Source organism: Pongo pygmaeus, chromosome 9 (assembly GCF_028885625.2).
Source record: "Pongo pygmaeus isolate AG05252 chromosome 9, NHGRI_mPonPyg2-v2.0_pri, whole genome shotgun sequence".
Classification (NCBI taxonomy): Eukaryota; Metazoa; Chordata; class Mammalia; order Primates; family Hominidae; genus Pongo; species Pongo pygmaeus.
The window spans coordinates 34352027-34496205 of NC_072382.2; the positions used below are offsets into that span (position 1 = coordinate 34352027).

Here is a 144179-nt window from a genome sequence, read left to right on the forward strand (position 1 = left end):
CAGCCTCCTGCGTAGCTGGGATTACAGGCACGCGCCACCACGTCCAGCTACTTTTTGTATTTTTAGTAAAGATGGGGTTTCACCATGTTGGCCAGGACAGGCTCGATCTCCTGACCTCATGATCCACCCACCTCGGCCTCCCAAAGTGCTGAGATTACAGGTGTAAGCCACTGCGCCCGCCCGGCAGATTTATAACTCTTTATAGGTGGAAAAGGACTAAAAGAGTTATATCTTAAAACAGAAACTCTTAAATATGGTCTGCCATTGTTAGCTAAGGATGCATAATTCATCAAATACTAACTTAAAATAATCTGAGAAAATAATGGGTGGGCCCTATGCCATTTGTAACTAATAACTGTTTAGTTTGTGTGAGGAATCTGTAACATGATGATGATTTTGGCTGTATGATACCTGTTTTCAATTCTTAAAAAAACAAAAGAAACAACAACAACAAAACTCCAAACATTCTGATTTTCTTGTTTAAAAAAATTGTTTTCATTTTAATGATCTGAGTTAGTAACAAACAAATGTACAAAATTGTCTTTCACATTTCCATACATTGTGTTATGGACCAAATGAAAACGCTGGACTACAAATGCAGGTTTCTTTATATCCTTAACTTCAATTATTGTCACTTATAAATAAAGGTGATTTGCTAACACATGCATTTGTGAACACAGATGCCAAAAATTATACATGTAAGTTAATGCACAACCAAGAGTATACACTGTTCATTTGTGCAGTTATGCGTCAAATGCGACTGACACAGAAGCAGTTATCCTGGGATATTTCACTCTATATGAAAAGCATCTTGGAGAAATAGATTGAAATACAGTTTAAAACAAAAGTTGTATTCTACAAATACAATAAAATTTGCAACTTGCATATCTGAAGCAACATTTGAGAAAGCTGCTTCAATAACCCTGCTGTTACATTGGTTTTATAGGTATATCTCCAAAGTCATGGGTTGGGATATAGCTGCTTTAAAGAAAATAAATATGTATATTAAAAGGAAAATTACACTTTAAAAATGTGAGGAAAGCTTTGAAAACAGTCTTAATGCATGAGTCCATCTACATATTTTCAAGTTTTAGAAACAGAAAGAAGTTTAGAATTTTCAAAGTAATCTGAAAACTTTCTAAGCCATTTTAAAGTAAGATTTTTTCCTCCATCTTTCCAATGTTTCCTATTTGATAGTGTAATACAGAAATGGGCAGTTTCTAGTGTCAACTTACTGTGCTAATTCATAAGTCATTATACATTTATGACTTAAGAGTTCAAATAAGTGGAAATTGGGTTATAATGAAAATGACAAGGGGGCCCCTTCAGCAGCCACTCATCTGAACTAGTAATAAACACCAACACAAACTGACTTTTTATATTAAATTTTTTTTTAGATCTCTAAAGGTAGGAAAATCCAATCTTTCTTAAAAATACTTTCCTGGGTTGTGGCAACATGTGCTTTACCTCTTTAACTCTACCTAAAACCTACAGTTATTTCTATAGTATAAATTTCAAACTCCCTGGCAAGGAATGTACATGCTAACCAGCTAGGTATTTATAGTCATGCGCCGCATTACAACTTTTCAAAGACAGACCGCGTATTTGACAGTGGTCCCGTAAGATTATAATACCATATTCTTACTGTATGTTTTCTATGTCTAGATGCACAAATACCATTGTGTTACAACTGCCTACAGTATTCAGTACAGTAACATGCTGTACAGGTTTACCACATAGCCTGGGTACGTTGTGGGCTATGCCACCTAGGTTTGTGTAAGTACACTATGATGTTCGCACAACGGAATTGCCTAACAATGCATTTCTCAGAATGTATCCCTGCTGTTAAGCAACGCATGACTGTATTTAACTTCATACAAAGCGATAACTCATGGATGGCTGTCATAATAACATTTCCACTTTTCTCTAAGGCCTGAGGTTGACGTCTTTGCCTATGCTCTATGGATCAAATGAGAGAAGATGATGCATCTAAACAACAGGGTCTCTTTGAGGCAGTATCATAGACTTGGCCTCCCATATTATGAAAACCTTTGTTGTACTAAAATGAATAACAACTGCAAGCAGTTTGAGGGCAACTGCAGTGCCAAAGGAAATGGGTTATTTTCTATGGGAAACGTAAGATTTATCTTAAGGAAACATCTTTGTTTGCCACGAGGCATATCATGAAGAAAATGTGGCTAGTGAATTCAAACATCGACTCCAAGAGCTACCTAAATTAAGGTGGCTTTAAAAAATATTTAAATTATCAATGATTTAGGAACGTAAGCTGGAAGAGTAATATAGAGATGTATATTTACAATGCCACATTAGGAAATGTAGTTCCCTACTCTGCACTTTGGAAACGAAAGACATCAATTCTGTCCAGAGTCAATACTATCATATGGCTGCTTCCTACCCTTCTCCACTTGGAGAATTCATTTTATGATGCTCCCACCGTTGATACTCTGCATCTCTCATATGAGTTAGGCAAAATGAATCTAATAGGCTACTTTTGTTTTCAAAATAAATCACCCAAACAGGTTTTTTAAAACTTTCAAAAATGGAACATTTAACCCTTGAGAGAAACTTCCATTACTGAGTACCTAGTCTAATGGCAAGTGCAGTATTAAGGATTATTGCTTTTAATAAGATAATCATCAGAAATAAATATGTAAGCTTAACTCAAATACTCATTTTTCACCCAATGCTACAATGTTTTATTCTCAAATCAAATCACGTTACCTTCAATTCTTTGCCAGTTTACTGAGGTTTTAAGTATAAAAAGTTGGCCTGTTAACTCAAAAGCAAGACAATAGCAATATCTGCGTGTCTTATTTGGGCATTGAGCAGGAACACTGCTTTCTTGATAGGATTTAAGGCACTAAATGGTGGTAAAATAAACAAAAGGATGATGATTAACTTCTTTAGAATCCTAAAAAAGGAGATAGTTTAGAATGACACTAGTAAATCTTTTTCTCAAACAAATAAGGCATCCTGTTGGCAAACACAAATAAAACACAAGGTCATGTTGAACCTAATACATTCACTGTCTCAGCTAAACTACTTGAAACGCTACCTATCAAACCTAAGAAAGCTACAATAGTGTGTATAAAGGCTGGAAAGGCACCAAAAGGAGAGCTCTACAACTTCCAGTTCTAAGAGTTAAGGAAGCTGTGTTTAACACTGCAAAGAGTCTAATTATCAGTTTTATTCTTCAAAATGTAAATGTAGTTAGATTTTTACCTCAACAAGTTAATCAAGTGCTAATTTAGTAAGAAGTTTATTTTATGAATTAGAAAATTACTGCAGTGTCTAACACAGCCCTATTTATAAAGCTAAACTAATTCTAGTACTGAATGCATATTCTGGATAACACTGAAGCAAATCTGTATGAACAAAAATGGTTACCTCGAGATAGAATTCACAATAGAAATTCAACATATAACTAAGATTTACTGAAAATAACAAAAGGTGTTGTAGAGATATATCAAACATAATTAATAACCACAACGTTTTCCTTGTGAAAAATACAACTATCAGTGAAATAAAATGTACAATTGAAAATTTTCCAAAGGAAAAAACACAGTATAAACGAAAATACTTTTCTTTGCGACAGGGAAAATAGTATGTCATTGTTTTTTTATCACAATATAATTTGACACAAAAAGCAGTCAGAGAATTGCACCAATTCCACATCCAGTTTCCTGAACATGTTAAGAGTAAAAGGAGTCTGTAAAGCAGAATAGTTTCCAAATTTTATAAATTGATGATATTCTTATACAGGATGTCATACCACACCAGACCTCTTTACATAATGTACAGTATTTCTGGTTTTGTGGCCAGATGTGAGTACAAACATATGGTTTCTGCCACTTCTCTGTCATTCTGGTGTTTAGCCGGAGTCAGGAAAAAAAAAATCGTTACTTTGTTATTTCTCTAGCAATAAAGAAAAATTATACTTAGTGCATGCTTCATCATTTGTCAAAAAATGTTTCTGAAAATATAACTCAAGTTACCCAATGGTTTACAAAATAGAAAAATCATTCATTAGGGTAAAAATGTGGTGGGATTTAGGTCCATTTCCAGAGGACTAACTTCCTTCCTAAAGGCAGCACCACTGTCCTTCAGCAGAGGTGGTAATGACAGTTCCATGACGGAAGTGGCCGGCCTGCAGAAGACCACTACTTGACATCTGATTATCTTTGACCACCCCATATCTGCCATTTCATTAGTGCTATAAAAAGATGGGCTGTTTGTGGAAAAGTCAGGAACATTTCTGCTGTACATGATTTAGAAGTTCTCCAAATTTTTCAAAGAGGTCCTCTACCCATTTTACATTTTTCATACAAAGTTGAACAATTTCCTCCTGTCCTAAATCTTCATTTTTTTTCTGCACCGAAGAAATCTAAAAAAAGAAAATCGCCAAATTAGCTTATACTTATCACGTCATATTTAAGTTCAACTACAAGTACTGGTATTTTATTTTTTTCTTAATCCTATCCATGGAGAATGATTATTTCAGCTAAATTTGGGTGAGATCTCATCCTCTCATCTTTGGCTCCAAGGGGGCAGAAAGGAAGGCTAGAAAAAGTACTTCAGACTTTCTCCATTTCTTCCAATTACGTTAAAAGCCAAATGACAAATTTTGGAGTCGATTCTGCATTTTAGAGCATTGTAAAAATAGTCAACCTATGTTGCATCACCATCTTTGCTTTCTCTTTTGCTATATAAAGGTTAGATTTATGAGCATCTTTCCATACCAGACTACTGTCAAACACATTAGATATAGCCTTGGACCAACTTAACCCTTTTTAATGAAAAGAAGTGATAGTGCTGGTCAAATAAGGTAGTATTGTCTACAACCATTTAGCCTGGCTGTGGAAATTAATGCTTATATCCCATCCATAAGGTGATATTTTGTCATGTATAATCTCTGAACAACTTAAAAGCTACAATTAAATTTTAACTTTCAGTTTTTCATGCCAAGGCACAAAACCCCATTTCTCTGCAATTAAGTGGGATAAGGCCATTCTAAGTAATAGGTAAGGCAGTGAGATGTCAAAGCAGTGACTGAAGTGAATTAAAGCAAGATCATCATACACTGTGAGAGAACAAAATGCAATAAAACATCATTTATTATGGCGATGTAAAGCAAGCACCAACAGCTTCAAAACATTACCAATTATAGCTCCTACAAGAGGTGGTGAGGCTCGGGTAAATCTGAGCACAAAACATAGCAGAGAGACTCAGAACAATAAATCGAGTCATTATTTACAGAATACATAGGCAAAATACATACACACATGTATTTCACAACTCTCTTTAAAACACTCCAAAATACTATGGCTAGAGTCTCCTTAATGTTCTGAAAAACTTTTTTTTTAAGTAAACGAGAAGAAATTACCTCATCCTTACATATCAGATAAACATGGTACTTATAATGATGGAGTGAATGATACAAAGAATACAACTGTATTTTCTCTGGATCGACAGCAAACTCCTATAAAAAGAAAAAAGTTTATAGATACATTTCATGGAGTATCTGAGCTAACAACACTTTGAGGAAAATACTAGATCAAAAGTCTCAATGGCAATGTTGAAAATGACATATATGGGTAGGTATTCAATTGGGTTAATATGGAGAGACTTATTCAAAATAAGAATTTAAATTATATTTTAAAATCTTATTCTTTATCCTGAATATAAATATGCATTATTGAAAAAACTTAAGCATTATAGGAAAATTTAAACAATAAACATATGAGATGATTTATAAAATAAAAGCTCCCTATAATCTCCTGCTTTAGAGCTAAACAAAGCTAATGGCATGTTATATATTTTTTAATGTTTTCCCCCAGGTATAACATGTATGTTAATAACACTAATTTTGTAATGAGAAGGGAATCACACTATACATACTGTCTAGCAACTTTTCTTCTTTCTTCCAACTTGTTTTTTGACCTAACTAAAAATTGGCTATCTTTTCATTTAGTACATATAGCTGTCCCTCCCTATCCTCCCCAAATACAAACTATATGAGGGTAAAGACTTTTAAACAGTTTTCACTGTTGTATCTCTAGTACTTAGAACTGTACTTGGCATACTATAGGCACTCAAAAAAATTTTTCTGAAAAAATGAACAAATCTATCTCTTCTTTATAAAAAGCACATAGTATGACATTAGGTGGCTCTTCATTTATCTAACCTCACACTGGTGGTACATAATTGGATTGCTCTTACAAACAATTGTACGATGAGCAAAGGTATGTATTTTTATGCATTTCTGAATCTGTTTCTACAGAATACTTTTTTTTTTTTTGAGACAGTGTCTCATTCTGTCACCCAGGCTGGAGTGCAGGGGTGCAATCGCAGCTCACTGCAGTCTCAATTCCCTGGACTCAAGCGATCCTCCCACTCAGCTTCTCAAGTAGCTAGGACTACAGGTGCATGGCACCATGCCTGGCTAATTTTTTTTTTCTCCCCCCAGGGTAGACATGGGGCCTTGCTTTGTTGCCAATACTGGTCTCGAACACCTGGACTCAAGTGATCCTCCTGCCTCAGCCTCCCAAAGTGCTGGGATTATAGGCTTGAGCCATTGTGCTTAGCAAAAATGTTTTTGCTGTGAAGTTGATATGTTGCCAAACTGTTTTCTGAAAAGGTTACAACAATTTATACTATGTTTGAAGATGAACAAATTCCAATTTTAGTGACTTTGCAGATATGAAATAAACATTTCATCTTTTTATGGAATGTGTTGTGCATACTCACTTACCTATGTGCATGCATATACAATTAAAAATATACCTATATTACAAGTAATGCATATGTTAATGAGTTCGAATTAGCCATTTCACAATGTACACACATTTCAAAACATTTTGTACATAATAAATATATGCAATTTAAAAAATGAAAAACTACCTACAAATATATAAACATGAGCATGAGATGATTTCTTCCATATCAGTCAATTTAAGAAATTTGTGAGCACATATTATATGCCTGATACTGTGCTATAGAAAAACAATAAACCACCATGCGTCCCTGTTCCTCAGGCCAGTGATGCTTATTCCTACCTGAAAAACCTTCACACTTAATGACAACATAGTAAAATATTTGCTTGTTTCAATGTTTTAAGTAGGAATTGTATTAACAATTAGAAAAGGTATAGTTACATTAATAATCAGTTACACTTACTTGTGCAGATTTAGTGGTTGTTTTAGAAGTCCTTAGAGTTTTCTTATTATAAGCTTTGCCATTCATTTTGATTTTAGAAATAGCAGTTCCTCCACTCTTTGCTTTAGAGTCTCGAGTAATTATTGTTAGTTCAGGAAAACTTTCCAAAGCATTCTGGAAAACAATGAAGCAAAATAACTGACACCAGAAGAAAACTAACCTAAACTACTTCCAGCTATCTAAAATTTAGAAGTGTGTGTGCACACACAAACACCTATTTGCAGAGAGGTGTGTGTGTACTGATGGGATATGCATACATATACATACACAGGTTGGGGTTTAAACATGGTCATAAGTTCTTTGCAGCTCTTCCTATTGGATATGTAATCTATTTCCCCATCCCTTAAATTTGAGCCAACTCTATGACCTGCTTATTTAAGCAACAGCACACCACACTGGGAACACTGAACAGGGCCAAGAGTTCTTTCTAATAATGTCTCTGGCTTCAAGGCAGGAGAAAGAAAAACATATATGTTTCACTAAAGCCCTACCACTTAAACCACTGTTTGCCCCCTGAAATGTAGCTGGGCCTTGCTATAAAGAAGTCATCTGCCTCTGGTGAAGATGACGACAGAGGAGAAGCGGCACTGTAGTACTTCTCTGGCTTCACTCTTCTCTTGCTTATTTTGACTGTGAGACAAGTACTTGTAAGATAAGATCCTAAAACAGTGCATGATGGGTTTTTTGACAGTGGTCATGTGGCAAAACCAATTCCACTCCATCCTTTAAAAGCCACTGGTGGCCAGGCATGGTGGCTCATGCCTGTAATCCCAGCACTTTGGGAGGCCAAGGTGGGCAAATTACTTGAGGCCAGGAGTTCGAGACCAGCCTGACCAACATGGCAAAACCTTGTCTCTACTAAAAATACAAAAATTAGCTGGGTGTGGTGGTGCACACCTGTAATCCCAACTACTCAGGAGGCTGAGGTAAGAGAATCGCTTGAACTCGGGAGGCAGAGGTTGTACTGAGCCAATATCATGCCACTGCACTCCAGTCTGGGTGACAGAGAGAGACTCTGTCTCTAAATAAATAAATAAATAAGCCACTGGCCTATTTACGTCCTTACCTACTTGGCAAATCATTCTGCCTGACTGAAAAGCTACAAACAATAACTGAATGATACTTGTGGCAACATTTAACTAGTTTGATTATGACTTTATAAAAATTAAATTGAGCTCCTACCATCATTTATTATTTTGACACTAAAAATGTTGAAGTCCTCCTATTATACTTATGATTCAGAATGCAGTCCTCATTCGATAAGCGCAAGTGTTTTATAAACAGTTACAACCTTTAAGGCCACTCTTCTCCAAACTCATCTATTGTTTCCAAGCACCTGGTATTGGGGCCCTGAAAACGGTACCGGTTTTTTTTTTTTTTTTTTTGAGATGGAGTCTCGTGCTGTCATCCAGGCTAGAGTGCAGTCGCGTGATCTCGGCTCACTGCAAGCTCCGCCTCCTGGGTTCACGCCATTCTCCTGCCTCAGCCTCCTGAGTAGCTGGGACTACAGGTGTCCGCCACCAAGCCCGGCTAATTTTTTGTATTTTTAGTAGAGACGGGGTTTCTTCTTGTTAGCCAGGATGGTCTCGATCTCCTGACCTTGTGATCCACCCACCTCGGCCTCCCAAAGTGCTAGGATTACAGGCATGAGCCACCGTGCCAGTCCCGAAAACGGTACCTTTTTAAAAACAGGCAACCTAAATTTTTCTTAGTATAAGTGTAGAAGGGCACTAAATTTCATTTGATAGAAACAATAACACTTTTGGCATTTTCTACCAGTGAGCTACCATCACGTTCTAGCTTTGTTCCTTTCTCAGATTATTTGTGCACTTACCATGTACTCTGGTGTTTTCCATTTAAAACATGCACCTTGACAATTTTTTGATCCAGAATTACTATTTGCAACAAATAGAATTTAAAGTCTAAAGATTCTAAATTTGGAAACAACACACACTAAGTCAGTGGAGATGAAAGAAGAAAATTTAAATCTTTCCAATGACCACAAGATGCTTAAGATGATCTGAAGTACACAGATTTCAGAAAAAGGCAGAACATCATTACCTTGAAAAAGCTTCAGGACTCCTAACATCACCAAGATCAACATAGGAAAGCACACTAATTATTTCTAAAGAACAGAAAAATCTTTCTTTCTCTACTATTTGTAATATTTTACTTCATATCAGTCTAACTCTTAATATTATATAATTTGGCTTTGAAATGCAAATTGCAAAGGCTGGGCATGGATTACACCTGTAATCCCAGCACTTTGGGAGGCGGAGGCGGGCAGATCACTTGAGGTCAGGAGTTCAAGACCGGCCTGGCCAACATGGTGAAATCCCGTCTCTACTAAAAATACAAAAATTAGCCAGGCCATCCCAGCCACTCCGGAGACTAAGGCAGGAGAGGAGGAGGTTGCAGTGGGAGGAGATACGTCACTGCACTCCAGTGTAGGAGACAGAGTGAGACTCTGTCTCAAAAAAAAAAAAAAAAAAAAAAAAAAAAGAAATGCAAATTGCTTTATATGACAATTATCAAAATTAATAACTAATAACAGAATTAGAAATCTTGTTAGAGAACTGGTTTGACGTTTCAACAGTGATTAGCCAAACCTAGTAATTTTTAAGATTTAGTAAATCTTTAGAAAACACCTATCTAAAAATGTTCCCTTGTCTCCACAAAATATAGTATTTCACAAAAGAATATTTCATTTATTTGAAGGCAGCAATTAAGTAGAAAACACTGGGCTAGGGCCGGGTGCCGTGGCTCATGCCTATAATCCCAGCACTTTGGGAGGCTGAAGCAGGCGGATCACTTGAAGTCAGGAGTTCGAGACCAGCCTGACCAACATGGTGAAACCCCGTCTCTACTGAAAACACAAAAATTAGCCAGATGTGGTGGTGCATGCTTGTGGACCCAGCTACTTGGGAGGCCGAGGCAGGAGAATCTCTTGAACTCAGGAGGTGGAGATGGCAGTGGGCTGAGATCACACCACTAGACTCCAGCCTCGGCGAAAGAACAAGACTCCATCTCAAAAACAAAAACAAACAAAAACTGGACTAGGAGTCAGGAGACCAAATTCTTAGTACTGGATTTCTTACTAGCTTCTAAATTTTTTTTCCTCCTGCGAATACATGGCAGTGAAGAATACATGACTACTATGACAGTTTTGTGTCATTTAATTTTGAATGCAATCTAATGGCCTCAGTTTTCACCTAATTGAAATGAAGTCAATACTCACTTTTACATGGAGTTCACATAAAATAGGGATGTGAACAAGCTATACAAATGTATAATACTGTTACCATCAATTAAAAAATGTTCCCCAAGGTAGATATAACCAAATGATTCTCGATGTGATATTATACTTTGAATAAGAAAGGCTATGGAGTAATCATTCTGTGATTCTCTCCCATGTGCACGTTAATAAATTTGCGTGCCTTTTCTCCAACTGAAATAAAAAGCTTGGCCAGGTGCAGTGGCTCACGCCTGTAATCCCAACACTTTGGGAGGCCAAGGTGGGCGGATCATCTGAGGTCAGGAGTTCGAGACCAGACTGGCCAACATGGTGAAATCCTGTCTCTACTAAAAATACCAAAATTAGCTGGGCATGGTGGTGGACACCTGTAGTCCCAGCTACTCAGGAGGCTGAGGCACAAGAACTGCTTGAACTCAGGAGGCAGAGGTTGCAGCAAGCCAAGGTTGTGCCACTGCAATGTAGCCTGGATGACAGAGCGAGACTCTGTCTCAAAAAAAAAAAAAGAAAAAAAGCCAGAAAGTTTTAAACTACTAAGTTAGCTTCTATGAAAAATTATCTGAGTTGAGTTGAGATTAGCTTTTTCTATATTTCTGATAACACCAAAACCAACTTACATTGCCAAGATATATTAACAGATAGAATTATATACATTTCCTACCCTTATAAAAATCAGCGTTTCCTCTGATATTGAATAAATGAGGCAAGTAAGGTGAATTTTGATAACTGTGCTAAGGAAAAGCTAATTTTAATTACAGACAAAACGTAAAAATTTTGAAAAGCGTTAAAAGAACATTTGGAAATTATTTTATAGAAGATATCACAGATAACTATAAATGCCTAAAAAATAAATTTAAGTGGAGAAAAGCAAGTGATTAACACTAAGAAGACAAACTAAATGGACTTACAATGAATAAAAGCCAAATTTTCGTTAGGTGAAAAATGTTGTAAGTGAATAATTTTCATAAATTTCCTTCCTATTATACTTAAGACTATGATTGCCATTGCGTTTTGCTAGTAAGTCATCAGAAGGAAATACCTTGAATGATTGATCCAAATGAAGATTCAAAAGAAGTCTCTTTCGGTTATCATTTAGCATGCCATCTATTTTTTTCATATGAGGTAAAAGTAGTTCATCTGAAACAACATTATAATTTAACAGGATAAACTATCAATAAATATTTTTGAAAAAAATCCAACTTTTTCTCAAAACACTTATGTATTAAAATACACTAAATTCATTGGCATATGTAAAATACTGATTGCAAAAAATTGGACATGAAGCTTTCTGAACAAAGGTTAACTTGAAAAGTAGGTTTATAGTAGCAAGTGAGAAAGAGGCAGCTCAGTATGACGATGGGATGAGCACTACATGAGGATCCAAAATTCTAAGTTTTAGCTGAACTACAACTGCTGGATAAACTAGAACTGGATTTTAACTGAATAGAACTGATATGTGGCAGCTATGGGACGAATAGGCAAACTGCCTAATTCCTCCAGACCTCATTTACCCTCTAACAATCTGAACAATTACAAAATACAAACTGATCTAACAAAACACTGAGTATGACCAAGGGATATTAAGTCACTTTAATTTGAAGCAAAGAAAAAGTAGGGGAAGAAAAATGATCAAAACCCAGTACCAAAAATATGAATCAAAATAGTTATTTTAGAAAAAGAGGGGAGAGTAAAATTATGACAAAGATTCCTATTCAAAGCTTTTGGCTTTCAATGTCACCACTCTGAACTTTAAGCTCCATTAAGAAAAGCACTTTTAGAATATAATTAGTTTTGGTGTAGCATTAAACATTTTAGATTATTAGACTCTTAATTTACCAGCATAGTAATTTATTATATTTTATAATACTAACTGCCTCTAATAACCTTTCTGAAAAAAAAAAAAAACCCAGAATCCAGGTCACAAGTTTCACAGCTAAGTAAAATGATTGTTTACATAGTCTTTCTATTAGTGATTCAATCTGTTCTAATACTGTATTTACATTCTACAAAAACAAGTTTTAAACATTTGTGATTTAAAAATAATAACCTTAAAAAATTTTCTCCCCTTAGAGAAAAATCAGAAAACACTGATAAGCAATTTTAAAAAATCTTTCAAAATACAACTATACAGAAATGACTACTACAAAGAGAAGCATATTTTATGATGCAAGGAATATAACATTTAATAGCAAAAGTGCTGACCTGGGATTAACTGAGTTTTAATCATGGTTCTTCAACCTCTAACTTGTTCTCTAACTTTAATCTCTTTTGAAGTTTAGTTTACAAAATAAATGTTTCAGACTAGGTAATATCTAAAGTCCCTTCCATCTCCACATTACTTGAAAATGACTGATATACAGGTTACTGTCTCTGATCAGGTGGTAAGAAAAGCACTAGACCAGAAATTAGAAGACTTTTTAATTTTAATCCTTTCTCTGCCAGTTTCAAGTTTGTGGGCCCTTAAGCAAGTCACTTAACCTCTCTGAACCTGTCTTAATCCACAAAATGGCTGTCTAAGTTGTTTTAAGGTTAAACTAGAATATATATCTAAGTATGTGAACATAATAAAACAGTGTATAGTCATGCACTGCATAATGACATTTTTGGCAATGACAGACCACATACACAATGGTGGTTCCATAAGACTATAATGCAATATTCTTATTGTACCTTTTATTTTCTTCTTTAAAAAAAACTTTTTAAAAATTTCAGTAGCTTTAGGGGTACAGGTGGTTTGGGTTACATGGATGAGCTATATAGTGGTGAAGTCTGGGATTTTAGTGCATCCATCACCCAAGTAGTGTACATTGTACCCCATAGGTAGTTTTTCATCCCTTACCCCTTTCTCACCCTCTCCCCTTCTGAGTCTCCAATGTCCATTATACCACACTGCCTTTGTGTACCTATAGCTTAGCTCCCACTTATAAGTGAGAACATGTGATATTTGGTTCTCCATTCCTGAGTTACTTCAGTTAGAATAATGACCTCCAGTTCCACCCAAGTTGCTGCAAAAGACATTATTTTGCTCTTTTTTATGGCTGAATAGTATTCACTATATTTTCTTTATTCACTCATCGGCTGATAGGCACTTTCCATATCTTTACAGTTGTGAACTGTGCTGCAATAAACATACATGTGCAGGTGTCTCTTGGGTATTATTTATTTTCCTTTATGTAGATACTCAGTACTGGGACTGCTGGTGAGAATGTAAATTAGTACAACTGCTATGGAAAACAGTATGGAGATTTCTCAAATAACTAAAAGGAATAATATTAATTGGTATAACCCAGTGCGTTTACTGGTTTAATACTAATTTTAATTGATTAGAAAATAATTGCTATGATGTATCTTTTACAGAAGATACAAGTATATGATTTTAATCTTTATGCCATTTTTATCTGGTTCATCTTTCCAATTATTGGAAAATAAAATATACTGACAGACCTTCCATGTAATACTAACACTTAGTAAACTATTTATGAGGATGATTAGATTCTAGAATTGGAAGAAACTGGTTAGAAGCTATACAATTTTCCCATGAGTAGAAAGCAATAAAAGTTCAAATATTCAGAGAATGCATGAAAAGATATGATCATTTTATGGAATTAAGATGCTATATATTTAACTGACAATTTATAGGTATATATTACACAAGTCACATATAAACATATAACAGACAAGATTTCTTTTTTTAATTCCAGCAAGTACTACCAAGAAAGTACTACTTAGAAGACTGTACCATTGCTCTTCTCTAAGGCTTGCATTGTGTCAGGGTCCAAGGCAATGCTAACAAGCAATTCCATGTAGCTCTTAAAGGTTTCCTTCATTGCTCTTGTGTTCAAAAAGCGAGTGACAAAGGGAGCGGGAGGATCAAATTCTGGGAGGGAGAAAGGGTTAAATATTAAATTTTCCTTCCTGACAATTTTAAAAACACTTTTCTCTATAACAAGACCCTAGAAGCAGATTGCAGATACAATTTCTTCAAATTCAAGACTTTCTCACCTTACCTTTAAAAGGTCTGAGGTTCTCAAAGCTGGTTTGCACATCACAATGACTGCAGAGCTTTGTTAACAATAGAATGAAAACCAGATTGCTGGACTTCCTAAAACAGAATCTTTGGTAGTGGTGATGGTCGCGGTAGTGGTGATGAAGCTTAAGTATTATGCTCTTAAAAAGCTTCCTAGGTGATTCTTGTGTGTGTGTGTGTGTGTGTGTGTGTGTTTGAGACAGTTTCACTCTTGTTGCCCAGGCTGGAGTACAATGGCGCCGTCTTGGCTCACTGCAACCTCCGCCTCCCAGGTTCAAGCAATTCTCCTGCCTTAACCTCCCGAGTAGCTGGGATTATAGGTACACACCACCATGCCTGGCTAATTTTTTTGTATTTTTAGTAGAGAGGAGGTTTCACCATGTTGGCCAGGCTGGTCTTGAACTCCTGACCTCAGGTAATCCGCCCGCCTCAGCCTCCCAAAGTGTTGGGATTACAGGCGTGAGCCACCACACCCGGCCCTTCCTAGGTGATTCTGAAGCCCAACACCAGAAAAAGTAGACTGGGTAAGAAACTATTTGTCTTCTGCTGGATACCACCACAGACATCTGCTGCCAGGTGGTGCTACTCTAGTCTTGATGGTTTCTCTATGTTTAGTAGTAAAGAAATCGTATGACATCCAATGTGTGAGTAATACATAGATTTCCTTTTTATTCCTAGACATAAATTACTATAAAATTCTTGCCTAGGATGTATTAAAAATTTTTAAAGTATGGCAGGTGCAGTGGCACGTGCCTGTAATCCCAACACTTTGGGAGGCCAAGGTGGGGGGACTGCTTGAGCCCAGGAATTTGAGACCAGCTTGGGCAACATAGTGGGACATCGTTTCAATTAAAAAAAAAAAAAAATTAGCCACGTGTGGTGGCATGTACCACTATTCCCAGCTACTCAAGAGGCTGAGGCGGGAGGATTGCTTGAGTCCCGGAGGTTGAGACTGCAGAGAACTGTGACTGTGCCACTGCACTCAAGCATGGGAAACAGAGTAAAGACCCTGTCTCATAAAGAAAAAGAAAAAAAGAAAATAATCATTTTAATGTAAACACAGCCTGTGCACAGAGAAAATTTCATTCAAATCCAATGGGAAGAAGTATGACATTAACTTGTTGGGTGCAGTGGTGCACACCTGTAGTCCCAGCTACTTGGGAGGGTGAGGTGTGAGGATTGTTTGAGCCTGGGAGTTCAAGACCAGCCTGGTCAATATCGCAAGACTCTATCCAAAAAAAAAAAGTTTGTTTCAATTTTGACTTTTTGTATTCAAATATATAATCAAGTCACACCCTTAAATAGCAGTTTTTAAAATATTTTTAATGTTGTGGGTACATAGTGTGTGTTTATGTGTGTGTGTGTGTATATATATATTTTTATTTTATTTTATTTTATTTTTTCTTAGAGATAGGGTTTCACTGTGTTGCCCAGGCCGGTCTTGAACTCTCAGCCTCAAGTGATCCTCCTGTCTCAGCCTCTGAAAGTGCTGAGATTAGCTGTAAGCCACCGTGCCTGGCCTATAGTAGGTGTATGTATTTTAAACAGCAGCTGTTAAAGTACAGTCCATGGACCCCAGGGGGGACCCCGAGACCCTTTTGGTGGTCTCTGATATCAAAACTGTTTTCATGATAATATTAAGATACTATGTACTTTCTTCACTGCATTGCCATTTGCAAAACTACCACTGGGTAAAATTGATGGTGCCTTACCACGAATCAAGGCAATGACAACAAACTGTACTAACAGTAATATACTTTGCATGAGTTTGTCATGTCACTACCACGTATTCGGAGGGGGAAAAAGTTTCACTTAGGAATAGTCCTAGGGGCTGGGCATGGTGGCTCACACCTGTAATACCAGCACTTTGGGAGGCCAAAGTGGGAAGATCGCTTGAGGTCAGGAGTTCAAGACCAGCCCAGGCAATATAGTGAGATCCTGTCTCTATAAAAAAAAATTTTAAGTTAGCTAGGTGTGGTGGCATGCACCTGTAGTACTAGCTGCTTGGGAGCCTGAGGTAGGAGGATTGTTTGAGCCCAGGAGTTCAAGGCTGCAGTGAGCTAAAAAGGTGCCACTCTACTCCTGCTGGTGATTGAATAAGACTCCATCTCTTAATTAACAACCAGAATAGTCTTAGGGCCGGGTGCGGTGACTCATGCCTATAATCCCAGCACTCTGGAAGGCTGAAGCAGGACAATGGCTTGAGGCCAGGAGTTTAAAACTAGCCTGGGCAACATAGTAAGACCCAGTCTCTACAAAAAACTTTAAAATTAGCTGGGCATGGTGGTGCATACCTGTAGTCAGTCCTAGCTACTTGGGGACCGAGGTGAGAAGATTGCTTGTGCCAGAAGTTTAAGGTTACAGTGAATTATGATTGCACCATGCACTCCAGCCTAGGTGACAGAGTTAGACCTGTCTCTAAATATACAAAATTTAAAAAGAGCCTGGGCAAGGCCGGATGCGGTGGCTCATGCATGTAATCCCAGCATTTTGGGAGGCCGAGGCGGGTGGATCACGAAGTCAAGCATTCAAGACCAGCCTGGCCAACATAGTGAAACCCCATCTCTACTAAAAATACAAAAAATTAGCCAGGCATGATGGTGGGCGCCTGTAATCCCAGCTACTCGGGAGGCTGAGGCAGGAGAATCGCTTGAACCTGGGAGGCGGTGCAGTGAGCCGAGATCGCGCCACTGCACTCCAGCCTGGATGATAGTGTGAGACTCCGTCTCAAACAAACAAACAAACAAACAAACAAACAGAGCCTGGGCAACATGGAAAAACCTTGTCTCTACTAAAAAATACAAAAAATTAGCGCCTGTAGTCCCAGATACCCAGGAGGCTGAGGTGAGAGGATCACCTGAGCCTGGGATATTGAGGTTGCAGTGAGCCTTGATTGTACCACTGCACTCCAGCCTGGGTGACAGAGTGAGACCTTGTCTCAAAAAAAGATAAAATAAAAAATAATAGTCCTTGATGAAGAAGTAAAAATTATTAATTTTATGAAATTTCTACTCTTGAATATCAGATGTCTTTTTAATATTCTGTGTGATGAAATAACAGGTGCACATAAAGCACTTCTGCATAAGTATAATGGGTATGACCAGGAGGAGCACCCATACAGTTGTGTGAGTTACAAGATAAACTAGCTATTCTTTCCCCCAAGAAAACACCATTTTTATTTGAAAGAATGACTGACAGATACACTATGCCTATCCAGACTTGGGTATTTGGCAGACCTTAATTTATTCTTAAAAATAAATTAAGAGAATCTGCTCATTCAAGGAAAACAACTGACAGTATTTGTTGCCAATGATAAAATTTGAGATTTCAAGTGAAAATTAGAATTCTGGACATCTTCTATCCCCACTGTGAGTTTCAGCTTCTCAATTTGTAAAGACTTCATTAATGAGATCATTCATAGAATTGATGAGTACTATTTCTTGATAGTGTAAAATGAAATATCTGACCTTAAGAGCCAGAACCATAAAACTCTTAGAAGAAAATGTAGGAGTAAATATGTCCTTGGATTTGTCAATGGATTCTATGTGAACAAAAGCTGAGTAACAAAAGAAAAAATAAGTAAACTGGGCTTCATCCAAATTTAAAACTTTTGTGCATCAAAGGATATTATCAAGAAAGTGAAAAAGACAACCTAGAAAATGGGAGGAAACATTTTCAAATTATGTATCTGATTAAGGGTTTAATATCCAGAATATATTTAAAAACTCCTACAACTTAACAACAAAAAAACAAATATCTCAGTTTAAAATGGGCAATGGATCTGAACAGACATTTCTCCAAAGAAGATATACAATAAGAACATGGAAAAAATGCTCAGGACATGGAAAAAATGCTCAACATCATTAGTCACTAGAAAAATTCAAATTGAAACCACAATGAGATACCACTTCACACTTGCTAGGATGACTTTAAAAAGATGCACACACAAACAGAAAATAACAAGTGTTAGCAAAGGATGTGGAAAAATTGGAACCGTCATGCTTTCCTGGTGGGAATATAAAATGGTGTAACCATGTGGAAAACAGTTTGATGGTTCCTCTAAAGGCTAAACATAGGATTATTATGTGACAATAGTAACAATTCTGCTTCAGGTATATGCCTCCAAAATTGAAAATAGGAACTTAGATACTTGTATGCCAATGTTCATTACACCAATTATTCAGTTAGCCAAAAGGAGCAAATAACCCAAATACCATCAATAAAATGTGGTATAAACATACAATGGAATATTACTTAGCCATAAAAAGGAATGAAGTTATGATATATGCTTTTACATGGATGAACCTAGAAAACATTTTGCTAAGTGAAAGAAGCCAGACACAAAAGGAAAAATATTGTATAATTCCACCTATATGAGATATTTAGAACAGGCAAAATCACAAATACAAAAAATAGGTTAGAGGTTACCAGTAGCTAGAGGAAAAACAGATTAGAGGTTACCAGTAGCTGGAGGAAAAAGAGAATAAGTAGTTGTTGCTTAATGGTTACAGTTTCTGTTTGGGATGATAAAAGTTTTGGAAATAGAGGTGAGGGTTATACAACAGTGTGAATGTAAATAATGCTAATAAATTGTACACTTAAAAATGGTTAAAAAGGCAAATTTATATTTAACCACAGTGTTTTAAAGTGTGAAAAAAATTAATTATTGGAAGATCTATATCACTGAGCTAACTAATATGTTCACATGACCAATGAACGTTATAAAACCATGCGTGGATGAGAGATATGTAAAGTTAAGACAAACCAATAGATTTTAATGTAATAGCATGAAAACTCAAGAAACTACTACTTGTCAGTATCAGGAGTATCTATAAGTATCTGAGAAGGCAACTGAAATCCTCCTCCTTTTCCTAACTACATACAGGAGGAGTATTTCCATTGCTTTCTCAGTTAAGTACGGATATTCTTGATACTTTAGCCAAAATAACATATAATAACAAACTGAATGTAGAAGCAGATAAGCAGTCATCTCACTAAATACTGTTAGTTTTGAAAAGTATAGTTGTTTTAAAAAAAAACACCTCACATAAATAAGTAATGGGTTCATTTTAAATAAATATTTTAAAACTTTGAATTGGTATTTAGTAAATATCAATAGATTTAGCACACATAAACCAAAGAATCTGGAATCCTCAATGTGTTTGAAGATTCCATTGGAGTCCTGAAACAAAGAGTCTGAAAATCACCAGCCTATGAATATATGTTTATTATCAATATTTGACTTCTTAAGAGAACTAAATACATTCTTTAGCCTGAGAATGTAAAGCAAGGAATAAAAAAGGCCTAAAAATGTTTGCTTAACTATTAGTGACACCTAGTGGTCACTCAAATTACCAAGGGAAGAAAATGTTATCTTGTCATTTGAAGAAACTATAACTGAGAGCAAATTCAGAACCAAATGTTTTGATTCTAAGCAGTAGGCAAGACTGTTAACTGCAAAAATTATGTCTAATGCCTTCTATGCATATTCAAGGCACTGAATTTCCTTACATATTCTGATGTATATATTTCTTTTCTTTTTCTGTTTTCTTTTTTTTGAGATGGAGTTTCGCTCTTGTTGCCCAAGGCTAGAGTGCAATAGCGCAATCTTGGCTTACTGAAACCTTCGCCTCCTGGGTTCAAGTGATTCTCCTGCCTCAGCCTCCTGAGTAGCTGGGATTACAGGTGCCTGCCACCACACCTGGCTAATTTTTTGTATTTTTAGTAGAGACAGGGTTTCACCGTGTTGGCCAGTCTGGTCTCGAACTCCTGACATCAGGCGATCCACCCTCCTCAGCTTCCCAAAGTGCTGGGATTGCAGGCATGAGCCACCATGCCCAGCCTGATGTATATATTTCTAAACAACCATTTACAAATAGCTTTATTATTTATTATTTTTTTTTAAGCGATGGGGTCTCGCTATGTTGTCTAGGTTGGCCTTGAACTCCTGGGATCAAGCAATCCTTTCTCCTGAGCCTCCCAAGTAGCTGGGAGTATAGATGTGCACCACTGCACTTGCCCACAAATAGCATTTAAAAACAGTACATTTAGACTGGGCACAGTGGCTTATGCCTATAATCCCAGCACTTTGGGAGGCCAAAGTGGGAGGATTGCTTGAGCCCAGGAGTTTGAGATCGGCCTGGGCAACACAGTGAGACCCTGCGTCTACAAAGATAAAAATTTAAAAATTAGCTGGGTGTGGTGGTGCCCACCTGTAGTCCCAGCTACTCAGGAGGCTGAGGTGGGAGGATAACTTGAGCCTGGGAGGTCGAGGCTACAGTGAGTCATGAGCGCACCACTGCAGTCCAGCCTAGACAACAGAGTAGACCTTGACTCAAAAAATAAAAAAATAAAAAATAAAAACAGTAAATTTAAAGTAGACCAGCACTGAAGAATTCTTTTTTATTATGGTTCTATTTCTAATCAGATAATTTCTAAGATAATCTCTCAAGCAATGATACTTGTAATGTCAGAAACCATCCTGGACATCAACTTTAACCATAGCCCCAACAACTAATTCACCATTCAAGTTCTGCCAAGATTACATCCTGAATATCTCAAAACTGTCCCCTCATCTCCATCCCTGCTGCCACTACTTAGGTTCAGACTCAATTTATGCCTGAATTATGTCTTGTAATTCAAATTCAAATTTTACCATATTGTTTCCCCTTTATAAATCCCTCTAAGGACTTTCATTTGTTTACAGGATCACAAGCTTCTTAGCTTTATTATGGCATACAAGGTCTTTCATCATCCCTTCCTCTTTTCTTATATTCAATTTTATGTTCTAGAAAAATAGGAGCCAGCAACCTTTTTCTGTAAAGGGCTATAGGTAAATATTTTAGATTTTGTCATATGGTCTCTGTAGAACTACTCAAATCTGCCACTGTAGTGGGAAAGCAACTGTATGGAAATAAGCAAATGAATCTATGCGGCTGTGTTCCAATAAAACTATAAAAACAGGCTGAGGGTCAGATTCAGTCTGCAAGACATTTGGCAACCTCTGTACTAGACTACTAAACCACCTGAAATTTCTTACATATCTTGCACACCATGCTTTGTGTGCTGGTATATTCTTATGTATTACACTATCTCAGTTTTAATTTCTCATATAGTAAATATCAATAGATACACTTACATAAATGCATTTTAGGATCCTCAATAATTTTTAAGAATGTAAAATGGTTCTAAGGTCAAGAAGTTTGATAACAGATTATTTCAACCTTTACATTTTATAAAAAAGAAAACTAAGAGAGGATATCCTTAGTCACAGGTACATGATTAGCTAGTGGCAGATATATAGTAGTATGCATTTATTAAATAATGTAGTGGTATATGTTATTAAATATATTACTATATTATAATTTGAGTGCCTCTTTCCTAGGCTTAGTTATTTTTTTCTTCTAGCATAAACTTAGACTCAAATGTTTATACTAGGTGGGGCGCAGTGGCTCATGCCCGTAATCCCAGCACTTTGGGAGGCTAAGGCAGGAGGACTGCTTAAGCCCAGGAGTTTGAGACCATCCTGGGTGACAAAGCAAGAGCCCATCTCTTAAAAAGAAACATTAGCTGGGCATGGTGGTGCACACCTATAGTCCCAGCTACTTTGGAGGCTGAGGTAAGAGAGTCACGAGCCCAGGTGTTCGAGGCTGCAGTGAGCTAGGATCATGCCATTGCACTTCAGCCTGGGCGACAGAATGAAACCTTGTCTCAAAAAAAAAAAAAGTTTAGAACTAGATGATTGTTAGTAATCATCTGATCTAAACTCCATCTTATCCAGAGTTGAGATAACTGGCATTACTAAGGTAAGTTCTGCCTTTTCTATTTATAAGGCTGCATGTGTGGGCCAACTGTGCTTCAGTTGGTATGTTCAGGGAATGTGAACTTACTTTCATGAAAACCTAAACAGAATTTATTAGGTAGATAAATTCCCTGAAAAGTAAATACATTTTGAATTGTCAGCATCCTGCTCCTCACCACTCATGTAGATAATCTAAAGTTATCAGGGTAGCCATTTCACGGAAAACTCACCCTCATCATCACTGCTACTAGTATGGATCTCAGGAGATGAGTCAGATTGGGATGATGAAAATTCTTCTTTCCATTTTTTCCGTTTCTTTGGTGGTGGCTCAGCCTTTACTTTTGGCTGTTTAACTTTGGGTTTCACGGAAGGGGCTTTTGTAGTTGTAGTTTTTGATGCTAGAGGATCAGAAGTTTTACTGCTACTACTTGGCTTAGCTTGAACAGTTCTGCAATGTTATAAACAAACTTCATTAACACACTGAAATCTTGTTAAACTAAAATAAAATAGAAAAATAAAAGAGAATCACAGGAGAAGATTATCTAATTACTCTCACCAATACCTTCAAAATATACAGTCCAAGTCCTATACATCTCAATGGTGATTCCCATAAAATTTTCTTAAAATACATTCTTTTCACCAGAAGCATTCAATATTCAGTTATTAAGAGACTTTAAGTTCAGTCCTTATTTCTACTTCTTCATTGCCCTCCTTGATTTATGGACTTATTTCCCAGAGGCTATGAGGCTGTACAACAGATGATCAGTGGACTTAGGAAGGTAATGAATGTTATAACCGTAATTGCCATATCTAGCTCTGACCCTAAGAAACTCTCACAGGCTCTGGTGGTGTCAGGTTTTGATGTAGAAACCCAAATGCGGCGCGGTGGCTCATGCCTGTAATCCTAGCACTTTGGGAGGCCGAGGTGGGTGGATCACCTGAGGTCAGGAGTTTGAGACCAGCCTGGCCAACATAGTGAAACCCCATCTCTACTAAAATTACAAAACCAGCTGGGAGTGGTGGCACGTGCCTGTAGTCCCAGCTACTTGGGAGGCTGAGGCAGGAGAATCACTTGAACCCGGGAGGTGGAGGTTGCAGTGAGCCAAGATCACACCACTGCACCCCAGCCTGAGTGACAGAGCAAGACTCTCTCTCAAAAAAAAAAAAAAGAAAAAAAAAAAAAAGAAAAACCCAAATGCATCTGTCCTAGAGTCCCTCAAGATTTGCTCCATGTCAGCTGGGTGTGGTGGCTCATGCCTGTAATCCCAGCATTTTGGGAGGCTGAGGCAGGCAAACTGCTTGAGCCCAAGAGTTCAAGACCAGCCTGAGCAACATGGTAAAATCCCATCCCTATAAAAATTAGCTGGGCACAGTGGTGCGCACCTGTAGTCCCAGCTACTTGGGAGGTTGAGGCAGGAGGATCACCTGAGCCCAGGAGGTCGAGGCTGCAGTGCCGTGATCATGCCACTACACTGCAGCCTTAGTGACAGGGTGAGACCCTGTCTCAAATAAAAAAGATTTGCTCTCTGCCAGGTCTGAAGATTTGAGTGGATAAAATTCCATCATAAAAATACAGTAAGCTGCTTCCAGTAGGCGGGAATATTAATGAAACTGGACCTACTTGGCACTAGAGTAAGAACATCTAGGGTCATACCTGCTTCTCATACAGACCACAGGGTCAAGTCAGTTATCTTCCAGATTCATGCTCCAGACAACCCAGAGTCACATTAATACACAATAATAATTCTACTATGTGCACTTGTACAGTAATGTAGAGTTCTTATAGTTTTTTTCTCAAAAATTATTTTAAATTTAAGTTACTTCATTATTATTTACATTTTATAGATGAAAAAGGGAGCTTCAGGAAAGTTGTCTTCTCTAGGTCACATAAAGCTGCACTCAAACTTTTTGCCTCTACAATTTTTTTTCACAATACTGGGGTGACACCAAAAGGACTTAGGGAAAAGAAAAGGGCACCCACCCACCACAGATAGCCATGAGCTTTACAGTGCCCATCTCATGCCTTCAAAAGAATCACTTATTTCATCAGGCACTGAAATTTTTTGGCTTGTGTATAATAAAAAAAATCTATTTAATTGATATGCTCCTTTGTACATTGGTATCATCAATAATACACCTATATATATGCACAAATATATCACCTAAGAAAACAAATACCTGATAGCTTGTGAAGGTTTATTTCTTGGCTTTTTAGAACACACTCTGACATATTCCTTCTTGTTTGCATTTTCAATGAACTTCACATATATTCTTTTGTATTTACTCTTTGCATCTCCAAAATATCCAAGATACTGAGGAAGCAAACACTTTGAGTTACATAATTGTACAATCTATATATAAATGGTATTTTGTTGGTTCAATTGACTATCCCATAGCCAACCTTCAAGTTTTCTAAAATGCAGCTCTGGCCAGGCTAATTTTACCCTCTAAAAAACTGATCCCAGGCTCATTACTGATTTCATATGTACAAGCAATCTCATTTGGCATATTCTTACTTCCAGCTACATTAAGTATGACAGAATAACTTCCATCAGTCTTCTGGTAAATCAGGATATTTGACTAGTAGAATAATCAATATAAAGGAGCCTCTGAGTCCATCTGAACTCTTCATAGGCTAACATTAATCCCTTTCCTTTATTAAAAAAAAAAGTTAAATAATAGTACAAGGTCATTTAATTTTAAATAGCTGATATTTAACAAATGACTATTTTTATATTAGACTATCAAAGAGCATCAATATTCTAGTTCAAATTATATGCTATTTTATATCAAAAATATTCACTATAAAATACTTCTAAATTTAAATCATTGTTTTTTTCAGGACCACTGTTAAAATAAGGCTAATGTAAACATGCATTTTACTTACACTATTTGTAGCAGCAAATTCTCTTTGACCATCTCGAATTTCAGGAACAAATTTCTGTAATAAAGCTTTTTGTACTTTCCAAATAGCTGGAGGTTCTTTTCCTGTTTTTAAAGCCTCCTGTAATAACCAGAATTAATGATACTTACAAAACACAGCAACATATTTTAGATCTTAGAATATTAGAGATGAAAGGAATCTGAAAGGCCTACCCTAGCTCAACCTTTTATTTTACCTCTCTATCTGATATTCTGCAATAATTCTTATAAGCTGGTTAGGTTATTCAGTCTCTGCTTAAATTATTCCAGAAATAGGGAGTTCATTAGCACACAAAGTAGCCCATTACCCATTTGTGCAGCTAAAACTATTGGAAAGTTTTCTGCTAATGACAGTGTCCTATGTTACACATGCAATTTTGTAACTATGTATATATACATATCTTAAAAGACCATAAACAAATACGTTAAAATATTAGTAGTTAATTGTGAATAGTAAGAATGCAGACACTTGAATGTTATATTCTTCACTGCACTTTTTAATGTCATTCCAATGTTTTTTAAAAAGGCAAAAGTGGCTGTATGCAGTGGCTCATGCCTGTAATCCCAGCACTTTGGGAGGCCAAGATGGGAGGACTGCTTGAGGCCAAGAGTTTGAGACCAACCTGGTCAACATAGCATGATCCCATCTCTATTTAAAAAAATACATAAAAAGGCAAAAGCAAAGCAAGCAAACAGAAACCCCAAAATATGTTATTTTAAACACAGCTAAAACTTTCTTACATAAAATTATTACATTCTCTTCATGGTTATACAACTTGAAATTATGAAATTAAATCTAATTCTACTTTTACGTGATAGTCCTCTGTTATTTTTGTTTAAACTTTTAAATTATATAAATAACGATTTTCTCCAAACTACTAATAATGAATTGGGAACCTTGAAAAAAGTCAACATTTTAAAACTACTGTAATTACTAATACTGAAATGCAACTGACTACATTTGTACCGAAATACATACAACTAAGTTAAAGTTAAAATTATCTTCAATGATATCTGACATCTACTCTTAATATTTTGATTTTATCAAACACTTATAACGCATAAAACTTCCCATAATTCAAAGTAGATGCATGCTATTGAAGTCATAACGAAGGCTATCACAGGCACACTAACTAAACTATGACCTTTACACTGGTGAACACTGACATCACCTTGAAAGTCTCTATGTCTTCTATCTTTACCACAAATTCATCACGCTCTCTGTATTGGCCTTCTCCTCCGCTTTCTGTGTCCTCCTCATCTGTAAAACCTTCTATGGCAACAGCGTCCTGTCCTTTTGCAAACTGGTCTGAAGGAAGACCATCAAGTTCAATGGGCTTTGAGGATTCTGAAGAGCTTATATTTTCCAGAATATTTACTGCATATGAAGTAGAGTGGAGAGGTTCTTGCTTAACTGCACCCGTAGTGGTTGAGGAAGTAGTAGCAGTACCAGTTGTATTGGCAGTTGGGCTAGTAGTTGCCACCTGTAGGGCTTCTGAAACAAAACCAGGCAAATGCAAATCAGTATTACAAATATTTAAACACTTGTTTTGTGTAAAACTCAAAACAGTTTAAAAAGAAAGACTTGATTATTTTGTAATCAAACTGGTTGAAACAAAACCACAGGAAGAAATTAGACAATAGATGTCAATTTCCAAGAATCAAAGATGTGAGAATTAAGTCTGGATGACAAGTAGACTGCAAACCTGCAACTATCTACCTATCCTCCCACTGCCAATTCCATGTAAGTAGAGCAAAATTATTTTTAAAAGAAGAGGCTGGGTACAGTGGCTCACACCTGTAGTCCCATCCCTATTAAAAAAAATAAAAAATTAGCCGAGCATAGTGTTGTGTGCCTGTAGTCTCAGCTAATCAGGAGGATGAGATGTGAAAATTGCTTGGGCCCAGGAGTTCAAGGGTTACAGTGAGCTATGATGGTGCCACTGCACTCCAGCCTGGGTGACAGAACAAGACCCTACTTAAAAAAAATAATAATAATAAAAATAAAGACATGAAAGTGATAGAAGATAAGGAAGGGTCGGCCAACCAAAACTGTGACTCTTCGTAGAAGATGAAAAACCAAATACATGTGGGAAAAAAAAAAACCCCAAAACATTCTGAAACAGCACTAGAAGCTATCAAAATTAAAATGATTATAAAGTAATACTATGAAAAACTGTATGCCAACAAATTAAATAACTTAGATGAAATGGACAAATTCCTAGAAAGACACAAAATACTAAAAAAGATTGGGGCCAGGCACGGTGGCTCACACCTGTAATCCCAGCACTTTGGGAGGCCAAGGCGGGCAGATCACGAGGTCAGGAGTTTGAGACCAGCCTGACCAACATGGTGAAACCCTGTCTCTACTAAAAATACAAAAATTAGCTGGGCGTGGTGGTGCGTGCCTTTAATCCCCACTACTCAGGAGGGTGAGGCAGGAGAATCGCTTGAACCCGGGAGGCAGAGGTTGCAGTGAGCCAAGACTGTGCCACTGCACTACAGCGTGGGCAAAAGAGACTCTGTCTCAAGAAAAAAAAAAAAAAAAAAAAAAAAAAAACTCGGGAAGAAATAGAAAATCTGAATGCCCCAATACAAAGTAAAAAAAAAAAAAAAGTAATTTTAAAACATCCCACAAAGAAAAGCATAGGCCCATATGGCTTCACTAGATAATTCTATCAACAATTAAAGAAGATATCAATCTTTTATAAACTCCAAACAATAGGAGGAAACACTTCCCAACTCATTCTGGGAGGCCAGTATTATTCCAATACCAAAACCAGACAAAAACAGCATGAGAAAACTATGGACTAATATCCCTTAGTATATAAATACAAAAACCCACAATGAAATACTAGCAAATCCACCAACATACAAAAGAATCATACAATATGACCACGTGGGATTTATCTTAGGAATGCAAAGTTAGTTTAATACCTGAAAATCAATGTAATACACTATGTTAACAGAAAACAGCATAGGAGCACAGGATCATCTCAGTAGGTGAAGAAAAAGCATCTGACAAAATGTAATGCCCTTTTATGATAAAAACATTCAACAACCTGGGAATTTCCTCAACTTTACAGAGAACATTTAGAAAAAATCAGTAACTAACAACATACTTAGTGGTGCAAACTGTATGCTTTCCTCCTAAGAAGGATATCTGAAGAAGCAAAGCTATATTTACAGATGATATGATCTTGTATGTAGAAAATCCCAAGGCCTGGGCGTGGTGGCTCACGCCTGTAATCCCAGCACTTTGGGAGGCCGAGGCAGGTGGATGACCTGAGGTCAGGAGTTTGAGACCAGCCTGGCCAACATGGTGAAACCCCGTCTCTACTAAAAATACAAAAAAATTAGCCAGGCATGGTGGCACACACCTGCAATCCCAGCAACTTGGGAGGCTGAGGCAAGAGAATTGCTTGAATCTGGGAGGCGGAGGTTGCAGTGAGCCACGATCTCACCACTATACTCCATCCCGGGCAACAAGAGCGAAATTCTGTCTCAAAAAAAAAAAATCCCAAGGAATACACCGAAAAACTATTAGAACTAAAAAATGAGTTCAGCAAGATTGCAGGGTACAAGACCAATATATAAAAATCACATGTATTTCTACACATTTGCAGTGAACAACCCAAAAATGAAATTAAGAACACAATTCCATTTCTAATAGCATCAAAAGTAATATTTAGTAATAAATTTAACAAAAGAACTGCAAACTTACATTGTAAAAACTATAAAAACAGTGTTCAAAGAAATCATAGAAGATCTGTATTACTGGAAAAACATCCCATGTTCATGGATGAGAAGACGCAACACTGTTAAGATAGCAGTGTTCCCCAAACTGACCTATGGAATCAACCCAATTCCTATAAAAATCAGAGCTTCATTTTTTACAAAAATTGACAAATTGTTCCTAAAATTCATATGGAAGTGAAAGGGACCCAGAATAGACAAAATGATCTTGAAAAAAGAACAAAGTTGGCAGACTGACATTTCTCAATTTCAAAACTTACCATAAAGCTATAGAAATACAGACTGTGATACTGACACAGACATACATAGATACAAATCAATGGAATAGAATGAAAGTTCAGAAAGAAACTCCTATACTTACGAGCAAATGATTTTCAAAAAAGGTGCCAGAACCATTCAATAGAGAAAGAATAGTTTATGGTTATAATTAAAAATGCAGACATTAACAAATGTGAGCAAGAAAGTGGAATGAATGGAATCCTTATACATCACTGATGAAAACGTAAAATGGCACAGCCACATTGGAAAATAGTTTGGCCATTCCTCTATTAACCATGCAGATATATGATTGAGGAATTCCACTTCTGGATGTGTACCCTAGAGATAATAAACATCCATACAAAAATTTGTAAATGAATGTTTACAGATTTATTCATAATAGCCAAAACTCTATCAATGGATAATTGAATATAAAAATTGTGGTATATCCATATTATTAGGGAATAAAAAGGAATCAGATACTGATACATGCTACAACATAGATAAACCCTGAAAACATTATGCTAAATGAAAGAAGCCAGTTACAGAAGGTCACTTATTATAGGATTCCCTTTACATGAAACATCCCAAATACGCAAATCTACAGAGAGAGAAAGATTTGTGGTTGCCTATAGTTGGGTGTGGGTATGGGAATGGACTCCTTAATGGATACAGGGTTTCTCTTTGAATGATGCAAATGTTGCACAAGTCTATGAACCACTGAACTGTACACTTTAAATGGGTGGATGTTATTGTATATGAATTATAATTCAATAAAACTATTAAAAAATATTTCAAATACCAGAGCTGATAGAGGAACTTTGGGCTGAGGACCAAATATAAATAACATGTAAAACTCCAGTGGTAAGTCTGAATAATAGTGATGAACTAAAATAATCACATATACAACAATAAGTAAATAAAAATGGGAAAGCCAGGCCGGGCACAGTGGCTCATGCCTGTAATCCCAGCACTTTGGGAGGCCTAGGTGGGCAGATCACTTGAGGTCAGGAGTTCGAGACCAGCCTGGCCAGCATGGTAAAACCCCGTGTCCACTAAAATACAAAAATTAGCCAGGTGTGATGGCAGGGGCCTGTAATCAGAGCTACTCGGGAGGGTGAGGCAGGAGAGAATCGCTTGAACCTGGGAGGCGGAGGTTGCAGTGAGCCGAGATTGCACCACTGCACTCCAGTCTGGGTGACAGAGCAAGACTCCCTATCAAAAAAAGAAAAAAAAAAGGGAAGGCCAGTGATCCCCTTAATTGTACTGAGCTGTAGGTAGAAGGGGTGTTTGACCATAGGCTAAAATGCAAAAGCTGTACTCTGAAGAAAGTGAATTCTACTTGCCTAGAGTGGTGGAGGAGCTGAGAGAAAACCAAAGCAGGGCCTGAGGCAAATCCAGACTTCCAACACAGAAAAAATGGAAATGCAGACTGGCAGGGGAAATCCATGAACTAAAGTGCTTGACAAATAAAGACCTCCTTGTTGCTATCAGCCAGCCTACCTGTTCTTGTCCCAAATTAAAGCTATCCTCATATATGTATACATTTCCCACTCAAGGGAAAAGGCCTGTTGAGGAAATACAGATGAATATTCTAATCATGTTAGGAGCCCATACTGTGTTATTTTATCCTAACAAATTTCTATAATGCTATAGTTACACTGTCATACTTTTCTGTCACAAAAATATGTATATAAATGGAAACTAATTTGTCTTGTAACTGAAGGCTCAAAATGTTAAACATTTCTAACATTATACAATTGCATAGTTGATCCAAATTAATACCTTTTCACATTTTGACAAGTATTAAATGTAAAAATCATGCTTCTGTTGGACATGGCACTTAAAAATTATTCATACATGGATCCATGGATGGTACTTATTGAGATAGATTTTACAACCAATTTTATCTGTCCTTCACTTTTATTGATATAAAAACTTAGAAACCGTGTTCATATAAATAATGGGTAAATTAAGGAATAAAAGTGACTTTGTTATAGCAATGTCACTGACTTCTACAAATACTTTCTAAGTTATATGTCAAAACAAGTCACATAGTTATCTGTGAACAAAAACAGAGATGCTGCAGCAGACTCTGAGAAAAGGAAATACTAAAGGTATTTTAGTATTTAGTCTGCTTTAGTCAGATAATCCCAAGGAGAAGCTATGAGGTACAAGAATGAATGAAGGGTAAACTGGGAAATATATAAGTAAAATGTAAACAAATGACTATTTAAAAGACTATTAATGATGATAGAATTAAATATGTAGTAACAATAACATTTATGTCAGGAGGGGATTAAATGGAGCTCCAGTGTTCAAAAATCTGTATTATCCAGAAAAAGGAAGATACTGACAGATTTGGAGAAGCTAAAAGTGCATGTTGTAATTTCTATTGTAACCAGGAAAAGAAAAGAAATATTTCATCAAAATAATCAGGGAGTGGGCACCTAGATAAAGGTATGAATAAACCAAGACGGACCACATAATGATTATTGAAATGGATGATGCCCCCAGAATTGGGTTTCATTATGCCAATCTCTGTACTTTTGTATATGTTTGAAAATTTCTATGAAAAAAGCAAATTTTTTTTTAAAAAAGAATGTATAACTTCTAGTAGAGGGAAAGTTCATCAATATTTATATGCCCTTTATAGGAAGTTTTAAAACAAACCAAACAATAGTTTTGTTTTGTTTTTTTAAGAGATAGCATCTAGCTCTGTCACCCAGGCTGGAGTGCAATGGTGTGATCCCAGCTCACTGCCCCCTCAAACTCCTGGGCTCATGTGATACTCCTGCCTCAGGCTCCCCATTAGCTAGGACGACAGGCACATGCCAACATGCCCACCTAACTGTTTTTTTGTTTTTTTGTAGAGATAGGCTCTCACTATGTTTCCCCAGCTAAAAAGTATAGTCTTTAGAGATGCATACATAGATGGTAAAATTATATTAAGTAAGGAAGTGATTACCATCCAAGTCAGTTAGTGATTTGCTCTAGAGGTTGAGTGGGTTTAATTTAATACTCAATTAATTTAGATACTTTCTTACTTTCCAATGAATGACATTTAACACTATAAATTTGCTTCTTCACACCACACTCTGGCCACATCCTATTAGTTTCAGCATACAATGCTCCACTGTCCATTCCAATTAGTTTGTCATTTCAGTTTTGGTTTCCTTTTTAAGCCAAGAGTTATTTGGAAGGGTGAGTTTTTCTTTGTTCCTTTCTTTGTTCTTTCTAGAATGGCTGCACTGTACCCAGGGAATACAGCTTGAATAATGTCTGCATTTTCAAATCTGTGGAAGTTTTGTTTTGTATTTTTCTTTATGCATGTTTAATTTTCACATGTGGGTTGTTATTTCACAAAAATGTTCCAAAAGAAAACACAGATATGGAAAAATACTAAAAAAATGCTAATAACAACATTAGTATGACAATATTAAAAACAGAAATCATTAAGTGGGAAAAAGAGAGATTTTATTATGATAAAAGGAAATTTAACTGTAGTAAAATTTTATGCACGAATTACATGGGTTCAAAATATCAAGTAAACAGTATTAGAAAAATAATATAACATAATGGGAAACTTTAACACACCTTTCTCAGGAATCAACAGATCAAGCAATCTAAAAACAAATAAGGGTAGAGAGGAGTTTTAAAACTTTTTATTATTATAAAATTTTAGACTACACAAAAGTAGAGAATACAAACCCTACTATAACCCAGCTGTAACAAGCACAAACATTTTGGTTCATCTGTTTAATCTATCCATCACTCCCTTTTATATTTGCTGGGCTATTTTAAGCCAAATTCCATATATGTCATTTATCTCCAAAATATACACATATGTAAACATTATCTTAAATAACCTAATATCATTTATTAAATAAAAAAGATATAAAGGATTTGAACACTATTAATGAAATCTATTAGTACTTAGTATTTATAAAAACTGGAGTATCTATAAAAATGGACCATTTACCAAACTAACAAAATTTCCATAAATTTCAAAATGTCAACATATTCCCTGAACACAATACAAAAGAGTCAAATTAATGATTAAAACAAAAACTACTAGGAAACAGACAAAGAACCCCTGACCATTCTTCATAAATCCTGGGCTAAAAAGGAAATCAAAACTGAAATAATAAACCAGTTCGAAAAGAAAGTGAGAGCATTATAAACTGAAACCATGAGATATGGTCAAAGTGTGGTGCAAAGAAGAAAACTGACAGCTTAAATGCCATTCATTAGACAGAAAGTACAAAAATAAACTAAGTATTAAACTCAAGAAGCCAGAAAGAGATTATCAAATTATACCCAAGGAATAAAGGGCAAAAGAATTAAGATAAATCCAGACATTAAGAAAAAAAAGTAAAAAATAACAGGAGCAAAAAAATAAAAGTAGTTTGGATCTTTAAAAAGAAACATTTATTAGGCAAAAACCTTTCACAGACTGACAAGGAAAAAATGCAAATAATCATTTAGAGGAAGAAAGAGGGTATAACTACAGAGGTAGAAGAGACTAAAACTTAAGGATTACTATGGACAACTTTACAACAACAAAGTTTACAATCTAAATGAATGACTTTCCTAGAAAATGTAACTTTCTTAAATTGACCTAGACAGACCAAGCGACCTCAAGAAAAACTGGAAAGATAGTTAGTTAGATCTATTCTTAGAAAGTTTTATCAAATCCCTATTATGTATGATAAACTTTCAAAGCTTAGATGAACAGAAAAAATTTCCCAGTTTAATTTGTATGACCAACATAATCCTGAATACAAAAGTGAGTCAGATTAAGACAAAAAATACTATAAGCTAATCTCACTTATGAATCTAAGTGTAAAAATCTCAAATAAAATACTAGCAAGTTAAATCTTTCAACAGATTAAAATAATCTGTCATGACCAAGCAGGGATCATGATAGTCCCTAAGCAAAACTGTAGAACACAAAAGCAACAAAACTTCAAGAAAAACCCTACCTTTCTGGCCAGAGGAATGGGTAAAGAAGCCTTGGGCAAGGCTAACAGTAAGGGGAAAATCTGTTTCTTTTTTCTCTTTTTTGTTCCCAACTCTGTCCAGAGAGAGGCCCAAGTCACAGAGCTGAAATGCAGTAATAATGAATCAGAAATCTAAAATCCTAACAGAACGCTTGTCTTGCTGGCAAAAGGAACCTAGAAACAAGGCCCCTAAGGTGTCAAGAGAATAGGGAGAATCCCTGTTCCTTCATTTCTTTCACTGCATTGCCCCAAGGGCCCCAGTTGCAGAGAATTATGTCAAAGCATGGGAAGATAAATCTCAAAAAAAAGAAAAAAAAAAATCTCAGTCTTCTAGGCAACACACTAGGCAAAGAGACCCTGGGATCTGGACAGTGTGGGGAAAATCCCAGGGAAAAGGGAGCTGGAGAATGGGACCCTCTCATTCTATGTATGGACCCACACAAATCAGCGTTTCATACCTAGGATGCACAAGTGTAAGATAGACCAAAACTAGCAAAAGAAAGGCTTTGAGATCTGAACTACAACACAGTCTACCACCCACCCAAGTTCTAGGCTAACTGCTAAAACAGACCTACAACAGCAAAGCGAAAGCCTTGAAAACAGAACTGACACTGGAAACGCCATTCACAAAAAGTAAGACAGAACTTATGGTCTGACTGCCTGCTAAAACAGAACAAAATAAATCAATATTCTCCAGAGGATGTTAATAGAACCTACAGTTTTACAATACAGTACTCAAAATGTCCAAGATAAAATCCAAAATTACTCAATATACAAAGACCCAGAACATCCCAGAATGCCAAATAAATTTCAGAGACAAAGAACTAAAACACACCTTAAAAAAAAAATTAAAACCCAAATTTTAAGTTTTAAAAGATCTTCAAGGAGCCCAGAAAACTGACGGTGGTATTACACACTTTTTTTTTAAGCTTTCAACACATTTCAGCCAAGTCCATTTTATCCAGAGATGCAAACAAAACTGAAGGGAAACACCAATTTTGGTTTCATTACATTCTTGAGATCTGGGTGCCTGTCACTTGTGTCCTTAACAGTTTGTTCTGCATACCCATGGCTGCCTGAGAAGTAGGGGTTGAGTACTGTTCGTCAGTTTGGCCTTCATTTTGAAAAAATATACCAGTCACTTTGAATGAAATCAAATTGTAACTAGACTGTATATCTCTAACATTCTACTTCCACTGACTTGATAATAGTAAATTACTTGATACAGATTCAGAAACATTTTAGTAGTGCAAAAACTAGTTTTATACTACACTTTAATTCAATCTGAAAGGAGTAAGGAATGGTGAAAATAGCACCCATCCCTAGTTTCAGGATTCAAAACTAGGGATGGGTTTTTATATTCCATTGGTCTTTTTAATGCAAATATAGAATTCAGAGTGTTAGACAACTGTGTACCATCTTGCCTAAAAGAGCCCAGGATTTAGTTTATGTTGCTACAAGATACAGTTCCATTAGTTTTTCTTTTTTTCTTAATACAACTCCTATATTGCAAGTAAATATGTAAATAATTCTTACTTTATAATTATTTTATCACAAACTTTACTAGAAAACTTTATTATTTTAGAGCAAGGAATATGCCCTTTGGGCATCTGAATAATTTAAAGTCAAAAAACAGGAGGAAACAGCTGCAACTAAAGACATCTTCATATGCTCAGAATGGCTACAGCAGTCCACAAAAAACTAACAGCAAGCCTATGTTCCAGAAAATATTACAAGTATTTGGAAACCAGCATCAGTGGAAGATATACTCACTTTTAAGTTATTTACCACGGAACTGTGAAATGTGGAGTACCACAGGCTCATCATATATCTCTGTGACTTCATTTAAACTGTTTGGGACTGTGCAACCTATGTGCAAAAGTCAGAATTCTACTCACAAAATTAAAATCAAAACCTGGCTACTTAACTTTAACTCACAATCACCTCAATGTTCTACTTTTCTTTTACATACCCTCACTCATTATTTGAGTACCTGCTACACTTCAGGTCTTGCAAATACAAAGATGAATGCAGTATAATAACTACAATTAATGACTCAGGTTATGCATGACATTCTTTATGTCCCTGAGTCCTCTCAAAAACCTGAGAGGTTACTATATACTGACTGTATCACCATGTCCCATTTTACAGATGAGGAACGTGCCCTAAAGTCACAGCGCTATGATTCTAGAATTTGAACCCAAGGTGATTTAACTCTAAAGCCTAAATTCTCAACCATAACCCTTCACTAGCTTGAAGGAACTCACTTTCTAATGAAATACACAAATGTAAATGAACACATTAAAACACAAAAGTAAATGCTTTCATTGACATTTAAGGGCTGTGGGAATTCAAAGGATAGGAGCACTAATTCTGTCTGGAATAATGTCTACAACATGACTTTGAAAATAGTCTTTAAAGATCAATAAGTATCTTCTAGACTAAAAACTGGAGAAGAGAGTAGTCTACACAGAGAAAAATGTGTTCAAAGGTTCACAACTGTAGTAGGGGGACAGACATCCAAGAAACAATGAAAAATTCAATTGTCACAGCAGAGGGACAGTGGAAAGAGAGTAAAACATGGGAAAAGGAATTTTTACATATAATCTTTATTTTTCCCATGAAGCACAGAGGTGTTTTGAAATAGAAGTAACAATCAGCTTTCCTTTTTTATAAAGATGAATCTGTTGACAATGTGGAGGATGGACTGGCATAGAGACTGGCGAGAAAAAATTCTAGGCCAGGCGCAGTGGCTCATGCCTATAATCACAGCACTTTGGGAGGCCAAGGTGGGAGGACTGCTTGAGGCCAGGAGTTCAAGACCAGCCTGGGCAATACAGCAAGATCCCATCTCTACACCAGATTAAAAAAAAATTAGCCAGGCATGGTGGCATGTGCCTATAGTCCCAGTTGCTCAGGAGGCTGAGGAAGGAAGATTGCCTGGGCCCAGGAGTTTGAGGCTTCAGTGTGCCAAGATCACACCACTGTACTCCAGCCTGGGTGACAGAGCAAGACTCTGTCTCTTAAAATAATAAAAAAAGAAAAAAAAGAAAAGTCTGTAATGAGTAATCAGTTGCAATAGTCCAAGTGACAAATGATAGCTTTTTTCAGATGAGGCAACAGGGATGGTGATAAGAGAACTTCAAAGACCTAATAGTAAGGATTGGGTTTATGATGACGATTTTAACTAAAAATGAGATAACATATCTCTGGAAGAAACTAGTTTTAGACTCATGTTTTAGAAAAGAGATTTCAAAAGGTTTATTCTGGGAATGTAAGAGGGAATATAATAGCAATTGCAAAGCACTCTGAACTGGGTGAGACGTTATAAAACCATGTTAGGATTAGACACATCCATGGTAGTAATGTCTTTGAATCTAAGACTGACTTTCTATCATGTTAATTTCCCTGTGTAATGAAATGAGAATTCTTTAGAAATGTATTGTCAGATATTTATGCTAACAGATTATTTGGATACCAGTTCTCACGTAACACTTTAGTAGTTAAAGGTAGTCAAGTCCAGAGAGAAGCTGGGAAGTATGTTACAAAACAAGATTTAAGTCTTAAAGCACCACCCTATTTATCCTAAAGAGCTGAGAAAGAATGTAGGCTCTAGAACCAGAAAAACCTGGGTTCAGATTCCAGCTCTGTCACTTACTAGAGGTATGGGCCCACATAATTCATTCATTCTCAGTTATATCATCTGTATATTGGAGATAACAATGTGTATCTCACAACATTGCTACTAGTTCCTGGCACAGAGGTGGTAGTTATATTATTGTTACAAATACATTTTTCCTTGGCATGTTTCTTACAATAGAAAATTCCATACTTACTGCCAATTGTTTATATAAGTCAATGCTTCTTAAAATATGCCAAATGTCCAACAATGATAGACTGGATTAAGAAAATGTGGTACATATACACCATGGAATACTATGCAGCCATAAAAAATGATGAGTTCATGTCCTTTGTAGGGACATGGATGAAGCTGGAAACCATGATTCTCAGCAAACTATTGCAAGGACAAAAAACCAAACACTGCATGTTCTCACTCATAGGTGGGAATTGAACAGTGAGAACACATGGGTACAGGAAGGGGAACATCACACACCGGGGCCTGTTGTGGGCTGGAGGGACAGGGGAGGGATAGCATTAGGAGATATACCTAATGTTAAATGACGAGTTAATGGGTGCAGCACACCAACATGGCACATGTACACATATGTAACTAACCTGCACGTTGTGCACATGTACCCTAGAACTTAGAGTATTAAAAAAAAAAAAAAAAATTTCCTCTAAAGCTCTCTTAGCCACAGAGTTAAGTGAAACACATACCCAAAGATTTGGGTACATAATCTGAAGCCCCCACAAAATTTTTGAGTTTTATCTTAATTATATTAATGTGCATGTTGCACATAACCAAATTTAATGGTTCAGATTTTAACTCTATAACATCCCTGTTGCCTCATCTGAAAAAAGCTATCATTTGTCACTTGGACTATTGCAACATATTTAAACATAACCATATTTAATACTAAAATGTTAATCTTCAGATAAAATTGGCAAACTAAGAAAATGCACCAGGTTTATACTACAGCAATGCCCACAATACAGTGCCTCAATTACCTCAAGATGTCTCAGATTAGATGGCATACTGTACGGATTATGCTGCCTTCGGCAAAAAGCCAAGAAAAACCAGAACTACTTAACCTAAAACGTAGACCTTTCTTACAGGCAAGGAAAATTTAAAAAATAAGTCCTTAAGATACCTACCTTATACATTTTGTCCTGAAAATGTACTTGCAGACCTGCTTTAAGTGAAAAAAGCTTAAAATGTGGGCTATAGCTGGAAAAATAGAAGAAAGTAATAATTATGAATCTAAATTTTAAAACTTTACCTGTTTTCTTCTTTTTATCGGAAGTAGCATCCAAAGTAGTTAAGGGAGTAGAGACGCTTTTATAAGCATCTTGACTACATCCAGGGTCATCTTCATCAGAAGAAAATGAAGATAAATGTTCCAAGTTTTTAAGTTCATTATCAACTTTATCTGATGGACTGTTACTGCCAGTTTCAGACATTAAAGGTGTGGGTGTCGTAGATGAAGGCTTGGGAAGTGGTGGGGGACAAAATGTACGAACCATCTGGGTCCCTGGCCGTCTAGTCCTGTTAGGCATTCGTACAGCAAGAGTGGAAAACTGCTGCTTGGGCCCGGATTTCAGAAAATCTAAGAAAGAAGCAATAAATCCTGTTTTGACTTCTGGTTGTTTTTCCTCCACCTCTTTGATCTTCTGTCTCATTTTTTCTTGATGCTGATAACCATCATGGCAGCTTTCTGAGGAAGGAGGAGTATATGGTAAGTAAATATCTGTTCCCCTTGGATTCTGGCGTTTGCCTTGGGCAGGTCTTTTCAGCTGTTTCTGATTACTGTTGTCTTCCTCTTTAACTTGCCCTTTTCCTTTAGCTCTTTTCTTTTGAAGGTTAAAATGCATTAAATCTTGGTTTTCTTCTTCAATCTTGACACTGACTGCATCCCCAGATTGGGCCATGGCCAACAGTGCAAGTGCACTCCTAGCTGGGTTCATTGACACACCACTGTCGTCACCCCCTAAGGTAAATTCACTCTCTGATGTAGCACTCTCTCCACTTATACTTCTACTACTAGAAACAAACTCTTGGTTTCTGTTATTATTTAATGTACTATCAACAGGAACTTCACTGTCTTCTTCAGATTCAAGATTGGTAGCAGACTGTTTCTTGAATGGGCCAGAACTTTGCTCCTGGACTTCATGACTTGGTCCAACCACTGCTGAAGTTACTTTAGTTGGTATATTTTGACCAGGTGTTTCAATGTGCTGTTGATCAAGAGTCATTTTTGACTGAAGGGCAGGTACTGGTGAAAGGTTCACAGTAACCTGATTTCCATTTAAGGAAGTATCATTTATATTCTGTGGCTTTCCTACTGTAGCTGTCATAGAGTTAAAATCTGAAGTCACATGCCTGACATCTAATGACTGCTGAAAATGAGATTTAGAATCACCATCTTCAACAGCCTGCATGGTTTCATTTGAAGTTGACTTGGAAAAATCAGAAGGTGTAACTCCACAAGCTGCTGCTGTAGCTGCTAAGATATCATCTACATTTGATAAAATATTTCTTTCATCACTAAGAAGCACTGCCTCTGGGAAACACATCGATCCAAGAGAAACAAACTGATTCTTTGAATCATGTTGATTTGTTTCACTAAAATGGCCCTTTGTTGTTAGATGTTGTTGTAATGGTTTTGAAGACTCAGAGAGGTCCATTTTCATAACTTCAGAATTTTGAGGATGGAGTTGCTGCTGAGAATGATCGCCATTGCTTTGAATAACATGACCTTCCATCTGAAGGAAAGGATGTACTATTTGTTGAGGGCTTTGAACACGCTGTGCTTGTAAAGATGCCTTTACTTGACCTAAACCTGCCTGCAGTATTGACTGCTGAAGAATTTGTAAATCACAGGCAGAATCTAGAAGGACCTGTGTATTAGGAAGAGATGCCTGATGGCCATGCCCTAAAGCATGATTTGGAATTTGAATCTGAGATGAAGCTTTAATTATTTGATTGTGCTGTTCCTGGACCTTGGACTCATGCACCTTAAGTACAAGAGGATGCTGCTGCTTTAAGTCTTTAGTATTCAACCTTATTTGTGGAGTCTGTATTAAATTAGTTGCGTTCTTAAGATCAAGGGTAGCTGCATTATTGACTTGGCCAATTTGTTGGTTAAGTTGTGTCACTGAACCAACAACACTTTCTTCTTTTTTTGACGCTTGTAGAGCAACCCCAATAACTTGATCTTCAAGACGGGAATTACTTCTGATTACACTCTGAGAATATCTGTCATCTGCCTTTGACACCTTATAAGTTGATTCTTGAGCATTAATTTCTCCATCAGATAGCCTTTGGGTTGATGGCTCAAGAGATGCTTGTGGCTGCAACACCTGTAACTCTTGCATTGGAAAACCATCTTCTTGCTTTGAAGATGTATACACATCTGAGTCAAGCTTTCTTTCAGCATAAGACTTTGGATCAGGGGAAGTTATGTTATTTTGTAATGTCTGACAATGAGTAGAGGATGCAAAAGATGATGACTGGACAGCAGGCAAAAACTTCTGGGACTGGGGAGATGATGACTCTTGAGTCTGAATATTTTGGGAAGAATGCATAGAAATATAATTCTGGGTCGGGCTAGAGTCTGGCAAATTCTGAGCCCGAGAGGCAGAAGAATAAGAAAGAGAAGGGGCTGTTAATGTTAGGGACTCCCCTGAAGCATAGCTTTCTGAAGGACTAACAACTGACAAAACTTGTGATTGAGATGAATAGCTAACCTGTGTCTGGCTAACTGGTGATAAACCCTGAGAGTGACCAGATGAGTAACTTTGAGACTGACTTACTGAAGACAGATCTCTTGTTTGAGCAGGGTAATTCTCATTTGTAACTGAAGACAATACCTCTTGCTGATTAGATGAATAATTAAGCGTCTGATTTTCAGGAGTTATAGTCTGAGATGACCCAGAAAAAGTCAATGTTTTATACAAGGGTGGCAATTTCTCAACCTTGCTGGACCTATAAACCTGTGAATGAACAATAGATGGCACATTATGTGGCTGTACTAAACCGTAATTTTGGGACTGACTAACTGATAAAAGGCTTGGTAGCTGCGCTGTAGAATAAATTTGTGCTTGGCCCGATATTACAGAACTCTGATTATGCAAAGGTTTGGAATAGCTTAGTGTTTGCACAGGAGGAATTATACTTTGAGGTTTAGGGGTCTTGGTTGATGTCAGTGGTTGTTCTGTAGAACAGCTTTTTACTTTTGTAGTAGAAGGAGGATACCCTGATGATGGAATCGCAGATGAGTAAGACTGAGCAAGTTCCACTGAGACCTGGGAGGTCTTCTGTTGTAATCCTCCGTTGCTCACCTGAGTGGAATCTCCAATTGGGCTACAGGATAAAGATGACTGCCTGGTTGTTTCCTGAAAATTAACTACACTTGAATTTGATAGATAACTATGTAAGGAGTGCTGTGAACCAGTCAGTTGTGCCTGAATTGACTGGGTACCTGAAGGCCGCTGATGGTGTTTAATAACACTACATTCTCGAAGAAGAGCTCTTTCAATGGAAGCAGTAGAACTAGTAAAGAGAGTTGAACTGTAGGCTTGAGGAGTCTGCTGGGCTCCCCCAAGTGCTGAAGGCAACAAACTAAATTGAGGTTGTAAAAGATGGGGTGCAGACTCTTGAGCTGAGCGGTATGTTGAAGACTGAGGTGGTATGCTGTTACTTAATACAGAACTGCCCAGGCGCTCAAATGCCAAAGCAGTTGGAACAGTTCCCTGGGAAGTCTTGATTTGTAGCAAAGGGTCATGATGACTTAAAATTCCATTTGATGTAGTGTTAAAAGTTGAATCCTGAAGCACCAAAGGTGACGTGGTAGCAAAGTTTCTATTGCTGAAGGTGGTGGGATGCTGATAAGCAGAGAGAGATGGTGGAAGTGTTCCAGTGCTTGGCAAAGGTCCAGTAGCAAACAGCTCAGTTGCTGCTGAGGAATGCATGCCTATGAAGAAAAGGCACAAAGATTTTTATGTAATTATGGCACAATTACTTTATGTTTTCATAGTAATGACTTACATAATCCTCAACTCATCAAAATGTCTTAAGACTGAAAAACCTGACCAGTTAGTTCTGCATGTAAATTTTGAAAATTACATTTCAAAATAGTTAGCTTCCCCCACATTTTTTTTTTTTTTTTAAGAGACAGGGTCTTACTCTGTTGCCCAGGCTAGAGCACAGTCTTGCGATTATAGCTCACTGCAGCTGCAGTGTCCTAAGTAGCTGAGACTACAGGCGCATACCCCCAAACCTGGCTAATTTTTAAATTTTTGTAGAGATGGGGTCTTGCAATGTTGCTCAGGCTATCTTAAACTCCTGGGCTCAAGTGATCCTCCTGTCTCGGTCTACCAAAGTGATGGGATTATAGGTGCAAGCCACCACGCCTGGATTAGCTAGTTTTCATAGAGTAAAAATGAAGTTACAATGATATCAGCAATTCATATCTGTAATTGTTATATAAGATAATTTATATATAGTTTGATAAGGTCATAGGAAAATGAAGAAATCAGTAAAAATGTACATATCTCTAGTGACTAATTTATCCCAAAGTCCCAATGCAAAATACCAATGGACAAACTAAAATGTACATAACATTAAAATGGAAAAAAAACGCTAAATTGCCTACATCTAACATGATAAATAGATATAAAAAAACAGTGAACTGCAGTTTCTTTTACCAAAATAATTCACTTTAAAAATCTCTTGCATTTCAAGCTTTGACTTCCTATGAACAACTTCCCAATCATGATAGATGCATGTTTATCATGAAAAGTTTATCAGAAATTAACAAAGTACTGTCAGAAAGAGACTGTTAACATTTCAGGACAGCATTTTAGCCACATATAGCAAAAGTAAAAATGGGTATACCCTTGTGATCTGAAAGTTCTATAGAAATTTATTCTAAAGAAATAAGTGCATACAAAAATATTTGTACCAGATATTCATTATAGTTATTGTTTACAGTAAGTAGAAACAACAAAAAGTCCATAAACAAGGGATCAATCAAATAATTATGGCATACCATAATAATACTATTGCCATAAACATTAAGGTGGATATATATGTTTTGACATAGAAGGATATCCAATAAAAATAAATAACAAACTGTTAATTCCTCTTTGAAAAGTTAGGAACTATCACTTTCCGCTTTATATACCTTTTTACTATTTAAATATTTTATGTGAACTTCCATTAAATTTTTTTTTTTCATTTTTGGAAAAATGGGGAAAACAATTCTCTGGCTCTTTGAAAAATATTTTCCTATTTTCCATTAAATATCCAAAAAGAATTATTACTACAAAGATAGAAAATATCTAGTGGCACTTGAAAGAATAAATAACACTTAGAAATGTTTAAAATAACACACTGAACTAGAATAGACTTTTGAGATAATATAGTTCAACTCCTTTGCTCTAGCAATTAGGAAACTGGGGTTGACTGGTGATGTAACTTGCTGAGAGGGTCAAGTGATATTCATGAAACTCTGATCAATTGACTCTGCTGCTCTTTTACCAGAGATCTCCTATTGTTCTTTCATGTGTGTTGGGGTGGGGGGTTTAAAACATAATAAGTAAACAGTAATAAAGAACCGACATTTAACTAAATGTAAAGTTACAAATAATGGATTGATTCAGTTTTAATGGTTATTATGAGGTGTTTTATGTCACATATATCAAATCATATTTAAAGAACCAATTGTAATTACATGGTGACTGACATTATCACAGTTATGCCTAGAATGAGGAAGAGGCTAGTTAGAAAGGACAGAGAATATCTGGGGCTTAAAGTGGTGGTAAGGAGCTTCTATTTCTTGAAATCCTTCTATCCAGTAGAGTGATAAAAGATCTTTCTCCTTCTATCCAGTAGAGTGATAAAAGATCTTTCTCACTTCACTTACTTCTGCATGATTTATTAGATTAATGTAGAAGGGAGTCACAGAGGCTAGCAAATTCCCCACAGTATGCCCACAGAAGATATTTTGAAATGCATCTAATGATCATATTGTAATCTCAAACATGCCAAAAGATGATGTTCCTTATCCTAACACACTAACACTAATACCTTCTTCCAACTAATGGTGTATTTATATGTTGTGTATGTTTTTGTCTCAATTTCATTTGTATTTCCCATTCAGAGTACATTAGTTTAGGTCCAGTTTAATGTGCTCAAAAATCCATTAAATTCCCTTTAAATGGCCATATGATAGTAAAATCAGTCATGCTCTAAGAAAAAATAAAAATAAAAAAACTTCTACCTACTAACCTGAGAGTCTAAGCCCTTCTGAATGCAATTCACTTATGGGATCAGATACAAATTGCAAAAATGAATTGTTAAAAATTGAATCCTAGGCCGGGTGCTTTTGGGAGGCTGAGGCAGGCAGATCACATGAGGTCAGGAGTTTGAGACCAGCCTGGCCAACGTGGTGAAACCCCGTCTCTACTAAAAACGTAAAAATTAGCCGGGCGTGGTGGTACATGCCTGTAATCCCAGCTACTCAGGAGGCTGAGGCACAAGAATCACTTGAACCTGGGATGCAGAGGTTGCAGAGGTTGCAGTGAGCCAAGATTGTGCTACTGCACTCCAGCCTGGGTGACAGAGTTAAACTCTGTCTCAAAAAACAAAACAAAACAAAACAAAATTGAAACCTAAAAAACCACAAAAACTTTAAAAACAAACTATACAAGAGTAAAAACACCTCACAGAAATATTAACAGATTTTCTTTTGTTTTATTTTAAAACTTCTTCAACTCTCAAGTTTCAGCACGAATATACTGATAGGAAAATCTAACTAAATACATGAAATATAAAATTATTTCAGGAAGTAAAAAATAAAGCTATGTTTTAAAATATTATTTTATTTCACCAAATCATTAATTATCCCCTTAGAAGCAGGAAAAAAAATGTTGCTAAGGCACACTGAGAAACTTCTATTAGTGGAATTTACATCAGAATGTTAAAATACTATTTCCTATACCTATCCCTTAAAAACATATTCTCAAATTAAACTATGACATTTCTTAAGACAAAACTCCAAAAAAAATTCCTGTCATACTACAAAAAAACAGAAATATATAGATATAATTTCTGATGAGAAATGGTTGAAAAGTAAAATAAGAAAAATGAAATAGAAAAGCACATTATAGACCTTGTAATTATTGCTGGAAAATGGGCATATCATAATATCAACTTGTAATGGCTCTTATTAGTGATTTAATCTATCCAATTAAGGATAACTTTATATAAAACTAACAATGAAATGAGTCCCAAGATTTTTTTTACTATAACACCTACCCATTCTGAAGTCACTAAAATAAATTTTAATCTTTGCTTCTTTCAAGTAGACAAGTAATTGCTAGATATAAACCTTATATGAGACTTTCTTTAATCATTATCTACCCCTCAATGTCAACTTACTAGTTTTTGTCAGAATGCTAAAACTAAATTTCTGCCAGTAATAAATTCTTGAATTTTATCCACCTGAAAATTTTGAAAAATTCCAGGTCTTAAAGTTCAGTGGAAAATCAATATTGTAACAAAACTCCCAGCCACAATGACAAGGCCATCAAATGTATATGTTTCATCAGCATTTTTACAGGACTTAAAAATTCTAAAAACAGACAATCACCTGTCTGCCAGGATGGAGCCCTGAATTGTGGTAAGAGAGTAGTTCCTGAAGCAGCAGCCTGAGCAGTTCGGGATTCAGCAGTAGACAGAAAATTCATCACTGAAGACTCTTTAGTGTTACTGCTGGCACTGTTCACACTAGTATCAAATATTCCAGAAAGACCTAAATTTGAAGATAAGATATATCCCAAAGTAAAAAAAAAAATATGTACTGGTATAAAATTATATTCCTGACTCTATTTTAAAATTTCTGAAAATTGAGGCCAAAACATTCTACAACCCCAGATGGTTTTATTTTGATAGTAAACATATTAATTTGACCAAGCATATTTATAATTTAAAATCTCCAAAGATGCATGAAAGAAGATCTTTTAATTTATTAATTATATAAATATTCCGTTGGTAAAAACCAAAGCTTTGGTCAGGCGTGGCGGCTCACGCCTGTAATCCCAGCACTTCTGGAGGCCGAGGTGGAAGGATCACAAGGTCAGGAGTCTGAGACCAGCCTGGCCAATATGGTGAAACCCTGCCTCTACTAAAAAATACAAAAATTAACCGGGCATGGTGGCAGTTGCCTGTAGTCCCAGCTACTCGGGAGGCTGAAGCAGGAGAATCACTTGAACCCAGGAGGTGGAGGTTGCAGTCAGCCAAGATCACGCCACTGCACTCCAGCCCGGCCAACAGAGCGAGACTCCATGTCAAAAATAAAAACAAAAAACAAGCTTTTACTCTCATTTAATTTCCCATGGCATGAGTATGTCCTACACATTCAGAACTCAACACATGAAAATTGGTTTTTCTTCTTATTCACTAAATGTACCCAGACTCATAGTATATTTCACAAGAGAACTGTTACCAGTAGGCTGAGGTGTGGGAGCATATCCAGGAAGCTGATGAGAGGCTGCAAAACTCTGTCTCTGAAGGAGATCTGTTTCAGAGTGTGAGGGATGTCCTTCTTCATAGCTTAAACTAGAGGACATTAAAAATCAGTGACCAAAATACACAGTCCAAACCATCTGATAAAAAAAACTTCTAGAAGAGCAACTATAAAAGTAGTAGAAACCTTTGACCAACTTCCTGACCTATAGATTAGTGGATCAAACACAGTCTGACAATACTATCACAATGGAGGAACTATATTTAAGATGCATTAGGAAGAAAAATAATACACAGTATTTTCTTTAATTCAATTCTACCTCAAACAAGAGTCTTTTTACTGGGAGAGGTAATGTGGTACAGAAGAAAAAGCAATATCCTGGACAACAGAGAGCTGAATTCATTGTACAGGCTCTACTTCTGGCTTACAATGTAATTTAAATAAGTGACTCAATTATTGTTGGACTAATTTCATCTGTATAAAAAAAGGACCAGATGAAATAACCTCCATAACCTCTCTAATTATAGTATTCTATGGAATAACAGATAATTCAAATAAATAATTAATACTATTTCCCGATAACTCACTGAGAAAACTTCAAGCTCAAACATTTTCAGAGTAGTCCAAAACAAGATTTTTCCCCCTCTCCTTGGAAAGGAAAGGTTATGTTTTTATTTTGAATATTTTAAACCCATAGAAAGAAATCAGAAGTACAATGAACACCATATACCTGTCCCTTAAGATTCAACAACTATTAAGATTTTGTAACATTTATTTTTCTCTATACACACATACCCACTTTTCTTTTTTTTGCTAAACAACTTGAAAATAACTTGGAGATATCATCAGTTGCATCTCATAGGAATAAGGACATTCTTATATAACCAGATATCATTATCAGACTTAAACACATTTAGCATTAATTCAATAATCATGTAATATATAGGTCATATTCCAGTTTCTCCAATTATTGCCAAACATCTCAAAGTTTTAAGCTCTTTTTAACTAGGATCCAATCAAAATTCAGTAATTTCATTTGGTTATTTCTCTAACTTAGTATCAGTGCCTTCACCCAACCCCTAATCCCAAATCCCTTGACCTTTTGAAGAATCCAGGGCAACTAAATTATAAGATGTCCCAAATTCTGGATTTGTCTTAAGAGACAGGGTCTCTGTCACCCAGGCTAGAGTGCAGCAGCTGGACCATAGCTCATTGTAGCCTCCAACTCCTGGGCTCAAGCAATCCTCCTGCCTCAGCCTCCCAAGTAGCTGGGACTACAGACATGAGCCACCACATCTGACCTGTTGTGTACTTCTTATTGCATCACATGAGGAGGCACACAGTGTCAGTTTGTCTCATTACTGATGATTCTGAGCTTGAAGTGGTTAAGGTAATGTGTCCTTATTAATGTCTGCAACACAGCCTGGTGTGGTGGCTCATGCCTGTAATCCCAGTACTTTGGGAGGGTGAGGCAGGCGGATCACTTGAGGTCAGGAGTTTGAGACCAGCCTGGCCAACATGGCAAAACCCCATCTCTACTAAAAATACAAAAATTAGCTGGGCTTGGTAGCATAGGTCTCGAATTTCAGCTACTCTGGAGGTTAAGGCATGAGAATCGCTTGAACCCAGGAGGCAGACGTTGCAGTGAGCTGAGATTGCACCATTGCACTCCAGTGTGGGTGACAGAACAAGACTCTGTCTCCAAAAAATAAATAAATAAATAAATAAATAAATAAAGCGATGTATCGACATTCCAGTAGTTTTGCATCTTTGTCAATACTTGATCTTTTCAGTCTTCTTAATTTTAGCTATTCTAGGTGGGTTCAGTGGAGTATCATTGGGCTTAATTTGCATTTCTCTGATAACATATGAGGAGGTGCATTTTTCTGTATGTTTGTAAGGCTATTCTTTTAGCTTCTCTAGTGAAGTTTATTCAAATCTTTAGTCCTTTTAAAAGATCTAGGTTGTCATCAATTTCATTACTGGGTATACATCCAAAAGGAAACAAGTCATTCTACCAAAAAGACATTGACTCGCATGTTCACTGCAGCATTATTCACAATAGCAAAGACATGGAGTCAACCCACACGTGCCCATCAACGGTTGACTGGATAAAGAAAATGTGGTACACAAACATCTTAGAATACCACACAACCATTAAAAAGAACAAAATCATGTCCTTTGCAGCAATATGGATGCTGCTGGAGGCTATAATCCTAATCAAATTAATGAAGGCACAGAAAACCAAATACCACATGTTCTCATTAATAAGTGGGAGCTAAACATTGGGTACTTGGAAATAAAGATGGCAATAATAGAAACTGGGGGCTACTAGAGGAGGGAAGAAGGGGGTAAGGACTGGAAAACAAACTGTCAGCTACTATGCTCAGTACCCAGGTGACAGGATCATTTGTATTCCAAACTTCAGCATCATGCTGTAACAAACCTGCACATGTACCCCCTGAATCTAAAATAAAAGCTGAAAATAAAACCAAACCTGGGCTGTTTCCCTTCTTATTGGGTTTTAAGAGTTCTTTACATATCCTGGATCAAAATTCATTGTCAAATATATGCATTGGGAGTATTTTCTCCCAATCTATTGGCTTGCCTTTTCATTATCTTTCATTTTCCAGTGTCTTTATTTATTTATTCCTTTTTTTTTTTTTTTTTTTTGAGACAGGGTCTCACTCCGGTCACCCAACCTGGAATGCAGTGGCATGATCACGGCTCACTGCAGCCTCCACTTCCCAGGCTCAGGTGATTCTCTCACCTCAGTCTCCCGAGTAGCTGGGACCATAGGCGTGCACCACCACCACCAGCTAACTTTTTGTAGAGACAAAGCTTGTCCATGTTGCCCAGGCTGGTCTGGAACTCCTGGACTCAAACAAGCAATCTACCCACCTTGGACTCCCAAAGTGCTAGGATTACAGGTGTGAGCCACCACACCTGGCCTCCATTGTCTTTAAATAATGAGGTTTTAATTTTTGCTCAGTGTGAATTATCAAGATTTTTTGTTTTATAGTTTGTGCTTTTGGTGTCCTAAGAAATCTTCACCAACCCACAGTCACTAATACATTCTCCTATTGTTTTATTTTATAAGTTTTAATGTTTTTGCTTTTCTGTTTAGGTCTGTGACTCATTTTGAGATCTTTTTGTGTGCATGGTGTAAGGTAAAGTTCAAGGTTCAAATTTTTCACATTTTCGCTTTTTAAAAATTAGGTATAATTTGCATAGGTAGAATTCACCTTTTCTAGGGCTTTTTTTTTTTTTCTTTTAATGAGATGGGAGTCTTGCTCTGTCGCCAGGCTGGAGTGCAGTGGTGCGATCTCAGTTCACTGCAACCTCCACTTTCCGGGTTCAAGCGATTCCCCTGCCTCAGCCTCCTGAGTAGCTAGGACTACAGGCACCCGCCATCACACCCGGCTAATTTTTTGTATTTTAGTAGAGATGGGGTTTCACCATGTTGGCTGGGATGGTCCCGATCTCCTGATCTCGTGATCCACCTGCCTTGGCCTCCCAAAGTGCTGGGATTACAGGTGTGAGCCACCGCGCCCAGCCTTTTTTTGAGACAAGAGTCTCACTCTGTTGCCCAGGCTGGAGTGTAGTGGTGTGATCTCGGCTCACCACAACCTCCACCTCCTAGGTTCAAGCAATTCTCCTGCCTCAGCCTCCCAAGTAGCTGGGATTACAGGCGTGCACCACTGTGCCAGGCTAATTTTTTTTTTTTTTTGGTAGAGATGGGGTTTTGCCATGTTGGCCAGGCTGGTCTTGAACTCCTGACCTCAGGTGATCTGCCCACCTCGGCCTCCCAAAGTGCTGGGATTACAGGCGTAAGCCACTGTGCCCAGCCCTCTAGTGTGTGTTTTCATACCGCATAAAACCACAGAAACCAAGGGAGAGAACACCTCTATCACCACGAAGATTCCCCCTGCCTCTCTGCAGTGAACCCATCCTACCACAAAGTCCCCAGATCTGTTTTCTGCTTCTGTGATTTTGCCTTTTCCAAAATGTCATATCGATGGAATCATATAATGTGTAGTCTTTGTGTCTGCCTTTTCACTTAGTGTAACACCTCTGAGATTCATCTATGTTGTTATTTCTATCAGTGATTCATTCCTTTTTATTGCTGAGCAGTATTCCATTGCATGGTTGTACCACAGGTTGGTTTGTTTTTTAAAACCTTCTCACCAGTTGAGAGACATCTGGGGCAATCATGAATATAGCTGCTATACACATGTGCATAAGTTTTTGTGTGAACATAAGTTTTAATTTCACTTGAGTAGGGAGATGGCTGAGTTATACAGTAATGTATGTTTAACTCAGATAAACTGCATGTTTTCCAGAGTGGCTATAACATTTTACATTCCCACCAATAATGTATGTCTAGTAACTCTGCATCCATATGGGCCCTAGGTATTGTTAGTTTGTAAGCTGTTACTTAAAAAAAAAAAAAAAATTAGGCCGGGCATGGTGGCTCACGCCTATAATCCCAGCACTTTGGGAGGCTGAGGTGGGTGGATCGCTTGAAGTCAGGAGTTCAAGACCAGCCTGGCCAACATGGCAAAACCCCATCTCTACTAAAAATACAAAAATTCGCCAGGCATGGTGGCACACGTCTGTAATTCCAGCTACTCAGGAGGCTGAGGCATGAAAACCAATTGAACCTGGGAGGCGGAGGTTGCAATGAGCCGAGATCACACCACTGCACTCCAGCCTGGGCGACAGAGTGAGACTCTGGCTCAAAAAAAAAAAAAAATTAGCCATTCTAATTGATGTGCAATAAGTATCTCACCATCTGCCATGTAGAAATCTTTAGTAAAAGTACTACTGAAATATTCTGCCCATTTTTATTGGGTTGTTTTCTATTTTTGAGTTTTGAGAGTTGCTTATATATTCTGGAGCAAGTTCTTGGCCAGTTATGTTTTGCAAATATTTTCTCCCACCCAGTGGCTTTCATTCTTATAACAGTATCTTTAGAAGGGCAAAAGCTCTTAATTTTGATCAGTTTTTAATTTATCTATTGTACTTTTGGTGTTGTACCTAAGAAATCTTTGCCTAATTTAAGATCTCAAAGATTTTGTTTTCTTCTGGAAGTTTTATAGTATCAACTTTTCCATTTAGGGCTATAATCCATTTGGAGTTCATTTTTTATACGTGGTGTAAAAGGTTGATACTCATTTTTTAAATTTCAATGTGCGATGGTTCCAGCATTATATATTGAAAAGATTATTCTTTACCTGTTGAATTGTCTTGGCACCTCTGTCAAAAACCAATAAACCATATATATGGGTTTCTATTTCTTGACTATAGTGTTACACTGACCAATGTCTGTTCATATAAATCAATCCACAAATAACTATATTTTTATACAACTGTATTTATAGTGTCTTCAATTCAATAACACAAATCTTCCAAATTTGTTCTTTTTCCAAAATTGTTTTGCTGTGCTAGGTAGTTCCACATACATTTGAGTTAGTTTGTCAATTTCTATGACAACAAAAAAACTGTATTGAATCTAAACATCAATTTGGGAAAAACTATACCATTTTAAAAGTACTGAATCTTTTAAGCCATGAATATGGTATAGCTGTTTCTGGTCTTTAATTTCTCTCAACAATCTTTTGTAGTGTTTAGTGTATAATTCTTACATGTATTTTGCTAAATTTATCTCTAAGTATCTTTTGCTATTCTGTTCCAAATGATTTTGTAAAAAAACAAATTTGGAATACAACTTTCATACCATAAAGGTCACCCTTTTAAAGTATGCTCATCAGTGGTTTTTAGAATATTCAGACTTGTGCAACTGTCACCACAATCTAATTTTAGAATATTTTGATCACCCCCCAAATAAACGTGTATCCATGAGCAATTGGTCCTATTTCCCTCCTCTCTTCTGCCCCTGGCAATCACTGATCTACCTTCTGTCTCTATGGATTTGCCTATTCAAAACAGCTCATAAAAACTGAATCATACTACATGTGGCCTTTTATGACTGGCTTCTTTCACTAAGTATGTTTTCAAGGTTCACCTTATTACAACATGGATATATCAGTACCTCATTCCTTTTTAGGGCTGAATATTCCATTGTATGGATATACCACATTTTGTTTATCCATTCATCAGCTGATGGATATTTGGGTTGTTTCTACTTTTGGGCTATCATGACAATGCTATGAACATTCATGTACAAGTTTTTGTATAGATGTATGTTTTAATCTCTCTTGGGTATATATAGCCAGGAGTGAAATTGCTGGGTCAAATGAAAACTCCATGTTTAACATTTTGAGAAATGGCCAAACTGTTTTCCAAAGTGGCTGTACCATTTTACATTCCCACCAGCAAAGTATAAGTTATAATTTCTCAACATTCTCACTAATATTTATTATCTGTATTTCTCATTACCTATAGTAGACATCCTAACAGGTGTGGAGTGGTTCTGCTTTGCATTTACCTCATGATGACTAATAATGTACAGCATCTTTGCATATGCTTACTGACCACTTGCATCTTCTTTGGACAAGTGTCTATTCACATGCTTTGCTCATGTTTTAACTGGGTTATCTTTTTATTATTAAATATAAGAGTTCTTTAAATATGCTGGATACAAGTCCCCGATAAACCTGATTTTTAACATTGTTTTCCATTCATTGGTTATCTTTTCACTTTCTGATGGTATCATGTACAGCATAAAAATTTTTTATTTTGAAGTCCAATTTATTTTTTCCTTTGTCACACTCATGCTTTTGATAGCATATCTAAGAAATAACTTGTAATCCAAGGTCATGAAGATTTATGCCCATGTTTTCTCTAAGAGTTTTTTAGTTTTAGCTTTTACATTTAGGATGACAGATCCATTTCAAATTAATTATTTTATATGGTGTGAGGTAGGAGTCCAGTTTCATTCTTTTGCTACTCAAAGTGTAATGTAGAAATCCCTTAATACAAAAACCCAAATGCCCAACTGCTATTTTCAAAATACTCTTAACGATTTTATATGCTTTTAAAATGATCGTAGCAATCATTCTCTATATTAAAATAAGCTACATGCGTATTTCCTTACTCTGGCGGACAAAGCCAAGAAGCAATGACACTCCAGCAGCAAAGAACATACCTAGTACCCAGATTGGTTTCTCGTACCATTCTCCAAGAAAAAGGAACCAAGGCTCCTTGGAGAAATGGCTGATTCTAATACTGGGGCAGGAAATATACAAGATGAGTCTGGAGTATCTTGTAGTGCCAGAGAGTAAGAAAGTGCTAAAAAGAAAGGGGGCAGAGACAGAGGGAGAAAAAAAGAGAGAAAAGACATTTATGTCAAAGGAACACACAAGCTAATTGAAAGAGTTCCCAATGACCAAAGCGGAACATTTTGAGCAACAAAATAGTACTGGCTTGTAACCCGAAGTATAAAATATATATCTGTGGGTCCGTACTGATAATTAAATGATTGAATAAATAGAGAGGAAGAGACAAATTTCCCTTGAAGAATTCCCAATTAATTTATGTAGATTCTCTACCTTGAAGGAGGGAGACCATAACTCCCCACTCAGGTGTGGACTGCACACAGTGACACCTTTCCAAAGAGTATGGTATTGAAAGGAGGAAAAAAAGAGTAACTTTACAGTGTAGAAACCTGACAAGAATCGACCAGGTGATAAAGGCTTTTATCAGTAGGGATAAATCATGTTGATAGTATGTACCACTGACAGGATGTGATGAAAGTGACACTTTGCCCCTGTGGTCTCCCTCCTCACAACCAGTAACACCGGTCTAAACACAAAAAGAAAAAACATTAGGCAAATTCCAAAAGAGGGGTATCCTACAAAATACTTCTGAAAACTGTGAAGTTTATCAAAAGCAAAGTAATAAGAGGTTGAGGCCGGAGAAGTGCTTGATACCAGACTGAGCAACATAGCGATACTCAGTCTCTAAAAAACTTTTAAAAATTTGCCAGGCATAGTGGTGCTTGCCTGTAGTTCCCAGCTACACATTTCGACCCAGGAGTTCATAGGTGATCATGCCACTGAACTCTAGCCTGGATGACAGAGCAAGACTCTGTCTCTAAAAAACAAAACCGCAACAACAAAAACAACAAACTAAGCTGGAAAAACTGTCATAGATGAGACAGAAAAAGACATTAAGAAAATCTATGGAAATCTGAATAAACTATAGGCTTTAGTTAATAATACTGTATTAATATTGGTTCATTAACTGTAACAAATGTCCCATACCAATGTAAGATGGTAACAATAGGGAAAACTAGGTGGGGGATGTATGGGAACTCTATACTATGTTCCTGATTTTTCTGTAAATCTAAAACAGTTCCCAAAAATGAAGTCTACATTTAAAAAAATGTAAGCCATGCTAAATCTAAACACAACTTCCTAAGCATTAGAATAATTATTGATCAATTTATAAATATCAGGGGTTTTTGGGGGAAAGAGGGTGTTCCTTATAAATCTTTGCTAACTCCAATCACTTCTTGAACAGGCAAGGAATTATTATACCTAATTGGTTTCCTTGCCTCTGCTCTTGCCCCTCCTTCCCCTCATCCTCAGCCTGAGTCATTCTCTTAAAAAGGTAAAATCAAATCATGAAAAACTTTCCAACGGCTTCCCACCTCACAAAAGCCACAACTTCTTACAAAGTTCTCAAGGCACTACATGATCTAGTTGCTGCTCCCTTACACCTCTGATTTTAGCTCCTATTTTTTACTCCCAGCCACACAGGTCTCTTGCCTCATCCCTCAAACTCACTCCTCATTTCCCCTTAGGTCTCTGCTTAAATTTCACCTCTCAAGATTTCCCTGACCACCTCATATAAAACAACATCCTTACTCTGTCCTCTCTCTCCACATGCCCTAACCCTCTTTATTTTTCTCCATGCATTAATAAACACTCAACATACTATATATATTTACTATATATAGTATGCTAGTTTGCCCAGTATGCACTGAAAGGTAAACTCCTTAAGGACACAGCCTTTGCTTTATTCACTGGTACATCCCAAGCACCCAGAATAGTATGTGCTACACAGTAGGTACTCATAAATAATTACAACCCATGTACAGTTTCAGAAGAGAAATCAGCTTCAAGTTAGAGCTCAATAATCTCTCAAACTTCTACTGAGTGCCTACTCGACTGGGCAGGCATCCTGTTAAGGACTAGGGATTCAAAAATGAAAGATTAAGCCAGTAGGTCAGTCCATGCTAATTAAAAACTGAATTATCTGAGACTTAATATTATTAATTTTAGGCATTATATCAGGATTTCATATAAGGCCAAAACCTACTTGAGCTACCATCTAATGATATTAATTACTGAAGCGCAAAACAAGAGAGCTCTACATCATAAGTCACAAAGAGCAATACAGAGAAATGCTGTTTTTTTTTCTTTTTTTTTTTTTTTGAGACAGAGTCTCACATTGTCACCCAGGCTGGAGTGCAATGGCACGATCTCAGCTCACTGCAACCTCCGCCTCCGAGGTTCAAGCGATTCTCCTGCCTCAGTCTCCCAAGTAGCTGGGACTATAGGTCGGTGCCACCACGCCCAGTTAATTTTTATATTTTTAGTGGAGACGGGGTTTCACCATGTTGGCTAGGCTGGTCTTGAACTCCTGACCTCAAGTGATCCCCCCACCTCGGCCTCCCAAAGTGCTGGGATTACAGACATGAGCCGCCACACCTGGCCATAAAATAGGGTTTTTTGGTATCTTATGTTCAATGGGATAAAGATTACATTTGACATAAAGTTAGCTGTGAATAAAGCAACAGTAGTTAACTGAATTAAGAAAATATTAATAAAATCTCATGCCTCCCTCAAAAAGTTAAACATCATTACCACATGGCCCAGCAACTCTACTCCCATATACCCATGAGAATGGAAACATGTTCACACAGAAACTTGTACATAAATGTTCATAGAAACATTATTCATAATAGTCAAAAGGTGGAAACAATCCAAATGTGCAAAAACTAATAAATGAATAAACAAAATGTGATGTAGTCAAACAAAGGAATATTATTCACCCACGAAGAGGCACAAAATACTGATACATGCTACAACCTGGAGGACTCTGGAAGTAGTATGCTAAATGAAAGAAGCCAAACACAAAAGACGACATATAATTCCATTTAGAGTCATGCCCGGCCAGGCGTGGTGGCTCACACCTGTAATCCCAGCACTGTGGGAGGCCGAGGTGGGTGGATCACCTGAGGTCAGGAGTTCGAAACCAGCCTGGCCAGCATGGCAAAACCCCGTCTCTACTAAAAATACAAAAATTAGCTGGGTGTGGTGGCATGCATCTGTAGTCCCAGCTACTCAGGAGGCTGAGGCAGGAGAATCACTTGAACCCGGGAGGGGGAGGTTGCAGTGAGCCGAGATCACGCCACTGCACTCCAGCCTGGGCAACAGAGCAAGACTCTGAGACTCCATCTCAAAAAAAAAAAAAAAAAAAAAATAGAGTCATGCCCAACATAACAATGTTTCAATCAACAGACCACATGTACAACTTACAATACCTTATTTTTACTGTACCTTTTCTATGTTTAGGGGTGTTTAGATACACAAATACTTACCATTGTGTTACAAATGCCTAGAGTATTCAGGGCAGTAAGATTCTGTACAGGTTTGTAGCCTAGGATTGACAGATCATACCATATAGCCTAGGTGTGTATAGTCTACACCATCTAGGTTTGTGTAAGTATACCCTAAGATGTTTGCACAGTGATATAATTGCCTAATGACACATTTCTCTGAACATACCTCTTTTGTCAAGTGATGCATGGCTATATATGAAATGTCCCAAACAAGCAAATCCATGGAGACAGATTACTGCATCTGCCAGGGTATGGGGAGAGGGGAAACTAGGAAAAGACTGCTACTGAGTATGTGTTTCTTTATTAGGTAATGAAAATGCTGTAGAAATTAGATAATGGTGATGGTTGTACAACCTTGTGAGTATTCTAAAAATTATTGAATTGTATGATTTAAAATGGTCACTCATCCATGTAAATTGTATCAATAAAAATTATATTCATCCAGCCGAGCGCAGTGGCTCATGCCCGTAATCCCAGCATCTTGGGAGGCCGAGGCAGGCGGATCACCTGAGGTCGGGAGTTGGAGACCAGCCTGATCAACATAGAGAAACCCTGTCTCTACTCAAAATACAGCCGGGTGTGGTGGCGCATGCCTGTAATCCCAGCTACTCGGGAGGCTGAGGCAGGAGAACTGCTTGAACCCGGGAGTTGGAGATCACACCACTTGCACTCCAGCCTAGGCAACAAGAGTGAAACTCCATCTCAAAAAAAAAAATTATATTCATCCAACCTTAGTGATCATTTTTAATTTTTCGTGAACTACGCAACACTACCAAACAAGAAGGTGGTTTCTAGATAAGCCTTGCTGTCATGCATTTATTCAATCTTTTATGGTTGGCCCATCTCCATATACCATATAATAATGTTTTTAAAAAATCTATATGCTTTATGGTTTTAAAATCAATTTCAGAAGGTATTAATCTTAGCAATAATAATCTGATAGTACTGGTCTGTTGAGATTGTTTATTTTTTAATCAAAAGCCAGAATTTCTTTTTTATAATCCTAAAAGGAAAAAGCATGCCTCAAAACATGGTCTTGATTTCCAATTCCACGTTTGGACCAGTAGAGACTCGTCTTTGAATATATGTACATTTATGTAAGATAGGACCTACTGTGGCCCAGCATAGCCCTTCTTAATCCCCAAGCCCTGGGTAGTCGTGGTAGGGAGAGAATAGTAAACTTTTACCATCACTTTACAAACTCCAAGTATTACCTCAGCTAAATCCTAGAGAAGAATGAACCAAGTCTCAACCTTCATATTCCCAGCCCTAGCATAAAACAAATCTTCCATCTCCTCCTCACACACTCATGAGTAAGGTATGAAATTGAGGACAAGGAAGGTTAGAATTTTGCAAAGGGAAGTATCATCTTCTTTCAGTCACTGTCACATTTAAAAAAAAAATTTATAATTTTCTCAAATAACCAAAACAGGCCAGGTGCAGTGGCTCACACCCATAATCCCAGCACTTTGGGAGGCCAAGGCTGGAGGATTGTTTGAGTCCAGTAATTCAAGATCAGCCTGGGCAACACAGTGAGACCCCATCTCTACAAAAAATAATTAGCTGGGCATAGTGGCACCTGTAGTCCCAGCTACTCAGGGGGCTAAGATGGGAGGATGGCTTGGGCCCAGCAGGTCAAGGCTACAGTGAACCGTGATCAGGCCGCTGCACTTCAGCTTGGGCAACAGAGCGAGACTGTCTCAAAACAAAAACAACAACAACAAAAACTGAAACAAACCAACAAAGATTAGTTATCTGGTTACCACTCTCTACACTGTTTAAGTGTGACCATTTTTTAGTCAACTTCACTATAACAAAGAAAATTAATTTCTAAAGCAGATATAGCTGAGGCAAAAAATTCATCTAAAATGTCCACTCATGCAGTGAAGATGGTATATGACTATAAGATAAAATGCTTTTAAATATATGCTCTTATGGTTTATATCCAGATATTAATAACATATAAACCTACTCCTTGGGTAGCCTACTCTTATGTCTATGATGCTTAAGAAATAAAACACATTCCAGGTTTAAAAATCAATTAGCAAATGTTTCATGAAATATGTTAAATCTGAGAAAACAAGCCAGTACTTGCACACAAGTAATAAGTTACTTAAGCACTGAATAAATGATTTTGCCTTAAGTAGTCATATCACTTTGTTCTTTTTGTGTTAAATAATTTGGTCACAAATACCTAGAATATAATAAAAATAGAATTCTCTTTAAGCTTTGAAAATATTGTTACAGTTTTAGGTATATCAGCTTTTCATAGTTGAGAAAGATAAACATTCTGGATTGGAAGTTAGGAGCCCCAAATTCCAGTCCTGATTCTGCAAATAAATGCTACAAGACTTTGAGCAAAGTACATAATATTGTAGAATACTTGTTTTCCTACTTATAAAGCCTAATGTTCTTTGTAGTTCTAATATTCTCAGTTAAGATAAATATTTTTACTTCATTTAGAACACAGTATTCTTTGGTATAAAATCTGAATAGAAATAAACACTAAGTCCACTGAATTAAGTCTGCGTGGAGCTCTAGCATATACCTATCCCATTCATACCTACATGCCAAATATTTTAAAATCTTTGTTTTAGCTAATCCAGTTTGATAATTTAAAAGCAAAAACATGTAGCCTAAGAATAATCAGCTCTTATTAAGAAATTATTTATCATGAATTTGAAAAAATAAACTAGGGAACTTTGAAACTGTGTAACAGCTGTATAAAAGCATAGCTCTGCAAACAGGCTACAGGATTCAAATCCAGTTCTATATAAATTCTGTGACTTAGAGGCTAGCCACACAGACAATTAGTTAGACTTAACCAAGTCTCCGTTTCCTCAACAGTAAAATATGGGTAATAGTAACACCTACCTTCATCAGGTTGTTGTGAGAGTAAACAATAAAGCACATACAGTCAGCAGCAACTAGCACAGTCCAGCAATTGGCGCATAATGAATGCTGAATCAATGCTATTATTGTTGCACCTAAAGGTAAGGTCTGCATTTATACAACTGACATTTACTGACTGCCAAGTGTTATGCTAGGAACTAGAGAATAAAAGAGCATAAGTAAATAAACATAACACAGTCTGGGAAGACTTCCTCTAGGACATGACAACTGAGTATTAAAAGAGGAGAGACCGGGTGCGGTAGCTCACACCTGTAATCCCAGCACTTTGGGAGGCCGAGGTGGGCGGATCATGAGGTCAAGAGATCGAGACCATCCTGGCTAACACAATGAAACCCCGTCTCTACTAAAATAAATACAAAAAATTAGCTGGGCATGGTGGCGGGCACCTGTAGTCCCAGCTACTCGGGAGGCTGAGGCAGGAGAATGGCATGAACCCAGGAGGTGGAGCTTGCAGTGAGCCGAGATCACGCCACGGCACTCCAGCCTGGGCGACAAAACAAGACTCCATCTTTAAAAAAAAAAGGAAGGGGAGAAATTATCCAGGGAAAGAAAAAGAAAAGAAGGTTCCAAGAAGATAAAAATCACATATATGAAGACCTAGAAATATCCCTAAGATGGCACATTAGAACTGTAGTAATTCAGCATGGTTGTATTGGAGAACAGGGATATGAGGTAGACAGGAACCAAACTATGGGATATTATATACCAAAATAAGGATCTCACATTTTATCTTCAAGGGAATCAAGAGCCTCTCCAGAAATTTAGTAAGAGTTAAATTTATACTTTTTTGAGACAGGGACTTGCTCTGTTGCCCAGGCTGGAGTGCAGTGGTGTGATCATAACTCATCCTAGGTGTGACCTTCCAGGCTCAAGCAATCCTCCCACATCAGCCTTCTGAGTAACTGGGACCAAAGACGTGCGACACCATGCCTGGCCAGTTTTTAAAATATCTTTTTATAGAGACAAGGTCTCCCTATGTTGCCCAGGCTGGTCTTGAACTCCTGGACTCAAGCGATTCTTCCACCTTCACCTCCTAATGTGCTGGGATTAAAGGCGTGGGCCACTTTGCCTAGCCTAAAGAATGGTCTGTAACCAGGCGTGCTCATCAGCATCACCTGGTTAGTTTTTTCAAACTATATACATCCAGATCTCCCTTTCAGAAATTATTGATTAGTAGTTCTGACATGTGACATGGGACCCTATAAGTTCACTTTGAAAAGTTCAAAAGAATCACTATCTTAGATAATCTGATAAACACTGTGCAGAACAGAGCAAACCTTAAAGAGAGAAGGCCAAGATGCTACTGCAGAAATCCAGGTAAGAAATTATGAGGGCAAAACATTGGCAATAGCTAGATACTTAGGAATTCTTAAAAAATACAGTTGAGAAGACTTGCGGGGAAGACAGAGGAATCATGAATGACGGTGAGCCACCCATAAGGCTGAACAAACATGGACAGTTTCAATTCCGAAAGCACTGAGTTTGAGGTGTTAAAGAGACATATTGTGAGAAATAATTGAAAGAGGGCTAATGAATATTCCTACTTAGGACTCAGAAGAGAAATCTGAGCTGGAAATAAAAAATTGGGGATCATTACAAATTGACTGTTTTTTGAAGTCATGGAAGTAAATGAAAATGTCCAAGAGTGAGTCACATCAGAAGTGGGCTAAGGACAGAAATTATAGGGACACTGCTTTACACATATGACCAATAATATTAATTTCCTGCTTCTCAAGGATGTTACTTATCTGCAAATCAAAATTCCTTGCAACTCAACTGAAGTACCACTCTTCCCTCTTCCACTTAAGATATCACAGAAATGAGTAATAATACTATTATAGGGTGTATTAGTCCATTTTCACACTGCTATAAAGAATGACGTGAAACTAGGTAACTTAAAAAGAAAAGAGGTTTAATTGACTTACAGTTCAGCATGGCTGGAGAAGCCTCAGGAAACTTACAATCATGGCAGAAGGTGAAGGGGAAGCAAGGCATGTCTTCACAAGGTGGCAGGAGAGACAGCAAGTGCAAGGGAAACTGCCACTTTTAAATTGTCAGATCTCGTGAGAACTCCTTTACTATCGTGAGAACGGCATGGTGGAAACCACCCCAATGAGCCAGTTACTTTCCATGAGGTCTCCCTTGACATGTGGGGATTACAATTTGAGATGAGATATGGGTGGGGACACAGAGCCAAACCATATCATAGGGATCAACTCTATCTTATTTAAAGACAATGAGTAATCATTCATAACTTGGTACTTTTTTTTTTAATTTCTTCTGAAAAATAATGGATACATGTGCAGAACATACAGGTTTGTTACATAGGTATACATACGCCATGGTGGTTTGCTGCACCTACTGACCCATACTCTTAAGTTCCCTCCTGTCTTCCCCCACCACCCCCAAGAGGCCCTGGTGTGTGTTGTTCCCCTCTCTGTGTCCATGTCATAACTTGGTACTTTTAAAATCAATTACCCGAGATGCAGATTTAAGGGACAGGTAGAGGAAGAGGAAACCATAAGGAAGAATAAGAAAGTTTAACTAAAAACTTGAGAGGAAAACCAGGAATGTCTCCAAAAATCAAAGGAACTGTAAGTTTCAAGAAAGGAGGACTAACTGCTGCAGTAAGATTAGACAGCTAGAGAAACCGTTTGAGGAGACAGTAATAATAAATCAAGCATAGCTATAACACACATATTACATATACATTACCTATACTATTATTACATTGTACTATCTCCTCCCACAACCCCTTGCGCTACAAAGTTCTGTGGACCAGAAGGCTAGGACCAAAACAGAAAAAGCCAACTGGAACAATAAAGTAGTTATAACAGTGGCATAAGGGAGGTAGGAAAAGGCAGGGAACAGGAAGAAGAAAGTGCCTGTAAATCCTAATTTATGGCCTAGATCTAAAATGTCCATTTTGATTTTTACTCTATTTACCTTTGATCTTAAAGTTTTTGTTTAAAAATTCTCATTATATTGGCAGTGTAGCTGCAGAACATTTCTAACACATCCATTTCAAGATGCTCAACATTATTTTCAAGGGAAAATTTCAACTTAAGTCTCTATGTCTTTACTGAGTATATGCATGCAAAAGGTAGGAGTGAAAGGCATACACAATGACAAAGTTCCTGCCATCATGACCTATTGTTAACTACGGGGGGATTAAACAGCATACAAGTGTCTAGCCAATTCTACAAAATAGAATAAAACAAATATACGGCAGAGCAGGGTAAATTAATTTATTCAACAAATATTAGATGTTATGTACCAGGCAATGAGCAAGGCACTGGGGATATAATAAAAGGATAAGTCTTTGAAGAGCTTACAGTTTAGTTGTGAGACAGGGTGGTAAATAAAAGGAAACCAACTAATAAAACAATTATAAACTCTATCAAATGAATAAAGAAGAAAAAAGTCTAAATATAGAGATTATGGGAGAAAGAAGACACAGTAATCAGCAATGCCTCCTGAAGAAGGGATCTTAAGAAAGCCCTGCCCCAAACCAAAGGAAGAGAAAGAACAGTTAGGAAAAGGCCTGAAGTGGGAAGAGTCTGGAACACAGAGAAGCTGAAAGAAGACCAGCATATTGTGAGTGTACTAAGGGAAGTGGGTGAGCAGTAGGAGATCCATGGAAAGGTAGTAGTTAACGGTCAGACATGGAAAACCTTGTGGGCACAATGAGTCTGGATTTCATTCCAACTGCAATGGAAAACCAAAGGAGTTTTAAGCATGGGAGTGTCTAAATTAAATTTTTTAAACATAGCTACCTGCTACACAACTTCCCTTAGTTTCCGAACTAAAATCGATACCAAGGGAATCCTAAAATCAAAATACACCTTATAATGTCATGACCACACCCCCCATACACACATGACTACCCAAGTAGCTCCAAGTTTCATGAGAAATTGCTTTTAAAATAAATGTTAAAGGATCTAGAGTTAAGGACAGGCGCAGTGGCTCATGCCTGTAATCCCAACAATTTGGGTGGCCGAGGTGGGTGGATCACCTGAGGTCAGGAGTTCGAGACCAGCCTGACCAATGTGGCAAAACCTCGTCTCTACTAAAAATACAAAAAAACTGGCCAGGCGTGGTGGTGTGCACCTGTAGTCCCAGCTACTTGGGAGGCTGAGGCAGGAGAATTGCTTGAACCCAGAAGGCGGAGGTTACAGTGAGCCAAGATCATGCTACTGCACTCCAGCCTAGGCCACAAGAACAAAACTCTGACTCAAAAAAAAAAAAAAATGATCTAGAGTTTAATGAACTTGGCTACCAACTGCTGAATAATCTCACGTCATCTTAGTTTCAAAAAAAACTGAAAATATCAAATCGATAAAGCTGTTGATGATAAAAGATACTTCCCTTCCTTGAACCCAATTTTAGAGAAAATAGAGGTAGAAGAGACAGATGAGTCAAACATGCTAAACTTTTCAAGAAATGAGTGAGCAATAATAAAGACAAACACAAGTGTGGCACAGACATGGGGAAATTGGAACATCCATATATTTCTTTTCATTTTTTGAGATGGAGTCTTGCTCTGTTGTCCAGGCTGGAGTGCAGTGGCGCGATCTCAGCTCACTTCAACCTCCGCTTCCTGGGTTCAAGCGATTCCCCTGCCTCAGCCTCCCAAGTAGCTGGGACCATAGGCATGTACCACCACGCCCAGCTAATTTTTATATTTTTAGTAGAGATGAGGTTTCGCTCTGTTGGCCAGGTTGGTCTTGAACTTCTGACCTCACGTGATCTGCCCGTCTTAGACTCCCAAAGCGCTGGGATTACAGGCGTGAGTCACTGCGCCTGGCCCATATATTTCTGACAGGAATATAAAATGGTACAACCACTTTAGGAGAGAGAAATTTGGCAATTCCTAAAAATGTTAAACATAAATTTGCAACAGTTCCACTCCCAGATACCTACCCCGGAAACATGTTCATACAAAGTGTTACATGCAAATGTCCATAGCAGCATTATTTGCAATAACCAAAAAGTGGAAACAACCCAAATGTCCATCAAAAGAGTTCGGATAAACAAAATATGCTATGTCTATGCAATGAAATATTATTCGGCCATATACATCATTAATGATCTTTACCAAAAATCCTATTTTATTTTGTACAAATGATACACTCAAGTTGGTTAAACAGAAGATGTTTGTTTTCACTAAGAAAGGTCAAATTAGTAGTATGGAATTTCCTATCTAGTGGGGTGGCAGAGTATATTAAAAAACCAATGTATCAGTTCCAAACAGTATTCACAACAAAAAGAGACAGATGTTGGCATTTGTAACTGATGCCCAAGAAAAATACTGCCAAAGTCAAGGCAGCTAAGAATTTCTGTCTGCTGCTTCACAGGGAAATAATGAAATGTGACGGTGATATGGCATATGCTTGGCTACATCCATGATAACAAGAGCCACCAAGGCCTGGATTGGACAACTCCAAAATTGCATTTCATCATCTTCCTTTTCTATTTCTGTCATCATTTGCATTATCAATCTTTCTTCTGGACAAAGACAAGATTTTTAGGTCCCAAGTTTTCCCCTTATTTCCAATATTTCAGTATTTTTTTGGTAATGCTTTCCTTTTCGTTTGAGAAAGTGTCTCATTCTGTTGCCCAGGCTGGAGTAGAGTGGTGATCATGGCTCACTGCAGCCTTGACTTCCTGGGCTCAAGTGATTCTCCTGCCTCAGCCATCTGAGTAGCTGAGACTCCAGGTGCATGCCACCATGCTCAGCTAATTATGTTATTTTTTGTAGAGACGAGGGTCTCCCTATGTTGCCCAAGCTGGTCTCAAACTCCTGGGCTCAAGAGATCTGTGCCTGCCTTGGCCTCCCAAAGTGCTGGGACTACAGGCGTGAGCCACCATGCCCAGCCTATGCTTTTCTTTTAAAAGAAATACATCCATCAAAGCAAATTATTTTGTGTTTGCATGTACTAGCTACCCGTAAATACCAGGCATGTTTATTTAAGAGACAGACAAAAGTGGTTATATGGGCCCTGGATGGTTATCTCTTATTTTGGCTACAAAGGAATGAATAAAAATGAACTAACATATAGCTGGTTACTTCTCAACATGTAACACAGTTCATATTTCCATGATTCAAATGTATGGGTGCTATGAAATGTTTTTTTCAGCTTTTTCAATGTATCCTTTTGTTTGTGGCTTAGTCTTTCATTTACCAAATTAAATTTTCTCCCTTGTTTGAGAAAACTGTAGAGCCAATTTTTCACTACATCACAATTTTATGTATTATTATTAACATAGTCTATTATTTCTGGCATTAGATAAAGGAAATCTGTCTAAAAATACATTTATCACAATTCACATCTGAATATGAACTAGAATTACAAATGTTTTCATATCTTTGGTTTAATACAAGAATTTAATAACATTTTAGGGTAGAAAAGAATATTTTCAGGTGAATCAAAATCCAAAATTGTATGACTCATTTTATACTCAATGTGCTGTTCTTTCCTTACAAACTTTTACAAAAGTAATCTGAAATCATCTAGAAGCTTAAAAAGTTTGATGCTTCTGTTTTCCTAAGGAAATGTCCACAAATTTGTAAGCCAAAGACTCATAATAAAACCAGTAGTATTTTATCCTGTTGTAACTGTACTATACTACTTATACTATTTTAATTGTACTATACTATTAGAAGATTGACTTCAAGTACTAAAACCAATGAAATATGTATAGGTTGCCTTAAAATATCCTACCTATTGTAGTTATATCAAAAAAAATTTAAGTCTTTATCTTTCAGAGTTCTCTTTCATACTATGGTTGAAAGAGATACATAGCCTGAAATTTGCTTTGAAATGATACATGGGAGTAGGGAGAGAATGTAGGGATAGGCATGAAAGAAGACTGACCATGTGCTAAAATTGTTGAAGGTGGGTAATGGATACTCAGGGGTTCATTATACTTTTCTCTCTAAATTTGTTTGGTTTGAAATTTTCTGTAAAAGTGTTGTTGGCCAGGTGCAGTGGCTCATGTTGATAATCCCAGCACTTTGGGAGGGTCAGGCAGGAGGGTCACTTGAGCCCAGAAGTTTGAGACCACCCTGAGAAAATACCAAGACCCCATCTCTACAATGAACAAAAACAAAAATAAACCCGAATTTAGCCAGGCATGGTGGCACATGCCTGTAGTCCTAGCTACCTGGGAGGCTGAGGTGCGAGGATCGCTTGAGCCCAGAAGCTTCAGGTCACAGTGAGCCACTGCACTCTACCCTGGATGACAGAGTAAGACCCTGTCTCTTAAAAAACGGAGTTTTGCTCTTGTTGCCCTGGCTGGAGTGCAGCGGCGCCGATCTCGGCTCACTGCAACCTCTGCCTCCCAGGTTCAAGCGATTCTCCTGCCTCAGCCTCCCAAGTAGCTGGGATTACAGGCATGTACCACCACACCTGGCTAATTTTGTATTTTCAGTAAAGACAGGGTTTCACCATATTAATCAGGCTGGTCTTGAACTCCTGACCTCAAGTGATCCACCCACCTCAGCCTCCCATAAGTGCTGGGATTACAGGTGTGAGCCACCATGCCCAGCCCAAATTTTTTTAACTTAAAAAAAAAAAAACCTAAAAAATAGTCTTTTTTATAGTAGAGAAAATCAACTTTAAGGTGGCTAATTCTTGTTCTGCATTATTAATTCACAACAAAGGCTAATGTAAAGGAAGAAATTATAATGAATTTTAGAGGAGTATATATTTTGAAACAAGTTACATACCAAAAAAAATTATAACATATTAATCAAATGTCATAACACACAAGTTTACTATCCTTTAAATTTTCCCTAGTAAGCATATCTGTTAAGAGCAAATGGTAGACATACTGTGAAATATGCTTGGTATCTATGAGGATGGTGCTAACACGACCTTCTTAAAAGGCAGCCCAGTAGATCAAGATTAATTAGCTGGTATATTAGATTAGCTTTTAAAAGCAAGTTTGGAACTTTCAACTCCTATGCCTTATTAAAACACAACTTACGAGTCTTAGAAACAATTCTAACCATTACCATGTTAGAGGATCAGATTTGAGTTAAAAACTTGCTGTTTAAAAAAAAGTAATACAAAGGTATTAACAAATACCAAAAGACCATCTCTAAGTTTTGGGTTTCTTGAGGAGTTGGGGTTTCTGGCATAGGCACAGTTCTACTTAATTCCCAGCCTTCCGAAGGGTTCACACTTTTACTTTGACATCATTCCACCAGTCCCTTGTGGCTCTGGCCAAATCAAACTCTGACTTGAAGTAGTTTAATGTCTAAAGTTTAAGTGAGAATAGTACCAGCTGCGTTACCAGAGTAATGTTCATCTTGCAGTTTTGCTCAACATGAGAAATGTTTTAAAATGTTAAGCCATCTAATTTAAGCAGATCCAAGCAAAAGTATTTTAGCTTATCCACATATTTGTGTTTGCTTCACTGGGTCAGACAAATCTGTTCTCAAGTTACTTAAACAGGATCAGTGATCACACAGTAATGAGAATGATGGCATTGGGCCATATGAAAATTTCATTATTTTATGTTTAGTTACACCCCATAAATGCCTACATGCCTAGCAACATAGGACAAGCTACATGGTCAGGATCCCTAAAGAGTTTTTAACTTACAGAGGCCAAATTTAAACTCTGAAATATTAGACAAGTAAAAGTAGAATATCCCCCATTAAACATATTCTTTATTAAATCAATATTCATTGAACACTTATTATATGCCAGGCAAGTGGGGGAAAACACAGCTGAAGCTCTACTGTCAAAAAACACCCAAGCTAAAGGACAGAGACTACAATAAACAAGAACAGAGAAGTATTTATATCAAGGATTGATAAATGTTATGAAGAAACCTTAAGCAGGGTTGATGGTGATGGGGGTGTGTACCGTTCTTTTGAGGTTACTAAGCAGAGGCCACTGATCAACATGAGGAAGTCATGCAGATTATCTCAGGGAAAAGTGGTCCTGGCACAGGAAAAAGCACAAAGACCCTAGATAAGAGCATTCCTAACACCATTCAAGGAACAGTGAAAAAACTGTGTTTCACTCAAAGATAAAAGAGAAGATGGTTCTGCAAAAAAAAAAAAAAAAAAAAAAAGCAAAATGAGTGGATATGCTGAAACCAGGCCCACATCCTCTCATTTACCTCTTCATATTATACAGCATCCATACACATATTCATATTCACTGCTAGCACATTAAGAAATGCTTACTACTGGCTGGGCGCAGTGGCTCACACCTGTAATCCCAGCACTTTGAGAGGCCGAGGTGGGTGGATCACAAGGTCAGGAGTTAGAGACCAGCCTGGCCAGCATGGTGAAACCTCGTCTCTACTAAAAATATAAAAATTAGCTGAGTGTGGTGGCGCGTGCCTGTAATCCCAGCTACTCAGAAGGCCAAGGCAGGAGAATCGCTTGAACCTGGGAGTTGGAGGTTGCAGTGAGCTGAGATCGCACCACTGCACTCCAGCCTGGGTGACATAGCAAGACTCTGTCCCCCCAAAAAAAAAAGAAAGAAAGAAAGAAAAAGAAATGCTTACTATTGCCTTAACTGCAGAAAGGCCTAGACTGGAAAGCCCTGGCTAGATTGGCCTGAGTCAATTTAAGGAAACTGTGTTAGTAGCAGCCTAGTAACAAAGTCACCCAGCATGTGGCTGAAATTAAAACACCAGAAGCAGCAACAGAGATAAACATTAAACAAAGAAATAAGATTTCCTGTAAGCAAGTTAACCCAAGGAACAGGTAAGTTTTTTACAAAACTTGTAGTCTCATTTGAATTAGGGGCAAAAGAAACTTACTGAGGCTGGGCGTGGTGGCTCATGCCTGTAATCCCAGCACTACGGGAGGCCAAGGCGGGTGGATCACTTGAGGTCAGGAGTTCCAGACCAGCCTGCCCAACACAGTGAAACACTATCTCTACTAAAAATACAAAAATTAGCTGGGTGTGGTGGTGGGCATCTGTAATCTCAGCTACTCGGGAGGCTGAGCCAGGAGAATTGCTTGATCCCAGGGGTGGAGGTTGCAGTTGCAGTGAGCTGAGATCGCGCCACTGTACTCCAGCCTGGGCGACAGAGCAAGACTGTCTCACAAACAAACAAACAAACAAATAAAAAACTTATTGAAGCACCCTGTTTCCCAAGGTAACATTTTTTCTTCTCATTTCAAAAGTTAGCACTTCCAAGTCATTGTTCAATCATTTCAATGAGCCTGCCCAGTCCACTTTGTAAATCTGCAACGCCTCCCCCATCCACATCCCATTCTGCCTAATTCTGCTTTTCTTTTTCTGGTATCACCTCCCAACATACTAGATAATGTACAGATATGTTCATTTTCTAATTAGCTGTCTCACCCCATTCACCTCAGGATCTTGGTTTTGTTCTCTCATGTATCCCAAGCCCCCAGAACAGTGTCTAGAATATGAGAGGTGCTTCAGTTAAAATCTCTGAACTACCCATACCCTATGGCAACCATTCAGTCTGGTATAAGCCCATGTCCCCAAGTTTTCTGCAAAAACTTTTAGCAAAAGTATGCTCTGGGAAAATGATTCTAATTTTTTAAATAATGGAAAATATAACCTCCCAGCATAAATGTTAAATCCCAAAGACCCAACATCCTTCTTCAAAGTATTCTATCATTAAACCTCTTTCTGACTTCATTTGCCAATTCTATTTAATCCTATACCCTCAACTTCCCAAAAGGATTTTTCCCTGAAAGCTTATGATTAATAGCACGGTCTCTGAAGTTACACCTCCTGGGTTCAAATCCTGCCTCCGCCACTTACTAGCAGTGATGTTGGACAAATTAATAAATCTCTCTTTGCTTGAGTTTCCTTGTCTATATAACGGGCTAACAATAGTACCTACATTCTAAAATTATTGTGAGAAGTTAAATGAGATAACACTATAAAATTATTAGGCCAGTGCTCAGCACATAGTAGGCATGTAATAGACACTATCACCTACAATGGCAAAGGCTCAGTTCTCAGCCCTTCATTCTTCACCCTCAAAGACCTTAATCTCTGAGATTCCACTATTGTCTCTATACACATGTCCAGTCAGACTCCTAAACTCACCTCTCTGGTCTTGTCAGCTAAGGAAAAATACTTTGGGGAAAACAGAAGCGTTGGAACAAAGGAAACCTTGTGGGACTTTAGATCTGGTGGTCAAGGAAGGTCTTTGTGAAGAGATGATATTTAAGGAGAGATAAGAATGTCAAGAAGCCAACACTGACAAGATCCAGGTCAGTGGTTCTCAAAATCTCACTGGACAAGCAGCATAAGAATCACCTACAAACTTGTTAGAAATGCAAATTCTTGCGCTCCACCCAAGAACTATGGATTGAGAAACTCTGGAGTTGGGCCCAGCAACCTGTGTTTCAACAAGCCCTCTGGGTGGTTCTGAAGTACCACTGAGCTACAGTAAGATCCTGCCAGGGAAGGGAACTGCCAGGCTTGTTCTTGCCTTGGGACATTTGCACTTGCTGCTTCCTTAGATCTCAGGGAAGTGCACTTCCTCTAGGAGAAAATTTTCTTAATAATTTGCTTGCCCGGCTCCTTTACCCAAGAATGTAAACTCCACAAGAACAGAGATTTTATGTGGGTTTTTTTGTTGTTTTTTTGAGACAGGTCTCACTCCCTATGCCCACGCTGGAGTGCAGTGGCGCAATCATGGCTGCGCAGCCTCCACCTCCCAGGCTCAAGCAATCCTCCCACCTCAGCCTCCTGAGTAGCTGGGACCACAGGCGCACGCCACCACGCCAGGCTAATTTTTGTATTTTTGTGGAGACGGAGTTTCACCATGTTGCCCAGGCTGGTCTCAAACTCCTGAGTTCAAGCCATCAGCCCATCTCGGCATCCCAAGCGCTGGGATTATAGGCACAAGCCACCACACCTGGCCACTCCCTATCCTTTAGAGTGGAGAGACTAAATTCTATGATCTGTCATCAGAAGCCCTCTAAAATCTAGTACCAACGCTCTATGGTACAGTGTTACTCTGGTGAGCTCCCCAATGAACCACACCTTTGTGTAGTTTCCCTCCCATGACAATTCTGCAATGGACCAGGGACTGCTTTGACCAACAGACAGGCAGAAGTGATACTGTGCCAGTTCAAGGCACAGCCTTTAACTGGCCTAGCAGATTCCATTTCCTCCCTCTTAGAACACTAGTTCTTGGGAGCTCCTTCTTTGTACTAATCCCTTATTCCACTACGCAACATTAGCAATAATTCAGATCAGTCTGTATGCAATCTACCTGACAAATGCTACCATGATCCCCTTGAACTCAATATAATTTTTCCCACTACATCCCTGAAGTATTTTTGTACCTCTGGAATAGTCTGACAAGTATTAATAGCATAGTTATTTCATTCATTCATTGAATGTTTAATGGCACAATGCATCAGACATTGTTCTAAGTGCTGACAATAAAGTTAATAATCTATATGCTATCCTATATGCTAGACATCACTCTAAATACTTTTCTAAGTTTTTCCATTTAATCTTCAAGAATTCTAAAAGTGTCCTCATTTTACATAAGGAAACTGAGGCACAGAGAAGTTAAGAAACTTGTCTAAGATCATACTGCAAGTGGTGGAGTCAAAATACAAACTCAAACATTCTAACTCCAAAGCTTATACTAGCAACTACTATACTAACCTGCCTTGTACAGATGTGAACAAGACAAAGAGCCCTGTTCTCATGGAACATGCATTCTATCAGTGATGGTTAGTGGTATCGGGAAAGGGTGGTAATAAACGATACACATAAATCAACAAAATTACTCCAGAGAGTAAGAATGCTCTGAAGAAGTAAAACTGTCATGTGTCAGTGATGTGTAGTTACTTTAGACAGGGCAGTCAGAGAAGGCCTTTCTGAGAAGGTAACGTGGGAAAAGACCTAACTATCAGCAAAAGCAGAAGCAGCAAAGCAAAGACCTGGAAAGAAAACTTCAGTTAAAGAGAGTAGCCGGTGCAAAAGTCCTAAGACACAAATAATCTTAGCATGTTTCAGGAACAGAAGTAAAGCCAGTATGGCTGAAGGATGGTGGTGGGAGGGGAATGACATGAGGTTGGAGAAATTAGCTGAGGCTTAGATCATGCAGGGCTTTGTAGGCCACGATAAGTCATTGGATTTTTTTTTTTAAGATGGAGTCTTGCTCTGTCACCTAAGCTAGAGTGCAGTGGTGCAATCTCGGCTCACTGCAATCTCTGCCTCCTGAGTTCAAGCTATTCTCCTGCCTTAGCCTCCCGAGTAGCTGGGACTACAGGCGCCTGCCACCATGCCCAGCTGATTTTTGTATTTTTAGAAGAGACAGGGTTTTGCAATGTTGGCCAGGCTGGTTTCGAACTCCTGGCCTCAAGTGATCCTGCCTTGGTCTCCCAAAGTGCTGGGATTACAGGTATGAGTCACCACACCTGACCAAGTCATTGGATTTTACTGATTAACACTGGAAGGTTCTAAGCAGGGTAATGACATTACCTGACTTATACTTTTGAAAAGTTAATTCTGGCTGTTGCATACTTAATAAATTACAGAAGGCCTAAAAGGAAGCAAGAAAAGCAACAGGAGGCAACTGCAATAATCCATGCAGGAAATTATGGATATGGAGATTGAACCAACAGGATTTGCTGAGGGACTCAATATGGGAAGGAATGAAATAAATCATGGATGGCTCTAACCTTCTGGACATAAGCAATGGAGTAAATGGTGATAATAATTACTGAGGTGGGGAAGCCTAGAGGAGGCCCAGGTTGAGAGGGTGACAATCATGTTTTGGATATGTCATTTTGGAAATACCTATTCAATATTCAAATGAAGATGTCAGATGCTAGATATGAATCCAGAGATATAAATTTGAAAGTCATCTCATGTATATGGCAACTACCCCTAGGGTCAGTGGAGAGAAAAGAAAAAAGGACAGAACTCCAAGTTTCTGAGCACTTCAACATTTAGAAGCCAAGCAGAGAGGAAGCAAGTGCATTACCCTCTCACCCTCCAGATCACAAGTTCTTTCAGAGGCAAGACAGTGTTGTTTTTTTTTTTTCATTTTTGTGGCACCCTGCAGAACTCAGCTAAGAAACAGAAACTGAGAGATGGCCACTACATTTTCATGAGTGATTGCATGCTTGTCACTTGATTTCTCAAGCTTTCACTGCAGAAATATAATAACTCAAGGAGATACAGGCAACACTGCCTTAACAATTGTAGCTACTCAAATATTTGTTTAATGAATGAAAGAAAACTGTGTTTTGGTAGACATACTTTAGTACTCATTGTTCCAGAGAACATACCAAGGAAAGGAAGAAACAAGTAGTAGCCCATATCCCCACCCTGCTAACCAAGATAATCACAAATTTACCCTTCATCTTGGTCCCAACTACAGGGTAGAGGGGGAATGGCATTAGAGGCTGCAACAGGAAGAAAGGGGCTTCCAATTCCCACACTGAAGCAGAGTTCTGGCTTTCATGATATAAGTATGTATTAAGCACCAACTATACGCCATGGATTAAAGTAAATACTAAGTACTACAAATATAACCGTTAGCAAAACAGATAGGGGTTCTTCAAATAACCTCCATTCTGAAGAAGATACATATTACATAAACAATACATAGGTATATATTTCTAAGAATATGAAAGTAAAATAAAATATTCTGTGAAAACATATACCATTGCACAAAGCAACAAGGAGTGAGGGTTGAAAATACTGCAGGTTTCTCACATGAGATACCTTAACAAGTCATTCTGGGAGGTGGGGATAGGGTAAGAGTTATCTAAATGAAGGTAAGACGATGTATGAAAACCTTAAGGTAAGAAGGAATTTAGGATGATTCAAAGAATTTAATACAGGCCAGTGCGAGGCATGGTGGCTCAAACCTGGGAGGCCAAGGCAGGAAGATTGCTTGAGGCCAAGAGTTCCAGACCAGCCTGGTCAACATAGCAAGGCCTCATCTCTACAAAAAATTTAAAAATTAGCCAGGTGTGGTGGCACACGCCTGTAGTCCCAGCTACTTGGGACGATCACCAGAGCCCAGGAGGTAGAGGCTGCAGTAAGCTGTGTTCATACCACTGTACTCCACCCTAGGCAGCAGAGTTAGACCCTGTCTCAAGAAAAAATAAAAAAGAAAATAAATTTTTAAAAAATTGGTCAGTAAATGCAGAGCCATACAGAGCACATTACAATTTGTGTGTGTGTGGTAGGTTCTCACTCTGTCGCTCACGCTGAAGTGCAGTGGCACCATCACAGCTCACGGCAACCTCCACCTCCCAGGCTCAAGCCATCCTCCCACCCCAGCCTCCAGAGTAGCTGGGACCACAGGCGCATGCCACCATGCATGGCTAATTTTTTCTATTTATTTTTTGTAGAGATAGGGTTTCACCACGTTGTGTAGGCTGGTCTCAAACTCCTGGGCTCAAGCAATACTCCCACCTCAGCCTCCCAAAGTGCTGGGATTACAGGCGTAAGACACCACGCCTGACCATATTACAGATGTTTAAAAATGTGACCCTAATATGTAGGAGTAGCCATGGAAAGGCTTTAAGCAAAGGACCAAAAGCAAACTTGTAGATCTGTGTTTTTAAAAATCACTCTGGATGGTATAAGAAGAATGAATTGAAGGGAGGAAAGAAAAGGTCCAAGATGACTAAGTTAGGAAGCTACCACAGTTGTCCAAGTGAAAAATAATGGTGGCTTGGACCAGCTGGAGCAGTGGATACAAAAGAAGCAGACAGTTTCAAGACATTAGATTCAAAAGCAGTAGGTCTTAGTGACTGAGCACACACAACTCCCACCATCTGGCCTGGGCAACTAGGTGGACAGAGGTATGACTTACTGAGATGGGCCTCACTAGAGAAGCAGAGGTGTGATGGGTGGGGAAAGTGTATCATTAAGCTCAAGTAAAAGGTCAAAGAGGTAGTTGGTTATGTGATCAGGTTCTCAGAAGAGTATGAGGTCCTGAGAAGAGTCTGCTCAAATATGGGCATCTCCACTGAGATAGTATTTAAAAGCATGGACGTGGATGTGAGTCCTCAGGAGAAAGCAAGGAATGAACAAGAAATTTATCAATCCCAAGCCCTGAGGAAACAGTAACATGCAGAGATTAGACAGAAGAGGAGTAAACACCAGTGAAGAACAGGAAAAAGCGGTGGGCCACAAAAGGAGGAGGAAAACCAGGCAAGTGCAGTGCTATGGAAGTGAAAAGGAATATATTTCAACTAGGAAATGGTCAACGGTGACAAAGAACACTGAAATAAGGATATTAATGATGCTTAGGTTTCCAGACCAGTTCACAGAAACTCATTTCACATATAGGTGGATTACAGCATTCCACTATCTTACAATAAAGCAGTGCAGTACACTGGTTATCACATAGGCTCCAGATCTACAATGCCCAGGTTTCAATCACAGCACCACTATTTACTAGCTATGTAGCTGTAGGTATAAATTACTTCATGTCTCTATCCCTCAGTTTCCTCATCCATAAAAAGATGGTAAAAAGAATGCCTACCTCAAAGGATTTTTATAATGAATTTTGATAAATGAATGTATGTATGTACATGTGACTTAAAACAGCTAGCACAAATTAGTTGCTCGTGACGTAAATGACAGCTACTATTACTTACAACATGGTTTCCATGGGAAAAAACTTTCTGAACTCTAACAGTGTTTTGTCTGAAATAACCTTTCATTAACTTGAGATTGTTCTTACGCCTTACGAATTATGATCTATAAGGCCTTTTCCCAAAAACTTGAGGAAAACTCTAGATTTGAAATGTATCAAACAAATGTCCATCATATAGAAACTGACAGGTTTCAGAAGAGCTAATCATTACTTTGGTTTTTCAGAGGAGTATTTATCATAATCATTATACATCATACTAAAAAAAAGTATGCATTAGGAATTCTAAAAACTGGTACCAAAAGTTATTTCAAGTTAGAAAGGCAAAAAACAGGCCGGGCACGGTGGCTCACACCTGTAATCCCAGCACTTTGGGAGGCCAAAATGGGCGGATCACCTGAGGTCAGGAGTTCGAGACCAGCCTGGCCAATGTAGTGAAACCCCATCTCTACTAAAAATACAAAAATTACCAGCCTGGCCAATGTGGTGAAACCCCATCTCTACTAAAAATACAAAAATTAGCCAGGCGTGGTGGCAGGAGCCTATAATTCCAGCTACTCAAGAGGCTGAGGCAGGAGAATTGCTTGAACTCGTGAGGCAGAGGTTGCAGTGAGCTGAGATCACACCGTTGCACTCCAGCCTGGGGAACAAGAGCGAAACTCCATCGCAAAAAAAAAAAAAAAAAGTAAACCTATTTAAATACAAAATATTTCCATTCCCTTACTTTCTGGTGCATATTCAAATACAAACACATTGATTATCACCATAAAACAGCCTGCCTCTTCCTGTTGTGACCAAGATATAAGTATCAAGTACAGAATGCGGCAGTGGATCTGCAGACTCTTGATGACCTTATTTCCCAAGCCATGCAAAGGTATTTACAACATCCAAAACTGTACCCCAAAAGGTATTTCCAACTGCGTGGTGTTCAGCAAAGGACATGTTCATTCATTTAGTTCCTAAAACGAACTGAAATTAGCACAAATAAATGAAGATTTATATGGCCAGTCCTTATCCCTGCACTTTCCAAGTACCTAGCAAGTACTCTGAGAAATATTCAAAAATCTCTCTATAAGCCCCATTTAAAGTAAAATGCTGGAGTTTCCCACTCTATTTTTCCACTGTTAGTACAATAAAACTACCTAATAACAGAGCTGTTGTATTCAAAAAAGTATTGTTTCAAACTCATGAAAAGCTGTTTATCATGTACCTTCCCATCAACTGATGAAAATGATGTATTTCAAGACCAAAAAGGCATAAAGTAGGATGTTAGATCCCTGTCGGCAACAACTGAATGTCATTACCATCTGTCAGCTTCTGAATAGGTTACAGGAAACAAGGTGACAGACAGGCTAATTCTTTATGGATAAGTATCCATATTACATCATCACAACTAGTACTCATTTGCACCTTCACAAGAAACTGCCACAAAGGGGAACAAAAACATTCAACTGATACGTGCATTATGAAAAAGCTTTTTAAAATGGTATAAAAATATAAATAAGCTTCTGAAGTGTAGAATATTTAGACTTACAAGGCATATTTCAGATTTGCTATTTTTGATATAACTGAAATCAAAGAGGAATATTTGCACGGTTTGAGGAATAAAATGAGGTGTAATTCAGAAGTGTGTGTAACTCTGTACAGATGGCCTGATCCCAATACAAGATGTTAACAAAGCAGGTTGGCGGGGGAGGGGGGTAAACCTGCATTTTCTATGCTGTATTTTAGCTGATTCCCCCCACCTCTTATTTTTTAAAAAAAGCAGAGGGAGAGGGCATGAGGGGTAATATTTAAGATTCAATAACTTCTAGTAAACAGAAAATAAATCTCCTTTAGATTATGTGTGCCAAGTGAATCTACTTACTGTTTTCAAGTGTGTTTGGGAAGTCATTCCGTGTTACTCTGATAAATAACATTTGGAAAATATGACAAGTAGATTTTAGTTTCTTGCCTCAGAAGTATTCTACTAAAAGAAGTAACTAGGTAGTATTTCAGTTCCATTTACCTAATAAATATTTTTCATTTAAAAGATAAAAAATGCGGCACAAATACCTATCATGCTGTTCAATGATGAGAAAGTGATTTTCATTTGTAAATTATCCTAGTCAATGCAAAAAGCTACTTGAAAAAGGATAGTCAAATTACCATCCGTAAGAAATAATGGGTGAAGTGCCAAACGTCTTTCATAAAACTCCTTAAAATGGCTTGCTTGTATGTAATACAAAATTATGGCTATTTCTGAAAGGCTTCAGCATTTAATTACTTAGCTCCAAATTGGCACATCACATTATTTTTGTTAACTTCCAAGTCTTTCAAACAAAGGGCCTAAAATTTTCTGAGAAAGCTTATATCCCTATTCTTGAAGCAAATTTTTCTCATTCTTTCACAATCGTCCCAATGGACAATCTAAGACAAAGACCAGCTACTCTTCACACTTATTTGCTCAATCATGAACGTAGAACTTTCATAAAAACAAAGAAGATAACCTGGAACACGGTAATGTATAAACTTAAAACAAAAGTTCACCTCTGTCGTGAAAAATAATGAAGAAATCTGATGAGATCATAAAGCCACGAAGCTTCCTGTTGGTAGCTGAGGATGAAGTCATTAGCAACCCAGGATTCCCTGGTCCATGTAATCAGAAGCTGCACCTACCAGATTCTGTATTGTTCGGGAGAGGTGGCTTTAAAACACCCCGCTCACCAATCCTCCAAACCAGACCACGCCTTCCAGTTATCATTCAAATGGGACCGTTTCACAGTGTGGCACTACTACACATTTCCCGCGAGCTTAAATATCAAGTAGGAGTCAACATTTTAGATTCCCTTGGTCATGCAAGATGAACTCTTGAACCCCACGCTACATAATGCAGCCGGACCTTAGAGGTCGAGATGGAGAAGCATGCTTTGGTTCTTCGACCTTTACGGCCTTCACTACCCCCACCCCAACCCCCGCCCCATTTCTTCCCAACTCTCAGTCACCCCGAGGCACAGAAGGCAAAGAAAGATTCCTTACTTCCTGCTGTTGTTAAAAGGGGAGGAAACCTAAGAGCAACTTTGAACGCGTGGAAGAAAAATCGCCTAAATCTTGGCCACCAGCGCAAACATATGTCACCCGGCCCTGGAGCCGCGTTCGCGCCCGGCCGGGCCCCCTCTTCTGCCCTGCGCCCCGGGGATTCTCCCGTAGCCCAGCCCTCCCGGGTCCCCCAGTGTCTCCGGGACGCGGTTCCGCGACTCTTCCTCTCCCGCCTCCGCAACCCTCACACGCCGGGGTCCCCAAGACCGCATTGTCGGCCACCCAGGTTCCAATACAATGGATCGCCACTGCCCCAAACTCTCCGGCGCCCCCTTCGGACCCCCGGCGCCAATCCTGGGTCTCACAGATCCCGAGTTCAGCCACGAGCCCAAACTTCACCATGTGAGAGCCCAGGACCCGAGAGGTGACGGAGCCCCACGACTCCCGCCCAGCTATCCCTTCACCCGCCGTCCCCAGGCGCGAATCCTGCACCGGGCGCCCCCACCTACCCGCGACCACCCCGTAGGAGTCATCAGCCGCCTCCCCCAAGCTGGGCGAGGGCGAGCGGAGGGCTCCCCGCCCGGCCCAGACCTCTGGGCGGCGCTGCAACCGAGCGAAGGCCCCAAACGCATCCCCGGCCTTTCCTGGTCCACCGCGACCCCGCCGCCCACCCTCCCTACCTGGCCTTGAGGCTGGGGCTGCTGCCGCTGCTGCAGCTGCTGCTGGCGGCGGCGGCGGCGGCGGCTCGGGGTTCGTAGGCCCAGGCTGGGGCGGGGGGCTGCGCCGCGGCGCTGACGGGGGCGGGGGCGGGGGCGGCGGGGGGCGCGGGCGGCGGCGGCGGCGGCTCGGTGAAGCCCGAGGTCGCGTAGTTCCTGTCCATCGTGGGGGTGGCGTAGGGAGGGCGGGCAGCAGCGGGGGATCCTCCAGGGCTCCGTGTGACGGGGGCGGGCAGGGAGAGGGGGCGGGGGAGGAAGAGGGGGCGGCGGCGGTGGAGGGAGCTGCCCCCTCACATGGCCCAGGCGAGCAGGCGGGAGAAGGGCGCGCTGGCGAGTCTGGGCCGCAAAGACCCGGGCCGCGGCGGCCGGCGAGGCCCCAGCTGGGCGTCAGGGAAGCGGAGGCACCCGCAACCTGGACTCGCGGCGACGGCGGCGGCGGCGGCGGCGGCCGCTGCGCCCCATGTTGGTGGATTTCCCAGGATGCACCTCCCGCCCCCCTCCGCCCCGCGGCCTCGCCCCGCCTCCCCTCTAAGCCCCGCGCTTGCCGCTCGCGGGGCTGGCGGGCGACCGCCCGCGAGGCCTCCGCCACCGCAGGACGCTTCGCGAGGGACAGCTGGGGCCGAGAAGGCGCGGGTCCTGCGGGGCCCGGCCGACTTCAGGGACTCCGAGGGGCGCCTGCCGGCCGGAATCCGCGAACCGCAGACTTCCCGCCTTCCGCAGCCCCGAAGGGAGCTGTCCGCACTCGCCGCGCCCCGCGTGGGAAGGGACCGCGCTTGGCTACCGCCCCGCTCGGGGGAGGGGAAGTGGAGCGGAACCCAGCGTAGGGCGCTGCGCAGGGGTAGCCGGGTCAACGCTTTGCTTGGAGCTCACTATTTGACCCTTCGGGTTATTTTGAGGGACTCCAGTACTCAGTTCCTTGATCGCGATTTCTTTCTCTGCGCCCCAATCCAGAAACAGCTGAGCGAGCTCTTTTGCAGTTCCGCTTACTCCCTCCCCAAAGCTTGCTGGGCTAGAGGACCCTTTTCCTGCTGTTAGGGGAGATTTATATTCAAAGAGATTCAAATTCAAACGTATTATTTTCCAATCCTCGCTGAAAGGGCCTTTCCCAAGGGCTGTTATTAACTGTCCCCACCCCCACCTTGGGGATTTTTCTCACTCTGGGTTTCAGAATCTTCTATCCCAAGATAGATAACCACCTCTTCATTGATTAATCCAACTACCATCTGGATGACTTTAATTACAATAAATTTAAACTCACCATGCACTCTGATGTTGAGGGGTTTTGTTTGAGACTTGGAACTTCAGCAGGACTCTCTCCCCAAACATTTCCTATCTGATCTCCAAGCTGCTTGGTGTGCGGTAATTTAATGACTATTTGCGGTTCTTCTGTTGCATAGCAGAGTTGTATTTCTTGTAATAACTCACGAGTAGTGAAACTAGGGAATCGTACAAATCATCGTCTGGCCCTTGAGCCATAAATTTAAAGGTTAAAATAACAGTAAAGTTTCTATTTAATGACCACCTCCTTTTAAAAATCAATATTGGTTTAACACCTATTATGTGCTTAGCACAGAAATCTATCCCTCAAGATAAGCATAACATAAAGGTTTAAGCAAATCAGCCGTAGTGAAAGACCTAATAAACTTGATACACTATCTCTGATGACCACTGAAAAAGTTTAAACTTTGGTGTTGGATCTGCTATGCCTTGCGAGATTAATTTTGTTCTGGAAGATCCTGTTTTCCTCCTGGCGCCTACATCCTTTTGTTTCTATTCATTCCTTTTTGCAAGTCTTTCTGCACCTGTGATGCTTGGAGCCTGGTCCCCGGGTGGGGAAGCAAGGAAGTGAGTAGTCGTTATTTACAAATGAATTCAAACGTGTAGGCACAGCGACTTTGCCAATTTTATGTTAATTACAAAATGCATTTACTGAGGATATCTTTGAAAAGTGGTTTTTCTTGGAAAAGGAATTTGCCAACTAACCTGAGTTCCTGCAGAGAAGTAACGTAAATCTTCATTACATTTATTTTTCTTCCTGCAAACTGGAAATGTGGGATCTAAATTAAAAAGTTTTCACAACTAGCTATTATATTTATAAGTACTTTTGTGAGCGCTAAAGTTCTGTCTCTATGAAAAGTATAGGAAATGGAGTGGCGTGCTATAAATGTTTTATGGCACTTAGTTTGAGATACCCACAACTGGCACTCAGAGTGAGTTATGCAGGCAATACCAAACAAGTGGCAATAAAACCTTTATAGTCCCTCACACCATTATGTAGTTTATGTCACATAAATCAGGGAAAGATATTAAGGGAAAATTCTAGTGAGTATTTTTAGTAATATTACTCTGTCACCATATGTTCCTTTGCCATTTAAATGAAATTTCCTTAGTTCACTCTAAATCAGTACAATTATATTTATTTTCAAATGTTACATGTCTACAAATAACATCATTACATTTTTTATTAATACTATTTTTAATTGACAAATCATAATTGCATACATTTATGGGGTACAATGTGATGCTTTGATCTATCTAAATAAATCTTTTAAAAATTTTGTACAGTTGATGATACTATCTGAAGAATGTCTTCTTCCCTACTGAAAATATACTTCCAGCTCTGTGAACGTTTTGGGATCTCTCAAGTGATTGGTAACCAAGCTGCTTCAAGTCTGATCTAGGTGATGTCAAACTCTAGAATGAGCATTGTTGGTCCCATGTTTTTTGTTTGTTTGTTTTTTGAGATAGTCTTGCTCTGTCGCCCAGGCTTGAGTGCAGTGGGGTGATCTTGTCTCACTGCAACCTCCGCCCCTGGATTCAAGCGATTCTCCTGCCTCAGCTTCCTGAGTAGCTGGGATCACAGGTGTGAGACACCACGCCCAGCCTTGGTCTCGTTTTAAATAAAAATGTTCATTTTATTCTTTGCCCGGATCCTACTCATCCTTCAAGATCCAAATAAAATATTACATCTATCATGACATTATCCAAACTGCCTTAGGCAAAATCAATTACTTCCTTTTCAATTGTCCTCTGGTGCTTTATTCCAATTTCTATTATATTTAACACTATCCTATTGCATTACAATTAGTTGTGTGTCTGCCTCTTTTCCTCATAAATTACAGGTTCCATAAAGACAGGGGTTGTATTAAATTTACCCTCCTATTCGCAACATTTAGTATTATGCTTGGCACTGTATTAGGCTCTAAATACATATCTACTGAATGAATAAATATGTAAGCTACTTAAAAAATGCCCATTCAGGCCGGATGCGGTGGCTCACGCCTGTAATCCCAGCACTTTGGGAGACTGAGGTGGGCGGATCACGAGGTCAGGAGATCGAGACCATCCTGGCTAACACGGCAAAACCTCGTCTCTACTAAAAATACAAAAAATTAGCCGGGCGTGGTGGCGGGCGCCTGTAGTCCCAGCTACTCGGGAGGCTGGGGCAGGAGAATGGTGTGAACCCGGGAGGCGGAGCTTGCAGTGAGCTGAAATCTCGCCACTGCACTCCAGCCTGGGCGACAGAGCGAGATACTATCTAAGAAAAAAAAAATGCCCATTCAGAAGTTCCAATTAGTCATTTACGTATTCCTTTCCTTCCCCGCCAAAAAAAGAAAAACCAAAACACTCTTTCTATCTCAATTCTAAAATCAGGGCAAGATTTGAAAATTGATTAAATCAAAGGCAGTTTGGTTGTAAGATGAATTAGAGTAAATCCTACACTTAAGAAGGAATCTTCCAGCACTTTGGAAGGCTGAGGTGGGAGGATTGCTTGAGGCCAGGAGCTCAATACCAGCCTTGGACACCATAGCGAGACCCTGTCTCAAAAAAACAAAAAAACTTTCCTTCTTCCTCACCTCCATCTCCCACTTCCTTCTGAGTTTATTGTCTAGAGTTAGTCATGCCTTAGAATATGCCCATGAACAATCTCCCCACATTTTTCACCCTAACTCCCATCCCATTAGAAAATCAATACATATTTCGCAGGGCGTGGTGGCTCACGCCTGTATTCCCAGCACTTTGGGAGGCTGAGGCAGGCGGATCATCTGAGGTCAAGAGTTCAAGACTAGCCTGGCCAAAATGGTGAAACCCCGTCTCTACTAAAAATACAAAAAAATTAGCTGGGCGTGGTGGCATGCGCCTGTATTCCCAGCTACTCGGGAGGCTGAGGCAGGAGAATCGCTTGAACCCAAGAGGTGGAGGTTACAGCGAGCCGAGATTGTGCCATTGCACTCCAGCCTGGGCGACAAGAGCAAAACTCCGTCTCAAAAAAAAAAAAAAAAAGAAAATCAATAAGTATTTCAACTGGTAGAAAGACTGGAGTTCTATTGAGTACATAGTTCATTGCCTTCCTTTTGTAGTTGAGGAAACTGAGGCCTGGTATTGAGTGACTTGCTTTAAGATGATGGAGGGAATCAGTTGGGGTGAGACCCAGGAAACCCCGTCTTCACTGAGGTGGCCTTGTTCATTAGCTTGTTGGGAAATGCAGAATTTGGGGTTGCCTAACTAGAAATGTAGTCAGTAAGTCCACACATTCCTATGTTACAAATAGACCAACCATCGAGAAGAAAGATCCAAGAAGGTCAAGTTTGCAGTTTCACTGAGAATACAAGGAATATGTGTGTGAGAAGTGATTTGAACAGTGAAAGAAGATATTGTTTTAAATTTTTCCCTTCTCTTCTGGCATTGAGGGAAACTATAAGCCCTGTCTTTGCCAGAGCAGCCCTGGTTTCCATCTCTTAGGTCAACATAATAAATTAAATTAAAACATCGGAAATGAAATAAAAATCAGCCAGGCATGGTGGTGCACCTGTAGTCCTGAGAGGTGACAGCGTGCTGGCAGCCCTCGCTTGCTCTCAGTGCCTCCTAGGCCTTGGCGCCCACTCTGACCACACTTGAGGAGCACTTCAGCCCACCGCTGCACTGTGGGAGCCCCTTTCTGGGCTGGCCAAGGCCGGAGGCGGCTCCCTCAGCTTGCCGGGAGGTGTGGAGGGAGAGGCCAGGGCAGGAACCGGGGCTGCCTGCGGCTCTTGCGGGCCAGTGTCTGTTCCGGGTAGGCATGGGCTCGGCAGGCCCCCCACTCGGAGTGGCCAGCCAGCCCTGCCAGCCCTGGGCAGTGAGGGGCTTAGCACCTGGGCCAGCAGCTGCTGTGCTCGATTTCTCGCCCGGGCCTTAGCTGCCTCCCCCAGGGGCAGGGCTCGGGACCTGCAGCCCGCCATGCCTGAGCCTCCCCCCCACCCCCCACCCCCCACCCCCCGCCCTCTGCCCCCCGCCGTGGGCTCCTGTGGGGCGCAAGCCTCCCTGATGATCACTGGCCGGCTGCTCCACAGCGCCCAGTCCCATGGGGCACCCAGTCCCATTGGCGGCCCAAGGGCTGAGGAGTGCCGGCACACAGTGCGGTAGTGGCAGCCAGCTCCACCTGCTGCCTGGTGCGGGATCCACTGGGTGAAGCCAGCTGGGCTCCTGAGTCTGGTGGGGACTTGGAGAACCTTTATGTCTAGCTCAGGGTTTGTAAATACACCAATCTGCACTCTGTATCTAGCTCATCTAGTGGGGACGTGGAGAACTTTTGTGTCTAGCTCAGAGCTTGTAAACGCACCAACCAGCACCCTGTCAAAACGGACCAATCTCTCTCTGTAAAATGGACCAATCTGCTCTCTGTAAAATGGACCAATCAGCAGGATATGGGTGGGGCCAGATAAGAGAATAAAAGCAGGCTGCCAGAGCCAATCGTGCCCACCCGCTGGCCTCCGTTTCCACGTTGTGGTATCTGTGTTCTTTCGTTCTTTGCAATAAATCTTGCTGCTGGTCACTTTTTGGGTCCATACTGTCTTTATGAGCTGTAACACTCACCGTGAAGGTCTAGTTTCACTCCTGAAGCCAGGGAGACCACGAACCTACTGGGAGGAACGAACAACTCCAGACGCGCCGCCTTAAGAGTTTAACATTCACCGCGAAGGTCTGCAGCTTCACTCCTGAAGCCATCCAGACCAGGAACCCACCAGAAGGAAGAAACTCCGAACACATCCAAGCATCAGAAGGAACACACTCTGGACACGCTGCCTTTAAGAACTGTAACACTCACTGCGAGGATCTGCAGCTTCATTCTTGAAGTCAGTGAGTCCAAGAACCCACCGATTCGGGACACAGTCCTAGCTACTCCAAAGGCTGAGGCTGGAGGATCACTTGAACCCAGAATTTCGAGGTTACAGTAAGGAATGATCATGTCATTATGCTCCAGCCTGGGCAACAGAGCAAGACTGTGTCTCTAAAGAAAAATTAAAATAAAAAAAGTTAAAAAGAAACTAAGTCCCACTATAATTTTCTCTGTCTCTGAGGCTTGACCCTATCAATCAGCTTTGACTCTGCTCATTGTTGTCTGCCATACCCCTCCAGGGAGACAGCAATGGAGTCAGGAAAGCTGCTGTTTAACCCTGCTTCTCCAGAAGCTGCAGCCTCCCTAGTGGGTGTCTATGAAAGAGCTTCAAGAAACATACTTGATCATCAATTTTGTGTGGAGAGGTAGTTTTCTTTTTTTTTTTTTTTTTAATATATTTTAGGTTTTATGGTACATGTGCGCAATGTGCAGGTAAGTTACATATGTATACATGTGCCATGCTGGTGCGCTGCACCCACCAACTCGTCATCTAGCATTAGGTATATCTCCCAATGCTATCCCTCCCCCCTCCCCTCACCCCACAACAGTCCCCGAAGTGTGATGTTCCCCTTCCTGTGTCCATGTGTTCTCATTGTTCAGTTCCCACCTATGAGTGAGAATATGCGGTGTTTGGTTTTTTGTTCTTGCGATAGTTTACTGAGAATGATGATTTCCAATTTCATCCATGTCCCTACAAAGGACATGAACTCATCATTTTTTATGGCTGCATAGTATTCCATGGTGTATATGTGCCACATTTTCTTAATCCAGTCTATCATTGTTGGACATTTGGGTTGGTTCTAAGTCTTTGCTATTGTGAATAATGCGGCAATAAACATACGTGTGCATGTGTCTTTATAGCAGCATGATTTATAGTCCTTTGGGTATATACCCAGTAATGGGATGGCTGGGTCAAATGGAATTTCTAGTTCTAGATACCTGAGGAATCGCCACACTGACTTCCACAAGGGTTGAACTAGTTTACAGTCCCACCAACAGTGTAAAAGTGTTCCTATTTCTCCACATCCTCTCCAGCACCTGTTGTTTCCTGACTTTTTAATGATTGCCATTCTAACTGGTGTGAGATGGTATCTCATTGTGGTTTTGATTTGCATTTCTCTGATGGCCAGTGATGGTGAGCATTTTTTCATGTGTTTTGTGGCTGCATAAATGTCTTCTTTTGAGAAGTGTCTGTTCATGTCCTTTGCCCACTTTTTGATGGGGTTGTTTGTTTTTTTCTTGTAAATTTGTTGGAGTTCATTGTAGATTCTGGATATTAGCCCTTTGTCAGATGAGCAGGTTGCGAAAATTTTCTCCCATTTTGTAGGTTGCCTGTTCACTCTGATGGTAGTTTCTTTTGCTGTGCAGAAGCTCTTTAGTTTAATTAGATCCCATTTGTCAATTTTGGCTTTTGTTGCCATTGCTTTTGGTGTTTTAGACATGAAGTCCTTGCCCATGCCTATGTCCTGAATGGTAATGCCTAGGTTTTCTTCTAGGGTTTTTATGGTTTTAGGTCTAACGTTTAAGTCTTGAATCCATCTTGAATTGATTTTTGTATAAGGTGTAAGGAAGGGATCCAGTTTCAGCTTTCTACATATGGCTAGCCAGTTTTCCCAGCACCATTTATTAAATAGGGAATCCTTTCCCCATTTCTTGTTTTTGTCAGGTTTGTCAAAGATCAGATAGTTGTAGATATGTGGCATTATTTCTGACGGCTCTGTTCTGTTCCATTGATCTATATCTCTGTTTTGGTACCAGTACCATGCTGTTTTGGTTACTGTGGCCTTGTAGTATAGTTTGAAGTCAGGTAGTGTGATGCCTCCAGCTTTGTTCTTTTGGCTTAGGATTGACTTGGCGATGCGGGCTCTTTTTTGGTTCCATATGAACTTTAAAGTAGTTTTTTCCAATTCTGTGAAGAAAGTCATTGGTAGCTTGATGGGGATGGCATTGAATCTGTAAATTACCTTGGGAAGGATGGCCATTTTCATGATATTGATTCTTCCTACCCATGAGCATGGAATATTCTTCCATTTGTTTGTATCCTCTTTTATTTCCTTGAGCAGTGGTTTGTAGTTCTCCTTGAAGAGGTCCTTCATGTCCCTTGTAAGTTGGATTCCTAAGTATTTTATTCTCTTTGAAGCAATTGTGAATGGGAGTTCACTCATGATTTGGCTCTCTGTTTGTCTGTTATTGATGTATAAGAATGCTTGTGATTTTTGCACATTGATTTTGTATCCTGAGACTTTGCTGAAGTTGCTTATCAGCTTAAGGAGATTTTGGGCTGAGACAATGGGGTTTTCTAGATATACTATCATGTCATCTGCAAACAGGGACAATTTGACTTCCTCTTTTCCTAATTGAATACCCTTGATTTCCTTCTCCTGCCTAATTGCCCTGGCCAGAACTTCCAACACTATGTTGAATAGAAGTGGTGAGAGAGGGCATCCCTGTCTTGTGCCAGTTTTCAAAGGGAATGCTTCCAGTTTTTGCCCATTCAGTATGATATTGGCTGTGGGTTTGTCATAAATAGCTCTTATTATTTTGAGATACGTCCCATCAATTCCTAATTTATTGAGAGTTTTTTGCATGAAGGATTGTTGAATTTTGTCAAAGGCCTTTTCTGCATCTATTGAGATAATCATGTGATTTTTGTCTTTGGTTCTGTTTATATGCTGGATTACATTTATTGATTTGCGTATATTGAACCAGCCTTGCATCCCAGGGATGAAGCCCACTTGATCGTGGTGGATAAGCTTTTTGATGTGCTGCTGGATTCTGTTTGCCAGTATTTTATTGAGGATTTTTGCATCAACGTTCATCAAGGATATTGGTCTAAAATTCTCTTTTTTTGTTGTGTCTCTGCCAGGCTTTGGTATCAGGATGATGCTGGCCTCATAAAATGAGTTAGGGAGGATTCCCTCTTTTTCTATTGATTGGAATAGTTTCAGAAGGAATGGTACCAGCTCCTCCTTGTACCTCTGGTAGAATTCGGCTGTGAACCCATCTGGTCCTGGACTTTTTTTGGTTGGTAAGCTATTGATTGTTGCCACAATTTCAGCTCCTGTTATTGGTCTATTCAGAGATTCAACTTCTTCCTGGTTTAGTCTTGGGAGGGTGTATGTGTTGAGGAATTTATCCATTTCTTCTAGATTTTCTAGTTTATTTGCATAGAGGTGTTTGTAATATTCTCTGATGGTAGTTTGTATTTCTGTGGGATCGGTGGTGATATCCCCTTTATCATTTTTTATTGCATCTATTTGATTCTTCTCTCTTTTTTTCTTTATTAATCTTGCTAGTAGTCTATCAATTTTGTTGATCCTTTCAAAAAACCAGCTCCTGGATTCATTTATTTTTTGAAGGGTTTTTTGTGTCTCTATTTCCTTCAGTTCTGCTCTGATTTTAGTTATTTCTTGCCTTCTGCTAGCTTTTGAATGTGTTTGCTCTTGCTTTTCTAGTTCTTTTAATTGTGATGTTAGGGTGTCAATTTTGGATCTTTCCTGCTTTCTCTTGTGGGCATTTAGTGCTATAAATTTCCCTCTACACACTGCTTTGAATGCATCCCAGAGATTCTGGTATGTTGTGTCTTTGTTCTCATTGGTTTCAAAGAACATCTTTATTTCTGCCTTCATTTCGTTATGTACCCAGTAGTCATTCAGGAGCAGGTTGTTCAGTTTCCACGTAGTTGAGCGGTTTTGAGTGAGATTCTTAATCCTGAGTTCTAGCTTGATTGCACTGTGATCTGAGAGACAGTTTGTTACAATTTCTGTTCTTTTACATTTATTGAGGAGAGCTTTACTTCCAAGTATATGGTCAATTTTGGAATAGGTGTGGTGTGGTGCTGAAGAAAATGTATATTCTGTTGATTTGGGGTGGAGAGTTCTGTAGATGTCTATTAGGTCCGCTTGGTGCAGAGCTGAGTTCAATTCCTGGGTATCCTTGTTGACTTTCTGTCTCGTTGATCTGTCTAGTGTTGACAGTGGGGTGTTAAAGTCTCCCATTATTAATGTGTGGGAGTCTATGTCTCTTTGTAGGTCACTCAGGACTTGCTTTATGAATCTGGGTGCTCCTGTATTGGGTGCATATATATTTAGGATAGTTAGCTCTTCTTGTTGAATTAATCCCTTTACCATTATGTAATGGCCTTCTTTGTCTCTTTTGATCTTTGTTGGTTTAAAGTCTGTTTTATCAGAGACTAGGATTGCAACCCCTGCCTTTTTTTGTTTTCCATTTGCTTGGTAGATCTTCCTCCATCCTTTTATTTTGAGCCTATGTGTGTCTCTGCATGTGAGATGGGTTTCCTGAATACAGCACACTGATGGGTCTTGACTCTTTATCCAATTTGCCAGTCTGTGTCTTTTAATTGGAGCATTTAGTCCATTTACATTTAAAGTTAATATTGTTATGTGTGAATTTGATCCTGTCATTATGATGTTAGCTGGATATTTTGCTCGTTAGTTGATGCAGTCTCTTCCTAGTCTCGATGGTCTTTACATTTCGGTATGATTTTGCAGTGGCTGGTACCGGTTGTGCCTTTCCATGTTTAGTGCTTCCTTCAGGAGCTCTTTTAGGGCAGGCCTGGTGGTGACAAAATCTCTCAGCATTGGCTTGTCTGTAAAGTATTTTATTTCTCCTTCACTTATGAAGCTTAGTTTCGCAGGATATGAAATTCTGGGTTGAAAATTCTTTTCTTTAAGAATGTTGAATATTGGCCCCCACTCTCTTCTGGCTTGTAGGGTTTCTGCCGAGAGATCCGCTGTTAGTCTGATGGGCTTCCCTTTGATGGTAACCCGACCTTTCTCTCTGGCTGCCCTTAACATTTTTTCCTTCATTTCAATTTTGGTGAATCTGACAATTATGTGTCTTGGAGTTGCTCTTCTCGAGGAGTATCTTTGTGGCGTTCTCTGTATTTCCTGAATCTGAATGTTGGCCTGCCTTGCTAGATTGGGGAAGTTCTCCTGGATAATATCCTGCAGAGTGTTTTCCAACTTGTTTCCATTCTCCCCGTCACTTTCAGGTACAACAATCAGACGTAGATTTGGTCTTTTCACATAGTCCCACATTTCTTGGAGGCTTTGCTCGTTTCTTTTTATTCTTTTTTCTCTAAACTTCCCTTCTCGCTTCATTTCATTCATTTCATCTTCTAGGGCTGATACCCTTTCTTCCATTTGATCGCGTCGGCTCCTGAGGCTTCTGCATTCTTCACGTAGTTCTCGAGCCTTGGTTTTCAGCTCCATCAGCTCCTTTAAGCACTTCTCTGTATTGGTTATTCTAGTTATACATTCTTCTAAATTTTTTTCAAAGTTTTCAACTTCTTTGCCTTTGGTTTGAATATCCTCCCGTAGCTCAGAGTAATTTGATCGTCTGAAGCCTTCTTCTCTCAGCTCGTCAAAGTCATTCTCCGTCCAGCTTTGTTCCGTTGCTGGTGAGGAACTGCGTTCCTTTGGAGCAGGAGAGGTACTCTGGTTTTTAGAGTTTCCAGTTTTTCTGCTCTGTTTTTTCCCCATCTTTGTGGTTTTATCTACTTTTGGTCTTTGATGATGGTGATGTACAGATGGGTTTTTGGTGTGGATGTCCTTTCTGTTAGTTTTCCTTCTAACAGACAGAACCCTCAGCTGCAGGTCTGTTGGAGTACCTGGCCGGCCGTGTGAGGTGTCAGTCTGCCCCTGCTGGGGGGTGCCTCCCAGTTAGGCTGCTCGGGGGTCAGGGGTCAGGGACCCACTTGAGGAGGCAGTCAGCCCGTTCTCAGATCTCCAGCTGCGTGCTGGGAGAACCACTGCTCTCCTCACAGCTGTCAGACAGGGACATTTAAGTCTGCAGAGGTTACTGCTGTCTTTTTGTTTGTCTGTGCCCTGCCCCCAGAGGTGGAGCCTACAGAGGCAGGCAGGCCTCCTTGAGCTGTGGTGGGCTCCACCCAGTTCAAGCTTCCAGGCTGCTTTGTTTACCTAAGCGAGCCTGGGCAATGGCGGGCGCCCCTCCCCCAGCCTCGCTGCCGACTTGCTGTTTGATCTCAGACTGCTGTGCTAGCAATCAGCGAGACTCCGTGGGCGTAGGACCCTCTGAGCCAGGTGCGGGCTATACTCTCCTGGGGCACCGTTTCCTAAGCCCGTCGGAAAAGCACAGTATTCGGGTGGGAGTGGCCCGATTTTCCAGGTGCCGTCTGTCACCCCTGGAAGGGGAACTCCCTGACCCGTTGCGCTTCCCGAGTGAGGCAATGCCTCACCCCTGCTTTGGCTGGCGCACGGTGCGCTCACCCACTGACCTGCGCCCACTGTCTGGCACTCCCTAGTGAGATGAACACGGTACCTCAGATGGAAATGCAGAAATCACCCGTCTTCTGCGTCGCTCGCGCTGGGAGCTGTAGACCGGAGCTGTTCCTATTCGGCCATCTTGGCTCCTCCCCCGGAGAGGTAGTTTTCTGAGCTACGGATATGGAGGGACTTTGGGGCACTGATGAATGGTTTTGTTGATCAAGGCCCTGCAATAAGCAAGGTTGAATGATTAGAAACCAGGAGGTCTGGGAAAGGAGTACAATTTAAGTATGAACTGGAAAGACAAGGCTGTGGCCTTACCATGAAGTCTTTCACTGAGGGGACATTTTATCTCCCTAAATAGATTACAGGAGATTTAAACCTATTCTGTAGATGAGAGTGATTCTCATAAGAATAACTGATACATATTGACAATGTATGTCTTAGGTCTTGTGCTAAGGGCTTCGTGTGGAATTGTCACAATCCTCATAAGATCCTTAAGATGTGGATATTTATTATTATTAATCCGTTTTACAGGGAATTGAAGCTTAGTGAAATTAAGTAACTTTCCCAACATTGTACAAGCTAATATAAGACTGATGCAGGCAGGGCCTGGTGGCTCACGTGTGTAGTCCCAGCACTTGGGGAGGCCCAGGTGGGCGGATTGGTTGAGCCCATGAGTTCGAGACCAGCCAAGGGAAGATGGCAAAACCTGTCTCTACAAAAAATACGAAAAGTAGCTGGGTGTGGTGGCCCATGTCTGTATACCAGCTACTTGGGAGGCTGCAGCAGCAGGATTACCTGAGCCTGGGAGGCAGAGGTTACAGTGAGCTGTGATGTTGCCATTGCACTCCAGCCTGGGCAAGAGTGAGACTGTCTCAAAACAAACAAACAAACAAACACAATGATGCAAGTGGAGCTTCAAATCAGCAGTTTGACTCCAAACCAAATAGGCTTGGTTAAAGGAGTTCCTGCCAGATTTCTCCTCTAAAGAGTTACTACATTTTACTTTGTAATCAATAAGTATTTTGTGGATATTTGAATATTGTGTAAATTCCTGAGGCCGTTGCAGTGGCTCATGCCTGTAACCCCAGCACTTTGGGAGGCCGAGGCGGGTGGATCACCTGAGGTCAGGAGTTCGAGACCACCCCGGCCAACATAGTGAAACCCCATGTCTACTAAAAATACAAAAATTAGCCGGGCATGGTGGCGGGCACCTGTAATCCCAGCTACTCAGGAGGCTGAAGCAGGAGAATTGCTTGAACCTGGGAGGCGGAGGTTGCAGTGAGCTAAGATCACGCCGTTGCACTCCAGCCTGGGCAGTAAGAGTGAGACTCCGTCTAAAAAAAAAAAAAGAAAAAATTCCCAAGGCATCATTCTTTCACCTCTGCTCTTAGCATATGTATTACTGAAACAAGCATGTTCCGTAATCCCCCTCGAAGGACATGCGACAGGGGTGTGGCTTGCCTATTTGGTTGCCACCACTGCTCAAACCCCTGACGGGAGCGGGAGCATGCAGACAGGCAGGTGCAGGAGCGCAAGTGGGTGTGTGTTACTGTGTGCCCTTTTAGCCTTGCCGTCTGCAGACAGCTTGAGTGTTAGACAGCTCAATGGACCCTCTGCCTTTCTGCAAGAGCAGAGGGCCAGTATGACAGCTTTCTGTATCCTGAGCTCTTGTCCAGCGTCCCAGAAGAATCAGGTCACACATAGGTTTGAAGGATGAATGTGGGGTTTTACTGAGTGGCGGAGGTGGCAGTCAGTGGGATGGATGGGGAGCTGGAAGGGAGGATGGAGTGGGAAGATGATCCCCTAAAGTTTGGCCATCCAGCAGCCAAACTCCTCTCTGACTGCCCTCAGTTGAACTCCTCTTGGCATTCAGACGTTCCTCCTCTTCTCTCTTTCCCTGCTGTGCTGTGCCACCGTTCATCTGCTTGTCTCCTTGTCTCCTCATCTGCTTGTCTGCTCATCTGCTTCTGGAGCCTGGGGTTCCAGGTTTACATGGGTAAGAGATAGGGGGCATGGTGGGGCAAAAGGCAATGTTTTGGGCATGAAAACAGGAATGCCTGTCTCCATTTAGGGCCATGGTCTCCAGGCTTGAAGGTGGGGACTTTGCCAGGGAACCATCCTCTTCTACCCAGAATTTCCCAATCTCCCTGTCTCCTGTTCATATCATTAGTTTCCTATGGCTGCTGCAACAGGTGACCCCAAACTAGGTGACAACAGAAATTCATTATCTCACAGTTCTGAAGCCTAGAAGTCTGAAATCAAGGAGTCGGCAGGGTCATGCTCCCTCTAGAGGCTCTGCTATACACATACAGAGGACCAATTGTAGTGATTTTTCTAACTTCATCATTCCTTCTACATCATTAGTTATCATTCTTCAAGAAGGATTGTTCCTTATCCCTGTTAAAAAGAAAAGCCTCAGACAAATTAAATTTAATAGAGTTTAATTGAGCAAAAAATGACTTGGATTGGGCAGCCCCTGGATCAGAATAGGTTCAGAGAGGCTCCAGCACAGCTGTGTGGTGGAAGAAGATTTACAGATGGGAAAAGGAAGGTGATATACAGAAAATGGAAGTGAGTATTGATATCATTTGGCTCTATGTCCCCACACAAATCTCATGTTGCATTGTAATTCCCAGTGTTGGGGGAGGGACCTAGTGGTAGGTGATTGGATCATGGGGGCGGGTTTCCCCCTTGTTATTTTTGTGATAGTGAGTTTTCACGAGATCTGGTTGTTTAAAAGTGTGTATCACTTCCCCTATTGCTCTCTCTGTCTTATGCTGCCGTGTGAAGAATTGCTTGTTTCCCCTTTGCCTTCTCCCACAGTTGTAAGTTTCCTAAGGCCTCTCCAGCTTTGCCTCATTTACAGCCTGCAGAACTGTGAGTCAATTAAACCTCTTTTCTCGATACATTACCCAGTCTCAGGTAGTTCTTTATAGCAGTGTGAGAACAGACTAATACAAGTATACAAACAGCTGATTGGTTACGGCTCAGTGTTTGCCTTATTTGAACATGGTTTGAACAGTTGGCCACCCTTGGTTGGCTAAAACTCAGTGATTGGCACAAGAATAGGTACAGTCTGTTTACACATCCAGTTAGGTTATAGTTCACTATGTACGGAGAAACTTTTAGGCTGACCTTAAAATATGTAAGGCGGCAGCTTTAGGCTAAACTTAATTTAACATTCCTTGTTTATTTATATCAATATGTACTCATGGATTTTTATTTTATTCAGCAGATTTGTAAAGGATTAACTCAGCAGGTGTGGGTTGTTCAAACTCTGTACATTGCAAAGAAAAGTTTGGCCCTTGCCTAGTTTCAAGGCTCTTAATAAAGGGTATTTTTGTTTAGTTAAGGCCTTGGGCCACACCAGATCATTCATGCTAACAATGCAATTTATAGTGGGCACTTTGGGCCACATAATATCAGCTTGACTTCTAGAGGGACTGGAGAATTCAGGTCAGCCATAGGAGCAATTACTATGACTATGCAAATGACCCCCAATAAAAACCCTGGACACCAAGGCTTAGGTGGGCTTCTGATTGACAATACTTTACGTGTGTTGTCACATAGTATTAATGTCCGCCCAGCTCCACTGAAAGAGGACACTGGAAGCCTGCGTCTGGTCTCTCTTGGACTCTGCACTATGTGCGTTTTCATATTGTTGATTTTAATTTGCATCCTTTTACCGTAATGAATCATAACCACGGGTATGACAATGTGTCTGAGTCCTTTGAGTTCTTGTAGCAAATCTTTGAAATTGAGGGTGGTCTTAGGGGTCCCCAGCCATAGGATTGTAATCCATTACCACATTTGTTTATTTTGATGTTCAAATAGTCCCAGATTTGGACAATCATCCAAACATGTAAGTACTTTAGTATACTTTCTCACAATAGGGAGCCATGAGAACATTTTAAGCAGGAGGATGAATTGATCAAAGCTATGGAAAACATTCTCTTGCCCTTCATAATGTCCCACTCTAGTTTACATCTTCATCCTGGTTGGAACTGGTATGCCAAAAGACCCTTCATAGATTTATACACACATACTACACACACACACACACACACACACACACACACACTAAGAAAAGAAATAAAAACATTTCATTACCTAGGACAGTCTCATTGTACACCTGTTGTCCCAGTTGTTTGAAAACACAGCTTGAGGCAAATATTTTTCAGAGGGTTTGCCTCCAGAGGACTGAGCCCCAAACTAAGGGTGGTAGAGCATGTATTCTCAAGCCTTAGCTTCTCTTTGCTACAGCCTGGCCTAAGATACCAAAGCACACTCTGCCCTCTGCACAGCTGGTTTATATCCTCCCCCTTTCCTTAGGTACTTCTCTGTTCCCTTTATCACAAAGCCCGATATGGTGGTGATAAAGGAAGCTTGTTGGGAGACATCTAGACTTCACTTAATTATCATGCATGTCAATTTTTTTTTTTTTTTTTGAGACAGGGTCTTGCTCTGTTGCCCAGGCTGGTGCAGTGGTGTGATCTCGGCTCACTGCAACCTCCACCTCCCAGGTTCAAGCAATTCTCATGCCTCAGCCTCCCGAGTAGCTGGGATTACAGGTGTGCACTACCACACCTGGCTAATTTTTGTATTTTTAGTAGAGAAGAGTTTTCACCATGTTGGCCAGGCTGCATGTTAATTTTAGTATATATATACTAACTGATATAGTTTGGCTATATGTCCCCACCCAAATCTCATGTGGCATTTTATTCCCCATGTGTCAGGGGAGGGACCTGGTGGGAGGTGATTGGATCATGGGGGTGGATTTCCCCCATGCTGTTCTCTTGATAGTGAGTGAGTTCTCATGAGATCCGATGGTTTGAAAGTGTGGCACTTCTCTACTTGCTCTCTCTTTCTCTCCTGCTGCCATGTGAGATGTGCCTTGCTTCCCATTCCCCTTCTGCCATGATTATAACTTTCCTGAGGCCTCCCAGCCATGCAGAACTGCTTGTCAATTAAACTTCTTTTTTTTTTTTTTTTTTTAAGATGGAGTCTTGCCCTGTCACCCAGGCTGGAGTGCAGTGGCACGATCTCGGCTCACTGCAACCTCTGCCTCCTGGGTTCAAGCAATTCTCCTGCCTCAGCCTCCTGAGTAGCTGGGATTACAGGTGTGTGCCACCACACCTGGCTAATTTTTTGTACTTTTATTAGAGACAGAGTTTCACCATGTTGGTCAGGGTGGTCTCAAACTCCTGACCTCGTGATCTGCCTGCCTCGGCCTCCCAAAGTACTGGGATTACATGCATGAGCCACTGCACCCAGCCACCTCTTTTCTTTATAAATTACTCAGTCTCAGGTAGTTGTTTATAGCATTGTGAAAACAGACGAATACACTAGCTAAATATGTCATTGCTTAATATCAGGTTAAATTTTGTCGCAGGGATTTTTCTGTTTCTTAAGATCCAAAAAGGTAGACTCAAGCTCTTGTGGAAATCCAAAACCCTCTCCCACATATCTACAAATTCTTGAGAGGCTTACAGTCTCTTGTCCAATATGTCTTCAGTTTTCTGCTTCCATGAGCGCTTTCTGTGTTCAGTGGAAACATTGAAATTCAGCCTCTTCATAGAGTCCCCCCTCCACCAAAATACACTCACATAGAACATTTATGAAAGTAACAAAGTGAACACTGGACTATTCATTACACCTGTTTAATTTTATTGCACCATCAGTCTATTCATGTATACTCATTTTGCACCTGCTCATGGAATATGGTTGCTTACTCACAACTTTAAAAACTTAGAGGAACATTGCTCATGGCATGTTGTAACAGACCCCTCAAATGCCCACATCACATCCCCGACTCAATTCTGAGACAGTTCTAAACCTACTTCACACTCACAGCATCTTTCCTCAAGATGCTGCCATATGTCTTTCTACATTCTGCTTTTTCTTTTCTTTTTCTTTTTTAATTTTTCCTTTTTTTTTTTTTTTTTTGAGACAGTTTATCACCTGATGCCTAGGCTGGAGTGCAGCAGCTCAATCAAAGCTCACTGCAGCCTTACCCTCCTGGGCTTGACTCCTGCCTCAGACTCCTGAGTAGCTGTGACCACAGGCACACGCCGCCATGCATGGCTAATTTTTTTTTTTTTTTCTGTAGAAACAAGGATCTCCCTGTCTTGCCCAGGCTGCTCTCTAACCCCTGGGCTCAAATGATCCTCCTGCCTTTGCTTCCTAAAGTTCTGGGATTACAAGCATGAGCCATGGTGTCCAGCCTTTTTTTTTTTTTCTTTTAAGAGACAAGGTCACACTCTGCTGCCCAGGCTGGAGTGCAGTGATCATAGCTCACTGCAGCCTTGAACTCCTGGGATCAAGTGATCCTCCTGTCTCAGCATCTGGAGTAGATGGGACTACAGGTGTGCATCACCACACGTGGCTAATTTATTTTAATATTATTATTTTTGGTAGAGACAGGGTCTTGTTTAGTTGCCCAGGCTGGTCTGGAACTCCTGGCCTTAAGCAATTTGCCATCCTTAGCCTCCCAAAGGCCTGAACCACTGTACCTGGCCTTTATTTATTTATTTATTTATTTTATTTTATCATTATTTTTTTTTTTGAGATGGAGTCTCGCTCTGTCACCAGACTAGAGTTCAGTGGCGCGATCTCAGCTCACTGCAACCTCCGCCTCCTGGATTCAAGCAATTCCTCTGCCTCAGCCTCCTGAGTAGCTGGGATTACAGGTGCATGCCACCACGCCCGGCTAATTTTTTGTATTTTAGTAGAGATGGGGTTTCACCGTGTTGGCCAGGATGGTCTCAATCTCCTGACCTCGTGATCTGCCTGCCTCAGCCTCCCAAAGTGCTGGGATTACAGGCATGAACCACCACACCTGGCCTATTTTTAAATTTTTTTAAGAAACAATGGTCCAGGCACAGTGGCTCACACCTGTAATCCCAGCATTTTGGAAGGCCAAGGTGGGCGGATCACCTGAGGTCAGGAGTTTGAGACTAGCCTGACCAACATGGTGAAACTCTATGTCTAAAAATTACAATTAAAAAAATACAAAAATTAGCCAGGTGTCATGGCACATGCCTGTAATCCCAGCTACTTGGGAGGCTGTGGTAGGAGAATCGCTTGAACCCAGGAGGTAGAGGTTGCAGTGAGAAGAGACTGCACACCACTGCACTCCAGCCTGGGCAACAGAGCGAGATTCCATCTCAAAAAAAAAAAAAAAAAAAAAGAAAGAGGGAGGGAGGGTGTCGGCCGGGTGCAGTGGCTCACGCCTGCAATCCCAGCACTTTGGGAGGCTGAGGTGGGTGGATCACCTGAGGTCGGGAGTTCAAGACCAGCCTGGCCAACATGGTGAAACCCCATCTCTACTAAAACCACAAAAATTAGCCGGGCATGGTGGCGCATGCCTGTAAGTCCCAGCTACTTGAGAGGCTGAGGTAGGAGAATCACTTGAACCCAGGAGGTGGAGGTTGCAGCCAAGTCTGTGCCATAGCACTCCAGCCTGGGCAAGAGAGTGAGACTTCATAAAAAAAAAAAAAAAAAAAAAGAAAGAAAGAAGGAAGGAAGGAAAGAAAAGAAACAGTGTCTTGCTTTGTCACCAGGCTGGAGTGCAGTGGCACAATCACAGCTCACTGCAACCTCAATCCTCCCACCTCAGTTTCCAGAGTAAGTGGGACTATAGGTGCATGCCACCCTGCACTAGGTTAATTAATTAATTATTTGGTAAAGATGGCTCCCATTTTGTTGCCCAAGCTGGTCTCAGACTTCTGGCCTCAAGAGAGCCTCTAATATGCTGGGATTATAGGTGTGAGCCAGGGTACCCAGCCTGCTGCTTTTTTTTTTTTTTTTTTTTTTTAAACACAACTGAGCTCTCTGGAGTGCATCTCCTTCCCAACACACCCCACAAAGCAAAAGAAATCCTCAATTAATAGAGAATGGAAGTCAGTGGGTAACTGCTGCAGTCTCCCAGCTCCCAGGTGGGCTCTTCTAGGAGGCATTCTGCACCCTTCTTTAGGAGGCAACCTACACCTCTGGGACGCTCATAGAAGTGAGCCCTTGTTGCCTACAGCAACTTTAATAATGTACCCCTGGCTTGTCCATTTTCGCTGTCTCTCTCCCTGTTCTGTCATCCTTACTTCCTTCCAAATAAGCTACCTGCACCTAAATCCTTGTCTTGGGTTCTGCTTTTGGGGAAACATTGCTTGCATTACTGTTTGATATATAATTTTAGTTTTTGTATTTTAACTTTTTAGGGATGTCCTTTCGTAAGGGGCTTGCCCTCAAGTCTAATTACTTATTGGGTCTTCTGTCAGCTGTGAGTTAAATAAAGGGACAAGGTAAAGTAATGTTGCTGAAAGTGCTAAAAGCTACATCCTAAAAAATATTCAAGAGGTCAGAACTAGGACAATATTAAAGAAGTTATCAATATAGAGGGTGAAATAAGTGAACTTGGTCTTTTTTATTCTTTCCTTTTTTGAGACAGGGTCTCGCTCTGTCACCCAGTCTGGAGTGCAGTGGTGCCCTCACACTTCACTACAGCCTCAACCTCCTGGGCCCAAGCAATCTTTCCACCTCAGCCTCCCAAGTAGCTTGGACCACAAGCATGTGCCACCATGCCCAGCTAATTTTTTTATTTTTGTAGAGACAGAGCCTCCCTGTGTTACCCAGGCTCGTCTCAAACTCCCAGGCTCAAGTGATCCTCCTAACTTGGCCTCCCAAAGTGCTAGGATTACAGGTGTGAGTCACTGCACCAGGACCATCTTTTTTTTTTTAAACATTGCAATCCTTCTAAACAAAAGCTTACATGCTACTTCAGTATAAAAAAGTGATACAAGTGGAATCCTGAGGCGTATGGGTCCTCTCTCTTGCTCCTCACCCACAGCTCCCAAGGCATCTGATAGAACTCTGAAGCCCCTAGGCAAACAGTGTGAAAACTATTGCGCTAGACAAGCAGCTACAGCCCAGCGGGAGAGCAAAGGAGGACACAGAAATGAGAGTTGCTAGGCCAGGCGTGGTGGTTTACGCCTGTAATCCCAGCACTTTGGGAGGCTGAGGCAGGTGGATCACCTGAGGTCGGGAGTTCGAGACCAGCCTAACCAACATGGAGAAACCACAACTCTACTAAAAATACAAAAAGTTAGCCGGGCGTGGTGGCGGCACATGCCTGTAGTCCCAGCTACTCGGGAGACTGAGGCGGAGGCTGCAGTGAGCCGAGATTGCGACATTGCACTCCAGCCTAGGCAACAGAGCGAGACTCCGTCTCAAAAAAAAAAAAAAAAAAAAAAAAAAAAATTAGCCAGGCGTGGTGGCGCATGCCTCTAATTTCAGCTACTCGGGAGGCTGAGGCAAGAGAATCACTTGAAGCTGGGAGGCAGCTGTTGCGGTGAGCTGAGATTGCGCCATTGCACTCCAGCCTGGGCAACAAGAGCGAAACTCCATCTCAAAAAAACAAAAGAAAAGAAATGAGAGTTGCTGATATGCAGGAAATAGGAGGGTGATTCTTGGTGCTACAATTTTTATCCGTAAGGTTTCTCATTTCAAAAAAATTCTGATAACTATATTTCAATCTATTATATTTACATGCCATAATTTAATCCTTCAGCTGTTGTTGGGTATTTAAGTTGTTTCCAGTTTTTTGCTTTATGAACAATACTGCAATGAGCAAGAGCAACTTTCTGCGTACATCTAATTCGTTTGATTTCTTTAGGGTACAGTCCTAGAAGGAGACTTTCTGTGTCATGGAACATGAATGCTCCCCCCTCTTTTTTAGAGTCAGGATCTCGCTCTGTCACCCAGGCTGGTCTTGAACACCTGGGGTCACCATCCTTCCACCTCGGCCTCCAAAAGTGGGGGGATTCTAGGTGTGAGCCACCAAGCCCAGATGCTCAATGCTCCTTGATGTCTTTGATGTCCATTGTCAGATTATTCTCCAGAAAGATTGTTATCAGTTTCCCTACCATCCACAGTATATCAGAGTACTATTTTGAATGCATATGTGCCAGCACCAAGTGCATGAATACCTTTGAAATTATATTATTGAAAATAAGGTTGCAGCTGGGCATGGTGGCTCACGCCTGTAATCCCAGCACTTTGGGAGGCCGAGGCAGGTGGATCACGAGGTCAGGAGTTCAAGACCAGCCTGGCCAACATGGTGAAACCCCATCTCTACTAAAAATACAAAAATTAGCTGGGAATGGTGGTGCGTACCTGTAGTCCCAGGTACTCGGGAGGCTGAGGCAGAGAATTGCTTGAACCCGGGAGGCAGAGGTTGCAGTGAGCTGAGATTGTGCCACTGCACTCCAGCCTGGGCAACAGAGTGAGACTCCGTCTCAAAAAAAAAAAAAAAAAGAAAATAAGGTTGCAACAGCCATATTTGTGTCATTTATTATGGTTTTGATAAGCTTAGAATCATAATTGGGGACCAGGCATAGTGGCTCATGCCTGTAATCCCAGCACTTTGAGAGGCTGAAGCTGGCAGATCGCTCGAGTCCAGGAGTTTGAGAACAGCGTGAGTGACATGGCGAAACCCCATCTCTGCAAAAAATACCCCAAATAAGTATAAAAGTTAGCCAGACCTGGTGGCATTTGCCTGTAGCCCAGCTACTTGGGAGGCTGAGGCGGGAGGATCACATAAGCCCAAGAGGCAGAGGTTGCAGTGAGCCGAGATCACTCCACTGCACTCCATCCTGGGCAACAAAGTAAGACCCTATCTCAAAAAACAAACAAACAAACAAACAAACCATAATTGGTCCCTTTTTTCTCTACAGTTAGTGCTAGACAGTGCTATTGTTACACAAAGTCCCTTTGCCTCAAGCCCTACACCAGACATCCTCTTGACCCGAGCATCTTCACCTTCTGTGCCATCTTATTTAGAGTGACAACACTCTGCCACGTTTTCAGACACTTATTTATCAAAGTCACTAAAGTTCTGTGGTTCTTCTCCAGCTAGTCATTTAAGTTCCTAGACAAATGAATAAACAAACAAACAAAACCTGAGGCCAAGAGAAATTCTAGTTGAAGAACTTAACCTAATGGGAAAAATTAAGTTAGAGGGGTTGAGATTATGAAAGTTCCCGTGAATGTCCTCATAAACTAAACAAAAACTAAAGTTATACTCTCTGGATAGACAGAATAGCGTAGTGGATAAGGGCAAAGACTCGGAAGCCAGGCTGCCTTGATTCAAATATTGCTTCTGCTAACTACAAATTGTGTGATCCTGGTAAAGCTACTTAACCTTCCTGTGCCTCAGTTTCCTCCTTTGTAAAAGTGGGTAAAAATATCTGCCTCAGAGGGATGTTGAAAGAATTAAATAACTTAAAATATGCTTAGAACAGTGTGTGGCACATAGTTTCTTATCGTTTTTTTCTTTTTAACTATTTATTTTGACATAAAGAAGGTTAAAGAATAGTACAAAGAACTCCCTTATATCCGTTATTAACATTCCCTAAATATCAATATTTATATTAGCTATCAATCACTCTCTGTCTTACCATTCTGTTCAACATTGTACTGGAGATCTAGCCAGAGCAATAAGGTGAGAAAAATAAATAAAGTACATATAGGACAAAAATTAAAAAGTAAAACACTTTTTATTTGTGAATGTCATAAAAATCTGAAGGAATCTAAATTTGAAAAGTATAACTGATTGTCTTAGTTCATTTTGTGCTGCTATAACAAAATATCTAAGGCTGAGTAGTTTAAAATAAACAGAAATTTATTGAGTCATGGTTCTGGAGACTGGGAAGTCCAAGATTGAGGGGCTGGCATCTTGTGAAGGCCTTCTTACTGCATCATCTCAGGGCAGAAGGCAAAAAGACAAAAAAGAGAGAGAAAGGAGAGAGAGAGAGAGAAGGGGTTCAAACTTGAACCTGCCATTTTATAACAAACCCATTCTGAAATAATGAACTTGCTCCTGCGATGATGGCCTTAATCCATTCATAGGGTTAGAGCCTCATGGCTTAATCACCTCTCATTAGGCTCCACTTCTCAATAACGTTACATTGAGGATTAAGTTTCCAACATATGCTTTTTGGAGAATACATTAAAAACATAGTATTCTATCCTTGGCCCCCCAGATTCACATCCTTCTCACATGCAAAAATATATTAATTTAATTTTATCCTAATAACACCAAGTCTTTTTTTTTTTTTTTTTGAGACGGAGTCTCACTCTGTTGCCCAGGCTAGAGTACAGTGGCGCGGTCTCGGCTCACTGCAAGCTTTGTCTCCCGGGTTCATGCCATTCTCCTGCCTCAGCCTCCCGAGTAGCTGGGATTACAGGTGCCCGCCACCACGCCCGGCTAATTTTTTGTATTTTTTAGTAGAGACGGGGTTTCACCATGTTAGCCAGGATGGTCTCGATCTCCTGACCTCGTGATCCACCCGCCTCAGCCTCCCAAAGTGCTGGGATTACAGGTGTGAGCCACCGCGCCCGACCAACACCAAGTCTTAACTCATTCCTGCACCAGTTCAAAAGTCCAAAGTCCAGAGTCTCATCTATATTAGATATGGGAGAGACTTATGGCACAATTCATTCTGAGGCATACTTCTTCCAGCCTTGAGCCTGTGAAATCAAACATGTTCCACTATGCATTGTCCTAATGGGGACTCTGTGATGCGTCCAGGATACTCTCTGCTGTGGCTCTGACCCTGCACCACATTTCTGCCTGGGCCCCCAGGCTGTCCGAGATATTCCTTGAAATCTAGGTGAGGGCTGCCATGGCCCATAGCTTGCACCCTCTTGGCATCTGCAGAGTTGGCACACATGTGAACACTGCCAAGATTTAGAGTTTGTGCCCTCTGGAGCAGCATCACATGCTGCACCTGGCCACACTTGAGCCAGGGCTGGGGTGGCCAAGGAGCGCTGTGCTGGAATGCAGGGAGCAGAGACTTGAGGGAATGCAGGTAGTAAATGCTGATTATCTGCTGGTGCTTCTCTGGAAAGCTCACCCTCAGTACCCTGCTCTTTCCTGTGATGGGAGGGGCAGCCTCATTCTCCCATTGTCTTGATGAATAGCATCTGACTCCCCTCCATCCCTACTAATCCCTTTAGTAAACAGTTGCTTCACCACACCCTTGGTTTGCTCTCCTAAACATGCCTTTTCACTCTTTACATGGCCAGGCTGGACATTTTCCAAGTCTTTCTATTCTGCTTCCCTTTTAAACGATAAATACCATCTTTAAATCATGTGTGTCCACTCTAAATTTACCACATATAGTTAAGAGAAGCTACGCAGCTTCATAATGCTTTGCTTCTTAGATTTTACTTCAGCCAGATGTCCTAGTTCATGGTTCTTAAGTTCTGTCTTCCATAAAGCCCTTGAGCATGGACACAATTCAGCTAACTTGTGTGCCACTTTATAACAAGGATGACCCATTTTCCAGTTTCCAATACCTTGCTCCTCATTTTCATCTGAGACTCATCAGAATAGTCTTCACTGTCCACATTTCCACCGACATTCTGGTCACGACCATTTAAGTAGTCTCTAAGAAATTTCAGACTTTCCTAACAGCTATCTCTTCTTCTGAGCCTTAATGCTCTGTACGGGTTTTTTTTTCTAGGCTTCTCCTCCAAATTCTTCAGCCTCTACCGATTACCCACTTCCAAAGTCACTTCCACATTTTCAGGTATTTGTTATAACAATACCCCACTTCTCCAATTTTCAATAGAAGAAAATTGGGTACCAATTTTCTATTTTTGCTTTTTTGTGCTACTGTAACAGGATGCCCAAGAACAGAGATTTATTTGGCTCATGGTTCTGGTGGCTGGGAAGTCCAAGACTGAGAGGCTGGCAAGGGACTTCTTTCTGTGTGATCTCATGGCAGAAGGTAAGAGGGCAAGAAAGAGAATTTTACAATGAACTCACTTCTACAATAATGAACTCACTTCCACAATAACATCACTAATCTATTCATGAGGGTGGAGCTCTCAAGGCCTAATTGCCTGTCATTAGGCCTTACCTGCCAACACTCCTGCATTGGGGATTAAGTTTTCAATACATGCTTTTGGGGGAACACATGCAAACCATAGCACTAAAAGTTGAATTTAGCAAGATCGTAGGATACAAGGTCAATAACCAAATATTAATTATATTTTTATATACTAACAATAAACAATAGGAAAATAAATTTTTTTAAAATCGAGGTATAATTCGTGTACCATAAAACTTACCATTTAAAAGTATATAATACAGTATTTTTTGTTTTTTGTTTTTGAGATGGAGTGTCCCTCTATTGCCCAGGATGGAGTGCAGTGGCACAATCACGGCTCACTGCAACCTCCGCCTCCTGGGTTCAAGCGATTCTCCTGCCTTAGCCTCCCGAGTAGCTGGGACTACAGGCACACCCCATCACGCCGGGCTAGTTTTTTTGTACTTTTAGTAGAGATGGGGTTTCACCACATTGGCCAGGCTGGTCTCGAACTCCTGACCTCGTGATCCACCCATCTCAGCCTCCCAAAGTGCTGGGATTATAGGCATGAACCATTGCACCCGTCCAGTGGTTTTTAATAGGTACATAAAATCGTGTAACCATCACCAGTATCTAATTCTACAGCATTTACATCACCCTGAAAAGAAACCTGTTATCTATTGGCATTTGCTCATCATTTCCCATTCCCCACAGTTCCTGTCAATGACTAATCTACTTTCCATTTTTATGGATTTGCTTATTCCGACATTTCATATAAATGGAATCACCCAATATATGTGGGCTTTTGTGTCTGGCTTCTTTCACTTACTGAAATGCTTTCAAGGTTCACCAATGTTGTAGCATGTGTCAGTACTTCATTCCTTTTTATAACTGAATAATATCCCCTTGTATGTATATACTACTTTTTGTTTATTCACTCATAAGTTGATGAACATTTGGGTGTTTCCACTTTTTGGTTATTATGCATAATGCTGCTATAAACAGTTTTTTTATGTGAACATACGTTTTCAATTCTCTTGAAAACATAATTGGAATTCTCTTGGAAAGAAAGTTGGAAAATTAAATTTTAAAGATGTCATCTAGAACAGTATAAAAAGACATTAAGTACTTAAGGTTGAATTTAACAAAACAGATGTAACACCTATATACCAAAACCTATAAACATTGCTGAGATAAATTTAAAAGATCTTAATACATGAGAAAACATACTATGGGCTGGGCACAGTGGATCACACCTGTAATCCCAGGATTTTGGGAGGCTGAGGCAGGCAGATCATTTGAGGTTAGGAGTTCGAGACCAGCCTGGCCAACATGGTGAAACCCTGTCTCTACAAAAAGTACAAAAATTATCTGGGCATGGTGGCATGCACTTGTAATTCCAGCTGCTCAGGAGGCTGAGGCAGGAGAATCACTTGAACCTGGGAGGCAGATGTTGTAGTGAGCTGAGATCGCGCCGCTGCACTCCAGACTGGGCAACAGAGCGAGACTTTGTCTAAAAAACAAAAACAAAAACAAAAAAAACTATGGATTGTTTAATACATGTAAGTTTTTCTATAAATTAAATGCAATTCTAGTCAAATTTTCAGCCATCTTTTGATTTAGAAATTGACTAGCTAATTCCAAAATGTATGCAATGTTAAATGTATTAAATAGCCAAAAATTTTTTGGGAAAGAACAAAGTATGAGAATGTAGACTACTTCTTTTGAAGACTTATGACAAGGCTACAGTCATCAAGATAATATGATATTGATATAAGGATAAACAATGATCAGTAAAACAGAACTCCATATGTGTGATCAATTGATTTTCAGCAAAGGTACCACAGATAATTCATTGGAGAAAGGACAGCCTTTTAAAGATGTGTTGCTAAAACAACTGCATAGTTGCATGGAAGAAAATGAACTTCAGCTCTTACCTGATAAACATAAAAATTAGACTTACATGTAAAAGCTGAATTTATAAAGTGACTAGAAGAAAACATTAAAAAGAAATCTTCTGGCTGGGTGCGGTGTCTCAACGCCTGTAATCCCAGCACTTTGGGAGGCTGAGGTGGGCAGATTGCCTGGGCTCAGGAGTTCGCGACCAGCCTGGGCAACACAGTGAAACCCCATCTCTACTAAAATACAAAAAAAAAAAAAAAAAAAAATTAGCCAGGGGTGGCAGCATGTGCCTGTAGTCCCAGCTACTCGGGAGGCTTGAACCCAGTAGGTGAAGGTTGCAGTGAGCCGAGATGGCGCCACGGCACTCCAGCCTGGGCGACAGAGCGAGACTCCATCTCAGAAAAAAAATAATCCAGCCTGGGCGACAGAGCGAGACTCCATCTCAGAAAAAAAATAATCTTCACAACCTTGAGTAGACAATGATTTCTTAAACATGAATTCACCATCTTCTTGGTTTTGCTGGCTTTCCAAATAAATCTGACTTTTCCTCCCACCAGCCCTCATTTCTTGTGTCTGGTTTTTGAGCAGCAAGCAGCCAAACATAGGTTCAGTTACAAAATTTGGCACGCAACGTGGGGCTGTGTGCCCTCTGGTGGTCTAGCCTGCCTGGTTTCCATGGATGGAGCAATTGGCTGCAGCAGTGCACCAGGGCTTACCTGTTCATGTTATCAGGCAGAGCAGCAACCGCTTATGAGTGCTAGTTGCTGCTCATGGCTAGCTGCCCCTGTGGCTGGGATTCCAGGGGTGTCCTAGCAGCAACTGAGAAATCTTTTGTCTTGGGGACCCTGTCTTCTGTCCCCTTCATGGAATCAGCACTCTGGTGGTGCAAGAAGTGGTATCCAAGGGAGTTGATGGGCCCCAAGACTGGGTAAGTCAAACCAGGGCACACAGGGAATCCTCTGTCTATGCTGTTTGAGCTTCTGTGTCATTTGGACCTAGCACGGGTTGCTTGTGTATCATTTGGTGTAAGATAAGACTCTTAATGACATTTGTCCAGTGCCCCTTTTCAGGAATGAGTTTGGGAGTGTTACATTTGTTTTGGTTTCTATGTGTTTATTAGTTTTTAATTATTATTATTATTATTATTTTGAGATGGAGTCTCGCTTCGTCACCCAGGCTGGAGTGCAGTGGTGCGATCTTGGCTCAATGCAACCTCCGCCTCCCGGGTTCAAGCGATTCTCCTGTCTCAGCTTCCTGAGTAGCTGGGATTACAGGCAGGCACTACCACACCTAGGAAGTTTTTTTATTTTTGGTAAAGACGGGGTTTCACCATGTTGGCCAGGCTGGTCTTGAACTCTTGTCCTCAGGTGATCCACCTGCCTCAGCCTCCCAAAGTGCTGGGATTACAGGCATGAGCCACCGTGCCCGGTCTAATTATTATTTTTAAATTTTATTTTATTTTTATTTTTTGAGATGGAGTCTCGCTCTGTTGCCCAGGCTGGAGTGCAGTGGGGCAATCTCAGCTCACTGCAACCTCTACCTCCCAGGTTCAAGCAATTCTCCTGCCTCAGCCTCCCGAGTAGCTGGGATTACAGGTGCGCACCATGATGCCTGGCTAATTTTTGTATTTTTAGTAGAGATGGGGTTTCACCATGTTGGTCAGGCTGGTCTTGAACTCCTGACCTCATGATCTGCCTGCCTTAGCCTCCCAAAGTGCTGGGATTACAGGCATAAGCCACTGTGCCTGGCCTTAATTATTATTTTTTAAAAGAATTTCAGGCCGGGCGCAGTGGCTCACACCTGTAATCCCAGCACTTTGAGAGGCCAGGGCAGGCGGATCACCTGAGGTCAGGAGTTTGAGACCAGCCTGGCCAACATGGTGAAACGCTGTCTCTACTAAAAATACAAAAATTAGCCGGGTGTGGTGGCTTGCGCCTGTAATCCCAGCTACTCCAGAGGCTGAGGCAGGAGAATTGCTTGAACCGGGAAGGCGGAGGTTGCAGTGAGCCGAGAATGCACCATTGCACTCCAGCCTGGGCAACAAGAGTGAAACTCCGTCTGAAAAAAAAAAAAAAAAAAAAGGAATTTCAGTTAGTTTATCTTGAGACATAGCTTACATTAAAATTATATTAAAACAAACTTTAATTTTGAGCCATAAATTGATGGATTATTTTATCACAAGTAGTTCTTTATTTCTACTCACATTATTTTATTTTATTTTCACTTTATTTTATTTTTTACTCTTTTTTTTACTTTTAGGTTCAGAGGTACATGTGAAGGCTTGTTATGTAGGTACACTTGTGTCATGGGGGTTTGTTGTATAGATTATTTCATCACCCAGGTATTAAGCCTAGTACACAATAGTTATTTTTTCTGCTTCTCTCCCTCCTCCCACTCTCTACCCTCAAGTAAACCCTAGTGTCTGTTGTTCCCTTCTTTGTGTTCATGAGTTATTTAGCTTCCACTTATAAGTGAGAACATGTGGGATTTGGTTTTCTCTTCCTGCATTAGTGTGCTAAGGATAATAACCTCCAGCTCCATCCATGTTCCTGCAAAAGACATGATCTTGTTCTTTTTCATGGCTGCATAGTATTCCATGGTGTATATGTACCACATTTTCTTCATCCAGTCTATCATTGATGGGCATTTAGGTTGATTCCATGTCTTTACTTTTGTGAATAGTGCTGCAGTGAACATTCATGTGCATGTGTCTTTGTGTTAGAATGATTTATATTCCTCTGGGTGTATATACCCAGTAATGGGATTGCTGGGTCAAATAGTAGTTCTGTTTTTAGTTCTTTGAGGAATCGCCATACTGTTTTCCACAATGGTTGATCTAATTTGCATTTCACCAACAGTGTATAAGTGTTCCCTTTTCTTTGCAACCTCACCAGCATCTGTTATTTTTTGACTTTTTAATAATAGCCATTCTGACTGTGCAAGATGGTATCTCATTGTGGTTTTGATTTGCATTTCTCTAATGTTCAGTTTTTTTTTTTTTAAATATGCTTGTTGGCCACATGTATGTCTTCTTTTGAAAAGTGTCTGTTCATGTCCTTTGCCCACTTTTAATGGGATTGTTTTTCTTTTTCTTTCTTTTTTTTTTTTTTTTGAGACAAAGTCTTGCTGTATCACCCAGGCTGGAGTGCAGTGGGGCAATCTCAGCTCACTGCAACCTCCGCCTTCCGGGTTCAAGCTATTCTTCCGCCACAGCCTCCCGAGTACCAGGGACTATAGGTGCACGCCACCGTGCCCAGCTACTTTTTGTATTTTTAGTAGAGACAGGGTTTCACCATATTGGCCAGACTGGTCTTGAACTCCTGACCTCGTGATCCGCCCACCTCAGTCTCCCAAAGTGCTGGGATTACAAGCGTGAGCCACTACGCCTGGCCCGATTGTTTTTCTATTGTAAATTTAAGTTCCTTATAGATGCTGGATATTAGACATTTGTCAGATGCATAGTTTGCAAATATTTTCTCCCATTCTGTAGGTCATCTGTTTACTCTGTTGATAGTTTCTTTTGCTGTGCAGAAGCTCTTAAATTTAATTAGATCCCATTTGTCAATTTTTGGTTTTGTTGTGATCGCTTTTGGTGTCTTTGTCATGAACTCTTTTCCCATTCCTATGTCCAGGATGGTATCACCTAGGTTGCCTTCCAGGGTTTTTGTAGTTTTGGGTTTTACATTTAAGTCTTTAATCCATCTTGAGTTGATTTTTGTATATGGTGTAAGGAAGGAGTCCAGCTTCAAACTTCAGCATATGTCTAACCAGTTATCCTAGCACCATTTATTGAATAGAGAATCTTTTTCCCATTTCTTGTTTTTATCAGCTTTGTCAAAGACCTTATGGTCATAAGCGTGCAGCCTTGCTTCTGAACTCTCTATTCTGTTCCCTGTGTCTATGTGTCTGCTTTTGTACCAGTACCATGCTGTTTTGGTTACTGTAGCCCTGTAGTATAGGTTGAAGTTGGGTAACATGATGCCTCCAGCTTTGTTCTTTTTGCTTAGGATTGCTTTGGCTATTTGGGCTCTTTTTTTGTTCTGTATGAATTTTAAAATAGTTTTTTCTAATTCTGTGAATAATGTCATTGGCAGTTTAATAGGAACAGCATTGAATCTGTAAATTGCTTTGGGGAGTATGGCCATTTTAATGATATTGAATCTTCCTATCCATGAGCATGGGATGTTTTCCATTTGTTTGTGTCTTCTTCGATTTCTTTGAGCCATGTTTTGCAATTCTCATTGTACAGATCATTCACCTCCTTGGATAGCTGTATTGGATAGCTGTATTCCTACGTATTTTATTCATTGTGGCAATTGTGAATGGGATTGCCTTCCTCAATTTGGCTCTCAGCTTGGCTGTTGGTGGTGTATAGGAATGCCAGTGATTTTTACACATTGATTTTGTATCCTGAAACTTTGCTGAAGTTGTTTGTTTATCAGCTGAAGGAGCTTTTGGGCCGAGACTATGGGCTTTCTGCATATAGAATCATGTTATCTACAAACAGGGATAGTTTAACTTCCTCTTTTCCTACTTGGATGCCCTTTATTTCTTTCTCTTGCTTGATTGCTCTGGCTAGGACTTTCAATACTATGTTGAATAGAAGTAGTAAGAGAGAGGAATGCTTGTCTTGTGCCAGTTTTCAGGGTGAATACTTCCAGCTTTTGCCCATTCGGTATAATGTCAGCTGTGCGTTTGTCATAGATGGCTTTTATTATTTTGAGGTATGTTCCTTCAATATGCAGTTCATTGAGAGTTTTTAACATGAATGGATGTTGAATGTTATCAAAAGCTTTTTCTACATCTATTGAGATAATCATGTGGTTTTTTACTTTAGTTCTGTTTATGTGCTAAATCACATTTATTGATTGTGTATGTTGAACCAAATTTGCCTCCTGAGGATGAAGCCTACTAGATCATAATGGATTAGCTTTTTGATGTGCTGCTGGATTTGGCTTGCAAGTATTTTGTTGAGGATTTTCGAATCGATGTTCATCAAGGATATTGGCCTGAAATTTTCTTATTTATGTGTTTCTCTGCCAGGTTTTGGTATCAGGATCATGCTGGCCACATAGAATGAATTGGGGAGGAGTCCCTCCTTTTCAATTTTTTGGAATAGTTTTAGTAGGAGTGGTACTAGCTTTTCTTTATACATCTGGTAGAATTTGGCTGCAAATTCATCTCGTCCTGGGCTTTTTTTGGTTGGTAGGCTGTTTATTCCTGATTCAATGTGGGAGCTTGCTATTGGTCTGTTCGGGGGATCAATTTCTTCCTGGTTCAGTCTTGGGAGGGTGTATATGTTCAGGAATTTATCCATCTCTTCTAGGTTTTCTAATTTGTGTGCATATAAGTGTTCATAGTAGTTTCTGATGATTATTTTTACTTCTGTGGGGTCAATGGTAACATCCTCTTCATCATTTCTTTTTTTTTAAATTTGAGACAGACTCTCACTCTGTTGCCCAGGCTGGAGTGCAGTAGCACCATGTCGGCTCACTGCAACCTCCGTCTCCTGGGTTCAAGCAATTCTGCCTCAGCCTCCTGATTAGCTGGGATTAAGGTGCCCACCACCACACCCAGCTAGTTTTTATATTTTTAGTGGAGACTGGGTTTCACCATTTTGGCCAGGCTGGTCTCGAACTCCTGACCTCAGGTGATCCACCCGCCTCAGCCTCCCAAAGTGCTGGGATTACAGGTGTGAGCCGCCTTACGTCTTACCAGGTGTAAGACCAGCCTGGCCAAGATGGTGAAACCCCGTCTCCACTAAAAATACAAAAAAATTAGCTGGGCGTGGTGGCGGGTGCCTGTAGTCCCAGCTACCCGGGAGGCTGAGGCAGGAGAATGGCGTGAACCCGGGAGGTGGAGCTTGCAGTGAGCCAACATCACGCCACTGCACTCCAGCCTGGGCAACAAAGCAAGACTCCGTCTCAAAAAAAAAAAATTTTTTTTTTGGTAGAAAAGGTTATAAAGAAAAAAATAATTGTATATAAAAAAGGATCCTGTATGGTAAATATTTGTCTTAAAGTAATATGATTATTTAAAAAAGAAAAAAATGCAGGACAAATCAGAGTGTCCAAGCAAGTCATGGGTGTTGTGTATAAGTTGTGATAAGGTTTGTGAAGGGGGATTTACAAAAGGAATTTTGTATGTGATTAAGTTGACTACAGTTTAAAAAGAATTATTCATAATAGTCCTTCTAATATTGGTCTCCTATATTAAAATAAGATTTTCTTAAGGTATTAATTTGATCTTAGTGAATTTTTTTTTTTTTGAGACGGAGTTTTGCTCTTGTTGCTCAGGCTGGAGTGCAATGGCGCCATCTTGGCTCACTGCAACCTCTGCCTCCCAGGTTCAAGTGATTCTCCTGCCTCAGCCTCTTGAGTAGCTGGAATTACAGGCACCTGCCACCAAGCCCAGCTAATTTTTTGTATTTTTAGTAGAGACGGGGTTTCACTATGTTGGTCAGGCTGGTCTCGAACTCCTGACCTCAGGTGATGCACCCGCCTCGGTCTCCCAAAGTGCTGGGATTACAGGCATGAGCCACCATGCCCGGCCAATCTTAGTGAAATTATAAGACATTTTGATTTTTAATTCTGAAACCTGTTTCTTTTGAAAACTCAGATTCATGTCTTAGAAGTTCAGCTTTTGTTGTGTCTCACTGCTTTCAGCTTATTCTCCTCTTGAGAAGGCCTGAAATGAGAAATCTCTCCTTCTGCTTTTTCATCAGCTTCTGTAACTTTTTTCCTCTGGTTCTAACTGTTGTTGTGGTCTGATGCTGAAAAGTGGTATCTTGAAGGTCTAAAAAAGCAATGCTTTCCTCCAGTATAACTTGATTCTGTGCTCTTGACTTTTCTTGATATGTCTAAATTTTTAAATGTAATTAGGAAACTTCTCATGCAATTACTAAGAGTCATGTATTCCCTTGCTATGCTATGCTCATAACTTTGAAAACACTCTTCCTGTGTCTGATTAAGTTCACGTACTCTATTCTTCAGGTTTGATTTCTAGGTTATCTAAATGGGCTTCTCATAAGGAGAAGCAATCACACTGCAGATGTTTTTTCTTTACCTTTCTGGCAAATGGCTTAAGAAACAAGATTTTGCATTTTATTAAGATAATTCCTGGCCTAGCATGGTGGCTCATGCCTGTAATCCCAGCACTTTGGGAGGTCAGTGTGGGCAGATCACTTGAGGTCAGGAGTTCGAGACCAGCCTGGACAACATGGCGAAACCCTGTCTCTACTAATAATATAAAAATTAGCCAGGTGTGGTAGCTCATACTTGTAGCTACTTGGGAGGCTGAGGCAGGAGAATCCTTTGAACCTGGGAGGTGGAGGTTGCAGTGAGCTGGGATAGTGCCACTGCACTCCAGCCTGAGAGACAGAGCAAGACTCTGCCTCAAAAAAATAAAAATAAAATAAAAAAGATAATTCCTATATTGTCTGTGTTAATTTTTTGCTTCCTTAGGAAACTTGAGCTTTAAAAGAGTTAAGGCCAATCACAGTGGTTCATGCCTGTAATTCTAACACTTTGGGAGGCCAAGGCAGGCAGATCACTTGAGCTCAGGAGTTTGAGACTAGCCTGGGCAACATGGTGAAACCCTGTCTCTACAAAAAAATATTAAAAAATAGCTGGGTGTGGTGGTATACGCCTGTGGTCCCAGCTACTCAGGGGAGCCTGAGGTGGGAGGGATTGCTTGAGACTTGGGGGGCAGAAGTTGCAGTGAGCCAAGATCGTGCCACTGCATACCAGCCTGGGCAAGAGTGAGACCCTATCTCAAAAAAATAAAAATAAATAAAACGGTTAAAATTTGTATCTTCGTGTCACTTTCTGTATTGCTCTTGAAGTATTTTGACTGTTATTCTTGATTAAATGAATAACTATTCTGTTTTTATCAAATATTTTGAGGCTTTTTATATCTTTGACAAATGTCCTCAAAATCAAATAAACATTGCTAATTCTTTCAACATGTAAAGCTTTTACATAAGTCAATTTTGTAACCTTGCCTTTTGGTTTTTGGTTTTTGGCTCTTATGTTACTTAAAAGGGTTTTAAGGGTTAAGTGTCTACTCACTTCCATTCCCGCCTGGCTTAGGATGATTAATTGGCTATAAGTTTTTTTACTCTAAGTCCCTTGGCCATAGGGATCCCACCAAGGGACATGATGGACCTGGGTCAGGTAGCCACACCATCCTGGCAACAATATGGGACAAAATAAAAGTTTAGCCATTGATGCTGCCTCTGGCATATCTTGATCAAAAAACAGAAATTTAAACTAAAAAATAAAGTCCTAAGCACCCCACCAATCGAATGGATCCCCCTTGACCAAGTGAACCCCCAAGAAAAAAAAAACTTAAAAAAAAACATAGTTCCCAGCCATGAGAGGACAGGAGGTCAGACACACCTCATCATACCCCTTTCCTTTTATGGTTTAGACACAGCAACTGACCAGAGTTAACATTAAAACATAACAAACTCTTTGTGGCAATAAGATACCAAAATATAAATAGGACCTAAGGCCATGCCAGGCAAGAGTTAAGTCTCCACTCCAAGGAAAACATGGGTCATATGTTACATACATGTTTGTTCAATATGCATGTGTCAGGACCACCTTCATAAATATTTATAGTTCCTTCTGTAACCTGCTAAATATATATATTTAGCCAACCTGTCATCATATCCCCACAGGGGCCCTGGCTACAATTGAGAGTGAGGAACAGGTTTATTAACTTAATGGATATGGGGGCCACATATTCTATAGCTAATACCTATCTATGCCCTGATTCACAGAAGAGTATGATGGTTATGAAAATGTCAGGGAAAACTGTGACTTGCTCCTTCCTTCAACCTTTAGATTGTCATCTTGGAGACCACGATCAATGGGAAAAACTAAAAAAAAAGAACCAAACTCGAAATAAATAATTTAGCAATTGCCAAATATGTTAAGACTCTAGGCACTATACTAAATTCTATTCATGAGTTTGCTTCTAGCAGAATCACTTATCCCACAAACATGGCCCTCTATCCTTCTCCACTGGGAGATCAGGTCCTCCTAAAAACCTGAAAGGAACAAGGACCTGAATGTCAGCTTGCTACCAGGTCAAATGGTTTTGTTTCACAGTTGCGCCACTTGAACCCTGTTCAACAGGGAGTAGCCAGATGAGAGACAACATCCCATTGTCCCTAATTCCACAAGACTGTGGAATGAGCCTTTGACAGTGGGGAATTGTAACAGTGAAATAACAAAGAACTAACATAACTAACTCAATTTTTGTTTAAGTGGCCTTTCCCCATTCCAGCTAATTTTAGAGCACTGAAATAATATGCAAAAACAGTAATCATGTAATTTTTACAGCTAAGTCTGGGATTAAAGGGTAAGTATCTAAACAACTAACTGTGTTTTGTTAAAGATTTACAGGAGCATTGTGAACTGACCAAGGACAAAGAAGTTTCCAACCTCCTCTGACCCTTGCTGGTGCCCAGATATCTGCAGTCCTCGGTCACCTCTTGATCCCAACCCCCTCCTCTTCGCTTTATTCCCCTCCCATAAAAACTCTCCAGCCAACCTGAAAATTTAAGATGGTGCTTTAGCATACTAGTTCACCATCTTGTCAATTTTGCTGGTTTTCCGAATGAACCTGGTTTCCTCCCATCAACCCTTGTCTCTTGTGTCTGGCTTTCTAGCAGCAAGCCGTTGAACCTGGGTTCAGTTACACTTATGCCGAAAGTAGAATAGAGAAGGAAATGGAAAATAGTAGATCAATCAAAGAAGTACAATATTCAGCCAATATGAATAACAGAAAAAGCAGAGAAAACAAAGGTAAGGAAACTAGCAAAAAATTACACAAGAATATTTCCTAGAATTGGAGGGCACAGATCTCTAGAGTAAAAGGAGGCATTGGATGCCATGAACAATAAATGAAAACATATCCCAAGCCTCAGAATCATAATTTTTTGTTTTTTGAGTCAGGGTCTCACTCCATCACCCAGGCTTGAATGTAATGGTGCAACCTCGGCTCACTGCAACCTCCACCTCCCAGGCTCAGTTGACCCTTCTGCTTCAGCCTCCCAAGTTGCTGGGACCACAGGCAGGCACCATCATGCCTGGCTAATTTTTTTTTTGTATTTTTGGTGGAGATGTTGTTTCACTATGTTGCCCAGGCTGATCTTGAACTTTGAGCTCAAGAAATCTGCCTGCCTTGACCTCCCAAAGTGCTGGGATTACAGGCATGAGCCATCGCACCCAGCTATTTTTTTTTTTTTTTTTGAGACACTGTCTTTCTCTCTTGCTCAGGCTGGAGTGTAGTGACCCAATCACAATTCACTGCAGCCTCAACCTCCCAGGCTCAAGTGATTCTCCCACTTCAGCCTCCAGAGTAATATGGTGTTTGTACCACCAAGCTAATTTTTAAAAAAATTTTTGGTAGAGACAAGGTCTCACTATGTTGCCTAGGTTGGTCTCAAACTCATGGGCTCAAGCCTCCTAAAGTGTTGGAATTAGAAGCATGAGGTACCATGCCTGGACAGAATCATGAATTTGAGATCACCAGGGATGAAAAGATTCGAAAGGTTCCAGTGGGAAATAATGGGTCATGTGCAAAGTCATGAAATCAGAATTATTGTTAGAATTCTTGATTGCAATCAAATGCTAGAAGACAGAGGAATATCTACGAAATGCCAAGGGAAATGATTATTAACCTAGAACACGATACACAGCCATATTATAAATCAAATGTGGGGTAAAGAAGACATTCAGGGATATGCTAGGACTGTGGGTTTGATCTGATCTTCTTAGCTCCTTTCCATCTGGGTGAATCTGCCTTGGTCAGCTAAGGAGTAGGACCAGTTTCCCAAGCTGCTCTCAATTTATTGTCTCTGATATAAGCACTTTAATCAGTTTATGGCTATTTAATGCTAGGAATTGTAGAAAAATGAACAGGTAAAATTAGTAAATAGTGAGACATTACAAAGTTTTCAAGAAACAATAAGATATTAGCATTAGGTGTTATATGATATTTATATGACTTTACAATTGAAAGACTTTTTATTTATATATTTATTTATTTATTTATTTATTTATTTATTTATTTTTTGAGACAAGGCCTTGCTTTGTCGCCCAGGCTGGAGTGCGGTGGCCCAATCTTGGCTCACTGCAACCTCTGCCTCCCAGGTTCAAATGATTCTCCTGCCTCAGCCTCCCAAGTAGCTGGGATCACAGGCTTATGCCACCATGCCCAGCTAATTTTTGTATTTTTAGTAGAGATGGGATTTCGCCATGTTGGCCATGTTAGTCTCCAACTCCTGACCTCAGGTGATCCAACCACCTCAGCCTCCCAAAGTGCTGGGATTACAGGCATGAGCTACCACACTCAGCCGCCTGAAAGACTTTTTAAATATGCTTATATGAAAGGAAAGATCATATGGAAGGCACATGAAGGCCTAGAAACTGGCACATGATAGGGCCTTTGGTGGACAGAACCTAAAGTGATTCTCAAGGCTTGCTCACTTCTGGTATTTACTCCTTTGTAGACTCTTCTCCTGATGAGTTAATAAAACCTATGACTTCTTTCTAACCAATAGATGGTGATGAGATGTCACTCTTGTGAAGATGTTCTATTACATAAGGCTTCATTTTATAGCAGGCACACTCTAGAGGTCTCTTTGCTGGCTTGACAGAGTGAGGGCCATGCAGAGGAAGCTGATGTGGCAAGGAACTACAGGTAGCTTCTAGGAACTGCAGGCGGCTTCTGGAGCTATGGTTGCCTTATTGTCTCCTGCCCATAAGGGTTTCAGTCTTACAGATGCATCAGAATGAATTCTGCTGATAATTCAAGAGAGATTTCACAGTGGAGTTTTCTATAGTAAAGCCTCCAGATGAAAACACCTTGACTCCAACCCTGGCTAACACCTTGATTCCAACCCTGTCAAAGCTTAAGTAGAGGACTCTGCTAAGCTGTGCCTGGACTCTGACTGATAGAAACTGTGGGATGTGTGTTGTTTGAAGCTGCTAATTTGTGGTATTTTGTTATGAAGCAATAGAAAACTAGTATAGTGTTCAATACATGCTAACTTGCATTGCCTAGAAAGACAAATACCGTATGATCTTACTTATATGTGGAATCTAAAAAAGTCATACTCCTAGAGCCTGTAAACCCAGAGACTCCAGAGGCTGAGGTGGGCAGATAACGTAAGCCCAGGAGTTTGAGGCTGCAATGAGCTGCAGTGAGCTATGATTGCGCCACTGCACTCCAGCCTGGGCAACAGAGTGAGACCCTATCTCTAAAAAAGAATTAGAAAGTCTTTTTTGTTCCATTGTCTGGATGTGCCACAGTTTATTTATCCACTCACCTACTTAAGAACATCTTGGTTGCTTCCAAGTTTTGGCAATTATGAACAAAACTGCTTACAAACACCTGTGTGCAGGTTTTTGTGTGGACCTGAGTTTCCAACTCTATTGGGTAAATAGTAAGGAGCATGATTGCTGGATGATATGGTAAGAGTATGTTTAATTTTGTAAGAAACTACCACTGTCTTCCAAAGTGGCTATACCGTTTTGCATTCCCACCAGCAATGAACAAGAGTTCCTGTTGTTCCACATCCTCACCAGCAGGATGTTTTGTGGTGGTAGTGTTTTAGATTTGGGGCATATTAATAGGTGTGTAGTGACATCTCACTGTTGCTTTCATTTGTAATCCCTTAATAACCTATGATGTCAAACATCATTTCATATGCTTTCTTGCCATCTGCATATCTTCTTTGGTGAAGTGTCTTAGTCTTTTGCCCATTTTTAAATTGACTTGTTTGTTTTCTTGTTGTCGAGTCGTAAGAGGTCTTTGTTTATTTTTGGACACACTTTATCATACATGTCTTTTGCAAATATCTTCTCCCAGTCTGTAGCTTGTCTTCTCATTCTCTTGATAAAAGTAATTTTAAGGAGTATAAATATTAACATTTCATGTCTAACTCATTTGGATCCAAAAAAATTTAAGGTGGTCTAAATGTTTAACATTAAGTAATACTGAATAATAATCAATGTTCACTTATGTGTATGATCCTTCGTATTACTTCTTTTAAGCTGGAAGTCTTGCTATATTACTCTTATAATTTAGTATAACATTACTACTGATTTTCTCAATTACGTATAGATATAGCTCAAAAAATAACTTTAGTATTAAGGAGTAATATATTTGCCTCAAACACTATATTAAATATTTAAATTTTGTTAAAGAAAATACCACTTTCACAACTGCAACTAAATTGTCTAAATAGAATGCTAGCCCCATTGGATGAAAGATATACATTGACATCATGCTATAAATATTGTTTGAAATGTGTTGTTCAAATTTAATTAATATAATATCATATTTCATTATATGCCATTATATGAGGAAGAATGCTTAAATGAAACAAGCAATAAATATTCACTTGGTATAAAGTTTATTTCCATGTGTAAAAAGTGTATATTAACAGGAAACCTCTTAAAATAAAAACATAATAAAGTTTTAGGAAAAATATGAATTTAAAAAATTGGTTGCTTTTTCAGATCACAAAAATACTGATATATGTGTATTAAATTACCTTAAACTGTTGAGGTGTTAGAGAAACATTTTTCAAAAAACAAAAAAAGTTGGAGGTTGGAGGAGACACACAATATAGAAGAATGAAGGTGTTGATATATGTCACACATGTTTTAAAATGACCACACAGGCAGAATCTACAAAAGAATCAAATTCTTTAAAAATACAGAAATGCTAGAGATTCCCCTAATAGTGTTAATGGCATACATAACATTCCAAATCAAATAACTAATAAAAATTTAATCACATTCAATTAAAACAAAAACAATATGAGTAATGTGAAATTGAGTTTTTGTTAAGCACTGACAAATCTTTTAGCATTAAAAAGTCTCTTGTACATCTAGGAAGAGTATACACACATAAATTATCTGAGAAGTAGAAAAATATGGATTAGAATTTTAGAGGCAAACTTGAAACCTAAGACATGGAGGACACTGTTGCTCTGCAGGTTTTAATTGCTCTGAGAGTTTTCTCTATGTATTCGTTCAGAGGGCATTAAAAGATGCAAAACTTGGGGCCGGGCACAGTGGCTCACACCTGTAATCCCAGCCCTTTGGGAGGCTTAGGCGGGCGGATTACCTGAGGTCAGGAGTTTGAGACCAGCCTGGCCAACATGGCAAAACCCTGTCTCCACTAAAAATACAAAAATTTGCAAGGCGTGGTGGCAGGTGCCTGTAATGTAGCTACTCAGGAGGCTGAGGCAGGAGAATTGCTTGAACCTGGGAGGTGGAGGTTGCAGTGAGCCATGATCACTCCACTGCACTCCAGCCTGGGTGACAAAGCGAGACTCCTTCTGGAAAAAAAAAAAAAAAGATGCAAAACTTTGACACAGCAGGCCGGCGCGGTGGCTCATGCCTGTAATCCCAACACTTTGGGAGGCCGAGGTGGGTGGATTGCTTGAGCTCAGGAGTTGGAGACCAGCATGGGCAATATGGTGAAACCCTGTCTCTACAAAAAACACAAAAATTAGCCAGGTGTATTGAGGTGCACCTGTGGTCCCAGCTACTTAGGAGGCTAAGGTGGGAGGATTGCTTGAGCCCCGAAGTTCAGGCTACAGTGAGTTGTGATTGCGCCACTGCACTCCAGCCTGGGTAGCAGAGCAAGACCTTGTCTCAAAAAATTAAAAATAAAAATACTTTGACATAGTCAAAGTTTGTGCTCTCTTTAATTTTTTTCATTATCAAAAGAGAATATTCTATATAGAATTGCCTGTCCTACCGAAGGTATGACCTTGTAAATGTGTATTTGTCTTTTCAATCCAATTCTCCTTTTATATCCATATTTTACTCATTTCTTAATTGTAATAAAGTGGAAAACTGATCTAATTATATATAAAACCTTGTGTCAAAATAGATTTAATGATTACACTAATCAATTGCCAGGAGACAAAACACAAAACAGATAAACCAAACAAAACAATAAATCTACCACCAAACTTACAACAGGAATAGAAAATGGTGAAAGCAACAGAAATATATGTGACTGATACAATGTTGAGATACTTTCCTTTCAATCATTATAAGCATTTGTCAATAACAGTTCTATCATATTTTCCTTTTTATATTTGAAGTATCATGATCTCCACATTGGATGCTCTATAAATATCACAATCTTAATGATGAATTCTGGACTCATTCAAGTTAGAGCAACTGCTTTACACAAAATGATAGCAGTCAACAAATCTAGGCAGCTGCTTGGGTGGGGTGGGGTTCTCACAGGTTCTGAAGCTAGAATTTTGGGAGTCAATGGAAGTAAATGAATTCATGAAATATTTCAAATTATGATTCAGTACAAGATACATACATATCTTATAATTCTATTCACCATAAATATTTTCATATGTATATGAGAATACATCTAAATATATGTAACATGTACATATATAAATGTATGTATATATGAGAAATGCTTGTAAATTTCTGTCCCAAACTTAGAATTATGTACAAGATCCCTGAATTTCATAATTTGAGGCAGTGTAATTTTATAGGCATGACATGGGACTAGAAAAGTGTGCTCACTCATTATAAACCCAGTTGTCACCAACCTGCTAGATTTTGGGCAAGTTGTTCTTCCATGCCTTAGTGTGATTATGCCAAAGTAGAATTTGCCTGTAGCCCTTTAAAGAGGATTAAAATAAGTGCAAAGTGCAAAGTCACATGAGCAAAAGTGCTTATGTAAAGCCAAGACACAAGGAATAGCAAGATTTTTATACACAACGTGGGTAACTTCTAAAAGCAAGTTAGATTTCCTAATTAAATGTAAGTGTTGCTAGATTATTTATTTGCAACAAGCAACAAAAAGACTGAGAATCTAAAAGGATAAAGTCTTTGGCAGTCTGTAATGATTAAGGACTTACTTTTATCTGCCTTAAGATGATGAATCTTAAAAGAGAGACATACACTCACATAAGCACTGTAATATGATTTATACTTTCTAAACTTTTAATTTGGTAGGAACTAGCAAACATGTGGGTTTGCAGTCTCACTCCTGTAAAAATTATAAAACAAAATAAACAATGATCATTTTATAAGTGATCCTAAATGGTAAGAAAATGTAATGCCTGGCAAAAACATAAAGCACAGAAATTTCTATTCTATTTTTCAGGAGTATGTTATTTCTTGAGCTCCAGGAAGAGGAAACAAACTCACATATACCTACATACCCACCCAGATAAATTTGTGTGCACATACTCCAGAAATTTATAGCTTATATGCTGCTACATTCTTAAGGAAAAACTGGTTATACATATGATTTAGAAGAAGAGACAAAGAATAGGTTTATATGATTATGGTGTTTTCCTTTTGTGTTCAGACATATTAAGAGATGCAAAAGGTTTCTGGTAACATTAATCAATATTATTTTAAGAGCAGAAAAGCAAATTACTTTTTCCAGATTCTCAAACTATTACTTAGGAAGTTTAACAAATTTCAAAATAATCATATGTAGTTATACAGAGAGATAATTTTGCAACGAAGATGGGAGTATTTACTAATCAGTAACAGGGGCAACTTCATTAAGTTCTAGTGTCTCCTAGATTTCAGGTCTGTTTATTTGATAGCATAACAACCCTTGCAAATCCTTTTCATTGCAAACTTGTATCCTCTGAAGAACTAACTTCATAGCAAATAGTATTTTTTAGAAGAAAAAAACTACTGACCCTACTACCTATAATAAAACATGACTGACAGCAAGAGTTAAGAACTAAACTCTGCAAAATATGATGACTGCTGTGCAATAATTTAACATATAAAACCAAGTGATTATATTAAGGTCACAGATTTATACTGAAATGTCAAATTCTGTGAAGTATTTCTAACCCCCCGCCAAAAAAATCCTAAGAAAGAGTAGGTCCAATATCTTTTTGGGTAATCTTTTTTTTTTTTTCTTTTGAGATGGAGTCTCACTCTGTCGCCCAGGTTGGAGTGCAATGGCGCAATCTCGCCTCACTGCAACCTCCACCTCCCGAGTTCAAGCGATTCTCCCACCTCAGCCTCCCTAGTAGCTGGGATTAGAGGCACCCACCATCATGTCTGGCTAATTTTTTTTGTATTTTTGTAGAGACGGGGTTTTGCCATGTTGGCCAGGCTGGTCTCAAACTCCTGACCTCAGGTGATCCGCCCACCTATGCCTCCCAAAGTGCTGGGATTACAGGTGTGAGCCACTGCGCCCAGCCTGACTTTGGATAATCTTAATGGTTAGATATTCTTGCTTTTTTAATATTCAACACAAGAAATCTATAACCTTTATCTGTACAAAGGATGCAAAGAGTTCACTAATTCTACCTATGCTCTTTATAACAAAGATTTTTTTTTGAACCATTAAAACAAACATTACAAAAAAGTGCTTTCTTCTTAACTGCAAGGATATAGAGTCAAAAAGTCTCTTATCAAGCTGATAATGATCAAGTTCAGGTCCAAGATGCAGACAGAACTTCTGTGGTACAGTACATGGACTTATTCTTCCTTTATTCCTTGCAGTTTGTCATAAAAAGTTGGATAGTCATGTCTTTTGTGGTTTCTTCTTCTACTTCTTCTCCTTCTCCTTCCTCTTCCTCTTCCTCTTCTTCTTCTTCTTCTTCTCCCTCTCCTCCTCCTCCTATTCCTCCTCCTCCTTCTCCATCTCCTTCTCCTTCTTCTCTTTTCTGCTTCTTTTCTTTCTTTCTTTTTTTATTTTATTTTTGAGATGAGTCTTGCTCTGTTGCCCAGGCTGGAATACAGTGGCATGATCTCAGCTCACTGCAACCTCTGCCTCCCAGGTTTGAGCAATTCTCCTGCTTCAGCCTCCCAAGTAGCTGAGACTACAAGCATGCCCCACGATGCCTAGCTAATTTTTGAAATTTTAGTAGAGACCGGGTTTCACCATGTTGGCCAGGCTGGTCTCGAACTCCTGGCCTCCCAAAGTGCTGGGATTACAGGCATGAGCCACCACGCCCGGCCTATCAAATAACACAAATTTCTTATACCAAAATGACAAGGTAGTCAGTGAGATGGAAGAGACATAGATTTTTTAAATACCCTAAATCCTTTTGTGTGCCCAGGATATGGTGGTGGTGGTGAAACACTGTGTTTTCTGGTCAGTGCCACTGCCTGTTCATAAGAAGGTAATCCTGCGTCCTCCACAGAAGGCGGCAATGGAGACAAGGCAGCCTCCTCAGGTCTTCTGAAAATGATGGAGGGAGTGTGCCTCCCCCTTTCATAGACGGCTGAAGAGCTAAGCAGAGAGACAACATTTAGGTCTAGGAAAGGTAGCATTTTTAGGTTGAGATGACAATATTTAAAAATCCAACCGACTATCTTAATAAACATTAAACACAATGTATTAACACAACAGTTTTATTTTACCCCCAGACTCTGAAAGTCTTGGTACAGTGGAAAGACCAAGAGCTTTGAGTCAGACATGGGTTTGAAATCTGATCCTGGGCCGGGCGCGGTGGCTCACGCCTGTAATCCCAGCACTTTGGGAGGCTGAGGCGGGCAGATCACAAGGTCAGGAGATCGAGACCATCCTGGCTAACACGGTGAAACCCTGTCTCTACTAAAAATACAAAAAAAAAAAAAAAATTAGCCGGGCATGGTGGCGGGCGCCTATAGTCCCAGCTACTCGGGAGGCTAAGGCAGGAGAATGGCATGAACCCAGGAGCAGAGGTTGCAGTGAGCCGAGATCACGCCACTGCACCCCAGCCTGGGGGAACAGAGAGAGACTCCATCTCAAAAAAAAAAAAAAAAAAAGAAATCTGATCCTGTCATTTCCTAACTATGTGACCAAAGGCAAGTTACTGACCTCAGTTTTCTCCTCTTTATAATGGGGCTAATATCAGCTGTCTCCACGGAGTTGGTTTGTGTGGATTGAGCAAGATGCATGGAAAGCTTCTAGCAGTGTCTGGTGCACTAGAAAAAGGACTCAAAACAAGTGAATTCCCTTTTCTCTTACTCCTGGATTAAAACTTTTTGAAAGTATGATGTGAAACCAAAACCAAATTCAGGCTTTGTTGAAAGGTGGCGCAATTCCAGACCAAGGAAATAGATATCACAGAGGTAATCACAACAGGCTGATGCCTGTCCCTCTCCTCCGTTACCTCCTGCAGTCCTGCTGCCTGGCCAATCCTTCCTAAGCAGTACTTTCTTCACGTCATTCTTCTCCTCAGAAGCCAAACCCGCAGCATACTTCCAGCTGAGTCAAGTTCTAAGTCCCGTGCCTTCTCTTCAAAGCCTCTCTTATTGCACACACCTTATTTTTTACAGCTCTCTGCTCTACCAAGGCAGCTTCTTTACACTCCCCTGTATAGGCAGTAAGTTCTCAGCCCTTCTCTGTGCTTTCACTGGTATCTTTCCCTTTCTCCAAATATCATCTTTTCTCCCCTCTACTCTAATCTAAGCCTAACACTTAAAAAAAATATATGGCTTAGTTCAAGTCTCACCATTTTCACTAAACCTTGTCAGCCAATGAAATGCAACATGGGCCTGGGATCTTAAACCTATGGTTTTCCTTTCTCACTTGTGAAGTACAAATTATGATTTAGACATTAATAAATCGATCTATTTAGGCTATTTATAAAGTATCTATACATACATTAACCTCCTATAGTTATGGCTAATGAAATAATTAAAATGCATAGAGGATGGATAAGCCATTCTCCATGATGTGCTTATTTCACATTGCATGCCTGTATCAAAACATCTCGTGTACCCCATAAATATATATACCTACTATGTACCCACAAAAAAAGGAAGAAGGAAAAAAATGCATAGATAACCCCTAACTTCTAGTCAATATTTACAATATTCTTCCCATCAAGAAACAGTTTAGAAGGCCCAAAATACTGCCAACTTTTCCAAATAAAGTCAGTCCATATGTCTCTTAGAGCACCATTTTTCCTTTTGAGGTAACAATGAGATCTGAATTGGAGGGAAGGAGAGAGAAAAATTGCAGAGAAAGAAGAAAAGCAAAAGGTCTGTGTAAATCCAGGAACTGGATAATTGGCCCTTCAATAGTTGAGAGGTGACTGAGAGGATCACAAGTTTACTTAGAGAGCGCAACACAATTCCTCCTCTGTCAGAAATCTGGAATGTATTCATGGTAGGCAGTCACTTGCCACATTCATTAGCTCATGACGAAAAGTTCTATTTGTTTGCTTACAGGATAAAGGAGGAGACAGATATTTTATTTGAATAAATAAATTTTTCCATGTTGACTTTCAAAATTTAATGTATGGAAACAATGTAATAATTACATCAGTCATTAAATATCTACACAGTGTTTTCTGACACATCACAATCTTACATGACTGAAATCAGAAAGTATTCACTGATAACATCTCAAACTGGCAACATCCTATGATGCCTGTTTTCCTCCACAAAATATACGAACTAAGAAATGAAAAGGTCTTTTCATTTCTTGGCTTATTATTATTATTATTGCAACTGAATTTCACTCCTGTTGCTCAGACTGGAGTGCAATGGCACGATCTCAGCTCACTGCAACCTCCACCTCCCGGGTTCAAGTGATTCTTTTGCCTCAGCCTCCTGAATAGATGGGATTACAGGCGCCCGCCACCACACCCGGCTAATTTTTGTATTTTTTTTAGTAGAGACTGGTTTTCACCATGTTGGCCAGGCTGGTTTTGAACTCCTGACCTCAAGTGATCCACCTGTTTCGGCCTCCCAAAGTGCTGGGATTACAGGCGTGAGCCACTGCTGCCAGCCTCTTGGCTTGTTTTTACAGAGGAATGAGGCAAACTTTTCTGACAATGATCTTATTTTTTACAATTTTCTTTCTCAGCTTCTTTCTCCCTCCCCCTACTTTCAGATTTGCAAAATATAGAAACAAATAACTCTGCTGGAAGAATTTCTTGGGACAATAGATGAAAAGTACTTTAGTAAGTATTTACCAGTTAATGCTAACATAAGAGAATGTCTAGTTAACCTAGTCTGGAATATCCTCTGAAACTCAGAGAGTTGCTGAGGGGAACAAAGTGAGACAATGGATATAAAGATGATCTGTGAACAAGAAGCATTACACTGTGCTAATGTTAAGTATAACTAATTGTACTTTTAAAATAAAAGGTATCCAGGGTTTTAAATTTTATAATAACACACCCGGAAGACATGTCATAATCACAGGGCCACTTTACTTCCTGCACTCGAATTCTACTCTATCCCTTATGCAGGGAAGAAGCTAGGAATGTTTCAGGGGAAAAAAAGGCAAAAGGTGAAAAGACATAGTGACGCAGAAAAGTTGGAAAATGAAGAAAAGCAGGGGAGAGAAGAAATTGTAAGCACGAGGACACTAAATAATGACTGTGCTATTCACAGTCATTGAGTGAAACTATTGCATATGAGGACATACATGAACTTTTTTGAAAAACATTGTGAATGAGGTGAAAAAGAAGAAAAGAAGAACTTCTAAAGACAAATTTTGCCTATTTCTTCATTATCTTGTGGATTACTCCCAGCTTGTGGAGAAAGTCACACTGAATAAAATCTTAGTGAAAAGTCTTAGAAAGACCTTGCTCATTTCCTGTCTGCTAAATAGGGGAAATGAATAGAGGTCTGTTAAACAAATTCTTCCTTACTTTCTCTAACTTCTCAAAGTTTTTATAGGCTTTATAGGGACAAACTCCTTAGTTCATGCCCATAATTCACATAATGCTTTGGGGAACTTTTCAAGAATTCCAGCATGGGGCTAGAATGACCATTTATGTTCCTCTTCTCTCTTTGCTGGCAGCTCCTCTTTTTTCTGCACCCTTATTGTGGGCATCCTTTAGGGGCTTTGTCCTTTTCCCTTCTGTCCCTTTACTTTATTTTTTTATATTTTTATTTTATTTATTGAGACGGAGTCTCACTCTGTCGCCCAGGCTGGAGTACAGAGGCGCAATCTGGGCTCACTGCAACCTGCCTCCTGGGTTCAAGCGTTTCTCCTGCCTCAGCCTCCTGAGTAGCTGGGATTACAGGTGCGCACCACCACGCCTGGCTAATTTTTTGTATTTTTAGTAGAGACGGGGTTTCACTATGTTGGTCAGGCTGGTCTCGAACTCCTGACCTCGTGATCTGCCCGTCTCGGCCTCCCAAAGTGCTGGGATTACAGGCATGAGCCACCATGCCCGGCCAACTTTATTTTATTTTTTGAGAGGGTCTTGCTCTGTCACCCAGGCTGTAGTGTGGTGGCATGATCTTGGCTCACTGCAGCTTCAGTCTCCCCGGCTCAATCGATTCTCGCGCCTCAGCCTTCCAAGTAGCTGGGACTACAGGCATGCACCACCATACTAGGCTATTTTTTGTGTTGGTAAAGATGGGGTTTCGCCATCTTGCCCGGACTGATCTTGAACTCCTGGGCTTAAGCCATCCATGTGCCTCGGACTTTCAAAGTACTGGGATTATAGGCGTGAGACACTGTGTCCAGCTCCTTTATTACACTTAGAGAACTTACCTACCCTCATGACTTCACCTTTAATCTTCCAATAGGTGAATCTCAATTTCACACCTGTTGCCTTAAATTCTTTTTTTTTTTTCTTTTCTTTTCTTTTATTATTATTATTATTATACTTTAGGTTTTATGGTACATGTGCGCAATGTGCAGGTAAGTTACATATGTATACATGTGCCATGCTGGTGCGCTGCACCCACCAACTCGTCATTTAGCATTAGGTATATCTCCCAATGCTATCGCTCCCCCCTCCCCCCACCCCACAACAGTCCCCGAAGTGTGATGTTCCCCTTCCTGTGTCCATGTGTTCTCATTGTTCAATTCCCACCTATGAGTGAGAATATGCGGTGTTTGGTTTTTTGTTCTTGCGATAGTTTACTGAGAATGATGATTTCCAATTTCATCCATGTCCCTACAAAGGACATGAACTCATCATTTTTTATGGCTGCATAGTATTCCATGGTGTATATGTGCCACATTTTCTTAATCCAGTCTATCATTGTTGGACATTTGGGTTGGTTCCAAGTCTTTGCTATTGTGAATAATGCTGCAATAAACATACGTGTGCATGTGTCTTTATAGCAGCATGATTTATAGTCCTTTGGGTATATACCCAGTAATGGGATGGCTGGGTCGAATGGAATTTCTAGTTCTAGATACCTGAGGAATCGCCACACTGACTTCCACAAGGGTTGAACTAGTTTACAGTCCCACCAACAGTGTAAAAGTGTTCCTATTTCTCCACATCCTCTCCAGCACCTGTTGTTTCCTGACTTTTTAATGATTGCCATTCTAACTGGTGTGAGATGGTATCTCATTGTGGTTTTGATTTGCATTTCTCTGATGGCCAGTGATGGTGAGCATTTTTTCATGTGTTTTTTGGCTGCATAAATGTCTTCTTTTGAGAAGTGTCTGTTCATGTCCTTCGCCCACTTTTTGATGGGGTTGTTTGTTTTTTTCTTGTAAATTTGTTGGAGTTCATTGTAGATTCTGGATATTAGCCCTTTGTCAGATGAGTAGGTTGCGAAAATTTTCTCCCATTTTATAGGTTGCCTGTTCACTCTGATGGTAGTTTCTTTTGCTGTGCAGAAGCTCTTGAGTTTAATTAGATCCCATTTGTCAATTTTGGCTTTTGTGGCCATTGCTTTTGGTGTTTTAGACATGAAGTCCTTGCCCATGCCTATGTCCTGAATGGTAATGCCTAGGTTTTCTTCTAGGGTTTTTATGGTTTTAGGTCTAACATTTAAGTCTTTAATCCATCTTGAATTGATTTTTGTATAAGGTGTGAGGAAGGGATCCAGTTTCAGCTTTCTACATATGGCTAGCCAGTTTTCCCAGCACCATTTATTAAATAGGGAATCCTTTCCCCATTTCTTGTTTTTGTCAGGTTTGTCAAAGATCAGATAGTTGTAGATATGTGGCATTATTTCTGACGGCTCTGTTCTGTTCCATTGATCTATATCTCTGTTTTGGTACCAGTACCATGCTGTTTTGGTTACTGTAGCCTTGTAGTATAGTTTGAAGTCAGGTAGTGTGATGCCTCCAGCTTTGTTCTTTTGGCTTAGGATTGACTTGGCGATGCGGGCTCGTTTTTGGTTCCATATGAACTTTAAAGTAGTTTTTTCCAATTCTGTGAAGAAAGTCATTGGTAGCTTGGTGGGGATGGCATTGAATCTGTAAATTACCTTGGGAAGGATGGCCATTTTCATGATATTGATTCTTCCTACCCATGAGCATGGAATGTTCTTCCATTTGTTTGTATCCTCTTTTATTTCCTTGAGCAGTGGTTTGTAGTTCTCCTTGAAGAGGTCTTTCACATCCCTTGTAAGTTGGATTCCTAGGTATTTTATTCTCTTTGAAGCAATTGTGAATGGGAGTTCACTCATGATTTGGCTCTCTGTTTGTCTGTTATTGATGTATAAGAATGCTTGTGATTTTTGCACATTGATTTTGTATCCTGAGACTTTGCTGAAGTTGCTTATCAGCTTAAGGAGATTTTGGGCTGAGACAATGGGGTTTTCTAGATATACTATCATGTCATCTGCAAACAGGGACAATTTGACTTCCTCTTTTCCTAATTGAATACCCTTGATTTCCTTCTCCTGCCTAATTGCCCTGGCCAGAACTTCCAACACTATGTTGAATAGGAGTGGTGAGAGAGGGCATCCCTGTCTTGTGCCAGTATTCAAAGGGAATGCTTCTAGTTTTTGCCCATTCAGTATGATATTGGCTGTGGGTTTGTCATAAATAGCTCTTATTATTTTGAGATACGTCCCATCAATTCCTAATTTATTGAGAGTTTTTAGCATGAAGCGTTGTTGAATTTTGTCAAAGGCCTTTTCTGCATCTATTGAGATAATCATGTGGTTTTTGTCTTTGGTTCTGTTTATATGCTGGATTACATTTATTGATTTGCGTATATTGAACCAGCCTTGCATCCCAGGGATGAAGCCCACTTGATCATGGTGGATAAGCTTTTTGATGTGCTGCTGGATTCTGTTTGCCAGTATTTTATTGAGGATTTTTGCATCAATGTTCATCAAGGATATTGGTCTAAAATTCTCTTTTTTTGTTGTGTCTCTGCCAGGCTTTGGTATCAGGATGATGCTGGCCTCATAAAATGAGTTAGGGAGGATTCCCTCTTTTTCTATTGATTGGAATAGTTTCAGAAGGAATGGTACCAGCTCCTCCTTGTACCTCTGGTAGAATTCGGCTGTGAACCCATCTGGTCCTGGACTTTTTTTGGTTGGTAAGCTATTGATTATTGCCACAATTTCAGCTCCTGTTATTGGTCTATTCAGAGATTCAACTTCTTCCTGGTTTAGTCTTGGGAGGGTGTATGTGTTGAGGAATTTATCCATTTCTTCTAGATTTTCTAGTTTATTTGCATAGAGGTGTTTGTAATATTCTCTGATGGTAGTTTGTATTTCTGTGGGATCGGTGGTGATATCCCCTTTATCATTTTTTATTGCATCTATTTGATTCTTCTCTCTTTTTTTCTTTATGAATCTTGCTAGCGGTCTATCAATTTTGTTGATCCTTTCAAAAAACCAGCTCCTGGATTCATTAATTTTTTGAAGGGTTTTTTGTGTCTCTATTTCCTTCAGTTCTGCTCTGATTTTAGTTATTTCTTGCCTTCTGCTAGCTTTTGAATGTGTTTGCTCTTGCTTTTCTAGTTCTTTTAATTGTGATGTTAGGGTGTCAATTTTGGATCTTTCCTGCTTTCTCTTGTGGGCATTTAGTGCTATAAATTTCCCTCTACACACTGCTTTGAATGCATCCCAGAGATTCTGGTATGTTGTGTCTTGGTTCTCGTTGGTTTCAAAGAACATCTTTATTTCTGCCTTCATTTCGTTATGTACCCAGTAGTCATTCAGGAGCAGGTTGTTCAGTTTCCACGTAGTTGAGCGGTTTTGAGTGAGATTCTTAATCCTGAGTTCTAGCTTGATTGCACTGTGATCTGAGAGACAGTTTGTTACAATTTCTGTTCTTTTACATTTATTGAGGAGAGCTTTACTTCCAAGTATATGGTCAATTTTGGAATAGGTGTGGTGTGGTGCTGAAAAAAATGTATATTCTGTTGATTTGGGGTGGAGAGTTCTGTAGATGTCTCTTAGGTCCACTTGGTGCAGAGCTGAGTTCAATTCCTGGGTATCCTTGTTGACTTTCTGTCTCGTTGATCTGTCTAATGTTGACAGTGGGGTGTTAAAGTCTCCCATTATTAATGTGTGGGAGTCTAAGTCTCTTTGTAGGTCACTCAGGACTTGCTTTATGAATCTGGGTGCTCCTGTATTGGGTGCATATATATTTAGGATAGTTAGCTCTTCTTGTTGAATTAATCCCTTTACCATTATGTAATGGCCTTCTTTGTCTCTTTTGATCTTTGTTGGTTTAAAGTCTGTTTTATCAGAGACTAGGATTGCAACCCCTGCCTTTTTTTGTTTTCCATTTGCTTGGTAGATCTTCCTCCATCCTTTTATTTTGAGCCCATGTGTGTCTCTGCACGTGAGATGGGTTTCCTGAATACAGCACACTGATGGGTCTTGAGTCTTTATCCAATTTGCCAGTCTGTGTCTTTTAATTGGAGCATTCAGTCCATTTACATTTAAAGTTAATATTGTTATGTGTGAATTTGATCCTGTCATTATGATGTTAGCCGGATATTTTGCTCGTTAGTTGATGCAGTCTCTTCCTAGTCTCGATGGTCTTTACATTTCGGTATGATTTTGCAGTGGCTGGTACCGGTTGTGCCTTTCCATGTTTAGCGCTTCCTTCAGGAGCTCTTTTAGGGCAGGCCTGGTGGTGACAAAATCTCTCAGCATTTGCTTGTCTGTAAAGTATTTTATTTCTCCTTCACTTATGAAGCTTAGTTTGGCAGGATATGAAATTCTGGGTTGAAAATTCTTTTCTTTAAGAATGTTGAATATTGGCCCCCACTCTCTTCTGGCTTGTAGGGTTTCTGCCGAGAGATCCGCTGTTAGTCTGATGGGCTTCCCTTTGATGGTAACCCGACCTTTCTCTCTGGCTGCCCTTAACATTTTTTCCTTCATTTCAACTTTGGTGAATCTGACAATTATGTGTCTTGGAGTTGCTCTTCTCGAGGAGTATCTTTGTGGCGTTCTCTGTATTTCCTGAATCTGAATGTTGGCCTGCCTTGCTAGATTGGGGAAGTTCTCCTGGATAATATCCTGCAGAGTGTTTTCCAACTTGTTTCCATTCTCCCCGTCACTTTCAGGTACACCAATCAGACGTAGATTTGGTCTTTTCACATAGTCCCACATTTCTTGGAGGCTTTGCTCGTTTCTTTTTATTCTTTTTTCTCTAAACTTCCCTTCTCGCTTCATTTCATTCATTTCATCTTCCAGGGCTGATACCCTTTCTTCCATTTGATCGCATCGGCTCCTGAGGCTTCTGCATTCTTCACGTAGTTCTCGAGCCTTGGTTTTCAGCTCCATCAGCTCCTTTAAGCACTTCTCTGTATTGGTTATTCTAGTTATACATTCTTCTAAATTTTTTTCAAAGTTTTCAACTTCTTTGCCTTTGGTTTGAATATCCTCCCGTAGCTCAGAGTAATTTGATCGTCTGAAGCCTTCTTCTCTCAGCTCGTCAAAGTCATTCTCTGTCCAGCTTTGTTCCGTTGCTGGTGAGGAACTGCGTTCCTTTGGAGGAGGAGAGGTACTCTGGTTTTTAGAGTTTCCAGTTTTTCTGCTCTGTTTTTTCCCCATCTTTGTGGTTTTATCTACTTTTGGTCTTTGATGATGGTGATGTACAGATGGGTTTTTGGTGTGGATGTCCTTTCTGTTAGTTTTCCTTCTAACAGACAGAACCCTCAGCTGCAGGTCTGTTGGAGTACCTGGCCGGCCGTGTGAGGTGTCAGTCTGCCCCTGCTGGGGGGTGCCTCCCAGTTAGGCTGCTCGGGGGGTCAGGGGTCAGGGACCCACTTGAGGAGGCAGTCAGCCCGTTCTCAGATCTCCAGCTGCGTGCTGGGAGAACCACTGCTCTCCTCACAGCTGTCAGACAGGGACATTTAAGTCTGCAGAGGTTACTGCTGTCTTTTTGTTTGTCTGTGCCCTGCCCCCAGAGGTGGAGCCTACAGAGGCAGGCAGGCCTCCTTGATCTGTGGTGGGCTCCACCCAGTTCAAGCTTCCAGGCTGCTTTGTTTACCGAAGCGAGCCTGGGCAATGGCGGGCGCCCCTCCGCCAGCCTCGCTGCTGACTTGCTGTTTGATCTCAGACTGCTGTGCTAGCAATCGGCGAGACTCCGTGGGCGTAGGACCCTCTGAGCCAGGTGCGGGCTATACTCTCCTGGGGCACCGTTTCCTAAGCCCGTCGGAAAAGCACAGTATTCGGATGGGAGTGGCCCGATTTTCCAGGTGCCGTCTGTCACCCCTGGAAAGGGAACTCCCTGACCCCTTGCACTTCCCGAGTGAGGCAATGCCTCACCCCTGCTTCGGCTGGCGCATGGTGCACTCACCCACTGACCTGCGCCCACTGTCTGGCACTCCCTAGTGAGATGAACACGGTACCTCAGATGGAAATGCAGAAATCACCCGTCTTCTGCGTCGCTCGCGCTGGGAGCTGTAGACCGGAGCTGTTCCTATTCGGCCATCTTGGCTCCTCCAAATTCTTTTTTTTTTGAGACAGAGTCTCACTATGTTGCCCAGGCTGGAGTGCAATGGAGCCATCTTGGCTCACTGCAGCCTCTGCTTCCCTGGTTCAAGTGATTCTCCTGCCTCAGCCTCCCGAGTAGCTGAGATTACAGGCACCTGCCATCATGCCCGACTAATTTTTCTGTTTTTAGTAGAGGTGGGATTTCACCATGTTGGCCAGGCAGGTCTTGAACTCCTGACCTCAGGTTATCTGCCTGCCTCGGCCTCCCAAAGTTCTGGGATTACAGGCATAAGCCACCACCCCCAGCCAAATTCTTACCCTTTCTTTTTTTGTTTTCCAAGTAAAAAGACTTTGTGGCTGGTATGTACATATATATATATATATATACACACATATACACATATTATATACAATATATAACATTACATATAATATATAAAATATTAAATTTTCAATTTTAATCATTCATCAGTGTACATTTCAGTGGTATTAGTTCCACTCACAAGGTGCAACCATCTCCATTATCTATTTCCATAACCCTTTCATCACCCAAACAGAAACTCTGTACATAAGAAACAATAACTCCCCATTCCCCTTGCTATGGTTTGAATGTTTTTGCCCCGCTCAAAACTCATGTTGAAACTTAATCCTCAATGCAACAGTATTAGGAGGTGGGGCCTTTTGGGAGGCTTTTAGGTCATGAGGGTCCTGCCCTCATAAATGGATTAATGCTGCTATAAGAAGGGGTTGCAGGAGTAGTGCCCTCTCTTTCTTCTGCTCTTCTGCCATGTGAGGAATAATGTTCCTCCCCTCTAGAGGATGCAGTGTTCAAGGCACCATCTTGGAAGCAGAGACTGGGTCCTTATGAGACATACAATCTGCTGGTCCTTTGATCTTAGACTTCCCAGCCTCCAGAACTACAAGAGATAAACTTCTGTTCCTTATAAATTACCCAGTCTCAAGTATTCTGCTATAGCAGCACAAATAGACTAGGACATTTCTATCCTCCTAGCCCAAGGTAATCTCTAATCTACTTTTTGTCTCTGTGAATTTGCCTATCCTAGATCTTGCCTATCCTAGGCATTACATATAAGTGGAATCATACAACAGTTGTTGTTTTGTGTCTGGCTTCTTTCACTTGGTATCATGTTTTCAGGGTTCATCCATATTGTAGCACGTATCAGAACTTCATTATTTTTTATGGCTGAATAATATTTCATTGCATGGATATACCACATTTTGATGGACACTTGGGCTATTTCCATCAACCCTTTGGTTATTTGAATAATGCTACTATGGACATTGGTGTACAGGTATCTGTTTGAGTTCCTGTTTTCAATGCTTTTGGATACAAATCTAGAAGTGAAATTGCTGGGTCATACAGTAATTCTACATTTAACTTTCTGAGGAACTGTCAAACTGTTTTCCACAGTGGCTGTACCGTTTTACATTCCTACTGGCAATGTGCATATGAGGTTCCAATTTCTCCATATCCTCGCCAATACTTGTTATTTTAAAAATTATTATTCCAGCTATTCTAGAATAGCTGGAATTACAGGTGCATGCCACTGCACCTGGCTCTCACTGTGGTTTTGATTTAATTTCCCTTTCCTTAATGTCTAACAACGTTGAACACCTTTCAAGTGCTTGTTGGCCATTCATATATTTTTAGAGAAATGTCCATTATGTCCTTCATTTAAAAAAGTGGGTTATTAGTCTCTTTGTTGTTTTATCCTTTCTTGAGCTATCTTTAAAATATAAACTATTTTGGCCGGGTGCAGTGGCTCACACCTGTAATCCCAGCACTTTGGGAAGCCAAGGCAGGTGGATAACCTGAGGTCAGGAGTTCAAGACTGGCCTGAACCAACATGGTGAAACCCCGTCTCTACTAAAAATACAAAATCAGCCAGGCGTGGTGGTGCATGTCTGTAACCCCAGCTACTTGGGAGGCTGAGGCAGAAGAATTGCTTGAACCTGGGAGATAGAGGTTGCAGTGAGCCGAGATTGCACCATTGCACTCCAGCCTGGGCAACAAGAGCGAAACTCTGTCTCAAAAATATAAATAAATAAAATATGGACCATTTTGTCCTGTCAAATCCAAATTTTGTTTTCTTTCTCCCAGCTTCCATATATGTTTCTTCAGCACAGAAGCTTAGGTTCAAGTCATATTGTTCCAACATTCCCAAGTTCTTTATTTTATTTTTTTTGAGACAGAGTCTCGTTCTGTCGCCAGGCTGGAGTGCAGTGGCGGGATCTCGGCTCACTGCAACCTCTGCCTCCCGGGTTCAAGCAATTCTCCTGCCTCAGCCTCCCGAGTAGCTGGGACTATATGTGTGCACCACCATGTCCAGCTAATTTTTGTATTTTTAGTAGAGACGGGGTTTCACCGTGTTGGCCAGGATGGTCTCAATCTCTTGACCTCGTGATCCGCCCGCCTCGGCCTCCCAAGGTGCTGGGATTACAGGCATGAGCCACCGCACGTGGCCCCAAGTTCTTTCTAATCAGGCATCAAGTTCTATGACTTCTTTTTCCTTGAAGACAGCTTCAAACTCATTACCTCACACCTGAATTGCCATGCTAGCATCCTTATTGGTTTTCCTCTGTCTTCCTGTTTCTCCCAGCTCTAGTACACATTACTTAAGAAAACCAGAGTATAAGAGCCATGGGGGCAGACACTATGCTTGTTTTACTCACTGCTGTGTTCCTAGAACCTAGCATATTACCACATTCTCAAAAACCTTCCCCAAAGGCTATTTTTCCTTTTAATCCTCTGCTTAAGTGGTCCACCTCGTGTCTGGCAACTCGAATGTAAATTCGTGGCTGCCATTCCAATTATAAAACATTTCCCCAGTCACTCACTACTCTTCATTACAGGTCTTTAATCTCTGGTCAAGGGCTTGGCCCCATGGCTCATGCCTGTAATCCTAGCACTTTGAGAGGCAGAGGCAGGAAGATTGCCTGAGGCCAGGAATTCCAGATCAGCCTGGGCAACATAGTGAGATCCTGTCTCTACAATTATTATTATTATCATTATTATTTTTAGTATTAAGACAGGGTCTCTCTCCCATTGTCCAGGCTGGAGTGTAATGGCATGATCACGGCTCACAGCAACCTCCACTTCCTGGGCTCAGGTGCTCCTCCCACCTAAGCCCGCCTAGTAGTTGGGTATAAAGGCACGCACCACCATACCTGGCTAATTTTTTTTGTATTTTTAGTAGAGATGGGGTTTTGCCATGTTGCCCAGGCTGATCTCAAACTCGTGGGCTCAAGCGATTTTCCTGCCTCGGCTTCCCAAAGCTGGGACTACAGGCATTAGCCACCGTGCCTGGCCTTGGCTTACAATTATTTTTTAAAAAAATCTTTGGTCAAGACTATTTTGCTTATCATCTCCTATATGAGCCTTGGTAGTACCCTTCTTTGCTCCTGTGGGTCCACTTTCTTGAAACACCCCTTCCTAGTTAATTCCTCTAAAACCCATGTCCGCCAAAGTGACTAGTTGTATCCCACACTGATGGTATGCCTGCTTGACATTCCTAGCCATTTATAAGAAGAGTGTTCTTTATCTTTTTTTTTTTTTGAGATGGAGTCTTGCTCTGTTGCCCAGGCTGGAGTGCAGTGGCGTGGTCTCTGCTCACTGCAAGCTCCCGGGTTCACGCCATTCTCCTGCCTCAGCTTCCCAAGTAGCTGGGACTACGGGCACCCGCCATCACGCCTGGCTAATTTTTTTTTTTTTTTTTTTTTGTATTTTTAGTAGAGACGGGGTTTCACCATGTTAGCCAGGATGGTCTCGATCTCCTGACTTCGTGATCCGCCCATCTCGGCCTCCCAAAGTGCTGGGATTACAGACGTGAGCCACCGCACCCAGCCGAGTGTTCTCTATCTTACAAGTTTATATCCAAGTTGCTTTTTTGTTATGTAGTTGCCTCACTCAAATGGTAATCACTCCATGTAATCTCTTTTCTGTGCCATAATACACTATACAAATACTGAGAGTACTAAAAGAGAAGGTAGTGTGAAAGTGGTGTACAGTATATGGTTAGCAACAGCAGGTGATGTGGAAGATGGTTATAAATACAGCTAAGGGAGATTTTTTTTCTTTTTGTTTTTTTTTTTTTTTTTACAAGATCGTAAAGGTCAGGTAAGCTAGGGAGATTTCATAGGCCAAATAAAATTTTTGTAGATCTACCAAATTTGAAGAAAACTTATTTGCAATATAATACTTTCTGATTACCTATATTACCTTCTGATAATATGTTTTAATTTTATGTGAACACTGGAGAATCTGCAGTTCATTTACAGTCTAGACATATTTTTAAAGAAATACAAACATTGGATGGGAATACATAAACATTCCGTGAAAGCTTTTTAGAAAAATCTTAGTTTGCAAATTCATAATAATAATAGTTGGGCCAGGCGCGGTGGCTCATGCCTGTAATCCCAGCACTTTGGGAGGCCAAAGCAGGAGGATTACTTGAGGTCAGGAGTTCAAGTTCAGCCTGGCCAACATGGTGAAACCTCGTCTCTACTAAAAATATAAAAATTAGCTGGGCATGGTGGCAGATGCCTGTAATCTCAGCTACTTGGGAGGCTGAGGCAGGAGAATCGCTTGAACCCGGGAGTCAGAGGTTGCAGTGAGCTGAGATCACGCCACTGTACTCCAGCCTGGGTGACAGAGCTAGACTCCATCTCAAAATAATAATAATAATAATAATAATAATAATAATAATAATAATAATAATAGCTAACATTTACTGAGTACTTGCTACTCTTGCTACCAGGCACTCTCTTAAGTACTTTTTGTGTATCACATAATTTAAATCCTGTAAGTCCCTTATGACATACATACAGTTATTATCTGAGCTACCATACTACACAAAACCAGAGGGTACCATTCATACAATAGCCCATGTGAATGGCAACTCTCTGGAACTATGTAATGTTGTGGCTCAGATTATTACCTTCAATTTACTCACAGAGAAACTGAGGCAGAATATAAGTTTAAGTAACATTTCCAAAGTCAAACGGCTAGTTAGTGGCGTACCAGGGTTTCGAATCCAGGTAGTCTGGCTCCAGAGCTCACACAGTGAACCACTATACCATATCTATTTCTAGGATAGGGAGAATACACCTTGGTGGTCTCTTCCAGAAACAGGAGCTGGGCTAGGACTAATGTATTTTAGAAAGGAATCACATCTTACTATATTTTAGAATTTAAAAAAACTTCATCAAACATAAATGAAATGCTGCAATAAAACATTTTGAAGAGACTCTATTAATGATTTAAAATTACTGCACTAGATAAGCCAGTCAAAAATAGACTAATACTGTATGATTCCACTTATATGAGGTGTTATTGTAGTAAAATTCAGAGACAAAAAGTAAAATAGCGGTTGCTAAAGCCTAGGGAGAGGGGAGAATGGGAAACAGTTTGTTCACTGGGCACAGAACTTCACTGTTGTAAAATAAAAAAAAAAACCAGAAAAACGGGAGATTGGTTGCACAACAGTGAATCAACTTAATACTACTGAACTGTATACTTAAAAACGGTTAAGATGGTAAATTTTATGTTACATATATTTTACTATTTTTAAAAAATGTACTGCACTGGAAATATATTGAAATTATATTGTTCAGTGCCAAAGGCAAGTTGCAGAGGAGGACATGTAACAAACATTTCTTTTGAAAACATAAAATATGTTATTAGGTTGGTGCAAAAGCAATTGCCATTACTTTAAATGGCAAAAACCGCAATTGCTTTTGCACTAACTGAATAGTACATGCATAGAAAAAAATCTGGAGTTTTACATACCAAATTCATAATAGTGGTTATTTTTGAAAAGTAGGATTATGAGGACTTTCATTTTTTATATTATACCTTTCTATAATATTTGAATTTTAAAATAATGCACATATTACTTTTGTAGGCAAAAAACAGGATAAAATCTTTTTAAAGACCTTAGCCTCCATAATCAGCACATTTTCAGATGCTCTTATCACAATGGAAATGATTTTTTAAGCAATTAACACCAGATGAAATGAAAAAGCCTACTTTAAACTTTCTTCTGGCTGGGCACAGTGGCTCATGCCTGTAATCCGAAAACTTTGGGAGGCCAAAGCAGATGGATCACTTGAAGCCAGGAG

At 39.9% G+C, this 144179-nt stretch overlaps 2 protein-coding genes across 8 annotated transcripts in view; both read right to left on the bottom strand.

Moving 5' to 3' along the window:
- Positions 1–471: 471 nt before the first annotated feature.
- Positions 472–81537, bottom strand: QSER1 (glutamine and serine rich 1). 7 transcript variants are annotated; one of them, XM_054441608.2, is made up of 13 exons: positions 81218–81537; positions 47387–47499; positions 46532–46693; positions 39158–42850; positions 26412–26734; positions 25205–25321; positions 24496–24629; positions 22548–22765; positions 14229–14366; positions 11529–11626; positions 7198–7350; positions 5405–5500; positions 472–4405 (listed from the first exon to the last, which is right to left on the bottom strand). In XM_054441608.2, the coding sequence occupies exons 1-13, from the start codon at positions 81415–81417 to the stop codon at positions 4265–4267; spliced, it is 5586 nt and encodes a 1861-aa protein (XP_054297583.2). In that variant the 5' UTR covers positions 81418–81537; the 3' UTR covers positions 472–4264. The 7 variants fall into 7 exon arrangements, with proteins under 7 accessions (XP_054297583.2, XP_054297584.2, XP_054297582.2 ...); XM_054441609.2 differs by lacking the exon at positions 46532–46693; XM_054441607.2 differs by lacking the exon at positions 472–4405 and having other exon boundaries at positions 4451–5500.
- Positions 81538–127007: 45470 nt separating this feature from the next.
- The window catches only part of PRRG4 (proline rich and Gla domain 4), a 31736-nt gene continuing 14564 nt past the window's right edge, over positions 127008–144179 (bottom strand). The window contains exon 6 of the mRNA XM_054441613.2: positions 127008–127716. Within this exon, the coding sequence (XP_054297588.2) occupies positions 127485–127716 (232 nt within the window). The 3' untranslated portion in view covers positions 127008–127484. The remainder of the gene's footprint in view (positions 127717–144179) is intronic.

Coding starts and splice junctions, on each gene's coding strand:
- QSER1 (XM_054441607.2), bottom strand. CDS start 81,417: ATGGACAGGAACTACGCGACCTCGGGCTTCACCGAGCCGCCGCCGCCG. Junction 11,627..14,228: donor AGCCTTAGAGAAGAGCAATG/GTACAGTCTTCT, acceptor ATGTTGTTTCAG/ATGAACTACTTTTACCTCAT. Junction 7,351..11,528: donor ATTTGGATCAATCATTCAAG/GTATTTCCTTCT, acceptor ATTGTTTTCCAG/AATGCTTTGGAAAGTTTTCC.